Genomic DNA, 111,460 nt, shown 5'->3' on the forward strand with positions numbered 1-111,460 from the left:
ACCCCCCCAGCAAAAATGGAAATAAAGGGAAATCTGATTTGCTCTCAATTTTTTTTTAAATAAGAAATTTAATTAAAAAAGGATTTACTAAACCTGTACATAAATGTTTATAGCTTTTTATAATTGCCCAAAACTGGAAACAAGCCAAATGTTCAGCAACAAACCATGTTCCATTCATAGAATTCAGTATTAGCAACAAACCTGGATGATCTCAAAGGCATTACGCTGAGTAGAAGTGTCTCAAAACATTACACACTTTATGATTCCATTTATATGATGTTCTGGAAAAGACAAAACTAGAGAGATGAAGAGCAGATCAGTAATTGGCCAGGGGCATGATCATCAATGGAAAGTGGAAAGCACACAGTTATTTGGGATACCAGAACTGCTCTGTATCCCTGTATCCTGATTATGTTGGGGTTTATAAAACTCTGTATGTGTGTTAAAATTCATAGAACTTGGGCAGCCCGGGTGGCTCAGCGGTTTAGCATCGCCTTCGGCCCAGGGTATGATACTGGAGACCTGGGATCGAGTCCCATGTCAGGCTCCCTGCATGGAGCCTGCCTCTCCCTCTGCCTCTCTCTCTCTCTCTCCTCTCTGTGTATTCTCATGAATAAATAAATAAAATCTTTAAAAAAAATTCATAGAACTTTACATAGAAAAGGGAGGGATCCATCTTATGCACAGTTTTTTGTTTTTGTTTTTTTTTAACTTAAACAGTCTACACCAGGCATTTTGCTGCGGCAAAAGCAATGGTGGACTGTTATCATCAAAGAGCTCAATGTGGAGCAGCTCCAGTGGCCCAGCGGTTTAGCGCCACCTTCAGCCCGGGATGTGATCTTGGAGACCCGGGATCGAGTCCCACATTGAGCTCCCTGCATGAAGCCTGCTTCTCCCTCTGCCTGCCTCTCTCTCTCTCCCTCTTTCATGAATAAATAAAATCTTTTTTTAAAAAAAGAGCTCAATGTGGAAAGGCACGGATATAACCACAAAGTACAGCACAAAAATATTTGCTATATGGTAACTGAAAAATTAAAATAGCAAATGTTATAAGCAACGAAAGGAGAAAGAGATTTCCAGCTTAATTGAACTGAAAATGCTTCAGAGAGAGAGGCTGCAGGATGGGGCAACTGGGTGAGGGAAATTAAGGAGGGCACATGATACGTAAGTGTTCTATGCAACTGATCAATCACTGAAGTCTACCTCTGAAAATAATAATACACTATATGTTAATTGAATATAAATAAAGTTAAACTAAATTTTTAAAAAATGCTTCAGAGCAGAGATGGCACTGGGTCTATTTCAAGCGCAAGAGAAGGCAGCTGATTATTTAGATATGATCTCATGTCGATAGTGTGCAGGAAGGAATGGAACAGAAGTGTCTGAGGACAGAAAGTGTGCCTTCTTAGAAGATAAAGAATTTGGGGAAAGCCTTAGCTAGGGTGCTGGCCAACTAGCACAGTAAGCCTTTGCAGGCAATGGGACCCACCCCTGCAGGGTGCCCTGGAGACCATGTGGAAGATGAGCTTGGTCCACTTCTTCATTTTATTCCCACCAATTAAGTTTTTTGGCCTCATTTATAAATATGGAGCATACGTTCATCTTCCTTGTCACAACTGTGGCTCTTCTTCATACTTGTAATTATGCTACCTCTTATCTGTAGTTTATCCTGAAATATGTAAGAATGTCCCTGATCAGTAAGGAGTCTGTTTCTCCCTCTCTCTCTACCCTTCCCACTGCTTGTGCTCTCTCATTCTCTTACTTTCTGTCAAATAAATAAAATCTTTTTTAAAATCTTTTTTTTAAAAAAGAGTAAGACTGGGTTGTAAACTGGATGGAAGTGATGAAGAAGCTGGAAAGGAAAAACAAACAGATCTGGAGGCAAAGTTCTAAAGGAAATGTAAGTTTGTCAATTGTTTTATTCTTGTCCAACAGCATTTAAATATTAGTTTGTTTTAATCAATATTTATAAATGAAACCAATTTTTCTTTATTTAAGAAACACATGGGGATCCCTGGGTGGCGCAGCGGTTTGGCGCCTGCCCTTGGCCCAGGGCGCGATCCTGGAGACCCGGGATCGAGTCCCACGTCGGGCTCCCGCTGCATGGAGCCTGCTTCTGCCTCTGCCTGTGTCTCTGCCTCTCTCTCTCTCTCTCTCTCTCTCTGAGTGTGACTGTCGTAAATAAAAAAAAAAATAAAGAAAGAAAGAAACACATGCAGGGCAATTAAATAATACTTGAGAATAGGTAATTCTAACTTCAACTAAAAACTTAAAGCTATTTCAGGCAACAGCATGATGTAAATCAACGTTTGAGAGATCAAAAAATAGACAATCTCTCAAATCACAATGAAAAACTCCTTACTGGTATGGAGACAAGTAAGAATTATGGGTTTTACAATATAGAGAACAAGAAAATAATATATGACTGAAGAATTCTTTAAAAATGAGAATTGGTAGCTTTTCTCACAGTAAAGAAATTATGCTAAAAAAGAAAAATGACATACAGAGAATAAAGTTTGCTATATAGCTTGTAGTAAAAAGGAAAATGTGACAGTACTAAATGTATATTGTTATAGTTTTAGTATTAAACCACAACTGTAGGCAACAGGAGGAACCCCCCAACTAATCTGAACACAAAGAGATTTTTCCTGTTGGTATGAATATATGTGAAATCATTAACACTGCAATAAAAAAATATATGCAAACCATTAAAATAAGCAAGGCACATCAATGAAAACAGGAAATGAAACCAGCCTTGTATTCTTATTCATTTGAAGTCATTACCAACTTTACAGGGCTCTTGGTTCAAAGGAAAATATAGCAGCCACAAACGTGGACTGAAACATTGCCTATTTACCATGGTTTCATTTCTTAGGATTCATCCATTGGTCAAAATGATGAGGCTGCTGGACAAGTACTAAGTCAAACCGCTCAACATATTTAGTTATTATTCTTCAATTTAAAGAGCAGATACCTCCAACATAAAAATGTTAACAGGTATTTGTTAAACATCCAGCAATAGTCCTTGCTGATGGATGAGAAAGAGAGAAAGCACAGGGAACAGTGACAGCCTGTGATTGCATATATTCCACAGAATGAAGTCATATTATTGCAGTGACTCAGACACCATAAAAATTAGGACACAAGTATTTCAATTCCTTTTCATCTAGGATAGCCAAGAGAGGCCAGCCACAAAACAAGGATCATAAACTCACTTATTTCAAATTTTATTTTGGCTAGCATTTCAATTTTTCCCCATATTAACCTTTTAGCAGGAGATAAAAGTGGAAAAAAAATAGCTGATGCAATCAGCCCTTTCTGATTTCCCCTCTGTGTGGCTAAAATGCAATTGATTGAAGGAAAAAAAGGAAGGGTGAGGCACGAGAGAGAGAGAGAGAGAGAGAGAGAGAGAGAAATATACAGGACCTGGAAAACCAGTAAGTAGGGAGTTTGGTGGGTCAGTCAGTTAAGCATCTGCCTTTGGCTCAGATTATGATCCCGGGGTCCTGGGTTCAAGCCTTGCATCAGGTTCCCTTCTCAGCAGGGGGAGTCTGTTTCTCCCTCTCCCTCTCTTTCTCTGTGCTCTCCCTACACCCCTCTCTCTGTCAAATAAATAAAATCTTTAAAAATAAATAAAAATACTAATTAAAAAAAATTCACTGATGTAAAGAAGCATACCTATAGTGGGAAAACAATCTCTCACAAAACAACACAATCTGGAAAGAAAAGACCCACGGCAACGATCTCAAATCCCATGTATTCGATTCCTCATCAGTGATCAGTTCTGCAATGACCTTGCTGTGGTTTCTAATAGAAAGTCAATGGGAAAGGGGTATCTGGGTGGCTCAATCTGGTTAAGTGGCTGACTTTGGCTCAGGTTATGATCTCAGGGTCCTGGGATGGAGCCCCATACGGGCCCCCTGCTCAGTGGGAAGGCTGCTTCTCCCTCTGCCCCTCCCCCCACTCATTCCCATGTATGCACACTCTCTCAAATAAAATCTTATGAAAAAAGCCACTTCTGAACCTCAGGCTTTATCTATTTAAAAAGCAGAAGAGGAGCTCGACATTGTACTGAATAAGTCATATCTAAGGACAGCTCATGGACAAATTTTAAGAAAATTCTTATACTAGCAGTTATAGTGTTCTTGCTGAAATTTCCTAGTGGGGAATAAATGCTTAATAGTTTAGAGGTAGTAGCAGCAGGAGTAATTAATGAATTCTCCCAACAGTTCAGAAAAAAACACTGCCAACTAATAAGGAAAAATGGAGCAAGAGAGAGATAAGGCACAATTTCCAGTTTTGAGAGAGAGAAGAAAGACATTCACAAATTCCATAGTTATCTCTAAGCGATGACCCAAAGGTTAAAAACCAATGAAAAGCGTATGACTCATAGAACAATACCCATGGCTCTGCTAAATGTACCTAAAGATACAGTAAAAACCTCCCACATCAACTTGGCTGGGGCAAAGTAGAACTTCAAGTATTCTTACATACTGAGATCTGCTATCGAAACCCAGCTCTGAGATGAACCCAGTTCTTCACGCGTCCTACTGCAGACGAGGGGTATCACGTGCCTCAAAGTTCACATAGCAACCACCGTGGGTTATGCTGTAATCTAGGTTCTTAGGAAAGGTTCCTGATCAAGGTCCTCTTAAAAACTGATGCAGCAATGACACTTTGAATTCACATGAGCCAACATATCTGAGCCTCGTTACTGGGCTCAGAAATGCCAGGGTAAGGGCTGCAGGATGGGTTTTCCCTGAGCCACTGTCATGGTGGTGCAATCCCTCTTGCTAAGAGCTCTTCAGAGCTGTGGATTTCTCTGAAGCTCTTTCTAGTCATCAATGAGTGACCTCTGGCTAATTCTTCACACCAACCTGAGTCCAAAGAGGCCTCATTTCCACATCTGAGACTTAGTCTTCATTTAGAAGGCATCTTCTTAACTTCAGGCAATAGGTATGATTTACCCCTGAGTTACAGCTAATGAATCTGAATGTTTTAGGTAATGTGTCCAAGGTCACTCAGCAATAAACAGTAGAGCCAGACCTGAATCCAGAGTTCCACCCCAAAGCCCATACTCTTAGCCACTTCTTGAAGCATCATGATTTTGTATCAGAAGTCTGTTTAACTTAGAGAGGGTCACTATTTCTCCTTTGCTACTCACCCTCTTTCCTCCTAGTCTCTTCTTCCACTTTCCTTCCCGCTCCCTCTCAGGCTAACTCATACTTTTGTATTTCTTCAGTTTTCAGCCATAGCCAGGAACCTGACCTCACCCCAGCCCCCAGTTTGCAAGAATGAAGTATAGGTGGAAGGCTGAGCCTGCTAGGAGCCCCAGGCAGATGGCCACTGGCAGAAGACAACAGAACTGCTTGGGAAGTGGGAGGAGGTATCCTACATGTCCATGCAAACTCCCAGACTTGAGTAAGACAATATTCTCTAACCCTTCCCAGGCACACAGTTCGTTTTATGATCACACGGAAATGTGAGGAGCTCTCAGACCATCTGAGGAAAATGTTGAAGTTAGCAATACAAATTCAGAGCAAAGCGATTAGTTGCTAATCAAGGCTTTCCTTCTTTTGCACTCATTTATAGTTATTGCAAAGAGAGGAGAATTTGGAAACTCGTTCATCAAATCATATTTCTTCAGGGTTACTGGGAACCAAAAATGCAAAAAATTTTTCTGGGGAGAAATAGGGGAAAATCCTTTTTTTTTTTTTTTTTAAAGGCTCTTAGGATTGGTTTAAATAATACATTTAAGTAAATTAGTAGAAATACTGAATTTATTAGATGCCACATCCAGGGCTTGAGTTGGAAAAGGAGCTGGTTTGTTTCTGCATATTTTTCTGGCTGAATGTGAATGGCATCCTCTGCCAGATGCAGTAGGCTGCAGGTGCATTAGCTCAGGACTTGGCCAGACCTGCACTTCCATCTTCAAGCAGTGTGACCTTGAGCTCACTACTTAACTTCTTCAAACCTCAGCCTTTCTGTAAAAAGATAGAGGCATTAATGTTCACCGCCTGGTTTGCTGTAAAGATCAAATGACATCATGTCTGTGAAACTGCCTGGTATAGGAACTGGCAGGGTAGGCATTTAATAAATAGTAGTTTTACTTAATTTTATGTCATTTTAAGGGATGGGCCAATGTAAAGGCTTGTTATTAAGAAATAAGGGGAAAGCAACCAGAAATTTGTGGTCTACAATTTTTCCTTTACTTAAGAAAATCTCACCAAAGCTGTATTTTCAGTTAAAATAGGGAGAACAGAATCTTTTCCATTACTTCTCCCACCAAAACCTCAACTTTCAGTAGAGACTTCAAAGTTTGGCTGTACAATGTATAGCTGTCTATGTATTACTGCTACAAACATATTTACAACATAAAATTCGAGAGAACAAGCACAAAGTCAAAGCCAACAGGGTAAATGCTGATATAAGTTTTAGGCTCCATATAGCCTATCAGAAAATAAATCATCCCTCACAAAGATGAGAAGCACAGAGCTCACAATAAGAAATACTAGTAAATCAGAAATTCTACATAATAAAGAACCTTTATGAAGGTGGCTTATATGGAAAGATTTTATTTTCCTCTGCCTAAAATTATCTGAGATTTCATTTGCAGCACTATTTCCAATTTGTTTTTTAAGATTAAGGAAAAAAAAAGGTCACTACCACTTTGTTCAACATTTCCCTTTAGTGATCAACATGGCCACTCTATTGAAAAAAAAAAAAAACAATGGGGTGGGGAAAGCTCACCAGAGAAATACAGAAATCAACAAATTGACAATGCAAAGCATGGCAGCCCAACAACAAATAATTTGCCGCAGACCAGTCCCAGAAAGTAAACTAAAATGGGAAACTGATAAAAACCATTGTTTGCATGAGGCTACTGGGCTGAAAGCTGGTGTATCTCACTGCCCAACAGGCTGGAAGCCATTTTCTATCTAAAGCACACAATGGACTGGGAAGGAGTTCAGGCCACAGGGGCTGTCAGAAAGCTCAGGTTACAGCAAAACCTCCAGTCATTTCCAGAACATAATCAAAGCTCTCTTCTGCACAGAATCAGAGGGGTAACACGTTCTTAGAACTGTAGAACTGATTTTTGTTGCTGAGTTCAGCATTAAACATCCTTGAAAAAGCAGCCACCAGCTAGGCTGAATAAACGAAAAGAAAAAGCAGATTTTCCCATGAAGTTTCAACCACAGCAAAATGCTACCTCCTTTTTTGTTTCACCAAATTTTGTTTCACCAGCAACTCATGCATATACCTAAGTCAACTCTCCACCCCAAAAAAACTCTGGCTGGCCAACTTTCTAGAATCCTCCTAAGTTCCATAATGTTAAAAGCAATGACAGTGGAGCCACTTGCTACTCTTTTCCTCAAAGACATAAATAATATGCCCAGATCAAGCACAGGGCATTTTCATAAAAATTATCTATACTCATGCAAACTGAATCTCCGTCTATGTTTAAAAAATTAAGTGTTTAGTTGGCATCTATCCTAATCATCCAAGGCCCAAAGTACACAAGAACAAAAAAGTCAGAGATTTCCAAAAGCTTTTTGTTAAGGCACAACCCCCACATTTTATGTTATGTTATTTTATCATTTCATTTTAAAGATTTTATTTTTAAGCAGTCTCAACACTCAATGTGGGGCTCAAACTCACAACCCCGAGATTAATAAGAGTCACAGTCTTCCAACTAAGCCAGCCAGGAGCCCCACAAAAAACCCATTTTAAAGAATAAATCGTTAGGGGCACCTGTGTGGCTCAGTTAGCAGGGCATCTGACTCTTGATTTCGACTCAGGTCATGATCTCAGGATTGTAAGATCGAGACCCATGTCGGGCTCTGCACTGAGCATGGAGCCTGCTTAAGATTCTCTCTCTCCCTCTGCTCCTCCCTGCCCCCACTCATGCTCTCTCCCTCTTAAAAAAATTTTTTTAAATAAAGAAATAAAAAAAAATTTTTAATAAATAAAAATTTTTTTAAATAAAGAATGAATCCCTAAAAGTTCTTTGGGAACAGATGCAATTTCTACAAGGATTTCATATCAATGTACAATTTCTACAAGGATTTCATATCTTCAAATTTATGCTTATGAAGAAATATATATGCTTAACTCAAGTTTAGTAAACATAGTTATGTTGAGGATAAAATACCCTCTTGCATTAATTTCAAACTTTGTGCTCATCCTCTGCTGTCACTATTATACAGATTTCCTTTTCTTAAAATTTGGATGGGGTACTAGAAAGACCTCAAACATACTTCTCAGGATACCCTTCCTCAAGGCACCCACAGAGAAAAAACCCAAACAGTCACAGACAGAAAGCTCTCAGAGTGGCAGTTATTCATTTCCTGAGCTAACCCACTTCCTTCTTCAAACATTTCCTTCTCTGCACCAACGTGTTTTTTGAAATCTATCTGCATCGACGTCCTTGCAAAATATGGTTCTGGGCCGAGGGCCTGGAATCTAGGCAAATACCAACAGTGATGACAAAATTAGAATTGGAATCTCAAACCAAGTGTCACTTCAGGGGTACAGAAGGCTCCCTGCAATATTAATTGATGTTTTAGCCAAAGAATCTGAATTGTTATGAGCTAGAGCCACACTCTGGGAAAACAAATGCTATCAAAGTGAAAAGCCGAACACAAAAAATGTCATAGCTCTTGGCTACTCCATTATAGAAAATGTTGACATCTTCCATGATAAGAAAATCAATTTTTAAAAATTTTTCAGACCACAAGCAAACTGTAATGAGTTGCTGGATTTCTTCATACTAAGTATAACCTGAGAAATACCACTGAAAGTCTAATAATTACTAATGTTATACATATTATTATAAATATATCTTCTCAATGATTATCTTGAGTTTAATCAAAGCAAATATATACAGTGAGCAGAAATTTGGCTATTACGATTCCTTTGTGCTAACAAATGTGAAACATGACTTAAAAAATAAAATCAGCCTTTACCTAAATATAAATATAAAAAGCTTTATTTACTAGCAAATACTGATACCACAAAAACAGACAAAGGAAATACAGTCTCTTAAAATGTTTATTTTTGTCAGAACAGCTGACGATTTTCTGTTAAGTCTTTTGGTTCATTATTTTAACAAGCGTTTCCCCCTTGAAAAATCCATTCAAAATATTTCAATCCTTGAGGTAAAGATCTTTAAGAAAACAAAACAAAAAAATTCTGATTTTTTTAAAGAAAAAAATTCTTAAAATTCCTTTAACTTGATAAATAGAAATAATCTCTTCTTGTTCTACTCTGGTGAACAAAAACATACTTTATACAGCAAAGTATCCAGTCACTTATTGGCAAACTGAAGGTGAAAACCTACCCATTTACACGGTCTATTCAAACACAGTGCAATACTTCCATATTCATATAGACTTTAAAAACAAAACAAAACAAAACAGTTACCAACACTCTTCTGGCAAAGACAAAGGTTTTGGAATGCAAAAGCAACAGAAGTTTTAATCTCAAAGCTCCAGAAGGGAATTAATCTGAGTCTTCATCATCAAGATACTCCTCGGCATTGCTTAATGTTCGAACAGCATCTAAGTAGAATGGGGGAAAAACAAAACAGAGAAATTACAAATTGCTCAGATGTTTTTCACTTTCAAAGCTCCTGATAGCTCAACAAACTGTAATCTTTCCTCAGACCCAGAGACTGTACATCCCCCGCAGATCTTTTTCAACTTTTGCTTTCCTGCCTAACTGCTCAATTTTTGCTGCCAGAGAGGCTGACAAATACAGCTCCCTGCACTTTCTTTAGACATGCGAAAAAATAAAGCACATAGTGCTAAGGTACCATGAATCTATCTCGCCCAAAATGCAACCAGCAACATGCACCATGGTCAGCATGGAACACACAGGAAGCCCCTTCACTCTGACAACTGTACTTCCAACCTCCTCTCCCAATGACAAGTGCATACACATGGCTTTGGTCAGACAGACAACAGTCTGCGGCCTTACCTGAAGGCAATGTCACTGGGCAGAAAGATAACTAATGAAGGGAAAAAAGGAAAAGGAAGAGAATGAAAAAAGGAAAAGGAAAAAGCAGCTTCACTTTTATTTTTAAAAGCACAGATAAAGTAGGCTCAGGAGCAAAAGAATGAAATAAATAAATGTATGTATGTATGTATGTATGTATGTATGTTTGAAATAGAAAGAACCAAACCCCACCATATGTTAAATCAGGCTTGAACAGGGTTATCTGATCTTTAACTGCTCACCTCTTCAACTGTCTAGTTAAATGCTTATGAAGCAACAGGTTACAACGAGGTATAATTTTAGGTGGAAAATTGAAATGCAAGGAGAACCACTGCTAGAGCTCAAAAATGTATGTTATCATGGTCTCTAAATACTATCTCCCCACACTTATTGGAGACATGACTGATGCCAAGTCTGGGGCACAAAAATGTAAAAGATGCTAAGTGGAACCGTTCGTCATGCCATACAACAAGGGTGCTATCAAAGAGAACGTCGTATTAAAAAGATTCAAGATCCAACCTGAAGGGACCTCCTCCACTAGCCAAAGAGGAGCTATCAGTAAGGGTACTAAATACAGTGGATTGCAACACAGCAAATATTTCAACACACAGCAAAGAGAATTCACTAGTCCTCTTTGGAGAACAATAGGGAATCAGTACCTTATTTCAAAAACTCACTAACCAAGACAAAAATCAAGCCTCTATTTCTGCCCCTACTCCACAAACTATTAACTCTGAGTAATCAAACCATGGATGAAGAAAAAAAATTTTTTTTTATAGAATGTCCCATCTGATAACTGAGAAAGGAATGACAGAATTTGAGTATCACTTGTTTTACAACTGTTGGTGAAACAATGGATCTACACAATGATCATCAATGAATGCTAACGTCAGAGGACAATCAACAGGTATTATGTGCCTCTGATGAAACAACACAGCTTTCTTCATGACGTATTATTCCCTCTACCCCTTAGATAGATAAAATGTAAAATCTAATCGAGATTTAACACCAGTTGACAAAAATACAGAGGAGAGAGGAACATGACAAACAACACCAGAGGGTGCGTATATGCAATGTCTAGACTGGGAAAGTCAGGAAAACTGACCCAGCTTCCTTAATAAGTAATTTCCAGGCTAACAAAAGAGGGAGAAAAGATGATTTAAGAGACATATCTCCCATTTAGAGCCTGTTTTTCTTCAGACCCTGACTTCAACTATAAAAAAATTAAGCAAACAGATTAATAAGTAAACAAAGTATAAACAAATGTGTATGGCAAATGTTAGACAATGTCAAGGTTATACAATGATATGAAGGAATTATTAATTTTAGGTATGCTAATGATACTGTAGTTTTTTTTCACTCATTATCTTTACAAATTTAGGAAAATATTGAGAAAAAGGAAGGGACAGGAGAGAGCTGGTACAAAGGAGGTAGAGACAGATTTATTTTTTTATAAGAAGGAAAGATGAAAGAACAAGCAGATATAAGCAGGACAGAGGCAAAATTCAATGATTTCACACCAGCTTCCAAACTACTAGAATTCCACAGGTTGTCTGTATTCGTCTCCATCCTCCTTAATCAGAAGTTCTGGAGATCTGGGTGGAATATACTTTGTTGGATCCACATACACACCAACTTCGTGACTCACTGTAAACTTGGGAAAAGCAGTTTTTCAAGCTAAAGACAAAAAGATAATAACAAAGCTCTTTCCTACCCTACTCTGCTGCTACAATCCTATGTTTTGCCCATTTGAGATGTTTTTTTCCTTCAATGGTTACTTCTGCCCTTTATTTTAAGCTCGTTTATCCTGTTAGCAGAAGATGGCTCACCATGGTGCAAACTTTACTGATAAGAAGTCATGAGACAGGTGTGAACCAGGCAAATAAATTCTTTCACCTTCCTTCCTTTCATGGATTGCTTGCTCTCAAGTAGTTTCTCTGGAAACCTCTCATGTGGCCAAGATCTGAGGAGCTATCTCTCTTCACAACCCATCTTGGGTGGCGGCCATCATATGGTAATGTATCTCCTAGCAGTGCATCCCCTTCCCCCTACCTCACTTCCATTTCTTCTCAGTGTCACTGACCTCAATTGGCACATTCCAAATCAAGCACTAGCACTTAAACGAATGATAAATAGTGGAAAGGCAGACACAGTAACCTAGAAATATCTCATAGACATAGCATTCCATATTAAGTGAAAAGAAGTCAGACTCAAGAAAGTACATGCTGGCCCCATGTGGGGCTCCCTGCTCAGTGGGAGTCTGCTTCTCCCTCTCCCTCTGCCCCACCCCGCCCCCACGTGCTTGGTCTCTCACATGCTCTCTTGCTCTCTAAATAAATAAATAAAATCTTTTTAGAAAAAGTACATACTGTTTTATTCCATTAATATCAAGTTCAAGCATAGGCAAAACCGGTCTATGGTGAGAGAAGGGGAAGATATGGAGGGGGGCTTCTGGAGTATGGATCTACCTTGATCTGAGTTGTGGCAAACAGGTACAAGCACAGTTTATTAAAAAAAAAAAAAAAAAAGCAAGATGATAAACTTAGGATTTATATATTTACTTAATATAAAGTATACCCCAATTTGTAAAATCTGGAAAAAAGGATTTAAAGAGTTGAACCTTCAAGGTGGGGCTGAACCCTGGCCCCACACTTATATCCCCAAGTTACCCTTCAAGGTAACACAAAATAGGATTTATTTTTTCTCTATCAAAAATCCGAGGGATGCCTGGGTGGCTCAGTGGTTGAGTGTCTGCCTTTGGCTTAGGTCGAGATCCCGAGGTCCTAGGATGGAGTACCACATCAGGCTCCCCACAGGGAACCTGCTTCTCCCTCTGCCTATGTCTCTGCCTCTCTCTATGTGTCTCTCATGAATAAATAAATAAAATCTTAAAAAAAAAAAAAAGGTGTACTTTTAAAAGTGGGCAACAACATCAGAATATACTTTTTCCAGGGCAGAGTTTGTGCTGGCAATTAGCTATACATAGCCCGATACTCAACTCCCAATTCCAACTGGGATCACAATACAAATTGAAACTTTTTACTGGATGATTGCAGGCATGAAGCAAGAAAAAAGACAAGAAGAGGTAATGTGAAAACTGAATTATGAAAATTCATTTCTTGGCTCTGTGTGCCAGGCCCCCATATTACCTCGTTAATGAATGGGTCCATTATTAAATCAATACGAATTTAGGAAAGTAGACTAAAGACACTTGGCGTGAACAGAGAAAAAGAGAACTGCCTCCTAATCCTATTCTACAAAGACTGCAGAAAGGTCATGGGGGGAAGAGCAGTTTGCCACCTGCCTCCCCCAGCTCCTGCTGCTCACATGGAGGCTTCTGGGTCCAGCTCTCTGGGGTCCGAAGCAACTGTGGTATTTTCCTTGTCTATCACAATCAAGCTTATAGTACCCATGAGAGTCTGATAATCTGTAGCTCATAAGAAGTCTTACTCCACAGTTAGGGCATTCTGAAAGTACCCACATAGCACCAGGAAGTCAGTGGCAGAAAAAGGAAGTTAGGCCATAGTCCAACTTCCTGAACCAACCAAGGCAGCAAGCAGAAGGTACATGCCTAGTAGAGGTATCACTCCCTCAGATCTGCATATATGGCTTCTCAATCAAAATGTAGGGTTGATGGGGAGCACCACTCAGCTGATAAGTATTTTCTCACTCACTTAGCAGACCCTCAATCCATCTGTGCATGAGTAAATACTTTCAAGAAACACCAGCTCTGCCAAGAGCATTCACAGCTTAAATAATTAAGGAACCCAAGCGGCTTAATGGTTTAATGGTTTACACTCTATCTGAACTGAAGCTAAAAGAAATAAAAATCTAAATTAAAGACCTACCTTGGGTAAAGAATCAAAGGAAAAGCAGATTCGTGAGGAAGGCTAAGATGAGAATTTGGTGATGGACATGGAGGATAATTCTGGGAAGCTCCCTTGGTGAGTCATGAAGAGAGGGGGACTGTTTGCTATTTTTGATTGACTAAAGCAGGAAACAGAAGACTGACTTTATTTTGTTGCCTCTGCTGGAATTGGGCTATGGGACAAGATAACATTGCCTCTTTTCATAAAACAAAGGGTACTCAGTTAAGGAAGAGAAAAGCTTTCCAAGGGTTCAAAAATTAATGGGAGCATGATTCAAATGATGAAAACAAAAATCAGTATCTCATTACACAAGTTCAGAACTCTGAGAGTGATATTAATAAAGAAACAAATGCACTTAGCCTCTCTATACTGGAAATGTCTCAAAAGTTGTTTTGGTGATTCTCCACCAACACGGATTGGTCTAAACTTTAGATTCTAACGCAATACTAAAAAGGGTTGGAATGATGAGTAGCAATGCTAAATAAAGATTTGTGAAAATTGAGTTCTCCATTATAGTGGTTCCAGTCTAGAAAATGGTGGAAAAGATGTATCAATCATTGGCTTATTCTTCAAAGTGAGATTAGAGTGCCAAACATAAGATAAAAGTAGAATAAGGCTTGAGAAGTGAGGGGTGGGGTGGGGGGGGATTGAATGTGCCTTCCAACCAAATCATCTTTTACTTTTCTTTTTTCTACCTCTGGGTTCCTATGGGCCAGGAGGCTGATGGTGGAAGAAAGGGAGAGACCAGGGACACCTCGGTGGCTCAGCGGTTGAGCGTCTGCCTCCGGCTCAGGTCATGATCCCGGGGTCCTGGGATGAGTCACACATTGGGTTCCCTGGAGGGAGCCTGCTTCTCCCTCCGCCTGTGTCTCTGCCTCTCCTTGTGTGTCTCTCATGAATAAATAAAATCTTTTAAAAAAGAAAGAAATAGAAATAGAAATAGAAATAGAAAAAGAAAAGAAAAGAAAAGAAAAGAAAAGAAAAGAAAAGAAAAGAAAAGAAAAGAAAAGAAAAGAAACCAGAGAGAGGAATGAGAAGAAAGCTTAAAGGGGGTTAAGTACTGAGTTATGTACTGAGAGGTCCAATAAATGGCCAATCTCTGAATAGTAACCACAAAGGATGCAAATGCGTTTTACACCTTTTCTTTAACACCTTTTCAAAAACAACCACACAAACCTTTAATTTTTTTCTTTCAGACCTATTCTCCCACACCAACAGATATTTTTGTCTCTAAGAATGTAGACCTAAACTTTAACTTTAAAAACCACCCCAGCCTATAAATAATCATCAAACTGTTTACCAAGTCTAGAATAATTCTGATTACAGTTTACTGATATTCTCAATTAAAATAGAAACCAAATATAATCATGGAGCCCTTCAGTGCTTAATTGAAAAAATATTTAGAGGTAACCACTCATAAGAACCTAGGAAATGAGGATATGGAGACCATGGCTCTCTGATGAGAACTCTAATGGAAACCAAGGTGATTACAATTTGATTGTAAGGTACAAAGGAAACATACATAAAATACTAAAATGTTGATGTCTCTTCAACTTGTGTGCATGAAAGTTACTTCTATGGTGAACGTTCCAAATTAGACCAAGGAGATAAAACCTAACTTTAGAACCACACAAAGAGTTTACCAAGAAGCATCTGTGTCCAGTTCTAAGATGATAATCCTTGGTCATGATGGCACCCAGAGGAAAAAGGATTGAAACCAAATACCTGTCCCCTGTTTCTTTTTCAGGAGAGATGCACAGGCGGCATTCGTAGCCATGTCCAGGGCCAGCTTCTTCTCGTTGTTTCTTAAGTCTGTTCTTGCACCTTACCCCCAAAACAAGAAAACCACATCAGGTGTTTGTAAAGAACCTCTAGTAGCAATCTTCTTTCCACCAAAACTAATAACTTTTGGCCAAACTTACTAGAGAACCATTCTGGCCCCAAAGTAAGCTTTTTCAGAACAGTAAAAGCACATTTGGCATCTTGAATCAGGGAGTTGCAGCAGCACTCCTGATAATTAATTGGGCACAATTAAAATATAGCCTCTCCTTTCAAGTCCTCAGAATACTGCATGTGACTTTTCAGCAGGGAGCTTACTATCCCCAAGGTGAATCTTAAGTCAGTTAGACTCCAATGTGTCTTGGCACCAATTTTTGGAGATTAAATTTACTACAACCTTTGCTTCTTGAGAAAAGACCACGTGGGTTATGCCTGAGGGGATTAATATTTTATATCTGTAAGTATACTCCTGTACAAATTAGCAGAAGAGTAACACAATAAAACCTAGAGGCAATCCATGGTTCCTGCAGCCCCATCTTCTACTTGCTTTTTTTCCCCCTTGTCTTCACTGTGGTAAAAATTACATCAGAATTCATGAGTGCATTTTCACTGATAAAGATTCAAAAATATAGAAGTATGCTGAACAGAAGCATATGTCCCATTTCATCCCCTAACTCACCCTTCCTTCCCTTCTTCCCGCTTGTCCACAAGAAGCCATTCCCAGCAAATGGGCATCAATCCTATCTCCTTAGGTGCATGAATGCATTCACAGATGCATGTATGTATGCATATACATACATAGTCGTATCACATACATTGGTCTGTAAATTGATTTTTTTTAACCCAACAAATCCATACTGGTACTCATTCCCTCATGGTACATATCCTTATAATTCCATCTATTTAAATATCTGTAAGTATTCAACGTTGTGGACAATGCAAAATTTACTTAACCACCCCCCTACTGAGGGGCACTGAGGCTGTTCCTTTATCACAAACCATATTGTAAACCTCCTTGAACAGCATCTTTCTGAAGTTTTCTAGAAGTGATGCTGGAATGAAAGGATATGCACATTTTTAATTCTCCTAACTATTGTCAGATTGCTTTTCAAGAAGGCTTTACCAATTTACACCCCCTGCCACAATATATGAGAGTGCCATTTTCTTTGTAACCACATCCTCTTCCATAAACAAAAAATAAATGCAATGAAATTCACAGGCACAAAAATACTGAGTTAAGAAAGTATGGCATCTTTAATTAGGAATATGGCGATTGTGTATAAAAATCTCCCTCCTGAGCAGATTTAGATCTACTCGTAGCTAAGGGTCTATAGAAACTTCATTCTTCGGGCGCCAGAGTGGGTTAAAGTCTGCCTTCAGCTCAGGTCATGATCCCAAGGTCCTGGGATTGAGTCGTGTGTCGTGTTGGGTTCCCTGCTCAGTGGAGAGCCTGCTTCTCCCTCTCCTTCCCATTCATTCTCTCTGCTTTCTCTCTCTCTAATAAATAAATAAAATATTAAAAAAAAAAAAACAATCAAACCTCATTCTCTCACTGTGCTCCAGGTAAAAAAAGATCCCTGAGGGTTAAAAGTTTTGTGACTAATCATATCTTACATTAAATTACACTTTAGAACTCATATATGTGATTTCTGCCAGGACAGGAAATGTTCAGAGCCAGCAATGCAAGAGAAGAAACAATCATTTCCTGTGTCCCTCTCAACTCGTGCTACCCAAGAGAAATACAATGTGAGCTATATATGTCATTTTAAACTTTCTAGGGGCCACATTTTCAAAAACTGGAATTCATTTTAATAATATATTTTCTTTAATCCAGCGTATCCACAGTGGTACCGCTCTGTCATACAACCAACATAAACTGTGATGCTTTACATCTTTTTTTCACTAAGTCTTTTACATCTGATGTACATTTTACACTTATAGCACATCTCAGGTTAGACTAGGCTCATTTCAAGGTCTCAGCAGCAGGAGCGGTTTAGTGGCTGCCCGCACAGATGACGCAGTTCTCAGCATAACCTTGAGGGGGCACTAGAGTGGTCCCCATGCTGTGTCTTCTTTTATACTTGAGGTTTACATCATCCACATACTTTAAATCAATAACACTTCCTCTCATGTATCTCATAACACTGCTCAAAGATCCCTAATGACAGTGCACCCTTATGACACCTCAGGAATCAAGCAACTTATGTTATAGCCTTCTAGACCAGGGTACGGTATGGGGGATATGCCTGGCCCTCCATAAGTGTTCATTAATATTTGCAGGACAAATGGATGGATGGATGGATGGTCGGTCCATAATTTCAGTCCCCTCTGACTTGTATAAAAATAGAGAATCAAGGTATCTTCTCATTCTTCCTATATCTAGTACCTGCTCGGCTCAAAGGAGGACATTATAATCACAGCTTTCTTTCTTCTCTATTGAAACTTTTCTGTGTGAATAGCGACCTCAGCAACTTCTACCCATACAGCTTTCTGAGATAGGATCTTCTCTGCATGCATGCGCACACACTTGCACATATACACGCGTGCCTTTCTTCTAAGGCCCTTTAATCTTGCAGAAATATACAATAAACTCATACTGAAAGTAACATATGTAATCTTAAAGCTTACCAAACTTTTAATTTAAAACTAAGAACTTAAAAATAAATAAAAATTAAAAAATAAAACTAAAAACTTAACACAAATCACCTCAAATACCGTAATTTCCTCTTATTGTAACAACTCTATGATACAAACACAGTGGACATTAAAATCTCATTTTCAAAATACAAAGACTGCTATTCTTCCTACTATTTCAAATAATATAAATGAATGTAGCCTGTTTATCTAGGGTAAGTAAAGGCCAGATAAACTGGGCACATGCTTTACCTTTCTCTAGAAGCAACTGGACAATATCTGCATAACCCTTCCAGGCAGCAGCATGCAAAGCTGTGTCTCCCAACTTGTTCTATGGTGATTTAAAAAGAGAAAGAAGCATTTTTAAAAATAAGACTGGATTGATAATATGCATGAATTTAGGTTTACTCTAAGTAAACCTACAATGAGAACAACTTAAGAAATCATGTAAAATCCCAAAAAGCAAGAAAAGAGACGAAAGAAGAGTCATTTGGGGTGAGGGAATAGGAAAATCTCTGAGGATTAGAAACCAACTTGGCAGAGAACCAGTGGAAATGCAGATGCCTGCACAGGGAGACAACAGGAGGAAGCAAGCAGATCTATCCCTGCAGAAAGCTAGCATGAATTAGGAATTAGAGATGCCTGGAGACGCCGGAGCAGGCATGAGGTGTGGGAGTGAAAACAAGAGTACTAGGTGAAAGTGTTTATGGAAGTAATTAGATCACCTTCCTCTCTCCTTGCTGCCAGGTGACCCAGTGCAGATGGCAGCATTATCCTGAGAAAAATGAACTGGCTTGTCTTCAAGCTCATGAACTCAGAGGTATAAGGGAAGGTGGCAGCAAGGCCAGGAGCTAAAAGTAGTGGGTGAGCCTGGAAACTTACAAACTGAGCAGCAAGCAGCCTTTACCTGCCCCACTGCCCCAGTGTGTGCAGTCTAGCATCTATGCCCAGGCAGGAGGCTCAAAAACAGTTCTCTGGTGCTGCCAAATAGCTCCCCATGTGGAGGAGGGAGAGAGTATTCATACTCATCTGGGTATCACCCAAACAGCCAGGACCTTACTTCACCCTATAGAAACCGCAACAGTCGGTAAGCCCCATAAGCATGCACAATTTCCACCATACTTCCATTGTGAATGGACAAAGATACTAGGTATTTGAGGAAAGCCTCCATTATTTGAGAAAAGATCAAGACAAAGTTAATGGATCTCTAAGGGAAAAAACACAGTACAGTGAATGGCAGAAAACATTTTAAAAAGCTGTAATTAATATATCTGAGATGTAACATGAAAGAGCACAATGGAACAAGAAAAGCTGCTACCTAAAAGTAATAATCAGAGTAAAAGAAAGAGCTTATAGCAGACAGAACTCTAAGATGGTGCCCGAGATCCCTGCCCCCTGGGATCCACCCCGTTGAATTTCTCCACCTTGAGTATGGGTGAGACTAATTAATATAATAGGATATCACTGGGGATCCCGGGGTGCCTCAGTGGTTTAGCGCCTGCCTTTGACCCAGGACACGATCCTGGAGTTCCAGGATCGAGTCCCAGGTTGGGCTCCCGGCATGGAGCCTGCTTCTCCCTCTGCCTGTGTCTCTGCCTCTCTCTCTCTCTCTCTCTCTCTCTCATGAATAAATAAAATCTTTAAAAAAAAATAGGATATCACTCCCATAATTAGGTTTCTAATCAGATGATATTGAGTTCATCAAAAGAGAGCTTATACCAGGTGGGCCTGACCTAAGCAGGTGGACCCTTTCCCAAAGGTACAGTATCAGAGACACAATCTCCTATGGGCCTTAAAGAAGAAAGCAAACAACCATGTTGTGAAATGTCTATGGAGAGGGGTGATCTCGGAAAGCTGAGGTCCACAGCACTACAGGAGAAAGAAACTCAATCCTTCCAACAACCTGAGTGAGCCTGGAATAGGATCTGAGCTCCAGATGAGAACCCAATCCAGCTAATCCCTTTATTCCAGCCTGGGAGACCCTGAGCAGAGAGCCCACCTGCTCGGCACCCAGAATTCTGGTCTACAGAAAATAGACAAATGGGTGTTGTTTTAAGCTGCTAGTTTTGTGGTTCTTCATTACATAGCAACAGAAACCTTACATGACACTGAGGACACTGAGGAATTAAAAAAAGTAACCAAGATAAAACATAAAGGTAAAAAAAAATCTCTGAGGAAAACTAAAATAACTGGAGGCTCAATGTAAGAGGTCCAACCTAACTACTAATGGGCATTCCAGAACCAAAGAACAAAGACAATGGGTAGTAAAAATTAGAAAAGAAACAAGAAACAATATTTTTCCAGCTTGAAAGAGTCCACCATCATTACCGGGAAGAGACCAACTCTAATGCACATTGTTGTGAAACACTAGAACACCATGGACAGAGTGACAAATTCTGAGCAAGAGAAAAAGCAGACCATACACAAAATAATGGGAATCAAAATGGCATCAAATCTCTCAAAAGCAATTCTAAATACTGAACATCCTAGAGCCCTACCTGCAAAATTCTAAGGGAAATCATTTTCAACCTCGAATTCTGTCAGCCAAATAATCATCCCCTAGGTCCCCTTTCTTAGCAATCTACTTGGAGATGTTCTACAACAAAAGGAAGGCAATGTACAGGATCCAGAAAAGTGGAGACACACCACAGGAAGGAGATGAAAGTAAGGCTTCCCACAGGAAGGAAGCAAAGGCAGCAGAAACCAAGCCACTCAGATCAGAGAATGAGAATGAGGGCTTTGGAAGTACCAGTACCATTCGGGGGGGCTGGGGGGGGGGAGGAAGAAAGCAGTTATCTTATACATTTTGGAAAAAGTATGTCAAGAGAACGGCAAACAGTGTGGAAGTGTCTAGTGAGACACAAAACTCAAAACCAGCTAAATAAAAGCCACTAAGTACAGAAACAAAAGTGACACAAGCAGTGAGCAATATTTAAATAGCCCTAATATTTGTAAGCCATTGTAGAGTAAGATAACCAGCAACTATGATATGATACGTGGGGGACAATCAGAGGAACAAAGGCTTGGGTGCTGGGATATCACAGTAGGGGCAATCAATAAGCTTACGCCTTCAGACAGGACACTAAAACATTTATGAAGAAGATGACCTAGGGAAAAGCTCCATAAACATCTTCCTTAGTAACATGAAGGCAAGACGAGAGAGCCAATAACCCAAAGTGGTAAGTGAGAAAGAAGTATGGTAGGCATTTGGGGCTTTATACAATTTGGATTTTGGTACAACAGTAATTTTTTAACTGTGTGTTTGTAGTGTTTTGGTTAAAAATTGTATGAAAGATACTGAATGACACAGAGACAGGACTTTGCATGCCCATACGCTGCTCCCTGAGAATTAGGCAGGTATGTGATGTGACCACAGACTTCTGCCTAATTGATCTTACCTGTTGGTTCAGTTCAATGTTTGGTTGAGTAAACAGCATTTCCACTATGTCTGAAAATCAAACAGGAAAGATATTTTTTAAGAATGAAAAGGAAAAGGCTGACAAAATGAGGCACAACAGCTTCAAACAAGAGGATTCTTTAGAAGAATCAAGAAAATTCTAATAAAATTTTTTAAATATATGTAAATACAAGACTTAAGAATGTAAAAAGTAGAATTATGTAGGGAATAGTTGTTTTCAAATAATTTGGCTTTCACATTTTGACATGGCAACCATTGTAGAAATATTTCTATGTTCACTGTTCATGATGATACTGTATATTCATTTAACTAATGTGCGTTTATCAGCTAACATGAGATCGGCTTCTTTGGGAAACAGCCATCAACTTTCCGTTAGCTATGCTATTTAATCTGCTGGGTGCTCTGTTTCTGATCGTTTTGTTTATTTTGTGTATGTGTGTGTGTGTGTGTGTTGCTGTTGTTGTTGTTGTTGTTGTTGGGAGAGGGAGAAAGAGAGGTGTGGCAGATTTTTTTGGTCAGGCTGAAACAGACCCAGAAATTCCACTCTCATATTGATTATAACTGAGAAGGTCACCAACTCCATCACTAACTTAAGCAAATGCTGTCTTTCCCTGGAATCCACCAGCATGCATTCAACTTAGAATATAAATTGTGCAAGCGTATCTTGGGAAAAACTAAGTAGAAGGGTCACTTTTGCCCCTTTCTTTCTTTTTTGTAAGATTAGATTGTGGGATTTGTTTTTACATGACTATTGTTTTCCTCTAACCCTTCCAAGCCTGAGAGAGGAAGGGAAGTTTCCAGTCTTTCAAGTGAGAGAGGTCCAGGCAGTAAGCATTCTACCTACTGTTTTACAGACCTTCCAGGAACAAGGCTTTTGGCCAATGTTCTAAAGGATTTAAGCAGAATAATTTTTTTTTCATTTCCGTAACTCCAGCTCCTCTGCGTGAAGCACATTTTCAGTAGCGTGGACATTGATGAGATAGCAAACAGAAGGCAGTACCTTTATGCCCCCCATGGCAGGCCCAGTACAGGGCAGTACTTCCAGCTTTGTCTAAGCCATTAACGCCGACTCGGTTGTCCAGACATTCTCTCAACCAGCTCAGGTTGCCTGAAAACATCATGCATTTATAAGAACACAAGAAAAAGGGCTTGGGTTTTTTGTTTTTTGTTTTTTTTGGTTTTGCTTTTAAATCAATTTCACCCTCCATAAATTTCCATCTAGAATGGATTAGTCAGCAAGTCTGAAATTAAGACCTGCCCAGTAATGCATTCATTATGGTACATTTTCACTTTCAGTTTATTAATGAAAAGCATTAACAACAACTTGGAAGTGGGGATGGAGGGGGCCGGTGGAGGGGAAGAATTATTTGTCACAGTTCTGGCAAGTCCAGAATCAAGGCAACAGCAGATTCAATGCCTGGTAAGAGCCTGCTTCCCAGTTCATGGACACTGTTTCCACCCCCTGGACAGAAAGAGCAGGAGAGCCCTCCCGGGTCTCTACTGGTTCTATTCATGAGGGCAGAGCCCTCATAAGCTAATCACCTCCAAACACCATTGATCTGGGGTTAGCTTTCAACATCTGAACCTTGAGCAGACGGAAACATTCAGTCTATGGTATCCACGGCCTGGCCCACATACAGCTGATCACTGTGTATGTCACTGACGAGATACAAGTAAGCTCTGTGGCTTGTACAACATCAGTCTCTAACAGTCAGTTAAAGGGAAGAGTTGCCTAAATGAGCCTACTTATGGTTGTCTTACTCTGTAAAATGCATATACATGGAACTTTTTCCTTTGTGAAATCCTGGAAATTAGGGAAAAAAGAGTCAAACCTAAGAACAAGTAGATACTACTTATTTTCATATTAAAATGTATTTTCAGATCTTATAAGAAAATAAGGAAATAAACACTAAATAACCTCCTATGTTAAAATATAACTACCAATTTAAAACCCTCTGGCTAATGTCTAAATATCTAGTTCATAAATCACTTTGTTTTTTAGTTTCAAGTCTTTATTTAAATTCCAGTTATCTAACATACAGAAAAATATTAGTTTTTAAAATGTCAGCTTAGTAGTTCTACTTATACACAATTCTCAACCAGTAGTTTCCTTTTGCACATTCATGTTTCAAAAAGATCTGGAATAGAATGAAAGAAGCCTCCTTGAGGCCTTATAAAAACTCCCTGTGTCCATAGTAGGGTTTCTCAACAGCAGCCCTACTGGCAGCAGCAGGGTTGGAGAATTCTTTGTTGTGGGCAGACCTGGGTACCATTGTATGTCCCCAGCATTTACAACCCAAAAGGTGCCAGTAGCATCCCCAAGTCATGACAGTCAAAGTGTCTCCAGGCATTGCCAAATATCCCAGGGTTTGAAGGAGGAATTACCCCCAGTGGAAAACCACTAATGTACAGGATAAAGTCCCATGTACAAGGCCGGTCCCTGTTGCTCTCTCCCTCCGCAGTTTCACCCGCACCCCACTCACTTGCATTACTACAACACTCTCCTAAATGCTACACCCACAAGAAGCCTCCACCCTCCTGCCTTCCAGTTCCTCATTGCGGCCTCTACAGCCTGCTTAACTTAAACATACTTCAGTTGCTGTTCTTCTGACACCATCCTGTAATGATCTGTTACACACATCTCTCCCCCACCAGACTTGGAGCTCGGGGAGTCACAGACAACACATTTCCACCTGCCACTGAGCATGGGCTAAGTAAAGAACTCAAAAGTGTTGGTGGCTGACATTTCAAAAATGAAAATCAGGGCAGCCCGGGTGGCTCAGCAGTTTAGTGCCGCCTTCAATCCAGGGTGTGATCCTGGAGACCATGGGTGAGTCCCACGTCGGGCTCCCTGCATGAAGCCTGTTTCTCACTTTGCCTGTATCTCTGCCTCTTTCTCTCTCTCTCTCTCTCTCTCTATTTCTCATGAATAAATAAAATCTTTAGGGATCCCTGGGTGGCGCAGCAGTTTGGCGCCTGCCTTCGGCCCAGGGCGCGATCCTGGAGACCTGGGATCGAATCCCACGTTGGGCGCCCAGTGCATGGAGCCTGCTTCTCCCTCTTCCTATGTCTCTGCCTCTCTCTCTCTCTCTCTCTCTCTCTGTGTGTGTGTGTGTGTGTGACTATCATAAATTAAAATAAATAAATAAATAAATAAATAAATAAATAAATAAATAAATAAATAAATAAATAAAAATAAAATCTTTAAAAAAAAAATGAAAATCATGGGGGTACGGCCTGGCTGGCTCATTGGACTGACTCTTGATCTCAGGGTTATGGTTTCAAGACCCACACTGTGTTGAGATTACTGAAGGAAATTTTTTTAAATTTTATTTTTATTTTTTAAAAATATTTTATTTATTCATTCATGAGACACACACAGAGAGAGGCAGAGACACAGGCAGAGGGGGAGACAGGCTCCGTGCAGGGAGCTTGATGCAGGACTCAATCCCAGAACCCCGGATCACAACCCTGAGCCCAAGCAGATGCTCAACCACTGAGCCACCTGGGTGCTCCCCCCACCCCCAATTTTTTAAATAACATTTTATCTCTCTAGGGTGATAGAAGGCAGAACAGAGATTGCCTCTCAGACTCCTAACTCTGGGAAACGAACAAGGGGTGGTAGAAGGGGAGGTGGGTGGGGGTTTGGGGTGACTGGGTGACGGGCACTGAAGGGGGCACTTGACAGGATGAGCACTGGGTATTATGCTGTATGTTGGCAAATCAAACTCCAATAAAAAAAAAAAGAGAGAGAGAGAGAGAGACTGCCTCTCAGGCAGGGGTGTTTACCAGGAAATGGGAACTTCCTGGGACAACAGAAATGTGCTAGATCTTGATTTCAGTGTCCGTTACGTGGGTATATACATGGATCAAAAGTCATCAAACTGTGTAATCAGAATCTGTGTGCTCGACTCCACTGTGTCCCTCAATGAAACACAACCACACCCACCTCTTTTTGCAGCTTCATGCAATGGATTGTCGATGGATTCCGCCTGCTCGGCCACTAGATTGAAAACAAAAAGAGCGAACCCGATGTTGAGAAGGACCCGAAGGACCCGCTGCAGCCACTCCACGGTCCCCGGCTCCCAGGGTGCCAGGGCCTCCCGTCATAGAGCATCCCTCTTAAGTGGATCCGAGAAAATAGCAGAAAATCAAACTAATGTTTCCTGCTTTAAAAGGAGCTGAATTATTTGCAAAATAAAACCAAGCTAAGCAATAAGGCAACACCACAGCAATTAACTGGAAGTATAAACAAAACCCAAACGTGGTAATTAACTGGAAGTATAAGCAAAAACAAACATCCATGGCCTACATACCGGTACAGCCAAGTGTGTCATAAACTTAGTCACAAAAATGCAAAAGAAAACATTTGATGCTCATTTTTACATTCTGTAAAAACACCCTAGTTGGAAGATGGCTGAAAAGAATTCTGTTTCCCTCGTGTGTGTGCATGTGGGGGGCACGCAGGAGGGGGAGACAGTTTGCTTCCTGTGTTTACGAAGAGTAATCAGCAAACCTACCTGACCCTAAGGAAGGAGTGTTCTTTGCTGTCCCAGAATCGACAGGAATGATCACATGAAGACCGTGGTTCAAAACAGACTTCAGCCCTACCCCCTCCCACTTTCATAAAGAGCTGGAACTGGACACTCTCTTGGCTGCGGGAGACCCAAAGCAACAGAGGAATATTTTACATGGTCAGTGTCTATGACTGGCTGGAAAGGCACTGCATGGTAGAGGTATGCTGCGGATTTCAAAGGTTAGAGGAATGTAGAAATGTTTCAGGCCTTCTTTAACCCAGAATGGTATCACTTTTAGACCAGGGCAAGTGGGGCCCCTGTGTTGGGTCCCAGACCTCGGCTTTCACTTCTCTCCCTTCCCCTCCCCCTCACTGCTCCACTAGGAACTTTGCAGTACCTTCCTGGAAATGTTCTAAGTTCTGTGCCAGGGTGTGGAACTGGCAGCCCAATGCCAGCCCTCTTGGTCTAGGGATTCATCTAATGCTGAAGTCAAAACGGATCTTGGAAATGACTGAAAGCAAACCTCTCATTACACAGATGGGGAAACAGTCCCAGGGACAGTGGTTAAGTGCCTTCACTAAAGTCCCTTGTTATTAAGAAGTGGAAGAGAAAGGATTAAAACCCTGTTTACCAGTTCTGTGCTCTTTGGACTTTCCTATTTTTTTTCCTCTTTTCTACAGAAGTAATCAGTCTGTTTCTCCCTCTTGCAACTAGAAGTGGCTCATGTCAGGGGCTGTATCTCACTACTCACGCTCCTCAAACTGCCCTGATACTCATTTAATGAACATAACTGCTCCAGACATAAATTAACAAGGCAAGGTCACTTCATCACAAAAGAAAGAACTAGGCTAAGAAACAATCTGAGATTTGGTTTAACAGCAAAAGAAAAGGGAAAAAAAAAATTCTAAGAGTTGGATAGAGTAAAGCCATAAGCATTTCCCTGGAAACCTTGGGTTCTATCAAGAGTGCTACAATGCATTTTCTTAAGCCGAAGAATCAAGTTCAAGTGCCTCCAGTGTCCATTCCTGTTTTATTAACGAGAGATTCAGAGTACAAAATGTCCTACACTGGCAATGACTTCATTGATTTCTCAGCCACAGCAGCAAGCAGAAAGACTTCAGGAACCAGATAATTGAAAGTACACAGAGGAGAGGCGAAGTAAAAGCCACCACAGCCATGCTTACCATAGTTGCTTGGGATTAGTCCAGTCCTGCCTTTGGAGGTGCCTTTCCACCAATTGGTATCACTCTAGTGAAAAAAGAGTTAAATTAAGTGGCACCATATCCAGTTTACATTCAATCACTTTTAAAACCATCTGGCTCATAGAATACACCTGTTCTATGGAATGTCCATCGGCCCTAGTCACAACCATCAAGCCTCTTCACCCCCTAGTTACAAATGTCCATTCCCCTTATCATTAAAGTACAAATATACACATATCGGCCTGCAACAAATACAATATACTTCATCACACAAATCAGAGAGACATACAAAATGGAAAAAAAACAATGACATTTAAGCGGTCTGTAGAATTTTTTGTTCAGTCTAATTTCTCTTAACTTCAAGATTTTTTTTTCTACAGATCTCTTTATTTTAGCTTCATTTTGGGGGAAACATTATGTTAGAAAAATTCAAACCTATAAAAAGAACAACAGTGTAATGAACATACATAAACTCATCTCCCACCTGCATAAATACCCATGGCCAATTGCTTTCATACATCTAACCTATGACTTGCCTCCTCTTCAGAGTATTTTGAAATAAACTGTAGATATTATATTACTTCACCTGTACATATCTCAGTATGTATTTCTGAAAGATAAGGATTTTTCCCAAAGACATAAAACCATTATCAGAGCTTAAAATTCATTTCATTAATTTCTTAATATCATCAAATATGTACATTAATATTCAAGTTTTCTAGTTGTCCTACAATCAGATTCAGTTTTTTGGACAAGACTATCTTATAGGTAGTATTGCTTTCTTCCATCAGGGAGACACATTAAAGTCTCACGGTCTCTCTTTTTGTAATGACAGCCACTGATGAGCATAAACTGGATCCATTGTTTCCTGACGGTTGTAAAATAATGACATTCTACCATTCCTTTATCATTTAATCAACTGGAATATCTCTTTAAAGAAAAAGTTTCCTTCATCAACTCTCAGGTTATTCAGAGATGAAGTTCATAGAGAAATGGGAGAATCAACACTAATCATTTTCCTCAACTGAAGTTGTCAGAATAAAAAGTTGGTTCCGTAACATCCTCTCAGGGTGAAGAATGATGTTTGGGTTTTTGAAGTATCATTGGCAGCTCATGAATTTAAATATGGTAAATGTGTTTCAATCCTTGAGGACTGTTCTCCTACTTGTCTGCTCAAATTGTCCTATCTTTGACTAGTGGCAGCCTCATCAACTTCCTTCCGTCCTTCTACTGTGATCCTTGTCTTTGGAGGCTTCCTTGCTTCTAACAACAATAACACAGTGTTCTGGATTATCTTGCACCTCTGCTGCCCCCAAACTGGTAACAGGTATTTCTCAAAAGAGCCTTGTTCCTTTCAATGCAAAATAACATATTCTTACTGGGTTGGTCATTTTTTTCCTAGGCCCTTTCAAAGGACAGAGCAGGATGTGTTTTTATTTGATTTTAGATAAAATACAACACGCTAGCAATACAAATGCAGCGCTGCAGGGTTTTTACTTAACTGCACTGATCTTACATCTGTGTAAGATCTTATATTTTTTCTTGCAGGCTGAAAATCCCAATTTTCAGTATCACTGACCGAATGACTCATTTGCTCTAGACCACAATACACATGTAACAATCTCAGAACAGCAATGCCAATGCTTCTACTATAAGATCATGATTAAAAACAGTTATTTTGTTGCCAGTCCTTTTTATCCTTCCTGTATGTTCTACTGGAGATGTTCAGGCGAACTGCTGAGTTTTAAGGTCACTTGGAATGGTTCCTTTCTGTGCGGTTATGCCAATTACCTGAGGTATAATTAACTTCATTTGATTCATTCTGCTTTTAAATTTCAGGGATTGTTTTTTGCCATTTAATTTAATTTTAGAGCTATGCAAAAGTTTACATGACTCCAAAGTCAAGCTCCAAAGCAATGGGTAATTTTTAAAAACTCTATATTCCATGTTCCCTCTACCCTATGTCCCTTCCCTCATATACAAGAAACTATTTTTTAAGTGTGATTTTATGATTCCTCCTTTGACTTTTTTGTTTTAGACTAAAGAAAACAGTTATACATATCACCTCTCTTAAGTAAGGCATACTGTCCACATTTTTTTCACCTCACCTTTTTTCACTTAAATTACTTCATAATAGCCTTTAGAGATATTCCTCATTCCTTTTTAGATAGCTGTATCATACTCTACTTGTGAATATACTGAAGTTTATTCAACTATTTTCCTATAGGTAAACATAAGGGCTACGTCAAATTCTATTACAAATTGTGCTAAGATGAACAAACCTGGGCATATGTATTTCTATACAGATAAACATTTAAATAGTGTATAATATTGCAGCTACACCAGTCTTATGCACCATTAGGTCATATGTAGTATTTGCTGGGCTTACCATGTCAGTAATGTAGATGATATCACCTTCCTCAAAGTACAATTCATCTGGCTAAAAGAAAAAAATATATACAGTTTGACTTCATGTGATTTTTTCATGAATTAGAATATTAGGATTATGCTAATCATTATATGAGTTTCAAATCCTAAAGTATTTTATAGACAATGTGGTTTTTAGATACTTAAATCTATACACGGAGCCCATAATGAAACATTACTGACAAACTAATGTTTCAAAGCTGATCTTTATTATAACTATTTCCTCCTGAATATAAATGAAGAAATATATATACCATGCTTTAGGCAACCACATACATAAATACTTAGGTATATTATGCATTCAAACATAAAAATTACCAAATGATAGTTAATGACAGAAAAAAATGGCTGAGTTCTTTTAAAAGGTACTTTCTGAAGCATTTGTTGCATTTATGATTGATTGATTGAGTCTAGACTTAGTACACACAGCACAAGCTATGCAAAATTAGTTAAACCTATGTAGACTCAATGACATAGGTTTTAATATTATTTGAAATAGGCATTTAGGGCAAAAAAAGTCCTCTATGATCTTCTCTAATCTTTCTCTATCATATTTTTTTTTAAAGATTTTATTTATTGGAGAAAGAGATAGCATGAGTAGGGGAAAGGGGCAGAGGAAGAGGGAGAAGCAGACTCTTCATTGAGCAGGGAGCCCTGGGATCATGACCTGAGCCAAAGGCAACCACTTAACTGACTGAGCCACTCAGGAAGCCCTCTCTATCCCTATCATATTTTGCTGATCTGTGATCAATATGCTACCAAAATATGATGAGTACAGAAAGTGATTGTGGATACAAACTATTTCCGTTAGTGATCCTGTTGCAAACTGGATCTCTCCCAGAGAGGCCAGAAAGGAGACACAAGGTCCACCAAGCACCCCAGCTATCTTAAATACAGTGGTCATTACTGTAACAGGAAGGTTGGCCATTGCTGGCAATTTTAACACCATTTGAGATGGTAATAAGGGTTAGGAGGAGAGAATGAAGTAGAATGTAAGGAAGTAAGGAAAACAGAACATATGTGAAAGCTTGGCATTTTTCTGGAGGGACTCTGAGTTTCTTAGAGTTTGAAAGAGTACAATACCTTGATGAGATCTCTCTAGTCTCAGAGCCATCCAAAGCCCATTCTTACCTATACCTTCCCAAGAACTATCCTTGCCCACTAATGTCTAACAAGGGCACTTTCATGAAAGTTAAGGATCATCTCTACCTATGGTGTTGACCTCCTTCTAAAATCACAAGTCAAGTTTGCCTAAATTTCTACATGTATTAAGTTCATTCACCCTTGAACCAAAAAGGCATGTTTGGGGAAAAAAAACAAAAAAGTACTGAACAAACAGCTTCAAAAAAGCACAAACACAAAAATCCCTGTGATGAGACCTTCTCATTAGAAAAAAAAAAAAAAAAAAGGTATAAACCCCCAATAATGGAAAGTAAGTACCTAATGAGTATAGGATTTCTTTTTAGGAAGACGAAAACGTTTTGGAACCGGAAAGTGGGGGTTGTCACATTTCACAATTCACAACATTGTGAATATACTAAGTGTCACTGAACTGTTCCCTTTAAAATGGTTAATTTTATGTTATGTGACCTTTTACCTCAATTATTTAAAAGGCAACAAAAATTAAATAAAAATAAAATCAATTTAAAGGCAATAAAAAGCCAAGAACAGTTAAGACTCTTAATTTTCTTTTAAGTGATTCTCGTGCTTTGCGGTTTGGTAAAACGCATCATTTGGAACATGTTACTAAATACAGTCATTTCAACACTTCTCAGTGCTGTTTTGGTTTTTAAAATAATGGCTGCCGTTCAAACACTGGTGTCTGCCACAAGCCACCTATTAGGTGAGACTTGTTTTCAGCTGAGAGAAGAACTAGAGGCAGTCGATTTCAGTCAGGAAAAAGAAAGACCTCACTATTTTTTCCCCTGAGAAAGGAAAGTGGACAGTTTTTTCTCTTTTTAATCAATAACTCCCAGACAGACAAGGCAATTCCCCATAAAATATCTTCTTCCAAAGGAACTAGGGGCAGTTTTTCCTAACCTAGCCCAGGAGGTGGTCTACCAAATTCCTCACACTGTTGGTGGCAGTATAGACAAGGTCATTTTCATGATTTTAAAACTTAAATAGATTTTACCCACAATATTCACACTTTCCATTAAGAAACCATGTGCAGGGCACTTAATGTAAATGATTTGATGAGGGTCTACTTTTACATTCCTGGCATCGCATTCATGGAACAGAAGTGGGAAAACAGTGACACAATCAAGGAAGCACTCTATTTCTCATTTGTTCTTTGGTTTTCAACTGCATTCCTCTTTTCCTCTCTCCTTGAAGAACCACAAGGTATCAGCACAAGCAAATTGTTAGCCACTGGAATGCTGGAGTGATGAGTACAAACTTGGTAATATATATTCTCATTCCTGTTTCATATATTTTTGGTAACACAATTCCCAAGGCATTCTCGTTTTGTTGGTTTATGAAGATAAATATTTTACAAAAAAACTTCTGAGAAACTACAACATACTGGTGAAACTTTACAGATTTATCAACCTGGAAACCGAAGAATTAATAAAAAGATTTTTAAAAATCAAATTTTCCAGGGATGTTTTTATTTACCACTTTACAGTACTATTTAGTGCCAGGCACTAGGTTATGAACACTCACAAATATTAACAAATTTAATTCTCACCCGCAACACCATGAAGTGGGTGGTACTCTTTTCATCACATTGGAGGCAAGAAGCTTGTACAAGGCCACAGAACAGGTATGTGGTCGACACCGGACTTGAACCACGACAATTAAGACTCTGGAATCTTTCTTTTCTTTTCTTTCTTTCTTTTTTTTTTTTTTTTTTTTTTAAGACTCTGGAGTCTTTACCAGCACCTATACTTTCTCCCTTATAAAGGGTCATGCATAGCCAGTACTAGTCATCATGGTTAAAAGATGGTGGCTATGGAAAGTATCTGTGGTTCACCCTTACTCCCATTCCCACTTGACGCAATATGACAAAACCAAGAAGCACCTTATTCTTTCAAAGCATGCTTCACCTCATTCAATCCTTAAAACAACCCATTATGGCAGGGCTGAAACATGGGTTTCATCTCCATTTCATAACTAGCCTTAGAGTGATTTGAAGAACGTGCCACAAATCACAGTTAGTGAGTGGCAGAGTTGGGCTCTCACTTCAGCTTTTGGAATCTGATTCTAGGGTTCCTGCCTGTATACACAGAGTGCTACAAACCTAGTGAAGCATGGAAACATGACACAACAGAGCAGGGTCCTGCTGCTGTTCCAACAGAAACCAATACACCGCCAGCATACAGAAAATGCTGTTCCCTTTTTATCAGGGCATCTTGACACTGGTCTATCCAGTCCAGCCAGATCTCTGTGGGAGGCTTTATTAGACCAGGGGTTGGGCAAGAATTAAGAACCAAACAGGCACAGATGGTGCCAGGACTATCCTGTCTTCAAGCAAGACAGAAGAAAAATGGGATGGCAGGAAGAACCCGGAGTGAGAAACTGCTCATTCCGTGGATCACTGAGATTGATGTTGGGCATTGCTGTGCCTACTGCCGGAGGACAGAAGAGTAGAAGCTGGACCCAGCTCAGCCCTTCCATCTTGTCTGGCCCCAATCATCTTGAGGAGGCCAGGTCAGTTTAGGATGTACCAGGGTACATCCATCCCTCCAGGCATGGCTACTGGAAGAGATGGAGGAGAGAGACAAACTAAGCTTCCTGCATCCTCCAACAGAAATTCTTATTCAGAAAAAGAATGTAAAACTAAACTAGCTCTGGGATGAGATTCAAAATATTGAATAACTGGTCCAGCAGAGGCACTAAAGCAGTCAGAAAGGCCCATGGGAGCCAGAGGCTACTTGCCCAGCCAGCCACCTCTCCTTTAATATCTGGATTGAGGGGAGGTGGGCAGGTGCAGAGTGTGGGGGCAGTGGGTGTGGGGGTACTCATTACTAACCACCATACATCCTGGATGAATTAGCAGCATTGCTCCCACAGCCAAGGATCCTTGGGAGCAGGGATATTAAAACAGCATTTTAAATACAGACTCTTCAAAAAACCTAATGAACTAGATATCTGTTTTCTTCTGTGCATTCAATTACAATGAAGATTTTTAAAAAGTAGTAGAGAGAGTCCATCCTAGGGCAGAACTGAAGGTAAATTAAAATAATCAGTATGTCAACCCTTCAAAACTATTTGTTAAATGTCTCTGAATACAGCAACCAGTAGCCCTCCTAATAGTAACAGCAGCTTCACACAATCTCACCTAATTTGCACTAAAACCCTATGAGATTATTATTCTTACTTTTACAAAGGAACATGCTGAGGCAAAGAGGTTAGGGCATTCCCAAATTTCCCAAGTCACATAGATGCCATAGAGGCAGAGTGGGTCCTAAAACCATGGCCAGCTCCGAAGAGCCCTGTGTTTCTGCTGGCCTCCTAAGTATTGATACAGGGAGCAGGACTGAAATGCCAAATGTGGATGTTTAGAGGAGGAAACTTAGCTCTTTGCTGGGTTAATCAGAGAGTCTCTATGGAAAAGGAAGTATTTTTTTATTTTAAAGATTTTATTTGTTTTTTTTTTTTTTTTTTTTTTTAGAGAGAGAGAGAGAGCACGAGAAGGCACGAGCAGCCGGATGGGGAAAAGCAGACTCCTCACTGACCAAGGAGCCCAATGTGGGGCTCCATCCCAAGACCCAGGATCATGACGTGAGCCGAAGGCAGACGCTTAACCAACTGAGCCACCCAGGTGCCCCAGGAAAAGGAAGTATGTTATTAGAGCTCAGAGAGGATTTAGAGACAGGTCCTACTGTGTATCAGATCCAGGTTGGAATGGTTTTAAGAAGGGGAAGGAGCAGAGGACAGCGAGCTAGGAACGGGCTGCACCATAGGGGCCTCTATCTTAAGTCAAAGAATTGAAACAGATGATGGGATCAAAGCTACATCTCAGGAAAATTAATCAGACAGAGGAATGCAGGTGGAATGGGCAACCTGGAGTCCCTGTGCTAGAAGCAAGAAAACGCACAAGAGAACTAGAGGAGGAGGAGGTTAGTGAGAAAGGACAAAGGTGAAGATGACCAACAGGATACGGGGTGGGGGGGTGGGGGGGGGGAGTCAGGAGTCATGTCTGGTCTCAAACTGAGTACATGCAGGTCCCTTCCTAGAGTGCCGGAGGCCGCAGAGAATGGTCCATTACTCACTGAGCAGCCCAGGAGGGCAGCTGATGAGCAACCCCCAACCCTCACTTCTATCAACCTCAGGCATCTTGCAACCTAGGAAACCATTGATTAGGATAATCAGACACAGGAAATGACAGCCTTCCTGTGAGCAGAGGACGAACACAAAGACAGCAACACGTACTTTTTTGTGTGTCCCACCCCCCAATTCATATGCTGAAGTCCTAACCCTCAGGACTTCAGAATGTGAGTTTATTTGGAGACAGATTCTTTAAAGAAGTAATAAAATTAAAATCATTTGAGTGAGCCCTAATCCATAAATGACTGGTATCCGTTTAAGAAGAGCAGACTGGGAAACTGACAGGACAGGGCATTAAGTGTCTGCCTTCAGCTCAAGTCATGATCCCAGGGTCCTGGGATGGAATCCCACATTGGACTCCCCACTCAGTGGAAGTCTGCTGCTCCCTCTGTCCCTCCCCCATTTGTGATCTCTCTGTCTCTCATGCTCTCTCTCTCTCAAAAGAAAGAAAGAAAGAAAGAAAGAAAGAAAGAAAGAAAGAAAGAAAGAAAGAAAGAAAGAAAGAAAGAAAGAAAGAAAGAAAGAAAGACAAAAGAGAAAAGAAAAAAAGAAAAGAAAAGAAAGAAAAGAAAAGAAAAGAAAAAAGAAACGAAACCAAGCACAGAGGAGAGACTGTGGGGACACAAGGATACACAATCACGTACAAGTTGAGGAGAGGCTTCAGAAGAAACCAACCCTGTCTACACTTCACATGATGCCTTGCCTCCAAAATTCTAAGAAAAATTTTTGTCAGTTAAGCTACATAGTCTGCAGTACTTTGTTAGGCAGCCCTAGCAAGCTAACACGCTGCCCGTTCATTCCCTGCTCTACTAATACAGCAGAGATAGCATGGAATGTCCTAGTAAGAATAAAAACCTGGGGCACCTGGGTGGCTCAGCTGGTTAGGTGTCTGCCTTCAGCTCAGGTCATGATCCTGGAGTTCTGGGTTCGAGCCCCATTTCAGGCTCCCTGCTCTGTGGGGAGTCTGTTTCTCCGTCTCCTCCCTAGTTCGTGCTCTCCCTCTCAAATAAATGAAAGCTTTTAAAAAAAAGAAGAAAAAACTGAGATTTACATCTACCCACTCAACCCCTTTCTTATCCCAGGAACACTTTGTTGATAAAGTCCTGTCTACACTTCAGAACATGCGCACACCCCAAACCAGCTGTACTCCCTGCTGCGGTTTCCTGGCACTCACTGCATGCAAGGCTTAGATTATCAGTCTCATTCCCTGCTCAGAGCAAAATTCTGTAGGATGGCTAATGTCATTCCCATTTTCAAAATGAGGACACAGAGGGCCACAGGGGAAGTAAATTCACGGAGAGTGTATGACAGATTTGGAATCTGAGGGCCCACCTCAGCCTGATGGGAGTGAGTCAAAGCTCAGTGTCACTCGTTCTGTGCTACCACTCATTCTGTGCTACCTTCTGAGGTGCTCGGCTCTGGGGACAACAGGGTCCAGGGCAAACCTAGGCAAACCCAGCAGCAAGCTGGCTTCCCCCCAAGCACGAAGGCTCCCATCTCCAGGGAGGAAGACGGGAAAGTCAAGGGAGCCCGTTTCCTTGCTGGGTCTCTCTCCTCTGCCTCCTAACTGGATGGTCTGCTCCCACGCTCACTCTGCTGGATAGTTTCCCACACCTTCTAAAACTTGTCTGATCAACCCTAGACTCAAAACCTTCCATCTTACCCCAGGAGGCCCAACATGATCTGCTCTCTCTCTCTCTGCCCAGGCTCCCTGAACCCATCTCCTACCTCCCCATTTCCTTTGTTCTAGTTGCATCTCCCTGCTGTTTCTAGAACACACCAAAGACTCTCCTTGCTGTTCCCTTGTTCTCTTACTTCCCTCAGGTTTCTACTGGAACGTCACCTTTATAGAAAGGCCATCCTCAAACACTCTGCTGAAAATAACTCTTTTCTCCATTAACCTTTTAGCCCCATCCCCTCCTTATTTTTCTTCATAGCACTGATCAGGCCCTTATAGTCATGTTCATTTGTCTGCTTACTGTCTGTCTCCCTTCAGTGGGATGGGAGCTCCAGAGGGCCACCCTTTCTGTTGATGTAGCACGGTCCCTAAGGCCTGGGCCAGGGTCTGGCACATGGTAAGTGCTCACTAAACCAAGGATGGATGGACCCCAGAAACTATAATAATGGAAAGCATACACAGCAGACACATAAAAAATGGCTCTATATAGTTGGTAAAAGGTGCTGTTAAGAGGCAGCCTGAGGTAGAGGGTCAACAGGAAGAACCAGGAAGGTCAGCGTGAGATTTACAGGAAGTATGACTAAGATCAGGTCATGGGCTTTATATGGGGGTTACGTGGTAATTTTTAAAGTGGGGGGTGTGATGAAAGGTGGGGAAGCGGAACAGAGTGGATGACATGACCCCAAGGTGGAGACACATTCAGATCAATGAGGGACTAAGCTTTCATACCTCTGGACTGCACAGAAGTGACTGATCATCCATTCTCATGAATCATGTACAACTATCAAAGACAAGACAGGTCATTTAGGCCTGAGGAAGTATCTAAATGAAATCACCTTAGGTTTTTATGTCAATTTTAAAGTTAAAAAGGGAATACGGGGGCAGCCCGGGTGGCTCCGTGGTTTAGCGCCACCTTCAGCCCAGGGTATGGTCCTGGAGACCCAGGATCGAGTCCCATGTCAGGCTCCCTGCATGGAATGGAGCCTGCTTCTCCCTCTGCCTGTGTCTGTGCTTCTCTTTCTCTGTGTGTCTCTCATGAATAAATAAATAAATAAAATCTTAAAAACAAAACAAAACAAACAAAAAAACTGAATACTGAGACACCTGGGTGGCTCAGAGGTTGAGCACCTGCCTTCAGCCCAGGGCATGATCCTGGAGTCCTGGGATCAAGTCCCACGCAATGGGCTCCCTGCATGGAGCCTGCTACTCTCTCTGCCTATTTCTCTGTTTCTCTCTCTCTCTCTCTCTCTGTCTTCCATTAATAAATAAATAAATAATTTTAAAAATTAAAAAAAAGAAAACACTGAATACTTACAGTTCTGGGTTCAAACGTATAAAGAGCTCTGAATACTTTAACTTGCCCTAAAAGAGAGGGAATAAACAACATAGGATCAATTCTTTCATTTCAAGCTTACTCTGAATCATATTGTCCATTATATTCCTCAGAATTCCCTAAGTAAAAACCCATATAAGAAATATATTTTGGAATTAAGTGGAATTAACCTAAGGTGATTTCTTCCTGCAGAGAAAGTATTTTGTTAATATTTATTAAATTAAGGCATGAATCAACACATATCCCTGGGGATGATTTTTGCTTCCCCTTCTCAAACAAAAGGAGCTACATAATTATTTGGACTTCATTTCTATCCTATACAGAGCCCTTCCGACCCTAATATCTAAGTTTAAAAATTGAAAGATAAGCATTTTACATAAAGAGATATTTAATGTGACAATCACTGTGGTTTAATATCCTTAAGTTAATAATTTAGAGTTTTATATTTTTCAAAAGAAAATACCATGGGGAAAAAAAAAACAAGAAATATGTGATTCCATGAAGTCCCAAAACAGAGTGTAATAACTCAGCAAAGAGGAGATCATAAAAGCTGCCCTCAGTTTTCCCAAACAATCTTTTATTTGCCCCTTTCTTGCATTCCCATAACACCTTGTATCAGAATAAGTGATTTGCTGGCTTGTCTCATTTGATAGCAGGAATTCTGACATGTTTAATTTCCCAGCATCTACCAGGCATACAATAAGAACTTCATAAATGCTTACTAAATGAATATGTAAGTAAAAAACAAAATCAAACTGTAGGAAAAAGCCTACAGATAGAAAAGAGAGAGAGAGAGAGAGAGAGAGAGAGGAGGGAGAGAGAGAGAGAGAGAGAGAGAGGTCTTTTTAGGAAATAAATAGATTTAGCAGGAATATCAAAACAGAAGGACTACCTGTTTATTTTATTTTTAAGATTTTATTTATTTATTCTTGAGAGACAGAGAGAGAGAGAGACAGGCAGAGGGAGGAGCAGGCTCCACTCAGGGAGCCCAATGTGGGACTCGATCCTGGATCTCCAGGATCACACCCTGGGCTGAAGGCACGTGCTAAACCGCTGAGCCACGTGGGCTGCCCAGGACTACCTGTTTAAAATGAGGTAACAACTACAAGAATCTTTGAGATGGTGACCTAGTACAAGAGCATCATTCAGAACAGTGGTATCTGAGGTGCGACACAGCAAGACTATTCTGGAAATTATTTACATTTTTATTTTATTCTTTTTCTTTTCTATTTTAATTTGTTCCATATATTATGTTTTATAATATAACAACATAATAGGATACATATGCAACTCGTAGTACACATACATTTATTAGGAGTGAATATTCAAAACCTTTTGCAGGTAGAATGCTAAACATTATGAGGGCAGGTTCTGTGAGTGAGATACCCAAGTAGCTAGTACAATGCTTGGCACATAGGAGGCACTCAATAATTATTTGCTGAATGGATGAATAAAAGAATGGAAACATGTACTCAAAAAAAAAAAAAAAATCTGAGGGACGTCCTGGGTAGCTCAATGGTTAAGCATCTGCCTTTGGCTCAGGGCCTGATCCCAGTGTCCTGGGATCAAGTCCCACCATCAGGCTCCCCACAGAGTCTGCTTCTCCCTCTACCTGTGTCTCTGCCTTTGTCTGTGTGTCTCTCATGAATAAATAAATAAAATCTTTTAAAAAAAAATCTGAAAACCAGCAGTTTAGAACAGCACTCACTGTCCAACATAACTTCATGCAATGACAGTCAAGTTCTTCCTCTGGGCTAGTTACATATAGCTACTGAGCACTTGAAACATGGCAAGTGTGACTGTAAATTTTTAAACATTATTTGATTCTAATTTAGTTAAATTGCCAAACGTGGCTGGTGGCTAGCATACGGAACAAAATAATCTTACAAAGTCAGAAAACGGGAAATAACCAAAATGTCCATTGAGCGGGATTATGCAAATCAACTCTGATTCATCCCAAGAATGCAGCAGACAGATCTGCAGACAAGGACATATGTAGCAAAGACCCTGCAAAATACTCAGTGAGGAAAAAGCAGCTTATAGACTAGTATGCCAAGTATCATTCCGTTTACGTTGACAATACACACACACACACACACACACACACACACACACACACACATTCCTTGAAAAATAGCACCAACTATGGGGAATCTTCTTTATAATCTACTTTACAAATACTGTTTATATTCATTACATATAGCGTGCATTACTTTTATAATCGATAAAAACAGTGAAGATACTTTCATGGTAGGTGGGGGCTGGTTTGGGAAGGTGGGGTTGGCAATCATTCTTTCTCTTAAATGCCCTATACAGGCGATCCCCAGCTAAGATAGATCCCTTGTTACTTAGCATGCTTGCAAAAACAAAAACACACACACACATTATTTTTACAATACAAGTTCCAGTGTCACTCCTCCCCTGCTCTTCTTCTAGGGAAAGGTTAATAGAAGCAAATGTGAAATCTTTTTTCTTCTGGACTATGTTTTTTATGCATACCCGCAGCCCTGAGAAAGGAAACACCAAACGGAAGGAAGAGCTGCCAGGAGAAATATCTGCTGACCTGATTGTCTCTCTGCGAGGGGAGATTAGTTATTGCGACTACTTCAAACTTTCCAAAGAGAAGTTACACGAGGAAGCAGTCCACTGGTGACCAAAATCAATAATGACGTTACTCTCTTGTCCCTTTGAGGGAATGGCAGCAATAAGATAGGCTATGACTAACGGTGGAAACTAGATCCAACGTGAACTTAAATGAGCTGAGATAAAACTCACTACAAATTCAAGAACTTGAGAAAAATAAATACTTGGGGTGTGACTAAGCCACTGATCTCTATAACTGTTATCTTTTGTGACTGTCCAACTTAAAATGTTCTCAACTAAAAGGAAGTGGGACATTTATTTGCGTTTTGGCTTATGCTACACACTGAACATTAGGCCACTCTTTTAGGGTGTTATGCAAGGGAACATTCTCTCTCTCTGCGTGAAGCTGTAGAAAATACTTTCACCTCCATGATCCTATTTATCAATTCATGTTGGGACGTTAGCCTTGTGAGGCTCCTCTTTAATCCATGTATTAGAAAAGTTCTTGGCTTTAATCTATTCAATTCTCAAACCTGAGTCAAACAGAAATGAAAGAATGCCAAAGAAACAGCCAGAGGATAGGAAAGAACTGCATAAAGATGAAAAACAGATGACTTTCATGATTACAGTCTACCATCGCTTGGATAGAGTCTAAAGAGAACAATAATTAGTGATATGTAATTCATGAGCATTTTTACATCATATTTATTCAACTGTTCTATAGGTGTACAGGTTCACACAGGGCATTAAAGGGAAGGAATCAGGGTACTCTGTGTTTCAATAGTACTGTCCTGGCGGACATCTAAAAAAAAAATATTAGCAAACATCGTCATCAATCATCAAGAGCAGGCATTGACCAATTGCAAATATATTTAAAGACAATGGATTCACAAACGTAAAATCGTGGTGTTCTTGGGTAGGCAGGGAGGCTAAAGCAGATGCCTTCTTCCCTTCTCCCAGCACCTTCTGCCTTGACCATTTTCTCTTGGAAGTCTGGTGGCATGTAACAAAGAGAGAAAGTGGAGCTGAGAAGACTGTATGCATTACCTGAAATCACCCTGGAATTCATCCTGAATTAAGACTGGGAAGAGGCCCAATCTTTTGTCTGATGCTTTCAGTGGACTCGCATGTGAATGGTATTCTGGATTTCAGGAGGGCTGGCCTCCTGATGTAAGCAAGATAAGCAGATTCCCATTCCCCATTCCCCATCCCCCCACCCTCCATCCCCCCACCCTCCCCTGCCACAGCTGGGCCCTGCTGGCTTTTCACTTTGCTGGCTCCTCACCTTGCCAGGCACACCCTTCCCCTTTCTGTGCAACCCCACCCTGCCCCTATAGAGAAGGGCTGAGAGCACTAGTCATCAGCCAAACACAGTTTTCCTCTGGAGTGAAGGCTGACCCCAGACTACAGTAAATGAATCCTAGCCCACAGGGGTAGACACAGATAGAGGAAGGGGATCTGGGACAGGGTCCTGTGCAGGCAAAGGGTAAGAGATTTGCTATGTCTGAACTGCCCACAGAGTATATACAGAGGCAGCTCCACGGCCCTGAGATTGCAATTAGGACTTGGGGTGCCTATTCTAGTTTATTCTCTGTCGGTGAAGGAGTAGAGGAGAAGCTCATATGATGAACCCTTACGACACCATTAACAAAGGACCCACTGGCTATCGGGGTGGACATATCATAAACAGCAAAAGGAATAATTCAAAATATCTGAACTTAGTTATCTGCGACAGATCAACAATTTCATTCATATTCTGCTGAAAAACACTGGAAGGCGCAAGACATTTTAGATGGACTTCACTAAAAATGGCCATGACAACTACTACCTACCCACTATGGTAGTTAAAATGGAAAATACTGGCAATGCTAGGTGTTCAGAAGGATACAGAACAACTAGAATTCACAGTATCAGCGGGCATGTAAACAGGCACAACTGCTAGAGAAAATTCTTTGACAGTAGCATTCATTCATTTTTTTGTAAGTCTTAACATGCTTTTGACATGTTAAATTACATTTTTGGGAAGGGAACTTAATCATATCATCTTTTGTGGGAGTAAACATGCTGTGTACAAAAAGACCCCTCTCACATGGTGTCGCTAGCCCCAGAGGACAATGAGTTTCAACATTTTTTTTTTAGATTTTATTTATTTATTCATGACAGACACAGAAAGAGAGGCAGAGACACAGGCAGAGGGAGAAGCAAGCTCCCTGCAGGGAGCCCAATGTGGGACTCGATCCCAGGACCCCAGGATCATGACCTGAGCCCAAGGCAGATGCTCAACCACTGAGCCATCCAGGCATCCCAACCACTGAGCCACCCAGGTGTCCCAGAATCCCAACATTTTTTAACTGTACATCATGAAATGAATTTAGTGGTTTTCTAAAATATTAAATAGAACGGAAATGACCAGGATACAGTACAAAGGATAGAAAGAATTATGATTTTGTGAAATTTTTATTTCATGGTGACTGGGACAGATGGATAGAGAGATGGATGTTTATTCTAGCAATTTTACCAAATACACCTTTGGCATACTGTCAAACGGCCAAATAGTAAAATCGATATTTGTCAAAGCCAAATGAGGCTTTACAGAAGGGACTCTTTGGGAACAAGAATAAATCTGAAATTTTATTCAAAAAATTCATGACAATTACAATTCTGGCAGACCCATTTTAAACATCTGATACAAAAGGGCAGGAATCTTAATTCCTCACCACTACCAACTGCATCCTGATGAGACTTTTGCAAAACTAAATAAGTGCTCTCAAAATTAGGTCTGTGTAAAAAAGCAAGATATTTTGGTGTCAGCATAGCTGTTTGCCTGTGAGGATGCTGCCAGCAAGTTAACAAGCTTTCCTTCCTCCCTGAGAGAAACAGAGTGAGGTCAAGACTTGTCTCCTCTTCACCTCCTGGGTCTGAAGACTTGCTTAATGCTGATGGTGCAATTTCACCGAAGCCTATCCCAAAGAGGAGACAACGGTTTCCCCAAAATTATTAGCAAGCGTCCACTCTCAACATTAATTCTCAATCTACATCTATAATTGATAATATTTATTTCAGCATTTTTGGACACCTAAAATCCACTGCCTTACCATCATCAATGTTTGCAATACTTTATTCTCCAGTAAAAAAAAAAAAATATATATATATATATACACATATATATATATTTATACTCTCAATGGACTGAATTTTCATATACAAAGGATAAAAGGAGACACGGCAACAGTTACATTTACAGTAGTCACCTGTTTTTCAAAGTGAATAGTATGGTAACAAATCCAAATGGTACGCCCTGTTTGCATTACTGTTGCCACCGCCCTGGTTTAAACAGGAAGATTACCCGTGCGACCTATAATCCTCGTTCAAGTACAAGTCTAGGTGTGCCAGAAATGACACTGAAACAAGGCATTCCAGCATTTGGCCAATTAGCTGATGGTGACTGGCAGATTTAGAAAGAAATTTGAGGCTGAGGTGAACTTCCATGGATTCCTGTGGTCTAGTATGTGTTTATGTGTACTTTTGTATATATCAGATCAGTAAGTAAAATATGTATCTTCCTAAAGATCAAAATCAAAAAAAGTTTGAAAGTGACCCCTCTACACTATCTGATCAAATTGGGGATTTGTTCAGGACTCTCTAAAGAGTGAGTGATGTTCCCTCTACTTTGTGGGTTTCAAAATTCAGCTAGCATATAAAAACTAATATTCTCCCACCTGCCCTGGGGAGTTAGAACCAATAAGCTTTTGAAAAGCAAGAAGAGGAAGAAAATTATTTGAACAAGGGAGCATCATGGAAAAATAAGAATTTTACCATATACACAGAGTTCTCCTATCTGTCTAAGAGAATGCAGGGAATATCAAACACTTCTTAATTTATACCCTTGTGGGTATGAAAAACCTGTCACCACCTTCGAATATTCTCAGGGCAAATAAAAATATTAATGTTACTTCTATTAGACATATTTAAATTATTTTATTAAACATGCATGATGAAACAGGATGTTTTCTACTGAGAAACAAAACAGAGCAAGTCTATGTGATAGTATCCAAGAGTCAAGGCCATCATTTCGACTGAGCAGTAAGAGGAAACAGCTGTGCTCTGTTGGGCCAACACAAGCTCCCCTGGGCTTTGTGGATTCCAACGCCCATAAATGAGGGGGTTAGCTCAGAAGAGGCTTCTTGGTGAAGTTCTCTATTCATGTCATTCCACAAAAGCTCACTGCTCTTGAAGATAAAACACAGAGGCTGTAATCCTTGCAGAGAAAACCATCTTGTAAGCACAGCAATGTCTAAGAGTTTCCAATGCAAAGAATAAATCTCTTCCCTCAGACTTGTATTCTTGGATTAATTAAATCAAATCCAATGAATTCTATTTGCATATATGCCTTTAAAGGATATAACTAATAAAAACAAATATCAACATAATATTTCATAATACTTTCATCCCTCCTTACACCAACACCACCTCTTCCCCACTGCCTCCCCTCATTCCCTCACAGAGTCCAAAAAAAAAAGAAAAAAACTAAAGAATTTGAAACGTGTCTTGATTTCAGCTGCAGGAATGGCAGACTCGTTAAAAACAGTAGCCAGTGTGTTTTCTGACAAGAGGGTTCTGTTTATTAACACTGTGCCTTTCTTACCCATTTTTTCCTTTGCTTATACTTTTCAGTGCCTTTCAGCAAACTTGGTTACTTTTATGTCTTCAGGAGCCATGACTGCTGGTTATTTTTATTTCTTCTCGATGGATATAACATAGAAGTCCCAAAGAGGAGTACCTGGGTGGCTCAGTGGTTGAGCATCTGCCTTTGGCTCAGGTTGTGATCCCGGGGTCCTGGGATCAAGTCCCTCATCAGGCTCTCCACAGGGAGCCTTCTTCTCCCTCTGCCTATATTTCTACCTCTCTCTGTGTGTCTCTCGTGAATAAATAAATTAACTTTAAAAAAAAATAAAAAAAGAAAGAAAAGTCCCAAAGAACAGAGTTTAAAGTTTCAAATGACACTCTCACTGTCAACTATGTCTTAACTGGCTTAAAATTAGAGAGAAGCAACTGTTGCCCCCTAAAGACCCTGTACTCCCAGACAAACTGCTTCCAAAGTCACTTTGAAGAGATCACAGGAAAGAATGTTAGAAAAATCTTTATTTCAGTCCTTGGAATTTAAAAAAGGCAATACTGTTCATGCCAATTTCTGCAAAAGGCGAGATGAATCCAAGAGCCGACCCATGACAACTGTTACTCGATGACCCAGGAACTAAGAATGGTTTTTGCATTTTTAATGGTTGGAGGGAGAAGGGAAGATCAACAAATATTAACATTTCAAGACACATGAAAATTATCTGAAATTTAAATTGCAGTGTCCATAAATAAAGCTTCATTGGAACAGAGCTCATATTTGCACACAGTCTATGGCTGCTTTCGTTCTACGATGGCACTTGAGTAGTTGCAACAGAAACCATCTGTGACCCACAAAGCCTAAAATATGTACTGAATGGACCATTATAGAAGAAAGTCTGCCTATCCCTAGCCTCTGGTCCCTTTTCCTGTTAGTAACAAGTCATACCACAGGAGGATCATAACAGGAAAGTACAAATCTGCCTCTCACAGACTCCACAAGCAGTGTGGGTCTCAGCTTCATCTGATGTGAAATGATGAAATGATTGGTTATCTTTATAGATATAGACCCAAGGCAGAGAAAAAAGATCCCTTGTCTCTAGTACTTTTCTTCCAAAATGGTATTACCCATCTCAACTCATGTTTATGGGACACTTAACCACCTGACCCATACAAAGGGCTGATTTGCCGAAACTCATTTAATCCTCAAAATAATCCTAGGCCCTTAAATACTGTATGCATTTAGCCTATTTTACAGCTAAGAAAACTGAGGTTAGAGAAGGCAAGTAGCTACTCCAGGACTACGCAGCTAGAAAAGGACAGAGATGGGGTTTAACCGCAGGCCACTGGCTCCAGGGCTCATGTTCTAAAACTCTGGATGTGGCTCAGAGATCTGAGCTTTCAATGCCAGCACGCTGGGATGAAGTGAGACCAAACAAATCAATGTACATAAAACACTGAGTGCAGTTCCTGAGGCATTTTATGTGCCCACAAGGGTTAGCTAGTATTAATTACTATAAATTTTTGGCTAACTTGGGGGGTGATTCCTTGCATCTTTATCCTCACTAGCAAGGCAACCATTTACCCAAATCATTTTCCTATATATCAGAGAATTTAACATTTACAACACCCCAGCAGAGGAATTTCGATGCTTTTGTTAAGCAAACAAAGCGTAATATTTAATATTATACCTCTTAGGAGCTATTTGAGAATTCAATATGAGCTTTCAGTTGTCATTTTTCAAACCTAGAACTACATTATCTTTAATCTGCTCAAGCCACCACCACAAAATGCAACCGACCTGGTGCTTTAAATAATAAGACATTAATTTCTCACAGTTCTGGAGGCTGGGAAGTGCAACATCAAGATATTAGCCAATTTGGTTTCTGGTGAGAATCTTCTTCCTGGCATACAGATGGCTGCCTGCCCACTGTGTGCTCCCATGGTCTTTCCTACGTGTGCGTTCCTATGAGATTCCCTCTCATGAAACCACTAATCCCTTATCTTCATGATCTACTCAAACCCTAAATGCTTCCCCAAAGCCCATCTCCAAACACCATCACTTTGGGGGTTAGGGCTTCGACACATGAACTTTGGGGGCACAGAAACATTCTGCCCCCGACAGTTATGAATATAGAATTACAGAAAAAACAGAACATGTAATGTGTACACATTTTGATGTGTACAACATTATTGTTGAACAAAGAGATTTTAAGAAAAGGTTTATTGGGACCTTTAAAAATCAGCTTTTGGCTGGGGGGCAGGCGCCTGAGTGGCTCAGCTGGTTAAACTTTTGACTCTTGATTTCAGGTCAGGTCATGATCTCGGGGTCATGAAATGGAGCCCGGCATCAGGCTCTGTGCTAAGCAGGGAGTCTGCTTGAAAGTCTGTCTGTCTGTCTGTCTGTCTGTCTCTCTCTCCCTGCCCTTCCCCCACCCCTAGCACACACTCCCCTCTTCTCTCTGTTAAAAAAAAAAAAATCAGCTTTGGGAGATGCTTACATTTTAATGCCACATAAAAGAGTACTATTAACATTTACAGTCACCTGTGTAAAACAAAGATATACAGAAAAGAAACAGTAGAAGAAAATAATAGCAAAATGCTCACAGTGACTTTGAATAATACAAGCCATGCTTATTTTCTTCCTTTATTTTCTCAGTTGTCCACAAAGAATAAGAATTCCAGACATACTTAGGAAAACATGTTTTCTTTTAATGCCCTATTGAAGCACAACTTACATGCTATTTGTACACTATTCATTAGCAAGATATTTTTATTTTTTAAAGATTTTATTTATCTGAGAGAGAGAGAGAGAGAGAGCAGAGAGAGTGCATGCACACACAGGAGTAGTGGGAGGCCAGAGGGAGGAGAGAATCTCAAGCAGATCCCACACTGAGCACTAGAGGCCAACACAAGGCTTGATCTCACAACCTTGACATCATGACCAGAACTGAAATCAAGAATCAGACACAATGACTGAATCGCCTAGGCACCCCAGGAGGTATTTTTTTTATTATGAGTCCTCTTTGTCTTTTTTTTTTCTTCTTTGTCTCCTTGATCTCACCACACACACACACACACACACACACACACACACACACACAAATATCACTGGGGAGACAAGCAACCATAATGCCCACTGTGCTCAGAGGAGTGAGAATATGGGTGGCAGGAAACACAGATAGTGGGGAGATTTGTAGGCCATGCAAGCTGTACCAGAGGTGGCATCCACTTGCTTTTGGAAAGATGAGAGGCGTTGTCAATGAAAGAGGCACAGGGCAGACCCAGAATATGGAGCCCAGTATAGACAGAGGCCTGGAGGCCAGGAGGGTGGTGTTGGAAGTCAAGGAGATCTACCAGCCTAAGCCTGGTGGGAGAAACAATGACTGGAAGAAGAGACTATGGTAGACAAACCAGAGATTTCTCAAATGTTTCTGAGACCCACATTAAGAAACATATTGTACATCAGGGCTCAGGAAACACACACATGTATACACAACTAAAAAATGTTTCATAAAAAAACACTTCTTATTTTGAGTGATTCTCTCTGATATTTTCCATTCTTGCTCGGCTCTCTTTCCTTCTTCCTTATTAAGATTCTTTCCTTCTTTCTTATTAAGATTCTAGTCATGACAGGGGCACCTGCTAGTCGATTAAGCCTCCAATTCTTGGATTTGGCTCAGCTCATGATCTCAGAGTTGTAAGATCCTATCCCCACAAAGGGCTCTGCACTCAGCACAGAGTCTGCTTGAGATTCCCTCCCTCTCCCTCTGTCCCTCCTCCCTATGCTCACTCACACACTCTCTCTCTAAAATAAATAAATCTTTAAAAAAAAAAATGCTATTCATGACAAACTATACAGACTGCATGACCTACCACGAGGTCACCACTCAGTCTGAAAAAACACCAGGCCAGGGCATTTAATATAGGAATGTGTATAACCAGTGTCCAGAGACCAAATAGAAATTTATTCAGATTTAGATATCTGGTATTCCTGGCAGTAATGAAACACTCTCAGAATATAAAATATTAAAAATGGCCTTGGAATTATTTTTAATTCAAGAGAATTTTTTTGTATTTGAGCAAAATAAATGGACAGGCTTAAACTTCAGACTTTATGAACACCCAATTCACTGGAAAATTACAGTTGTATTTAAAGATAAAAAGTTGCACTCCCCCCCCCCCAAAAAATATGGCCTTGGTCTTAGCCCTCTAAGACAGACTCATACTAGCAAGACAACATGATGATAAAAATGTTCCCTTTATTTAAAACAGAATCCCGGGATCCCTGGGTGGCGCAGCGGTTTGGCGCCTGCCTTTGGCCCAGGGCGCGATCCTGGAGACCCGGGATCGAATCCCACATCGGGCTCTCGGTGCATGGAGCCTGCTTCTCCCTCCGCCTGTGTCTCTGCCTCTCTCTCTCTCTCTGTGACTATCATAAATAAATAAAATAAAAAATTAAAAAAAAAAAAAAACAGAATCCCTGGGATGCCTGGGTGGCTCAGTCAGTTAAGGGTCTGCCATCTGCTCAGGTCATAATCTCAGGGTCCTGGAATGGAGGCCCCACATCCAGCTCCCTGCTCAGCAAGGTGTCTGCTTCTCCCCCTCCCTCTGTCCCTCCCCCTGCTTGTGTATGCTCATGTGCTCTCTTTATCTCTCTCTCAAAAATAAGTAAAAATCTGAAAAATAAAATAAAAATAAATAAAACCGAACCCCTTTAAAACCTGATATAGGGGCATAGGTATACACTGTATCTAAGAACAAAACAAGAAACTCTCTAGAGACATAGACCCAAGCTTAGGCAAGGTGCTTACTGGAAGCTTACCTGATAGACACCTAGAGGCCAGAGCATTTTATTACTATGAGGGCATTTTACCATTTTTAGGCAACTTGAGAACTCTCATAGAACAATACAAACTCTGGATGAATGAGAAAATTACCAAACACAGGAGGAAAAACTAATTAGAGTGCAATGAATAAGCAATAACTTGAAACTGAGCTCTTCCCCGTTCAGAAAACAAAAGAATTCAAATTTTCTACTGCAGCACATACAAGAAACTGCCAAAACCCATACCCAAATTACAACAGAGCCAAAACCAGGGAGTGGGTTCAGAGGGGCCATCTATAGGAAACCAACAAGACATCTACCATAGTCTCTTCTTCCAAGATCATCTACTTACTAAGACAACAGACTTTAAACTGAAAATTATTTTCCTAATTTCATCCTCTCTCAAGATACACAACAGTGCTTCCTCACAAGGTTTACTAAGTGCTCCTGAGGGTGACATTCTGATCTTGTGAAAGTGGTGAGCATTGCCTGGTGGCCCTAGAAACAGTTAGGCAGGACACCTTGGGAGGATCTCCACAAATGGCTCCTTGTTGAAGGTTTGGACCAGGCAGGGGGATGCCCCAGATGATCAGTTCCTTCTTCCAACTTGCCTGGTCACCAAAGTCAAGACTGTTTATAAAAAGGAGGGGCTAGTAGAGGTCTGGACATCTGGGAAGACCCAAGGAGTCCAAGTGATTCCCAGGGAAGGCCAGGGGAGAACGTTAACCCAAAGAAATATTCAGGTATTTTCCAAACCAGATCAGATATTGGGAGGAGAAGGACATGAAAGAATGGAGTTAGATTTCCCCAAGAAAGTGGCAAGGCAGGACAAACGAAAAGCTGTGGTTTTCTGGAGTTGTAATTAAGAGTGAGTAATTACAGGACTGTTCTTATGAAAATCTCCCTTCTACTCAAGCCCTGGGCAGGAGCAGTGATATAGCACTGCTGGGGGTCATATACTTATATCTAGCGACTAACCTCAGCTACTCTAAGACACACAGCACCTTTCACACCCACTCCTGAGGTCACAAGGTACTCCTGGATTCTAGGTGTGTGTTGTTAACTCCTTTTCATTAATGGATGCCCAGAAGATCATTTATCCTTTTATGAACATGGGGTCATCAGTGGGGGACTGAGATACTGGAATTTGCCCTAAGATGTCTAGGAATACCCCCACACCCTCTCAAAACCTTGAGTCTTAAGAAACATTTGCAGTTTACACTGTGGACGGGTGATAGTGAAAATCACTTCTGTCCACAGGGACAGAAGAGGAAAACTCAGTGCTCTCTAGAACAGTGGCTTCCCACTAATCTGCAGTGGTTGTGTAAATTGCAGGCTTTCATAATAATTACTAGGAATTTGCTCTCCTTCAGTACCCACTGTCCAGCTGCAAAAGGAACCTGCCTTCTCTCATCATCTGCTCTAACACGTTGCAGTTCTTTACCTGTGGTCTTAAGACATTTGGTAGAACATTAATATTAGATTTGTAATTATGAACAGAATTTTTTTTTGAGTTCTAAAATTATAGCAACAGGGCCTGGGTGGCTCAGTTGGTTAAGCATCTGCCTTAGGCTCAGGTTATGACCTCAGGGTCCTGGGATCGAATACTGGGTGGGGCTCCCTGCTCAGCGGGGAGTCTGCTTCTCCCTCTCCCTCTCCCTTTCCCTCCTGCTTGTGTTCTCTTGCTCACTCTCTCAAATAAATAAATATAAAATCTCTGAAAATAAATAAACAAAATTATAGCAGTAACATTTCTTCTCATCAGTATAATGCTGCAGTCTTAAATTTGTCCTTATATCCCTATGAGTATATAAACGTTATTTTCTTTAAAAAAAAAAGAAAAAGAAGGCTTCTGGTTTCTGTGAGCACTATATAACTTACAAAGTAAAAAGTGGGCTAAGAATCACTCTCTTAGAGGAAGAATTTTCCATCTTTCAGAGAGAAGCTCTGAAACCCACCTTCCTGGAATGAAATATGAGAATTCCTACAAAGCAAGCTCCGACCTTAAACCTAAAACGGTCACCTCCAAAAGAGACAGGAAAAAATAAGATGGGAGAACAATATTTTCCACAAGACTTAATTTCAAAAAACTAGCAGAATATATACTCTCAAAGCTCAAATCTACCAACTTGCTGTTACTGATTTATAATTAACTTTATATATTTTCCAAACATTAAAAGTCCTCAATGTCACAAGAGCTCCTCATGAATGACTTTTTTTTTTTTTTCCCCCCAAGGATCCCATTGGAATCTCATGGGATGCATTTCTACAGGGCCACCCAGCAGCTGGTTGTCTTCCTCTAGGCAACAGTGAAAAAAAAAAAACCAAAAACAACACACAAACAAAAGCAAACTCTACTGTCCTGTGTAGCTAGAGTCTAAATGAAATCAGATTAGGTCTAATTAAGAATATATTATGTTGGGGCATCTTTTTGGCTCAATCTGTTAAGCATCTGACTTGATTTTGTCTCAGGCCATGATCTCGGGTGTCGAGATCGAGATCGAGCCCTGCAACAGGCTCTATGCTCAGCAGGGAATCTGCTTGAGATTCTCTTCCTTTCCCTCTGCGCCTCCCCCTCCCCTGCTGATGTTTGAGCTCTCTCTCAAATAAATAAATAAATAAATAAATCTTTTTAAAAATATATATGTTATGTCTCTACCCTAACCCTCTTCCTATCCTCTCCCCTCTGTCAGCCCTTAAAGCATTTAATCCTTCCATCTGTGGACATTTACATGGTCCTGAACATTGAGAGTAGCAAGACAATGGGTAGAGGGTCATGGGGCTGGCTCTAGAAGAAGCACAGGATGAAGTTATGTAGAAACTTGAGGAATTAGTTGAAAAGCCAGTCTAAGGCAATGAAGAACTGGAAGCCAATGAAGAAACTGAGGATCAGAGTGGTCTAAAGTCTTACTCATCAAGGTTACTTAGTAAGTTAATAAAAAAATTGGGGCCAGAACTTTATTCCAAAGCTAATGTCCGTTTTCCATTACTATCTATTCTCTGCCTCTTGCAAATCACAGCTTGGTCTTACAATATCCACCCCATAAGCCAATCTTTATGCCTAAAGTCCTACCATTAGAGCAGTTCATTTGAAAAGGGAATTCCTCTCAGGAATCTTGTATTTAGTTTATCTTATTTAAGCACCTTTGGGAAGAGGATTTTGAGAAATCAGTGACTAGTTTAACACTGCAGGTAAATGTGTACATCAGATGTGAAACTGAGTTTGTTCTCAGAGCCCTGTGGAATTAAAGAGTAGAAGAAACCAAGTTCTGAGCAATGTCAGAGGAAAACCAGGACAGTCTTAAGCCAGGTACTCTTACAAAGCTCTCTAGACAAGTGGCCCTGGTCCCCTGGAGGTGCCATAATCAGAGTTTAATCAACAACAGCTGGCTACAGTATTCAGGTCTGCCAAAGGTTAGTTCTGGAGAAGGAAGGGAGACAAGGGGAGTTCAAGGGTAGACACAGAGGGCGCCTGGGTGGCTCATCTGACTTCAGCTCAGGTCCTGATCCCAGGGTCCTAGGACCGAGCCCCATGGAGGGCTCCCTGTTCAGTGGGGAGCCTGCTTCTCCCTCTCTCTCTCTGCCCTCCTGCTCATGCTCTCTCTCTCCCTCTCTCAAATTAAAAAAAAAAAAAATAGAGTAGATACAGATTCACACTAATCTTCAGGTCATAGTACATCAGAAAGGCACAGGTATATTAGCCGAAGGTCCACATGATAGGGAGCATGTATCCAAGAATGGGAAAAGCAGGCCAAGGGCAAGGACCAACTAAGTAGCAGATTTCCCAATGCCAGTAAACAAGAGTGCTAGCCCAGATGTCACGACACAGGAGAGACCTAGTACCAAGCAAAAATCAGAAAATGGGCAGGAGCCCATTGTGGAGAATAGAACTCAACCCTTTAAAGCCCCAATACTTAGGGAGAGAACCAGTCCTCGAGAGTAGGAAGGCATCAGGCAAGGACCAGAGGCAGCCCTGTGGTGGGGACAGGCTCCCTAAAAGAGGCAGTGGGCAATCACCCTAAACAGTGAGGCCCACCTCACAGCTCAGCTTGATGTAGGCCCATGTTCCACTTGGCAGCTGCTTGGGTGACTCAGACTTAGAACCTAAGTGCAGAGGAATCAAAGAGAATTATTTCTTTCCTACCAGAAGAAAAGGTTGAGAACAACGTCAAGACTGACACACTATTCAGAAAATGAACTCTGGAGGGATAGGTTTCTGTTGCAATGTTCCATGGCTAGTTTCCTTCGAAAGAAGAGGAAAGAAAAGAAAAGAAAAAGAAAAGAAAGAAAGAAAAAGAGAAAGAAAGGAAGAAAGAAAGAAACCAGCTCCCAGTTTGTCCTACTGACAAACTTGTACTGACTCATCAGAAGAGCAGGCTCAAATGCAGCCACGGAATCCTGTAAACCTGGGTATGCCACATTTTAGAGAGTGTCATAAGATTGTGGTTTTCTCAAGCAAAGAAATCTAATAAGACTATGTGGAATCTTCCAAATCTGGAGTCTGAGATACCTGCCAACTGTGGCAAAATGCCAGAGGGGCTCTGCCCAGCCTGGCCGCCCCTACCCATGCTCGGAGAGCTAGGACTTGGAGGTGTGTCCCCTCAAAAACAGAGTGGGTCAGGAAGCTTCTTAGAAGACACAGCCACTCCAGAATACTCTCCAGGAAGAAGTCATTCCTTTGTTTCATGCAAGTGAGTTGATTTCAGTCTCTCTTCCCCAGTGAGAAAATCCCTTAATAGAATCCATGAGTTTCCCAGAACCAAGCAAAACTCCTGGAGTGGAAGGATGCCAGAAAGTCCTCAAGACTGCCTTCAGGTCCCCCAAAGAGGCCTGAGACAGACCTTCTAGGAGGAGAATAAACCAGCTGGTCTCTAAGGCCTTCCTTAATTTAAATTCAAATCACCTCAGGCTCCCTGGAAATCAGGACCCAGAGACTAGGAAAGGACCCCATTCAGTGCATTCTTCAGGCCCAAGAATATTAAATCAAAGTAGTTTATCAAATTCTAAGGGATGCTTATGAGTTTTAAAATCCCACGCAAATCAAAATGCACAAATACAAAACTCTCCCCCCAACACCTACCCCAAGAGTAAGTTGAGGCATTTGCCTTGTGACTTTCTAAAAATCCTACAGATGCCCCAACGGAAAATGGGAAATGACTAGCAAGAGTCCATTAAGAGGAAGTGGCCTCGGCGGTCCCACCAGTGACTGCAGTGACTTGAAGCTGTGACCCTCTTTGACACGGAGCTGCCCCTAACACACCACAGCTATTGTTAACATCCTGAAAACAGATTCGCAGAGACATGCACAGAGGACTGACATGAGGGCACTCCAAGTCTTACTTCTGTGTGGAAAGTGTCGTTTTCCACCAACTGGATGGAAATGGATTTCTCTTTAATTTGGAACAAATTTCTCCAGCTCACGGCTTCCATGTGCGCACAGCAAGCTGCTCTGGGAGAAGCTCAGCCCTATACAGTCAGGCAAGTGAAAATAAGAGGACATCATGTGATCTCATTTTGCCCGAGTTAAATGACATTCCCCGCTCTTTTGCCTACCAAACTCTGACACAGCATTCCAGGCTCTGCTTAAATTTCCCCTCGGTGACACCCTCCCAGCTTCCTCAAACTCCCTGCCTCGGACTACCCAGCCTTTGGAGCCCTCTCCCCATCACACACACCATAAAGTTTCCGTGTAAGGCATGCTCACACAAGGTAAACTGGTAAAACCTTTCTGGAGAGCATTTTGGAAACGTCTATGAAAGTGACAACACGCCTACCCTCTGATACGACACTCCCACGGCCTGGACTTTGTCCTGTGCATTTATTCACAAGTAAGCAATGCGGTAACTACCTAAACGTGGAAACTATCCAAATGTGCATTAATGTGGGTCTGATTAAATAGATTCGATGGAATATCATGCCTTGTTCAAAAGAACAGGAGGAGCTCTCTTTGTACTGTTTTCTCTAATTTTTCCCCAAACTCCTTTAATATTTTTGATCTTTCTTTCTTTTTTTTTTGGCAGTTTTTTTTAAGTATTGACAAACTTCTAGAAAATCTTGATGTCAGGACGCCTGGGTGGCTCAATGATTGAGTACCTGCCTTTGGCTCAGGTCGTGATCTAGGGTCCTGGGATCGAGTCCCACATCAGGTTCCCTGCACGGAGCCTGCTTCTCCCTCTGCCTGTATCTTTGCCTCTCTCTCTCTCTCTCTCTCTCTCTGTGTGTGTGTCTCTCATGAATAAATAAATAAGATCTTTTAAAAAAAAGAAAGAAAGAAAGGAAATCTTGATGTGACAGCTCACATCAGCCCACTGAAAGTTACTTCTCCATCCCTCTCCTTCCCTCCCTGTCTCTGTCTCTTGTATTTTGTCTTCCTCTGAGCATTAAGCAACTGAGTACAACTTTGGCCGTGGTTTTCTTTCTTTTTTTTTTTTTTAAGATTTATTTATTTATTTATCCATGAGAGACGGGGGGAGGGGGGGCAAAGGGAGAAGCAGGCTCCATGCTTGGAACCCAACCCGAGACTTGATCCTGGGTCTCCAGGATCACACCCTGGGCCGAAGGCAGCGCTAAAGTGCTGAGCCACCCGGGCTGCCCTTGGCCATGGTTTTCACTGGACAGGAGGTATGAGGTAAAGGGAATCAAAATATGCCACCTCACAGTACGCCACTTTGGTCTAAGAATTATTTTAAGGGGTGCCTAGGTGGCTCAGTTGGTTAAGCATCTGCCTTTGGCTCACGCCATGATCCTGGGGTCCTGAGATCAAGTCCCAAGTCGGGTTATGCACTCAACGAGGAGTCTGCTTCTCCCTCTCCCTCTGTTCCGCCTCACCCCCGCTCATGTTTGTTCTCTCGCTCTCTGAAATAAATGAAATCGTTAAAAAAAAAAAAAAAAAAAAGAATTATTTTGAGCTGAAGGAAATTGAGGAAAAAGCAGATACAAAAGAACTCTCTGCCTCCCTCTCATGTGCCTAAAAGCAGGGCATAAATTCCCCTTGTGAACTGAGTTCTGCCGTCATACGAGAAGGAGAACTCTTATTATCAGATGAAGATGGTACCTAAATGTGTCTGCATAAAGAAACCTTACTAAAATAACCCTTACCGTTGACTAGTTTCCCCATATATTTACTTTCCCACAATTTACTGCCCGCAGAAACCAAAACCTCTTTTTCCTTTGCTAGTCACTGCTCCACAATGTAACACCCTTTGTTAAAATGGCACATAAGCTTCCAAATCTAACCCTTCTTTGGACTCTCACCTCTTTTCTGCATGGCCCCTGTGCGGGTAAACCTGAAAACACCAAACTTGTATCCCTTTTCTTCTCGTTAATCTGGCTTTGCGTCAGTTTAATTTCCAGGACCCAGATACAGAACATAAGAGGGGAGAGGAAAGATTTTTTCCTCCCTTACACAGGTGTGTCAGAAAAGTTCACTGCACTAATCACACTGTAGTCTAGCTATGTGAATGCTGAAACACAAGAGGGAGGTGACTGCCTTATTTCTGGAACTAGTACTGATGGATACTGTCCCTAGCTTTTGCTGCCTTATAGTGAAGCTGTAAGATGTATCCAACCATGGCTTACCCCACCTTCCTCAAGACAAAGACTTTATGATGTTATCAAGACTATTGGGCAACCCAGGTGGCTCAGCGGTTTAGCGCCACCTTCGGCCCAGGGTGTGATCCTGGAGACCGGGATAGAGTCCCACATCGGGCTCCCTGCATGGAGTCTGCTTCTCCCTCTGTGTATGTCTCTGCCTCTCTCTCTCTCTCTCTCTCTCTCTCTCTCTCTCGTCTCTCATGAATAAATATTTTTTTAAAAAAAGACTATGTATTGGCCATGAATAATAACTTCAGTTATTATTATTCAGTTATATAATAACTTCAGTTGCTGTAAAGTTGCAAGAAAATAAGAGGCTATTCTACTCTCAAAAAGTGTCTAATGGTCTAATACAGATGCGTTGAAAGGGGGGAGTTCTACAACACAATTGCAAATAATAATACAACCACAAGTTAGTAAAGGCAGCTGCCCAACAAAAGCCAGTCCAAACTAATAGAATCCTCATAGATTTCTCTGCCCAAGAAAATCGCTTCCACTTAAAGCTTGTGTTTCATTCCCAGGTCAAATCAACCACTTCCTAGCTCTCAGACCTTAAGTGGTTTACTTAACCTCACTAAATACTACCTCACTCATAAAATGGGGATATTAGGACCCACCTCATCGGGAAATTATAATAATTAAATGAGATGGAGCAAAGTGCTTCGCACAGTACCTAACACTTAGGGCAAAATAGATGTTAACTATTACTATTAACAATCATCACCATTCTGGAATTTTCAAAATGTTTCCCAAACTTTATTCTGCCACCAGGCATAAATGGAGCACGATGTTTATGAAGGACACCACTATCCATGTGCATATTCCTAGCCAACTCCATAATTCATTTATTCGGGGGGGGGGGGAATACACAAAAGTTCAGATCATCTTAGATGAAGACTTTTTTTCCTCTCAATAATGTTATATAAGCAGCATATGGATGACATCTTTGAAGTTTATGATGTTTTTACTGTAAATACAAAAGAACCCCAAATACTGACAATTTGTCTCTTCAAAGTCCCATGAATTTATTTTCCTAAGACACATAAAATATTTATGCTGCTTTACTTCCACCACCCAAATCAATAGGCCATTTGACAGAATTGGTCAAGGTCACACATCAGGCTTCCGACTACAATGGAGGGATATCAAACCGGCTTAGAATGAGATGATTCTAGTCCAAATCTTACTCAATATCCTTTGGCTGGTCTTTACAGAATAAAGTCTCAGAATGAAGTCTCTTTTGAGAAAAGTCTTTGTGAGAACACAAGTTGTCGTCTACACTGTGTCAAGTCTGGCAGGTTCACCCTAATTGAACTGTGAAGGCTTGGGAGGGTGACTGACAAGAACCATAATGCTATATGGATAAACTGAGAGGCCACATTGGTCCCAAGGAGGTAGGAGGGTCCCATGAAGAATGAGATGAAGACCATGAAATCGTGACACTTTTTAGCAGACTGATCCCTATGGTGGCAGCTAACAATTAGAGGGGAGAGTTTCAGTGACAGACCTTGAGTGGCCAAAAATGACCCTATAAAAAGACATCAGTAAGCAAGGAAAGGTCAAAGTGTGACAACTGATTTGTCAGAGCATAGGCAATAGTACATCCACAGTAGGAAACAGGCCAATCAACAGTAAAACACTTAAAACTGAAACTGAGACACCATTCTGAGGATAATCATTTGTATTTTCTCTTTTTAATGAAACAGAATTGAAGAAGAAAAATAACACCTGAGAGAAAGGAGTGATTATCACTAGACAGGTAGGGATGATCTTTTTTTCTATATGTATTTTCTAAACTCTCTAAAACAAAAATATGTATTACAAGGTTTGAAGAAAAAAAGAAGAAAGAAGAAAAAATTTATCACTTTTACTTTTAATCATGAGATTTTTTCCAAACAAAATGAGTAAGATCAGTCATCCAATTACAGATATGGGTCAATTTAGATATTATCTATATTACACCTAAATCTCCCCCATCAGATTCCACACTTTCATGGATGAGACCTTATTTTATTGTTCCTGGGAACCCCAATGTCTAGCACAAGGCCTAAAATATTAGCTCCATATATATATATATATATATACACACACATATATATTTTTTAAGACTATTTATTTATTCATAAGGACACAGAGAGGAAGAGACACAGGCAGAGGGAGAAGCAGGCTCTCCTCCAGGAACGATTTGGGACTCGATCCCGAACCCCAGGATCACACCCTGAGCCAAAAGCAGATGCTCAATTACTGAGCCACCCAGGCACCCCTTAACTGCATATATTAAGAAACGTTTAGCAAATGGATTTTGGACATGGCCACAAACCCAAAGTCTGATATAACCTCAGGAAGGTGCAAAAGAAAATGGTACTTTTATGAGCTATATGCCGATCATCCCAAAAGATACTTTTATCCACATTATAGCTTAATGTCCCTTGCTATTAAAATCTTCCATTAAGTCCTTTGTCCTGCCTCCTAGCTCCCTCCCTTTAGCCCTGCCTACAGAACTGAACCATGCTGTTTTGCCTGGGTCTTGCTCTGCAGGAAGCTATAGGGACCACCACTATCCTGTCCCGCTTGTGTTTCTTGTAGAGATGTCTGGTCCACTCCAACACTTTGAGAGGGCCCAGGGGAAGTTTATTTCAGATCTCAGTGCCTTTAAAATAACTCCTCCTTGAGAAAGGAACACATTTTATTTTTACAAAGAGTAGGAATCCTATAATTGATCTTTTATCTTTATGCTGGAAGCCAAGAGCCAAATCTACAGCCACCCTTTAGAAACCCTGGCAGACCTTAGGACACACATGTCTGTAAGCTAACTTTTCCTCTGGTTTCCTCTTATTATTCTTCCCTCCCTCTACAAGGCTGGCTTGCTTGCTTTGGTCCTTCCTTCCTTCTCTCTCTCTTTCTCTCTCTCTCTTTCTAACTTTCATTTGGGAGGAGGCCAGGTATAAACAAACCAAGAAACCAAAAATTAAATACAACCCCCTATCCCCATTTCCAAGTTGTTTCAGACATTTTTCACGCTCGCATCCTGCCTGCAGGACAAGCTCACTCTCCTCACAGCTACCAACCAGTGAGTGACCTTTATGTGCATCTGTGACCAGAAGAAGATCTGAGGACCGGAGACACTTTCCTTTTCTCTTCCACCCACCAGCTCTAAAATACACAAGACCACGCATGTCAATGGTACACGGTGATGTAAGGCAGGAAAGCATTATGATTCTGAAGTCTGGCGACTTGGATGCTAATCCTGCTTGCTCCTTCCTACCAGGCTGCTAACCCTGGGCGAGTGACTTAACCTTTCTGTGCCTCGCCTTAATATCACAGCCTGTGCAATGGGAACAATAACGGGGCTGACCTCACAGGGTTGCTGTGAGGAGTCAATGAGTTAATACATGTACAGTGATTAGATCAGTGCCTGGCACACAGTAAATGTGGACCAGGACTATAATAGGGCAGTTTTGTTTTCCATTAAGCCAGGCCACCCAATGTTTCAAGTCCAACTGAAAGTAGTATTTCTCATTGTCAATTAGTAAACTAACACACCGATTTCTACAGTGACCCTGAGCTTGGATCTCATTCGTCAATCAGCGTGGAGTCAAAGCTCTCTCTAAAACGGCAGATATTTTCAACCCTTTGCTTTCTGACTTGCTGAAGAGAAGGAGAAAGGGGAAAGCAGCGGTGTCCAATCACCAAAAACTGGTTTCTGGGAGTGTATCCCCAACTGGTAACAGTATGATCCTCCACCCAAACTGGCCTCTGCACCAGTACTCACGGTCACACTCCCACGGCTTGGTCAACGCTCCTCCAGCTGCAGCACAGATACCACTTAAAAGTCTTGAGAGGGGGGAAAAAACCTCAAGAACAACTAAGTTCTCAGGACACCCTTTAAAATAAAGTACTTTGTTTAGCCATGAAAGAACAACTCAGCTTTGTTGGATACTAGTAGTCTGATTTACATCTGAATTTAGAAGGCTGCCACCTCCCACACGTGCACTTAAAATGCTAACTTCTCATCAGATTCCACCAAAAAAGAAGCCCAGAGCCCAATACTAGCCACACCCCATCTTTGCTCACCGCAAAGTCAAAGTCCCAGCAACTTCCTTCACACCCGGCCCACTTAAAAAAAAAAAAAAAAAAAAAGCAAGCCCTCAGTGAATGACTGTGCTATATATGAGTATGCACATAATTTTCACACCAAATGGCTTGAAAAGGCCACTGTATGTAGGATGGCGAAGAAAGAAAACTAGATAATCACGGGAGGTGTAGTGCCTGCAGCCAAGGTTACTTCGAAATTTGACGTTAAATGGGTATCTATCAGCTCGGGCTATACTGAAGTTACAGGAGGTTAGAAGAAAAGCCCCGGGAGTGTATCAAAGCTATTTATTTGCCACTTCCTACGTTTCCCGTGATTACTCGCCAAATGAATGCACGAGTCTGTTACAGCCTTGAACTGAGCTGCATCGGTCCTTCCACATTCTCCTCTCTCCCTAGCGCAGAAAACGAACAGACTAAGGGCCAAGAACACAGCTTTGACGGCAAATGCACGGGGGGGGCAAAGGACTCGTACTGCGTGGCTGTCCCTCCCGAAGAGCAACAGCCCAGAAGACCCTAAAGCAGCCCGGACTCCCCTCGCCGCGAGCTCGCGCACAGTTTTCTAAATGCTTTTCTCCAAGATCCCGAGGGCGACTTCAAAGGCGGCTGGTCTCCAAAGTCCCCAAGGAGACTCGCTCACCCACCCCACCCTGCAAGCGGCGCACTTCCCGTTCGCTCCGGCCGGTCAGGAACTCTAACCTGACAGTGACACACACGAGAAAGAAAAGAAAAAAAAAAAAAAAAAGAGGAAGTGACCAAAAGCCCATTTCAAGGCACACATAGACATTTTTTTTTTCTTTTTCCCCTAAAGGGATCAATATCCCTGCCTTCCAACCAAGCCTCCATGGGCCCGGGGCCATCACCCCTACTAGAAGGTTGCAGCAAATGACAATGTTGCGAAATCCAGGGAGGGGCTCCTCTGTAACATTTTTTTTTTAAACCCTCGAAATCGTTGTCCAAAACGACCCGTCCGTGCAGCGCACGCGACAAAGCGGGCCGTGCAGGCGGGAGGGCTCCCGAAAGCGAAGCTCCGGGCCGGGCGGGCGCGCGGTGTGCCCGGCCAAGCGGCGGAGGAAGCGCAGGGCGCCCGGCGGCGGGGACCCTTACCTGGTTTGACCGGTTTGGGCGGCGGCTTCGACATCGCGCTTCCCCGGGCGGCTGAGCGTCCTCGCCGCGCACGCAAAGCCAACCGAGCGCCCCGCCGCCGGCACTCCGGGGCCCCAAAGCTCCTTCGCGTCCCGCTCGCAGCCGCGCGCCTGCAGGGACCTGCGCCCACCGCCGGCCGTCGGACGAGCGCACGCAGGCACAGCCGCCCCGCCCGCCCCGCCCCAGCCGCCCGAGCCTCCCGAGCCTCCCGAGCGCGCGGCCCGCCGACGAGGAAGTGGCCGCCGACTCGCCGAGCGCTCATTGGCTCCCGGGCTGGCAGCTGCGGCGCGGCGGGAGCGCGGGCGGCGCGCACGGCGGCGGGAGCGCGCCGGGGCCGAGGGACGGCGCCGCGGGCTCGCGCAGGCGCAGGCCCGGCCGCGCGCGCGCTCCCGACCAGGCCCGGGGCGCGCGCGGGGGCGGAGAGCGCGGGGGAGCGAGGTGCGCCGCGGTCGCCGGAGTCCCGCCCCGCCCCGCCCCGCCCCGCCCCGCGGGCGCCGCAGCCCGTACCGCGTCCGGCCCGGGGTGCGACGGATCGCCTGGGTTGGCCGCCCGGGCCGCGGCAGGGGCGCGCAGGGAGGGGCGGTGGGCCTCGAGGCGAGCCGGCCTCGCGGGTCGCGGGGGGTCGCGGCGGGTCGGCCATCTTCAGCCGCTCGGCCTGGGAGGGCCCGGCCCCGCGCCCGGTGAGTACCTGCGCGACCCTGCCGCCGAGGCCCGCCGCCGCAGCCTGCTCGCGCCCTGCACGCCGCGCGGGGCCCTGCCGCCCGGACCGGCGGACAGAGGGCCTGCCGGGGACCGTGTGTGCGGCGGCCGCCTTCACGCCGTGTCCTGAGCCCTTCCGTGACAGACCGCCCCGGGACGTGACACAGGTTGTGGAGACGAGGCACCAGGCTCGGGGGGCCAAGTCTTGGTGCCTAAGGGAGGTCGCAAACTTCTATCCCCACCCCGCTTGCCACCTGCTAACTGGGGACGGTTTTTATACCAGTTTAAATGGCGGAAAAGAAATCAAAAGATTTGGGGGCGCTTGGAAACTATAAGAAATTTCGAATTTCGGCGTCCACGGAGTTTTGCTACAACGAAGCCACGCTCGTTTGCTTATGTAACTAACGCCTGTGGCCGCTTTCTCTGCAGCGACAGCAGAGCTGAGCGGCTGCCCTCAAAGCCTAATAAAATCATGGACTTACCGGGCATTTCACTGAGGTAGGCCGACCCCTGGCCTAGCCCATGGACTCTCCAAGGGGAGGCAAGGGCCGGAGCAAACGAGAAACGCGGCGTGCATTCAGTTTCAAGTAGCACGGTGTTAGAAACCAATTGTATGTTTGGGGGAAGAAAAAAAGTGACGAGAAAAAAAACTTTACCTGAGGGTCTATCTAAAATGAAGCTTGAAAGTTTTCGCCCCCGGGGGGGGGGGGGTTAGGGAAAGAGGAAAGTGATTCCACGGGAAGGGGAAGGGGGCATGGGTTGAGTATTCAGAAATTGTTACCGTGGGAGATTTCTGTTTACTAAAAGGGAGCAGAATTTAAACAATGGTAGGAAAAGACTTCCCTGTTGTGGGGAAAGGAGATAATCAAAATATCTGTGGAATAAAGCAAGTGAGTGAGAAGTCCTGAAACACTTCACTGGCTTGAAAATACCAGACTGCCCTTGAGATGCATGGAAAAGCACAATCCGCATGTTGTCGTCCCCTTTGTATTGGAGAGCTGGTGCCTTCCTAATAATTTGATTTCTGTACATGCCACCTCTTGACCATTTTGCAGTTTAGGATCCAAGATGCACATGTTTAGTAGTGGAATACACATAATAAGCACATACAAGTGATGAAAAAAGGACTCAACAACATAGGGTAAAAAAAATAAATTTAAATACTCATTTTGGGTTTGCTCTTGGCTATTTTAGCTTGTTCTCCACCTCGTTTGCAAATGACTCTACTGTTGAAGAAAGCTTTGCACTTGTTGGGAGAATAAAGTACATAAATATCCCATGAGATTGGAGGTAGTATATTTTCCTAGTAACCAGATGCCCCTGATTGAGGAGACTGAAATTTGCAAATGGTTGTCTCTCCAGAGACATCCAGTGATTTAGTTTGTAGTTGAAGCTTGTAACGCCCACGGAATCTGCTGCATGTATCTGGAGTCTGGCAACTCTTGACTGCAAGTTTTTAAGTGTGATTTTAAAATAGTTCTTAAGGAAGGCAACAGGCAGTGTAATAACACCAAGTGGTGTGGAGGTAGACAATCCCATTCCTGAATTTGCAGTTCACCTGGTGCTGCCCTGTGCATTCAATGAGGTTTTTGAAATTAATGGCATCTAGGATTCCTCCGCCCACCCTCACCCCAGCACCTGTCTTGATTCTGCTTCTCCCAGTTCCTCACCCCTCCCACCACATTGTCACATTGTTAAATGCTAATAGACTGTGCCCAACACTGACACAAACACTGTCTTGGGTCATAGCTGTATTAGCCAACTAATAGAGAATTAAGGGTTCCTGTTTTGGTAAAAACTTGCATTTGACTGTGGGAATCCCCTCCTGAATGCAAGCAATTTTGTAAGTAGGTTCTTGACTCTCCCTCACCCTTTGTTTCTGAATTGCTAGTTTCCACCCAAATAACCCCCCTCAAGCATCTTGCCAGTGCCACAATCACACTCGTTATTTGCCTGCTATGTAATTGATCCAGTATCCTCAGGTGTATGCACAGATGTGGCCTGAAGCAGGGGGACCAGTTGTCCTTTCCTTTCAGTGTGCTCAGTCATTAATAATACATCAATAAAAATGCCATCCATTATACATGAGAGCCTCACAATGAAGCTAGCACACGTGCAGCATCCTTTCTTTGCTCTTGGTAATAAAGTACTTTTTAACAGGTTGGAAAGAAAAAAGCAATGGACTTGCTAGGACATAGGTCAGGGCCAGATAGGAACTGGGAGGGCTGCTGGGGGTTCTCCAGCTCAGGGACCACTCACCCCAGTGGCCCAGTTTAGATCCCTGATCATCCAACCAGAGAAGTCCGGGGATAAAGAACAGCATTAGTCCAGGCAACCCTCAGGAACCACTATTCTGAGGTCCCCTCCAGCTGAGGCTCATCTTTCCCATAAAGAGGCAGAAATGGTTCATTAGACTATCCGCAGGACTGCTTTATGGAACCTTAGGGGGCCCTGTGTGAAACTGCCTTCTACTCCCCACCCCCCAGATATGAGGTCAACAGATAATGGCCTGGTGGCTAAAATATGGCTCTGGGCCTGAAAGTTTGCCAACAGTTTTCTGTTTGAGAACACGAACTTTGAAATCCAGTAAAAGAAATATTATCCCAATCAGAAAGGAATTCCATTCTTCTCATTGGTAGACATTTATTACAACAACAAAATTGTAATCAATTATTTTGTTTTGACTTTCGTTAAAAACGTTGTAGAAATCTGTTTTCTCTCTTGTAACATTACATAAGTACCTACGTAATAAGCTTGAGTTTGCCTCTGGGCTCACAAAACCTCAAATATTTACTACCTGGCCCTTTTCTGAAGAAATCTGTCTACCCTGGCCTTGGACTTAGGTTTTTGAGTAAGGAAATAACACCCTTAAAGGGAATTAACTTCCTTTTGCCTCTGACCAGCAGTGATGTTTTCCCCTCATTTCTGAAGAGGGGAGAGGCAAGCTCTGTGGGTTCCTGGTATTGGGGAAATAACATAGGTCATCTCCAGGGAACTGAATCTTGAAACTCTGAGTTTCAGAGTTATGAGACTCTGTAATGTGTGTTCTCTGAGACTTTGGCCTGTTGAGCACACACCAGCTGTTGCATTTAGCATAGAGTCACTCTAGCAGAGAGAAGCTGGTACCTTGTGAAGCTCTTCTACTGAGTGTGGCTAATCCAGGGGCACGGTCACTCAGAGATCATGGTCATCTTTCCCCCTCAGCTGGCTCTCTTAATTTCAGACTCTTTCTTTTACTTATTTAGACATCCCAGTGATAAGCATTTGATTTGTTGTTTGTTTGTTTAATTTTAGGAAATTTCAGGAAGACTTGATTTTCAAAGCTAATTATGAAAACATTTGTCATTGGAATCAGTGGGTAAGTAATTTTGCGACAAACAACTGGTGGAGGTACTCAGGATGTCCAAAGGGTGTTTTCATGTGGATGTGGTAGGGGATGGAGGAGTCAGGATTCCTGAGTCCCAAAGAAGAGAGCAGGTCCCTGGCAAATATAAAACAGTGGCATGCTGGCTACAGAAATGGCAACAGGAGATGGGAGAGTCTCCTAGACTCCTAGAGAAAGAGGACCATCAGGAAGCAAAATCTGCCTGCTTTCCCATTTCTTTGCTGGAGTTGACACTAGACACCTTCTATCCTTATCCGTTTAAAAAAAAAAAAAAAGATTTTATTTATTTATTCACGAGAGACACAGAGAGAGACAGAGACACAGGCAGAGGAAGAAGCAGGTTCCCTGCGGAGAGCTCAATGTGGGATTCAATCCCAGGACCCTGGGATCACGCCCTGAGCCGAAGACAGACAATCAACCACTGAGCCACCCAGGTGTCCCTATCCTTATTATCCTTATGAACCTGTTGCCCTGGCATGGTTATTAGTTGTGTTTGTCCCCCCTTCAAAAGCATCCTCAATTATATGGTCACCCTACCTGTGGTACCAGAGGTATACATGCAAATAAGACACCAACGCCCCTCCAAAAGACGCTGTCTACTTTGCTACTGTGTTATGTTCAGCTTTCTTCTGAGTAATGTGTGAATACACACATTATGTGCAGTCCAATTCATAAGATATTTGAGACTTAAAATTAAAAGTCTGGAATTTGGGGGGGATCATTGTATTATGTTACTATAGTAAGTAATCAGAGGTAAAGGGGATGAACCCGGTGTCAGAGCTCTGCCTCATCATGCTCCCATCGAACCAGAATCAAAGTTTTGTTTTTCTCCACATTGCTTCTCTTGGCTATGCCTCCCCTTCTGCACTCAGTGCCACCCTCCTAAATCAGGCCCTCGTTCCTTGATTGCCTCCCTCTCTTAACCTTTCCTACATATCTCTCCACCAGTTGAATCTTGCAGAAATTTTTAGTTATCCTCTTACCTGGTGAACGATATGCAGTGGTTACCAGTTACCTGGAACAGAATCTGAATATCCTGGTGTATGAAGACTATCCATAAATACTAAAAGAAATGTATCAGCTTCAGGGGCAGATAGGCTGCAGGAAAGGTTTGATATAGGAACTCACCGAAGACTCCATTTCTTTCTATCTCTTCTTTGTGTCTTCATCCATTGGGATTCATCCTAGAGTTGACTCCACTTTTTGGGCCTGAGGGGATACCACTGGGTGCTGGGAATTTGTATTTCTTAGCCTGCTACTAGGATAAAAAAAAAAAAAAAAAATGCCTCTCTTCCTCCAGATCATGAGTTTCTCTTTGACCAGACTAGCTGTACCACATACACACAGTCACTGTGGCAAAATGGGTGGTCCTGCCCCGATTAGCTTAGGCTAGCAGGGTCCTGCTCTATGGTTGACAGTCGGGTCAGTCCAAACCACACCCCAGAAACACACCCCAGCTGCTGGGGAGGCAGCTGCCAGTTCTACTCTGGCATCCAAAACAACTTTCATTCTGTGTATGTAGGAATAAAATCCCCTCTTCTCAATGTTCCAGATGTACAAACCTGCCTCATGCTTCCTTGCCACGTGTATTAGGTGCTAAGAAAGCCTCTTCTTCACTGTCTCTTCCTTGGAGAGTGCCAGGATTTCATTTTAATGCTGCTTCTGTGCATTTAAAGCACCTGCTGGACTCAGCTGCAGTGACCTCTGTTCCTGCCTTTCTTCCTTCTTCCAGACTCAGTGTTGTATCCTCCTTGTATACTTAACCACTTGTTCTGCTATGAAGTCATCATTTGGTTAAGACATCAAGGAATAGCAGGGGTTCCAAAGGAGTCAAGGGTCATTCAGGATCCTCCTGAAAATTTAGTGCCAGTGTGAAGATGTTCATTTTTCTGGGCGAGGGGCAGATAGTCTTCAACAGATTCTCACAGAATTCTGTGATGTTAAAAAATATTAAGGGTTTTGGGGGAAAAAAAGATCCATGGGCTTTAGAGTTAGACTTTGTATCCCTTCCTCATGACTTGCTAGTTGTACCTTGGGCAAGTTTTATGAGTATATAGTCTTTCAGTCCTTAGTTTCCTCAACTGTAAAATAGTAATATGAATATCTGCCTGCTGCAGAAAGGATTTTCCTCTTAAGTACCTATAGACAGCCTTTTTAACTTCTGCTTAGCCCACTGTCATATTCCAAATACACTCCCCTCCTGTCTCTTGGACAAAAAACAAATGGACCAGGACTTGTGCATTTATTTGGCTGTTGTGAACAAAGAAGGAAGTGTCCCCAAACAGTTATTCATTTTCCTTCCCCCTACCCTAAGATAAAGCATGTACCTGTCTGGGGACTCTTGCCCTGAGGTGGGAGGGCACGTGACGGTGGTCAGGAATTTGGTGGTGCGTGGTGGTTTTGAGCATGCTGAAAGAGAAGAGTTAGTCTTAAGGTTGTCACCTGACCAGGATTCCTAGTATGGATCGTAGGCATGAACTTGTGCAATTCCGACTTGCTAAATTCTTTTAAATTCTTGTTAAATCCCCCCTCCCATCTCTCTGACCTATACTGTCTGGTCTGTCTCCTCCAAGTCTTCAAAACTGGAGTGCTTGCTTCTCACTGTCTCCAGTTAAGTCAGTGTTGGTTTGACTGTGTATCATTTGAAAGAGATAAGTCTCGAAAATGACACATTTTCTGGCCAGGTTGCTTATACTATAATAAAGTTAGCCCTGTTTACTGTCTCTCTCTTTTTTTTTTTTTAGTTTATAAGATTTTTATTTCTTAAAAATGGACATTAACATTCAGTATATATTTATATCTTAAAATCCCCAATTTAGTGAAAACAAGACATTCAATGGCACACTAGCAGCAGAAGGTGCTTCTTAACTACTTATCATTTTTACAAAGTTAAATCTATATAAAAACGAACACTAAAGAGAATAAATAGGCTCAACTAAAGTTAGTAAGAAACAAGTATAAATATAAATACCAGATTTTAAACAGGAATCTGTGTTTTCACTCCAAGTAAAGAAAATACATGCTAATCTAAAACTTAGAGGGCAGCAAGCTAATAGATTTTCTCTTAGTTGAACCCTTTCCAATCTTAGTAACATTTCTGGATAAACCATAAAGTTACTATTGTACATTTTAAAAGGATTGGTCCAGTGGTGTGTGCTCTATTTTTGATTCCTCCTCTTCATTTACAGTATTAGCATCAGCAGCATTATGTGGATTGTCTAGAATGTCTTTGTGAAATCTGTCTGATGACTCTTCTTGATCCTCATCCTCTTCGATGGTTGGTGCCCTGGGTGTGTTTATTAATAAGTCATTTCCAAGGGACTGACTATTACTCAGTAGTTTTGCCTGCCTTCTTTCCAAGGCCAGTTGTTTATTTCTCTCTATTCTCTGTTGTTGTTCTTCTGTTAGGCTTCTACTTGGCTCAGAAACAAAGTTCTCACTTTCCACTGAGTTTGTCAAAAAGGGATCTAATTCAGTAGCAGTTATATCATAGCCATGATTTTCTCCTGCTTCACCATCATTGCTAATAAAATCTTCATGTATAATAGGTAGGTCAAGTCGAATTCGTTTTAAACAGGTCTGAACTTCCTTTTTACTTCCCAGGTATTCAACTCTGTCAATGAAATCCTCGAATTGCAGTTTAGGGAATAGCCTATGTGCCCAATGCTCCATGTGTCTGATTAGCGTTTTCAAGTCTTCAGCCTCATGACCTTTACCTTTGAATTTTGCATTATCAAACACATGCCTTAATGCTGGAAGCCCTCTCTCTGAAACTAATCTCTGAGCATCCAGCTTAGGTATGTTCCGTTTAACGGTTCTCTTTGGAGGTACAGGAACAGGTGCTCCTCTCCCTGACTCTTCATCAGGTTCAGCTCCTTCTCCATCTCCTCTCTGTGGAGAGGCTGGAGGTGGAAAAGGAGGAAAAGTTTCATCTTCTATATGCTCATAATCTGGTAAGTCAATCAAGCCATTCTCCTCTGGCTCTAGCATCTTCTCCTCCTCCCGGGTACCGCCGCGGCCACAGCGTGGGGCCAGGCGCGGTAGCTAAACCGCGTTGATCACGAGATTCTGGAGGTTCCCGCGCGAGAAGGGGCCTGTGCCTACTGTCTCTTTTAAGCCAAAATTCAGTATCTGAACTATGGAAACTCAGTGTGAATTATAGACATTTTTGTTAAAGGGGAGAAATTTTATACCAGTATTTCTCCAAGGCAAAGGGTAATACCCACCCACTTTCCTATTCTTTCCTTTTCTTTTCTTTTCCTTTTTTCTTTTCTTTTCTTTTCTTTTCTTTTCTTTTCTTTCTTTCTTTCTTTCTTTCTTTCTTTCTTTCTTTCTAAGATTTATTTATTTAGTTAGTTATTTGAGAGAGAGTACAAGCAGGGGGAGGGGTAAAGGAAAAGGAGGAGGAAGCAGACTCCCCACTGAGCCAACTTGGGGCTTGATCCCAGGACCCTGGGAACAGGACCTGAGCCAAAATCAGCATCAGATGCTGAAGAGAATGAGCCACCCAAGCACATCTCCTGTCTTTTCCAAGATAACTATGCCCATATCCTACCCAATTGTGTATTCTAAGGCAAAAAAAAAAACAAAAAAACTTTTGAATCAAGTTCCTTGTACTTTGTAGGTATAAGGTATTTAGGTAATAATTGAATTATAGTCAGTAAAGAATTTTGATGAATGAATATTAGTTTCTTGTCTAGATTGTAAATACATTGCAATGTATCTCACCTAGGATTAAGCACAGGTTCTTGCAAATAAATATGCAGTTAAGAGTTTTTTGTGCCATGAAAATTCGGTTTTAAATACACAAAATAGGGGACACCCAGGTGGTTCAGTGGTTGAGCGTCTGCCTTTGGCTCAGGTTGTAATCCCAGGGTCCTGGAATTGAGTCATGCATCAGGCTCTGCGTGGGGAGCCTGCTTCTCCCTCTGCCTACATCTCTGCCTCTCTCTGTTTGTCTCAAATAAATAAGTAACATCTTTTTTTTTTTTTTTAATGCACAAAACAATACAGGAGGGGCACCTGGGTGGCTCAGTGGTTGAGCATCTATCTGCCTTTGGCTCAGGTCGTGATCCTGGGGCCCTGGGATCGAGTCCCACATCGGGCTCCCTGCAAGGAGCCTGCTTCTCCCTCTGCCTGTGTCTCTGCCTCTCTCTCTGTATCTCATGAATAAATAAATAAAATCTTTAAAAAAATAAAAACAAAAATATAAAGGAAACCCATTATAATGAAATTTAGCTATAAAAATATTTTAAAAAACAAATCATCATTTTGTGATACACTTCTTTGTTAATTTATTAAATAACAGTGTCCAGTGGTGAGTCTAAATACTGCCATCAATTTGAAATAATAATGAGTATTGATCACGCTTCAAGATATCTGCCCCAACTGCACCATGATATGAAAATATCTCTGATTTCTATCGACAACAAATTTCACAGGTTCTGTTAATACTACTGATGTTTGTTATTTATATTTATAATTAAAGGAAAAGCTAAAATTCTGTTAGAATATAATAAAAGTATATAAAAATATATAAAAAATGCCATTTCTTTTCCCACTCAAGTTCACAAAGTCCACGAATCAGTTCACAAAACCCTTTGAGGCAGCAGCCCCAGGTTAATGAAAGCTCTGACTGAATGAGTGACTACAGAAGGCCCTCTCATGTGCTGTTATGTGGTGCTAGACTCTGGCAAACTAGGTACACAGAGGAGTTAGCCAAGGTCCGCATTCTCCTCCACGTCACACAGTCCATCCACGAGGGACATGTAACTGACTCTATGTGATAAGCTTCACTGGACTTCCCATCAAGCCCCAAAGTGGACAGAGATTTAATGATACAGGGGGCATCACAGCAGAGATGTGATTGAGTTATAAGTGGCTTGTCAGAAGCCAGTCCTCCACTTTTCTCCATGGTGCCCTGAAACAAAATCACAGTGGCCACATGCAATTTTATGTACTTGCACTAAAATGCGCTACTCAGGGCGCCTGGGTGGCTCAGGCAGTTAAGCATCTGCCTTTGGCTCAGGTCGTGGTCCTGGGTCCTGGGATCGAGTCCCCACATGGGGCAGGCTTCCTGTTCAGCAGGAGGGTGCTTCTCCCTCTCTCTCTCAAATAAATAAATAAAATCTTTTTTTTTAATGCATCTTTCTTCTTGGTATTTTCAATTTTTTTTTCTTTTTCTGTTCAGTGTGACAAATGGCGGGAAGACAACACTGGCTAAGAATTTGCAGAAACACCTCCCAAACTGCAGTGTCATATCTCAGGATGATTTCTTTAAGGTATTTATAAAGCTTCTTAGGTCATTCATTTAATACAAGAAAGTTCTAGTAGCAAAGTTAATTAAATTACATCCAAAAAGCCTTTGCTAGGGGACAGAGGTTTTGGGGTGAAGGGTTGCAGTAATGCCACTTATCCACTAGATGGCATTACTTATTGATGTGGCTCTGATTTTAATTATCCTCGTCTTCCAAAGGATTTAGTAAAAGTTTATCGCCTCTTCATTCTATAATTGTATTATTTCTGCCCTGCACAGTTTTGATGGGTTCTTGTTATTTTTTCCAGCCAGAGTCTGAGATAGCGAAAGATACAAATGGATTTCTGCAGTATGATGGTAAGTAGATGAGTGTGTGAAATATTCACTGCTGTCCATTTTTCTCTTTCAAACCCAAATACCTTCTCTGTGAAGACAGTTTCAAAATGTGCTTAAGTACGTGTTAAATATCTATGAAGACAGTATCAAAGTGTGTTGCCCTTTACACATACTTTTGTAAAGTTTTCTCGTTTATGTCCAACTATTTAAACAAATGAAACCTATTCCCCAGGCTTTTACTTAAAACTGAAAACATTGGAACAATAGATTTTTCTACTAAAACTAGAATAAGGTAGGTTTGTTGGTACTCTGCTCATCCCTGCCTGGGGTACACATAACTAAGGATACTTCCCCGATGCCTCCCTGCAGTCTCGCCTGGAGCAAACTCTAAGCTCATCCAATGGGCTCACCTTCCCAGTGACCGCGGTGGACTAGACAGCTGTTTTCTTCTTTCCACTGCTCATAAAGGTTAGCGAATATTTTTTAGATGGATTCACTTCGCTCTCTTGCCCAATCTAGCCCTGCTTTGAAGCCAAAGGATTATAAAGTCCATCAGAAGACATTTATTTTCCTATAGAGAATACCACACTAATAAACTATACTTAATGGTCTTGTCAGCTTTTATTATGAACAAGATGACCACTGAGTGTTTATGCAAACTGGCAACAGAAACAGCTATCTTAAAAAGCCATAAACTACATTCTTTATTTTTAACTTTGATGACATGAGAGGAAAAATGTTATGTAATCAGTTCTTACAGACACTTGATAGTTTTAAGAGAAGCAAAATCCTTGACTCACTGCCTGTTCTTGTGTCTTGAGCTGCAGCCAGGATATTTTTTACTTTTCTTCCCCTCTAATGATTAGCAAGGAAGGTAATTACAGAGTAAGAGTTAAACAAGGAAAGTCTGTTTTCAATGATTGACAAAAAATTATTCCTAATTCAAATAAGTTCTTATAAACTGATAAGAAAAACAGAAATATTCCAATTGAAAGATGTCCAAGGATATAAATAAGCTATTCATGGAAGCAAAAGGTTATTTGATTAATAAATGTACAATAAAAAGTCAACCTCAGAAATAGTCAAAGAGTTGTAAATTACTTTTTTTCCCCACTCACCTCATAAACAGATTTTTAAAGCAGTAATTATCTGATGGTTGCACAGTTATCTAATTACATAATGATGGCTCAATAAAACAAAAACTTTCATAGATGGGAATATTAATTGATGTAACCTTTCTGGAAGGTTGCTTGAGCATATGTCCCAAAGACCTTAAAGTATTCATGCCATGTGTCAAGTGCCCTACTTCCAGGAGCCTATCATAAAGAAAAATCTGAAATTTTTAAGTAAATGTACAAATTTAATGTAAATCAAGGTAATGTTAAAATCTTTATGATAATCACTAGAAGAATAGTTTAAAGATGTATAGCTATCAAGTTTATAAGTAAATGGAATCATTAAATTTTGTTGGTAAATACGAAATAAGTCAGAAGTAAAAAACAATTTAAAGAAATCAAAAGATGATTAAAATGTAGAAAATGAGAATAAGATGATAGATTTAAGCCAAATATAGCGGTAGCTACATTAAGTTAAATGAACTAAAATACTCCAAAGACAGTCAAACTAGATTTTTAAAAATGAAAGAAAGAAAAGCCCAACTATAAGCTCCTTATAAGAGACATATTTAGATACTAGGACAAAGAAAAGTAGACAAGGCTAGAAAAAGATATACCATGTGAACATATACTGAAAGAAATCTGGTATAACTACTAATATCAGACAAAGTAAACACAAAGAATATCACTAGAGACAGTATTACTAGAGATAAATAGAGATAAATGGGTCAATTCAACAAGAAGATAAGCAATCTAAAATTTGTATGTCCCCAATAACATAACCTCTAAATACAGTAAGCAAAAACTGACAAAACTACGTGAGTAAATATACAAATCTGTAATTATTATGGGAGATTTTTTAACACAACTTCCTCAGTAACTAATAGAAAAAAGCAGATAAAATTATAAGGGTATAACTGATTTGAACAGCGTAATCAACAAACAACCACTCTAACATATATGGAACATTTAGCCAGTCACAGCAGAATACACATTTTTGTTTTCTTTTTTTTTCTTTTTTTTTTTTTTTAGATTTTTTTTTTTTACATTTTTGTTTTCTTAAAATAAAATTAAAAAAAAAAGAATTGCCTTTGCTACATCCCCTCACCCCCAAAAAAGAAAAAGAATACAGGGAACATTAACTAAAATGGAAGGCATATGCAAGGGCATAGAACAACAGTACATTTCAGTAGAATGAAGTAATATAGAGATAAGCTCTAAGCACAGAGAATTGAATCAGAAATCAGTAACAAAAAAATAGAAAACTTTCAAGTGCTTGGAAATTAATCAATACCTTTTTTTTCTGGAAAAATTTAAGCTGCATACAAAAGTAGGCAGAAGACTGTAATGAACTCTCATAAATTCATCATCTAGCTTTTAAAAACAATGAACTTGTGACCAATTTATATTTCATCTATGCCCTCACCCACTTTCTCCTTCTGTATCTTCTTGAAGTAAATTCCAGATGTCATCACATTTCACCTGAAGTAAAGCACTTCTATATATCCCTTGGGTTAAGGGAAAAAATCACCGTGAAATCAGAAGATACTTTTAACTGAACAATAATGAAAATATATTAAAACTAATGGTATTTGTGGTTTCAGCAAAGACGGATTGGCTACATTCCTTGCTCTTTCCACCTCTTATAATTGGAAACCTTGGATGGAACACAGCAAACAGAGGAAGACTCAAAGAGAGAACAGACTGGCTGGGGCCTTTGGGACTTGCGGAATGATTGGTTGTGATTCCTTGGATTTTCTTCTAACCTGTCATATATTCAGGAAGGGGTACTTGAGAGGTGTGCCATGGAATCATCAATAGGTACAGACAAAAGAGCCCCAAGAAACCTGTTCCCTGTAGTCAAAGGACCAGGAAAAGCGTGCCCTATTGGAATAGAAAGTCATTTTGATAATATACCCTACTGTAGCCAAACACAAAAAGAAAAACCATCCTCCCTTCATGTTTCAGCAAGGCCAAGCAGTGAGCAAGACTTTTGGACCTGTCTGGCACCAGCAAGGCAGGGGACCCCACAGAAGTCCTATCAATTGAGCCAGACAGGGAACTGAATTTCTACACCCACGTAGCAGCAGCAGCAGCAGCAGGATGAGGCAATGTGAGGTAGTGCATCCCACTTTCCTCACCCAGAGAGCATCAGCTGCTGTCAGCAGGATGCATTTGATACCTGAACTTCTATCCTCACCAAGAGCAAGGAAGCCACACCAGCCCTCCATTTGCCTCCTTTTACCAAGACAACCTCCATTTCCATGTTGGTAAGATTCAGTAAGGAGATGACCATTTACCCCCACCTGGACCTGTATACTACACCTAACCAGGGTAACTGCCTATAAAAAAGGAGATTAAATGGGATCCAGAGCCTCACAACATGATACCCAAACTTTCTAGAATGAGACTGAAATTCACTTGGCATGTCAAGAACCAGGCAACTCTCAGCTTGAATGAGAAAAGACAATTAACAGACACCAATTCTGTGATAACACAGATATTGGAATTATCTGACAAGGATTTTAAAGCAGCATTCATAAAAAGGTTCACCGAGTGATTGTTAACATTGTTAAATCTAGTAAAAAGTTAGAAAGCCTCAGTAAAGAAATAGAAGATGTAAAAAAAAAAAAAGAAATTTCTTAACTGACAATATACAGTAACTAAAATTTTAAAACTCATAAGATGGGCTCAACTGCAGAATAAATATGACAGAGGAAAGAATCTTTGGATTGGAGGACAGAACAATAGAAATTACTCTATCTAAACAACAGACCAAAAAGAGACTGAAAAGAAACTAGCAGAAATATCATTGCAGTCTCAGAAGGAAAGGAAAAAAGGTGTGGTGCTAAAAAAGAAGTAAATGTGTAAAACATCACAAACTTGGCATAAGACATAAACCTATAAAATCAGTAATCTGACTGATCCTCCATCAGATTAAGATTAAACATAACCGACCAAGAAAAAAAGAGAAGACACAAATTACAAATATCAAAAACAAAAAAAGGAAATACCACTACAGATCCTACAGACATTAAAGAGATAAGAGGATATTATGAACAGTCTGTGCAACTAAATTAGAAAACTTAAATGAAATTGACAATTTCCTTGAAAAATGCAGCTTACTAAAACTAACACCAGAACAATGAGAAAATCCTAACAGTCCTCTGTCTAGCGAATAAGTTAATCCATAATTGTAAAACCTTCCACTAAAAAGCCTCTAAGTACAGATGGCTCAATTCAGTAGTTCTGGAGTATGGCTCAGAAACTGTTATTCTGGTAAATTCCCAGTGATACAAATGCTGCTGGTCTAGGTAGTACACTTTGAGAATCAGTGTTTTGGAATATTTTGCTGGAAATTGTAAACTCAAAAAGTATGCACATTTTAGAGTTTAAAAAGGACATATTTGGATCCTTTATAAAATTTCTTTTTTTTTAATTTTTATTTATTTATGATAGGCACACAGTGTGAGAGAGAGAGGCAGAGACACAGGCAGAGGGAGAAGCAGGCTCCATGCACCGGGAGCCTGATGTGGGATTCGATCCCGGGTCTCCAGGATCGCGCCCTGGGCCAAAGGCAGGCGCCAAACCACTGTGCCACCCAGGGATCCCCCCTTTATAAAATTTCTAATGGTTTTTCTCTTATTTACTTGTAAGAGCCCTTTATATATTAAAGATACTAGCTCTTGGGGAGCCTGACTGACTCAGTTGGTTAAGTGTCTGACTGTTTCATCTCAGGTCATGATCTCATGGTCTTGTGATCAAGCCCCATGCTGGGCTCCGTGCTCAGGGCTGAGTCTGCTTCAGATTCTTTCTCCCTCTTCTTCTGCACCTCCCACTCATGCTCTCTTGCTCTCTTGCTCTCAAATAAATAAAATCTTAAAAGAAAAGATATGTATTTTAGTTCTTTGCTACATATATTGCAGATATTTTCCCCAGTATATCATTTATCTTTCACTAATTTATAGATATTTTGTCATCCAAATATGTTAAACTTTGGTCTAGTTAGGAGGGAATAGACATTATAAGTAAAGCAATATTAGCTATGAATGTATGATTGCCAAAGCTGGACATGGGAGTTCATTGTACTCTACTCTCTACTTTTATATGTATTTGAAATTTTCCATATTAAAAATGTTTCAAACATACCAATTTGTCAGTAATAGAATTTAAATTTTTCTGAAATATTTATTAGGTATTTTGAAAGGTAAATTAAATAGTGCTATTCTATATATTTATAGAGCCTATATATTTATAGAGCCTTATCATAAAAAGCCACATCATAAATCTTTTGTTGTATTGATTTCATATTTTTGTATATTTGTTTGAAGTGCTTGAAGCGCTTAATATGGATGAAATGATGTCCACCATTTCCTGCTGGATGGAAAACCCATCAACAGACTCTGGAAGCACCGAAGAAATTCCCATATTAATCATCGAAGGCTTCCTTCTCTTTAATTATAAGTAAGCATCCTCAACCTAATATTGATTCTGAATGAATGGGGTGAAAACTTGGTAAACTAAACAGGCTGTTATTGTAGGCCTCTAGACACTCTATGGAACAGAAGCTATTTTCTGACGATTCCATATGAAGAATGTAAGAGGAGGAGGAGGTGAGTTTTGATATTGCCTTTGTGGATTATAATTAAAAAGACAAAATTTATGAGGATAGAAAGTACAGCATAGGGAATAGGATCAGTAGTATTTATAATAGCACTGTATGGTGACAGATGGTAGCTACACTCATGGTGAACATAGCATAACCTATAGAGAAGTCAAATCCCTACGTTATATAATTGAAACTAACATTGTATGCCAACCATACTTAATTAAAAATAAAATTTTTTAAGTAAATTTTTTTTTAATTTCTTTAAGAAAAAGTTCTTTTTTCCCATTTTTTAAAAGACAAAATTTAGGAACAATGAGGAAAGAACATGATTGAGCAATATGTATATGTCATTTTTCAAACAAGAGAAGCCTGGTCTCTTCTACACAAAGAGAAAAATCTTTTTCTAGAAATGGTCATCCACGTGGGGTAATACAAATTGCTTTTCTAAGAAAAGGCCCTTCTACAGACCATTTGACTCATCTCTCCTATATCTCCAAATGCAGCAATCCCATGTTGATTGATTTTAAATTTGAGAGCCATTATTCTGTGACAGCCACAAAGAACACCCAATTAACTGAAAGCCTAATCCAATCTATCAGGTTCTCTGTCATTATTCACATTGATATTTGTCTCTTCTGTTCTCTCAGAAAGCACTGTAGTAGGAGGAGATAATTATGAATGATAGTGAATTACAAAAGTAGTTTTTTTGGATCAGAAAACTAAATCAGTTCTGCTGTCTTCTAATTAGTATTGAATCTAAAACGTATACTCTTAATTCTGTTTAGATTAAGTCTCAGTGATTTTTCCCATCACCCTGATCATTATTATTTTACTTTATCAATTTTATGTCTCTGTGCACATTAAGTTTCCTGTGTGTTTTCATAGTAAAAGGGTCTACAAGCCTCCAGATGCCTCAGGGTACTTTGATGGCCACGTGTGGCCCATGTATCTAAAGCACAGACAAGAAATGGAGAACATCACCCGGGACATTGGTAAGTGCCTTCTCTCCCTCCACAGAAGGCCTTTACTTGTCATTGCTCGAAGTCCATGAGAGAAAGGATTTTTAGGAGGCATCTTCGTGAATTACATTATAAAGGAACTCTTTAAGCCAGAACACTCTGGGCTCTTCCATGATTGACTGTCCTGGTTTCTGTTTCTCTAAGGCTTTTGTCAAAGCCTGTCAACTTCTAGATGGTCATTCATGAAACAGATATTGAATTGAATGCCTTCTGTGTACAAGGTACTGCCCTATTGATATTAAGGAAAATAAGACAAACTCAGCCCCTACTCTTATGAGCCAACATTCTATCAGGGAAACAAATGTTAAAAATACTAGCTGCATGAGCATGTCCTTTCCAGCTATGCCAGATGCTGTGATACCACGTTCCGGGGGACTAGCTGAGTCCAGTTGGCAGGCACCTGGCTGGCTCAGTAGGTGGAACATGCAACTCTTGATCTTGTGAATTCAAGCCCTGTGTTGGGTAGAGAGATTGCTTAAAAATGAAACCTTAAAAAAAAAAAAAGGCCAATCTAACCATGACCCCACTTTGCTTAACCTGCAAAGAGAGTCCAGTGTTTTGGAATAAAGGCCAAACACGCCTTGAGTCCCCTGAAGACTAAGGCATAGACAGCCTTGCTGTCAAATCTCATCTCTCCAGGATACCTGCTCCCACATTCAAGTCCTCCCAAACTATGCATCCTTTTCTTAACATTCAAATTTCTCTCTCTCTCTCTTACCTCCAGTTTTCTGATTAAAGGTTTCATTTTTAAGCAGTCTTTTAAATCTTATAAGTGTTTAAGGTCTTGTGTTCTTGATTTAAACTTATTAGTATTCTTTTTTTTTTTTTTTTTTGAGGGGATAAAGGGTAGAGCAAGCTCCATGCCCAGCACAGAATATGGCATGGGGCTTGATCTCACCATCCTGAAATGATGACCTGAGCCAAAATCAAGAGTCAGACATGTAACTGACTAAGGCACCCAGGTGCCCCTAAACCTATTAGTATTCTTAGGAGATGTCAGGTGCCAGAGTTAGAATCCTCTACCAATAGGCCCATTGGCCTTTGAACTGCTCTCCTTTCTCCTTAGTTTACCTAGATGGAACAAAATCCGAAGAGGAACTCTTTACACAAGTGTATGAAGATCTAATACAAGAACTAGCAAAGCAAAAGTGTAAGTATTGTGGATGGTGAAGGAACAGCCAGGAAAAGAGTTCATTACATACCCACGAATGGTTTACCAGAATGCTCATATAGGAGTGATTGTATGCATTCATTCATTGCTTTAAAGAATGGGTTTGGGGACTTGATTATTTTTTATGAGGGTTTTTTTATTTAAGGGTAAAAATATCCACCCATTGTTACATCCCTTAATGATGTTTACATTACATAGTTTAAGTTTTTTAGTAGATGGCTATTATTTCAGTGGAACTGAAATTATCCTTTGGGCAGAGTGAAGTTAAAAGGCTGGTGATCTCTTTTTAATATGTCTAGAGCACCTCTTCTCCTTTATTACTCTTAAAGATTTCCCATGAATTTATTTTCCCAAATCCCTCAAAAATAAACACGCGACATTAAAAAAATATTGAATGTTTCTTTAAGGTTTTCATATTAGATGACACATTTTGCAAGTACCAGAAACCCTCCTTAATCTGACTTAAGCAGAAAGAAAGCACAGGGGGTAGCTATGGCTTCAGGCTCGCTCGGTTAAGGAGCTCAAATATAACCTTCAAGGCTCTGCCACAATTCCACGTTGTATTTGGGTTTCTTTGGAAGTCAGACTCTCTCCACTGACAGATATGTTGGGAGTTGGCAGCAGCATTCTCCTCCTTGCAAAATCCCCAGTAGAAAAAGACAGTTTATCCTTTCGCTAGATTTCCCATGAGTTGATAAATGTTGAAGCTCGGTATTGGGTTCCAAGGAGCTTTTATATGATTCTCACTAAAAGAATTTTAAACAGTTTTGTAAAAAGCAGTTTTGCATTTTAGCTCAGCTAGAAAGCCCCAGGGAAGATTTTGGTTGGTCCTGCTTGGATCTTCTGGCTTGTGCTAACCTCACCACTTTGGCCAGGGAGGTGGCACACTCTGATTGGCTAGGGCTGACCCGTGTACTCGTCTTCTCTCCTGTTTAGCAAGGAGAAATTCCACAAAGGAAAAGCAGAGCAGGAAGTAGAAACCATAAGGAGGATGAAAAAGCAGGCTGGGGTCCAGCTGCTATAATATTCGAACTATTTGTACTCAAAGGGTTTTCATGGTTAACACATGCAAAATACAACCATCTTGTTCAGGAGGCAGTGGGAGTCACTCCTGCAGTGCAGAATAGGACGTGCTTTTAAGAAGCAACTACCCTAGTCCAGATGTCATCATCTCTTAACAAGAATTAGGTTTCTTTTGTTCTCAGTAAATTCCTATCTTATGAGGGGATTAAGCCCAACCAGCCCATTGATCCCACACACTCCTCATTTTGGGATCAGCCCTTCCTGTGGGCATGAACGCATTTGAAGAAACTTCAGGACCATTTTAAAGTTTCTCCTAAGTGGAACTTACAGTCCTTGGCAGATATGCCTGCCCATCCCTGCTGTCTGTTACTTTGATGAAAGGCAGGGAAGCTCAGGGCACCGACATGAAGGGCTGTAAAGAGTGTGGGGTGAAGGGAGGAAGGAGTTCAGCCTTCATAAATGATAGCAGCTGAGCCAGAGCCACTCTTCTGAGAGTTATTGGCTCCCTTTCTGGCCCTAACGAGATACTTGAGGGTGTTTTAGAAGCTGGACACCCGTACCTTTCCATCCTCTTGATAATGGCCAGTGCTTACGTCCATTTTTGTAGTGACTAAGTCATACTTTGGAGTTTGGCCTTGTGATCCATCTCCTGATAAAGATGAAAGGAGCCTTAATCAGTAGCTCAGGCAAACTGCATTTCATTCCATGCCAAATGCCAGCCTCTGCCATCTGTTCTGAGGCCCAAGAACAACAGGTATGTTTTGATGGACACTGAAAGCCCACAAGAAGGGGTGCCTGTGTGGCTCAGTCAGTTAAGTGTCTGACTCTTGATCTCAGCTAATGAAAGCCCACAAGAAAGTACACGTCCATGTGTGTGGCAACCCTCCTCTTTCCTTGCTTATGTCCTAGAGGCTAGTAAGGACCTTTAAAAGGACCTGTACCTTTTAAGTCTATCTTGCCTGTGTTCTAGATATCAGATAAAGTTGAGTAGAAAAAACAAAACAACAACAACAACAAAAACAAATGTTAAGATGAGACAAAATCCAAAGCAGATCAGATTTTCTTACCTCTTAAGATCTATATTAGTTTTTTTTTCTAGTTGCATAAATAAGTGACGGTGTTATTTATAGTAACCTACCACCTTTCCCAGTTCTTGCAACCATGGTGCCCTGGCAAAGCTGCTTGGAGGGATCCTCGGCATGGCCTGGTTTAACCCATGGTTGGGGGCTGAGCTAGCAAAGGCCTTTCCGAGGTTCCAGCGGACTACAGTGCAGTCTCCTCATAACCTCTCATGAGCCTGCTGAACTAACCTTCCATTCTAAATACATAAAATCAGAATTGTGATAAAATAATAACAGTCAGATGGAGCAGAGTTTGAATTTAATTATTAATGAAACAAATGACCCAAGAGAGTAAGAACATAAAGTTATACATTTAATTTAATCCTTGTTTAAATTCAGTGTTTGAGGCAAAATTTAACCATAACCTATTCTCACAATGACAAGGCTGTCTAGGCACCAGAACATCCAAACTCCTTTTGAGAGAGTATATTTTCATAGTGGGGGTTTGCTCTCTGGCATACTTGTTAGGTTTTCAAGGGAGCCTGACTCTGCCACATATACTAGATAGAAGCTGGCAAGACTTGACGGGAGATTGGCTCCCACATGTAGAAAGAATAAGGGGGGAAAATGTGTATTTCCATCTCATTATAAAAGCATATTAACTATGCAAAAAGTTTTAATATGAAAAAGAGAGAAAATAACCACTTGAATTCCCACCAATCAGCAATATTAACATCTTAATGTGTACACATCCAATATTTTTGCTGTTCACATAAGTCTTATATGGTTACATGGTTCATCACCATGCTCATTTCTGCTTTTACATTAGTATTTAATATTTAAAGGAACTTTATAGAGTTTATTATATTATGAAACTGAGTCAAACTAAACAGCTCTTCCAGTTAAAGGAATCAGGGCTGAGTTCTGCTTTGCTTATTAAAAGTGAGTTTTAAGACTTGGCATTGACATCTCAGTGCAGAGGAAAGATGTCATATTTCTTGTTTCAAATCAAAGAAATAAGAAATTACAAAATAAAAGTTAATTTTTCTTTTGGTATTTTTCTATATCAAATTTAAAATATAATGTTCAATTAAAAGTAACAGTATAATGACCTAATATATAATATAGTAGCCCAAATTATCATAGGATTAATGATCCTTTTCACAATTGTTGAGTTTTTAGTACTGCTACAAGTTTTTCACATTGGCAAATAACATACTGTAAAAATATCTGCACATATGACTTGTTTCCTTCTTCTGGAATTAAAGTTTTTCAGAAGTAGCACTTGCTTAGTCATAGAATATAATCATATTTGTATGTATATACTTCAGAAATTAAATACTACACCAAAAAAATTTGTTTCTCTGACATGAACTCTATACTAATAATGCAGTAGGTTTATCATTGAGTTTCAAGCCAAAGTCACCAAGTTTTCAGCTAGGCTTCCTTGGTTTAAGAAAAAAGAGCAAAATTACTCATACTTTCTAAATCGAGCATAACACTCCTTGTAGTAGTAGTAATTCTACAACAACCAGCCAACCTCTGTGATATTCTTCTAATTTGCAAACTGTTTCATTCCTTGAAGCCAATAAGTATTATACCAATTGCAAATGAAATTAGATGTCTGATATCTTAAGATGGGCTTAAATTTAGTTGAAGGATTAAAAGAATGAGACATGGTCTCTATTTGGTTCTCTATGGAAAAGCAGCATTTCTGGCTCCAGATTCCCTGTAATCTTAATATTCTATTAAGATTTACTGTTGTTACGTGCGAAGATTTAACAAAATGAGAATTGGAATTCTCTATTAATTTCTTTCTACTTGTATTTGTTTTTAAGGTTTGCAAGTAACAACATAAAGATGGAGTGCACTGAGTCCTTCCTCAGATGAATTAGGAAACTCCAAGGAGTATGTTTGAGGATCTTAACCAAGATACAATATGTACTTTGGTATGATAACAGTTGTTGGTTCCTTTGTTTGTGTTATCACACATGGTTTCCCTGACATGTGGAACAGTAAACAGTTATCCACACCACTGGACAGGAATTTACCTTAATGACTTGTTTTCCCTTCACGGAGTAAGAAATAGCATAGCTCACAAATGACTCAATTTCTCTAGACCAATGATTGTCAAACTTTTCTGAATGGGACCCAGAGTACAAAATAATATTTACATCACAATCCAGTATATATGTAATCTATTGTGCTTGTCTATGTGTGTTTATGTAGGTATGTGTATGTATGTAATGTGTGTGTATATATACACACCCCTCATATATCACAAAGCATTTGCCTTAGATTCAATGCACACTGATATTTTTCTATTTTTAGATTTTCTATAATATTCATTACCATCCAATACCAATGCCTATTTCCTGCAAATAAAGCCTTTGGCAGGAGTAGCAGTCACTTACCAGAGTGTCTTTTTGTGTGTGTGTTTTGTTACTCTTTCTTACATATATGTAAAACCAGTGGATCATTGTGTTACTTGTGTTGATACTTTGTTATAACAGGGAATATTTTCTCTGTGTTTTATTTTTCTGTCAAACCAATGGTCTAAAGTCACAGAAATCAGTTACAGTTACTTACATGATGTTCCTTTCACTGAAAAGAACAGACAGGAGATCTGAATTATATAATATTTTGAAGCCTCTTTCAATGCTGGAATTTAGATTATCTGCTGTACTGATCAACCTCTTGTTTTTTAACAGGTGGATTACTCCCAATCCTTTAAATCTTTACAAATATAAACATATTGTTACAATAACTTTAACGGGTCTTTACAGATTCGTTTTTTCAGCTCTCATTTTTTCTGTATTTTTTTTAAGATTTTATTTATTGATTTACTAATGAGAGGTAGAGACACATGCGAAGGGAGAAGCAGGCTCCCCACAGGGAGCCTGATGGGGGACTCGATCCCAGGATCCCGGGATCATGCCCTGAGCCAAAGGCAGATGCTCAATCACTGAGCCACCCAGGCGTCCCTTTTCTGTATTTTTAATTAGTTTGTACTCAATGATAATTAGGAAGTTTTTGATCACACACACTACACAGAAAGCAAAAAACAACAAAGCCCAAATGGCGGTTCTTCCACCTGATAGCTATTATGACTTGATTGAATTATGGGAAGTCTTTATTTCAAACTATTGAAAGCCTTTATTTCCTCTTTGTAAGATGATATGCAGATATGTGATACCTGACCGTAGCATAGAATAAGGCTCAAGTTCATAATCTTTAGTATGGCCTCCAAGGCATTCCCTGAACCAGCTTCTCTGTGCCTGTCTGTTCTCATTGCCCATCACTCAGCTTTTTGCTGTTCAGTGCCGTGACCTCCTCTCCTCAGTTACCAGGACCCTTCCTGCCGCATTCCAGATGCTCAGAGTGAACTTCCACAACCCTTCCCTCCAACCAGCCTGCCCTTCCTGCCCCTCCTTCATAGTGCCTTGAGGTCCTACTCAAGGAAGACTTCTCTCATCCTTCCCTCTGAGATGCTCTCAAGGCTCCCCTACTTGTCCTTCAAAGCACTATTGTAATTATACTATCACATGCAGAATCGCTCATTTTGTGGCAGTCTCTCCAGCTACATAGAAGCTCCATGAAGACAGGCCTTGCCACTGTGACTTATTTACACACACACCCCTGAGAATCAGCACATGTCTAGTATGTGATGAACACACAAAAAATATTGGGTACAAAGGTAAATTCCTATTACATCAAGAATGAATTCACAGGCAACCAATATATCATTTGAGGAGTAGTAACTTAAACTCACTGGTTGTTTTGTTGTTGTTGTTGTTGTTGTTTTTTAAGTTCAAAGCAGGCAGTCCAGAGTTTGTACATAGAGTTGTCAGATTTAGGGAAAAAACAAAACAAAACACAATTAGAAGACACACAGTTAAATTTGAACTTCAGATACTCTGTAGTTACTTATAAATAACTTTAGCATAAATAAGTCTCAAATACTACATATGTAAGGCTGTTGTTTTTCTGAAATTCAGATTTGTCCTGTATTTTATCTGGCATCTCTGCTTTTGCAGCAATTCAAAAATCATAAAAAGGAGACGCCTGAGTGGCTCAGTCTAACCTTTGGTTCAGGTTGTGATCCCAGGATCCTGGGATGGAACTCTGTGAGTCTGGCTCCCTGCTCAGTGGGGAGTCTGCTTCTCCCTCCATCCCCCTCCCCATTCATTCTCTCTCTCTCCCCCTCCTTCCCCCCTCAAATAAATAAAATCTTTTAGAGATATCATTAAAAAGCCAGGATTTTCCATCCTTGACTTGTGGACTTATCACCAGGAGATCACAGGAAAACATTTGAGATTCCTGACATAGCATAATCTATCAGGGCATAGGGAGACACAGATAGCCATATGCCTCCCAAAGTCACCCAATGGTGTCCCCAGCAACCTTCTTCAGATGTCTCTGGAGCCAGAATTGGCTCACATGGCCACTTCCCACTGCAAGGGAGGTGACACAGAGGATGTCATGACAGATTTGAACCAATTATGATTCATTGTCTGGGCATGTTGCCATGGGAACAAAATCAAGCCTCTTTTAAGGAGGAGGGAACAAGTGAGCAACCCAAAGTGCCTACCTCAAACTCTCCTCTGCCTACCTTATCTGGCCATGATTTTATCAAGCTTGGATTGCTCCAATTCCAAATTACTATTCTCAAAACAGGAATTTTTTTTAGAAGAGAAGTCTAGATATTTTTTAAACATCATTTCCAAGAATTTCTGAAATACTCTCTTTTCTGCCCCCACTGCCCAGCAGAGAGAGATGTCCCTGCTGATTGAAGATCATTACACTTGACTTTTCTCCCCATTTCAGCATGTGAAAATAGGTCAGAGAAAGACTCTTTACCTTGAAAGGGAGACAAAAAAGCTTAACAGACATTAAAAATAGAAATAGTCAAAACATTTTGAGAGGAAAGAATTACCTTTTGCTTACTACTATCAGTGAGAAATAAATTGGAAATTTGAAATGAAGACTCCCAGTGCCTCATTTCTAGCTGTGCATTTTCACACTGCATCTCCTCTTACCCACACAGTTGATGGGACATTGTATCTATTTTAAAAGGCATATGCTCTTTATATATTGAAAGAAGCAAACCTGTTTTTGTTGTTGTTGTTTCATTTTGTGAGGCCCAGAAAGTTTATTACCACAAGAAGCAAGTGCACTCATCCTACCTCACCAACAGAGTCACAGAAATGCAACTTCACATAATAAAGTACAACACAGACTTGGGGAGAATGGTCCCTTGGGCTATATTGGCTGTAATACTGAGGTAACCAATTGACCTTGTTCAGCGAAAATACCTCTAACACAATGAAAAAAAATCAACTAGTTATAACATCCAATTCATATATACAATTCAAATAAAAATGTATATTATTTGCTTCGATGTATAGCAAATTTAATACATTAGTGTTTACAAAATAAAAACTATTCTACTGAAATTTTTCTTGTGCTTTCCCTTTATCATTAAGCTTGAAGGATCAGGAAAGTGCGATACTTTAAGGAAACTTATTTATGGATTTAAAGATGCAGTTTGTGGGGCCATGAAAGATAAATACTAACTGGAAGATTACCACATCTTTAAAAATCATTGCTTATTAGAGTAAACCTGTTGAAGTCTTCACTCTCTGTGCATAAGTAACCTCAATCCTTTTAGGTGAAATTGTTGTGGGAAGGTTTCATCGTACTTAATATCAAACAGGAGGGAATTAAAAAGGACCTATGCACAGACTGTCACAGTAGAGGGTGAGATTCAAACCCAGGTTAACCTTTTCAGGACATGCTTGTGGTGGTAATACAGAATCATAAAATGTTGGAGCAATATCCGCAGGTCCAACATTCTGTATTTCAGCACGGAAATTAAAACCAGAGCCGGTGACCTGCCTGACCCCATGCAGCTAGTTAGTGGCGGGATGAGGGCCAGGCCACAATACCCATACCTCAGATCCGCAAACTGTGTATGCACTCAAATATGCACACACACACATTTTTAATTTTGAAGCAAAGAAGGGCAGAAAAGTCTGCCAGACTGCATCATCTGGCCTCTCTCCTTTGAGGATTGCAAATTGAGGAGCCTGGGAAGACAAGAGCTGAGTCAGGGAAACCTGAAGCTTTCTGTTCTGGGCTATTAGAGCCTAGTCAAGGAGGCGGGCCTGCTCAGGAGCAGTGGGAAGCTAACGTGTGCTCCATGCTGCTCTTTTTGCTGACCTTAGGCTTGTGGTTCTTGCTGTTTCCAACACTCCAACCAGGGTGGAGAGTTAGGGAGAAATGCACCGATATGGAAAAAGTAAAGTGAGCATTACACTCCCTTTTTTGCATATACACAGAAATAGATGGAAATCTCAATAGTGGGCTTGGGACTCTAATCAAGTGTGAGTTGCATATAAGAGAGCATCAGCAAGAGACTTTATTACCAAATTGAGCATATCTGATATGTTCATGCCTACAAGTCCAGAAACGTCATCCGTGAGAAAGCGGAGATAGAATAAGATGCTCCCTGCCAATTTCCAGATCCCAAAGAAGTTAGGTATTCTTCAAGATTCTTATTCTTCAAGATTAAAACTTGAGACTAAAGTTTGGATAAAGAAATTTGTATTGACTTTTCCCTCCCAGCGTGCACACCAAGTTCCCAGAACTTACTGTTGTACCAGTGGTTTTCAAACCTTCGCAGGTACCAGAATCACTTGGACAGCTCGTTAAAACACAGACTGCTGGTCCCCAACCCCAGAGCTTCTGACTCAGTAAGCCTGCGATAAGGCCCTAGAATTTGTGTTGCTGACAAGTTCCCATTTGATGCTGACAACACTGACCCAGGGACTAGACTTTCAGAATGACTCCTCTGCAGAGGACAAACAGCAGTGTGCAGACACAAGATGGGCCACACTGGCTCTTATTTGGACACTATCAGCTTGAAATTATCAGTATTATCAGCCCCTAAAGATATTACAGAATCATGCTTGTGCTAGTTATTGGTTTTATCCCTCCAAATTCTTCCTTTTTGCCTCGTCTGTAAAAATTAATCTGGGCCCTTTACATATTTTTCCTTTGCCAAGTGGAACGATGTTAGGCTTTGTCAATAGAGGGTGCTAGAGAGACATTGCAGAAGAAAAGAAAAGGATTTTGCTTTTGATTCTTGTGGGTTGGCGACCACACCAGGGTACCTCCAGGGAGGCGCTTCCCCACTGAGCAGCTTTTCCACAGTACCCTAAAAGGGGGGGGGGTTTCCCAAAAGTTCTAGAGGATGAATTTCTAGCAAGTTTTGTAGCATGGCACCAGAGCTACTTTCCTGCCATTTGTGAGCCATGGCAGTGCTTTCTCCAACAAGGTTTCACCCTCATTAGTGGCCACATAATTATGAGATTTTGGGAGGTAAAATAACTCCCCAAAGTTACATGGCTAACACTTGTTAGAACCAGGTTTGGAACCCAACAGTAAGTTCTTAACAAGCATACTATGCTGTACTATAATGCTAGTCCCAGAATTAATTCTGTGCCGTGGCTTGCTGTTGCCACTGCAGTTAGCCTGCAATCATACCTCCACGGCTCTTGGCCTCCCACTTTATATACTATGAAAGGGCTTCATAGTTCAAAATCCAAGAACCAATCAGAGTAGCCTTCTAGCACTGAAACATTGTGTGCTCACTTTATTATATCACAGAAGTCAATGCAATAGTCACCTGGCTGAGAAGTGCCTGGGATCTTCAGCTACACAATTCAAAACACCATGTTCAACACACTCCTTGAACTTACCTCCATGAGCAAGTTGCTGCTATCGCTCTCTGGGCAGAAGACAGAAGGTACTCTGGTGGGACTTGCTCCTCCTAGTTTTCCATTTTTGTCCCTCTTCCTGCTTTACAAATGGGGGGTGTGGTAGAAGAAGGCACAGAGGCATCGGGGATTGATGACATCAGCACTGAAGCTATTTAATTTAGATCTATGCTGATCTTTAGATTTCTCTATCTGGTCCAATCATACTAATCACAAGAGGCAGTATATAGACACTTATTGGACTCTGATTTGCCTGACTCTTTGAAGTTCTTAGGAGGTAACCTAGCTTTAGGAAAAATTATCCAGTAATATAAATAGCTATCACCCAGGCGACCTTGCCTGGGTGGCTCAGTTGGTTGAGTGCCAACTCTTGGTTTCAGCTCAGGTCACAATCTCAGAGTTGTGAGATCAGCCCCTTCTTGGGCTCTGAGCTCAATGTGAAGTCTGCTGGTCCCTCTCCCTCTGCTCCTCCCCCTGCTCACATGCTGTATCTCCACAATGAATAAGTAAAATCTTTTATTTTTTAAAGATTTTATTTATTTACTCATGAGAGACACACACAGAAAGAGGCTCAGACATAGGCAGAGGGAGAAGCAGGCTCCTCACAGGGAGCCCAATGCAGGACTCGATCCCAGGACCCTGGGTCATGCCCTGAGCCAAGGGCAAACACTCAACCTCTGAGCCACCCAGACGTCCCAAATAAGTAAAATCTTAAAAAAAAAAAAAAAAAAAAAAAGCTATCACCTGTAGAGTGCTTACCTTATACCAGGTGCCATTTTAAACTCTCTACCCGTATTTTCTCATTTAAAGCACATCAGACCTCTATTAGAAGATAATATCTTTCATGTGAAAAAATTGAGGCACAGAGAGGTCAAGTAATTTGCCCACTGCTGCACAAGTAGAAGCAGAGCTCGTTTCAAAGCTGACTTCTGAGTTCATGCTTTCAACCACTACACTCTACCATAACAGGAAGGATTGACTCTCTGCTCAGCAGGCATGAAATGAAGGTATGAAGGGATAAGACTTCATGGAAGATATGACTGGCTGAGTGTTCCGGACGCCAGGATATGCGGGGCAGGTAAATGTGGGGCCCTTCAGACCTCTATTCTGATGTGGTCCTTACTGGAGCAGAGGTGGTACAGGGCTCAGAAACGGAGTTTCCTCCTGTAATCACTTTGACAGTGCTGCACTGAGGACCTATTGCCTAGCTAGTCTTTGGAAATAGAGGATATATTTGATGGGAGAGTCAACATGTATATTAGATAATCAAAGATATGATTATTCCTTTTGTTTATTTATAGAGAGGGGGGAGAAGGGGTAGAGGAAGAGAGAGCAAAGCTTAAGCAAGCTCCACCCCCAATGCAGAGCCCATTGAAGGGCTTAATCTCATAACCCCGAGATCATCACCTGAGCCAAAATCAAGAGTTGAATGTTAATGGACTCTGCCCCCTAGGGACCCCTACCACTGATTTTAGGAAACCACAAACATGGAGAAGCAATGTTTACTTGCAACTGGAAATCTTGACTCAAATCACATCTAGGCATATTTGTGAATTATAAGAGCATTTAGAAAGTTGAGAGGTCATTGCAGTAGAAGATGATGTTTACAGCCTGAAGATCATTTATGTCTCCCGGACACATACTGTAGGAATACAAAATGCTTCCTGTCTTCCATTGCCTCCTGTCCAACATCCATGAAATTTAGGCCACACTTAAGAAATATCACCCCACTTGACAACAAAGGTAAATGAGGTGCCAAGTTGTTACTTGAGGCCACTGAAGTAGTCTGCATCAGAGCCAGATTTTTAATAAAAATCAAACAAAGGGAGGCATTCCCAGAGTATTAGATTTATTTCAGTATAAATTGTGAACTCAATTTCTTTTCCAATCTAGTATACTTTCTTCTGTCTTCTTTTTTTCTTTCCAACAGACTTGCAATGAAGTGTTCACCAAAACAAAACAAAAAACAAGTCACGCCGAGGCTATGGTAAGTGTGGGCCTTCAGTGACAGGTCCCTCTGTCTTTCGGGGAGCTCCATGCTGCCTGAGAGGAAAAGTCAAGAATGTAGCACCTGGCGAAAGTGGCACCAATGATTGGTCAGGGTGAAAAGTGAAACAGCCCAATGGAAAGTACATGTGACAGTGAGTAGGAAAACCTAGGCTTTCATTCCAGCTCTGATGCTTGACCATGGACATTCCATGTAACTTCTTTGAGCCCAAGGAAGCTCAGCCTCCCTCAAAATTGAAATTTTGTATATCAACCTCATTGTATTGGGTTAAAAGTATGAATGAACATAAAGCATCCAGTCAAATGCCTGGTGGTTGGTGGGTGTTCACTCTTATTAGCTCCATCTTTCAATCCCAACCCTCTTGACTCCAACCTACAAACCCAAGATTGTTTTTAAGATCAAATAAGGTATCAGAAAATCATGTGATAGAATCTAAAGGGCCCTGCAAAAGTTAAAATGCTGAAAACCTTAGGTTTTCAGTTAGGATAGCTGAAAACCTAGGCTGGAGGCAAGTCACACATAACCCGTATGACCTCATTCAATACTCATTTTAATTATTTCACCCTATAGAAAATGAATAGTGCATATGGTATGTTTGCTCTAGGCCTAACACTCAATATAGGGGCCCTCAGCCTTTGTAATAACAGATGATCTGACCTATGAATACCATCCCTCTTTTGCTCCTCAAAGAAACCTTAATCCCAGCCATAAAATTGGATCAAGCTGTTTCTGCCTTGCTCTCTTGGATTACTTGATGTAGGCAAAACCAGCCAACATATGGTGAGAATATTCAAGCAGCCAGCCCTGTGCAAAAGCCCATGTGGCAAATAGTAGGATCACCTGTCAATGGCCAGCACCAGCTTGCCAACCATGTAACTGAACCACCTTGGAAATGGTTCTTACAAGACCAGTCAAGCCTTTAGGTGACTGAAGCCTTAATTTCAACTTGGTAAGAGACTCCAAGGCAGAACCACCAGCTGAGCCACTCCTAAAATCCCTATCCGCTGTAACTGTACAAGGTCACTGTGTTTTAAAGCTGCCATATTTTGGATAATTGGATGATTTCTTATGCAGCATTAGATCACAATGCACAACCTACTCCAAACTGTTGGCTGAGGCTGATTTGTGCTGCATTTCTGGCACTTCCAACTAAAGACATTTTGAATAATAGATTTGAATCACTTGGGATGGATCTTGGACATCTTATTTTCTTAAAGCTCTATAGATAAGTTTCATGTGGAGTTAAAAAAAAAAACCTGTCTTATTGAGAAGTGTAAATATTTAATGTACAATTATAATCCACTGGCTTTGAATCAGCTAAACTGTGTTCCTTCCTCTACAATGCACTGAAAAGTTAAGACTAGCGTTTAGGCGATTGGAAGCTCAGGTGGGCATTCCTCATCATTAAGAAAATCTAGTTTTCTTCTCCCCTCTATCTCTAACATAGAAGTGAGCCAGAAAGATTCATCTTCACTACTTTCCTCTTGAATTTCCCTCTTGCCTTGATTGTTTTGACTTAAGAACAAAGCCAGTTTATATGAAACAGTCCTTGGCCATGGGACAATTTGCAATGGCTCCCATCACATTCCTTTTGCCCCTGACTCAGATACATTGGCTCTTTCATGCAGTGTTCCACAAATATTTGTCAAATACGTATGAAAAATCTGTTTTACCCAGAGAAAATGAGAGTCATAATGAGATGCTGACACTTTGGTCTCACTCAGACATACACACCAAGGATGCTGAGTTTACAAACTTGAAACTTGAAAAGAAAAGAAAATCATAGCTGGGCATCTCCTTCTTTCTGTGTCTTTTTTTCACAAACACTCAAACAGCCTCCTCTAGAAGCCACATGCCAGCAAATTATTTCTTTTAAATCTTAAGAAATCTAAATCACAAAGATTTTGGTCACCAGTTGGTAGGGGCATCCACCATCTACCTGTTATTCTAATATCCTAGTAATTATCCTCAGTTCCTCTTCTCATTTCACTTATGGAAACAGCCCCCAAATCCTATTAGCTTTACTTCAGAAATCCCATATTCAGACTTTCATTCCCCCCTACAGCCACAGTCTTTGTTCAGACTACCTTCACTCCTAGTCTCTTAACTGGGGCCTTGACCACAAGCTTCCTCCACTCCAACTCATTCTGCACCCAGCTGCCAGTCATCTTTCCAAATTGTAATTGCATCATGCTATGCCCTTGATTAAAAATAATCCACAAGGGCAGCCCAGGTGGCTCAGGGGTTTAGCGCTGTCTTCAGTCCAGAGTGTGATCCTGGAGACCCGGGATCAAGTCCCACGTCAGGCTCCCTGCATGGAGCCTGCTTCTCCCTCTGCCTGTATCTCTGCCTCTCTCTCTCTCTCTCTCTCTCTCTCTCTCTCTCTCTCTCTGTGTATGTGTGTCTCTCATGAATAAATAAATAAAATCTTAAAAAAAAAACCCTCCACAAAGCACCTACCCCCTAATATGATACACTGGGAAGGGCACATCACTTCTGTGGTATTCTTGCCAGAGATTCAGAGCCCCAGTCAAATCATGAGAAAATACTAGGTACGCCCAGTTGAGGGACATTCTATGAAACAAATGATTAGTATTCTTCCACAGTGTAAAGATTATGACAGAAAAAGACCGAGGAACTGTCATGGACTGCTGAAGACAGAGGAGACCTGATGACTAAATGTAATGCCAGATCCCGGACTGCCTTCTGGAACATTAAATAGACATTAGTAGAAAAACTGATGTAGTGCATATAAATTCTACAGTTAATGCTGTTATACCAACTTCTTAGTTTTGACCATCATGCAAGATGTTGAAATTAGAGAAAGCTGAATGAAGACTATCTGAAATTGCTCTGCCCTACTCTTGCAACCTTTCTGAAGTCTAAAATTATTTCAAAAGGTGGGTGGAAAAGAGATGGGGTGGGGTGGGGGAGAGTGCCATTGCATCAAATTCCAATCAACTACATAGGCTTAGGGAAGACTGAAATGGAGTGAGGGTGGTATCAGGGCATCCCTGGAAGGTACCATGGGATGAGATGTGAATTTTTTTTAAAGATTTTATTTATTTGGGGTTGCCTGGGTGGCTCAGTGGTTGAGCATCTGCCTTTGGCTCAGGTCATGATCCCGGGGTCCTGGAATCAAGTCCTGGATCAGGCTCCCCATAGGGAGCCTGCCTCTCCCTCTGCTTATATATCTGTCTCTCTGTGTGTGTCTTTCATGAATAAATAAATAAAATCTTTATTTATCTATTCAAGAGAGAGAGCACAAGCAGGGAAAGCAGAAGGGACAGAGAGAGAGGGAGAAGCAGACTCCCTGCTGAGCAGGGAGCCTCATGTGGGGCTTGATCCCAGGACTCTGTGATCATGACCTGAGCCAAAGACAGACACTTAACTGACTGAGCCACCCAGGTGCCCTGAGATGTGAATTTATAAGGTCTATCACCAGCTCTCCAAATACTACATGTAGTCAGAGCATCCCACGGGGCTAAATATTGGTTCCTTTAGAAGACACAATCCCTGATGCAAGCCAGTTACTTCATCTGGTGCTCCACTGAAGAAACATGGAGAAAGGAATTGTGCTGCTTTATGGAATGTGGCAGAGAATGTCTCCCAGTTTCCATCTGACCCTTCTTCAGCAATACAGCTCCTGGTCTTCCAGTTAGAACATTGTTACCTGGCTAAAGGAAATTGAAGAGTTTCTCTATTTGTCTGGAAAAGAGTATAAAGTGGTAATGAAAACCAGAGCTTCGGGGTCCATCATGCAGAAAAGAATAAAATCTTTCTGTGTGACCTTAAGCAAATTATTGTCCCTCTTGGGACTTACTCACCTTGTCTGTGAAACAGAGAATTAATGATCAACTTACTTTATAAAATTGCTGTGAATATTAACATTTTTAACCCATGCAAAACACTTTACGTTGAGCACAGTAATCTGGCACAAGAGATGTGGTCTGTTAAATATTAGCTATTGTTTAAAGGAAAAAAAAATTGTAGCAGTGGAAGGTTTGTAATGAAACATTCAATATAACTCTGATGGCACACCCCATTAACTCAGTACTCAATAATTTTGAAATTGTGAACTTGTACTCAGTTTTCTTTTCCCATGCTTGGCTTTACTCCTTGGGGGAATCCTCACATTCTCTGTATTCTATCAATGAAATCATTGAATCTCTCCAGTTTCCCAAAATGAAGGAGAATCTATCCTCTGATGTGGTGAGCAGAGAAGGGAACTTGGAAAGGAAGTTGAATCTCATTGCCAGCGTGCTACTAACAGTCCTCTCCCCAGTCACGAGATAGCTTTTACCTGATGCATTTTTCATTTTTCCTTCCTTATTCTTTTCCTCATGTCTACATATAATTGGTGACCCTATCAAATAGCCCTAATTACTAAGATTAGATAGATATGCTTTTACTTTTAAACAGCTGGAAATCATAAATAAGAATTTCAGAATTCATATATATTCATATGTATTTATAGGAATTCACAAATATATACATAGACCTACATATATACATGTGTATATGTGTATATATATGTTTTTCTTGTCTTAGCAATTACGAATAACACTGCAATGAACATGGGAATGTAGATATCTCTTCAATACCCTGTTTTCATTTCCTATGGGGAAAAAAAAGAATTTCAGTTCCATTAGAGCACCACTGTAAAAGTTGCATTTAAAGAAAATCCAAAGTACATGTATAGTCCAAGAATGTTTCCAACCCGAGGGTGAGAAATAAGGACATTATTACTAATAAGTGGTGCGGGCTTACATAAACTAAGCGTGAGTTAGGGTATCAGCAGGTAAATTTCTAATGAGAGAAAACTGTAAAATGATATTTGTGATTATAAACAAACATCACAGCAGCATCACATGACACATCATGACTGTCAGACTTCTTGTGCTTATTCTATCATCTTCTATTTTTATGTGTAATTGCACATGATGGTGAAGGTAGGCTACCATGATCTCCCAGTACTTAGAATCTCCAGTTTTTATCCAGCCTGCTGATGGCCATCACAGGCTGAGGGAGCAGGCTTGTGAGGCAGGGGCACTGGAAGGAGGAGAAATCCACTCTCCTTATAATTTCTCTCAGTGATATCTTTGTAACTCTAGCTACAATCATTGTCATCCTTTTTGATTCTTTTCTTTATTAATCCCCTATATTCAATTCTGACCTTTTTTCCTTTGAAATTATGATCTAGATTTACCTTCCTCTCTTTCCTTTACTATTACTGTCTAGCATAAATCTTTATCACATCATTTCAGGATTATTCGAACAATCTCCTCATCTGATCTTCCTGACAGCAGCTTATCCCCTTGCTCTTGCCCTATTAATCCTTCCATAATACCACTTTCATTGTATCATTCTACTGCTTCAGAATCTAAAATAAATCTCTGTTGCTTAGTGACTCATCCAAACTCTTTTATCTGACTTTGAAAGTTTCTAATAATTTTATACTACCTGAATTATTGCAATTTATTTCCCTCTATTTCTTTTTATGAATTATAATCAGACTGGTCTTTGCCTGCCCTTCCACCTTGCTCACATTGTTATTCCCCCACAACATCAAAGATTTGTATACATTCTCATCCAGAATTGATTTTACCCTTTGGTGGCATCGCCCAGAATTTCCTTTGGGAAACATCAAACCCATCAAGTCCATAGTTTTGGATGTGGCTGACTCCACAGCCAGCTCTGAGGTGGACATGTTTCTAATCAGAAAACCACAATCCTTGGTCATAACAATTGATTCAATGCAGAACACATGACTCAGGCTGTCCAGTAAGACCCAACCCAGATCTTTTGTTGCAACCTTTAAAAAGGAGTAGTACTTGGCAAAGCCAGCAAATAGCAAGGGATTCCTGAGGATATAGTTTGAGCTTCTAGATCTACCTGTGCCTGATCTCTTCGGTAATAACAATCAATCTTTTTTCCCTTCTGCTTAAACCAATTTGAATTGGTCTACAAAGAGTATCCCCATCTCTTTACCCCTTCAAGTTAAATTCATCCTTTGAGATCTAGCCCTCATGCCAGTTTTGAATTATTCTTCCCTTTCCTTAATTCCCATTATACCTTACTTCATCTATATTGCATTAATACTAGATCATCTCAATTGTTCAGCATTTTCTAGTTTTACTTCCCTACTGTACCAAAAGCCTCTTAAAACCTTGGACCATGAACTCCATTTCTCTTGTGTCCACAACACTTAAGAATCTTTCACACACACACACACACACACACACACACACACACACACAAGGAATCTTTCACACGTAAGAGACAGATGGACTGCTAAATTCTTGGTTGAGTTACCTTTCTTTGGGAAGTCAACTGTCAGGAGCTCAAGAGTAAGTGAAAAATGAGGAAACTGTTGCTAATCACACACCTACTCTGTGGATAATTCTGTTCCCATTTTCCTGGTTAAAAACAAATATAGGAAGAGAGAAGGGGAACCAATATCAGTGACCAGGGCATAAAGTCACATTTTGCATCAACTTCTGAAACTATCTGTTCAGGCCTCCAAAGGGGCCCAATAACAACTACCTGTTCTAGAATGTGGGATTTATTTTTATCCAGAGATAATGAAACCAATAAATCAGGAGATGACTGCCACTGAAAAGATAGTTTATTATAGTCCCCAAGAAGAGGGTGCACACCACACCATGCAGGACCACGTGGGGAAGCACAGGGTGGTTCTACAGATAGAAGAGGCACGGGGAAAATATGTATCATGGTATCCCCAGGAAAGGCAAGGCAAGCAAAGCAAGGCAGAGTGAGCAGGTTCAGGACTGGGCTCAGTTTGAATGATTTCAGTGGTCTCTGGGGTGCAGGGGCTGTCCCACAGTCTCTGGTTCCTGGCCCTGGATTGGTTAGGGCAAGGGAATATTGGCTTAGTACATAAGAGTTTGAAATAAAGGAGATGGTGGAGAGATGTGGGTTCTGGATTTGTCAGTTTGCATATGATGGTTCTAGGGAGTTATTTGCTATCTCTGGGAATTAGCCCTGGAGAGGCAGTTTAGCCCCAGTCAGTGAGATCCTGGATGGCAGAGTATCACAAATTTGGAAAATAAGAACATTTGGTTAATATACTCCTTTCTTTCCCACCTGGATTCAAAATGAACAATAAGACAAAGGAGAGGCAGATGATGGACAAAGTATCCCCTCTATTACTGAGAAAGCCTTCATTTGAGAACGTGTCTTAACATGAGAGTTAAACAGGCCTTTCAACTCCATCCAGAATTAGTCAGACTTACTCATGCGGTCATAGGTAGCATTGGATCAGGATAAACTTTCCCAAGTGGGAAGGATTTCACAGCATGAGCAACAGACAATAAATTGTGCTTACTGCAAGCACATTTACCTCCAGGAGGGGGAAAAGAAAAGGTCAGGAGATGAGTCAAACACTCCCAGTTGATTCTTCCCAAATGTATCAATCAGGTAGGACAAACTGCCTTCCTCAGGTAGGGTGAGTGAAGCAGGGAATGTCAAGGGGGTATCGCTTGACTAAACTCCCTTTTCATGGAGGGAAACACCAAAACAGGGAAAGAAACATTACCTCCCACCAAAAAAAACCCCAGATTTTTCTTGAGAGTTTAGGAAGACAGTTTAATTCTGGCATTTCCATAGCCATGATTCCAGCTTCATGTCTTACATTTTAAATCCAGAGTTTCAGCTAGTTGATACAAGTTGATTCAATTCCCCCACCTCACACCTCAAGGTTTCCTGGATGGCTGCTAAGTCTGTAAAAGTTAGAGTCAACTTTCAGACTCTTGATGTATTAGAAGTATCTTGCTCTGGTTCTTGGTTTATTGTCTCACCTGCTTCCACTCTTTATGATAGGAACAGGAAAAGGGTCCTATCAACAGGTCCAGACACTGGGAAACTGTCATCTGGTAGACAGATCAATAAAGAATGACCTAAAGATAATGTTTGAGGCTCCCAAGTGTCTTAAGATGGTGTGGGATAAAGGGGGAAAGACTCATTATGGCAACATAAATGCTTATTCTTAACATAATGTTATTCTTCTAATTATGTTTCATTGGCTAAATCCAGCTAGTCACCGGTGGTTTTTTTTTTTAATAAAGATTTTTAATAAAAAAAAAAGATTTTTAAAATAAAGATTTATTGGAATACAGCAACACCGATCCTTGCTACAACAGCAGTTGAATAGTTGTGACAAACCTTATGCCCTGTAAAGCCAAAAATATTAACCATCTTGTTGTCTATAGAAGTTTGCCAACCTTTGCTCTATATATACTCATTGAATGCTGATAGATTACCTACACTGTACTGGGAGCAGGGACAGTCTGTGCCTTAAATGAGCTCACAAACTCTGTGGAACCAGATATTTTCACAACTACTCGCAAAGCAGTGTGAGAAACACAGGAACAGAGGAAGGAAAAAAATCTGAAGTTGTAAAGGAAGAAGCGACTTTTGGGGGCAATAAGGTAAGGGATGGGAGGTGACTCCTGGGACCTGACAGGAAAGACTACTTGCTGTCCACTCGAAAGGATGTTATGTTATGCTAAATAACTTAGAATTTATCTGAAGGGCAGTGGAACACACTAAAGGATTTGAATCAGAAAAGCAATATTATCAATTTACTTTTGAACATTTGTTTTTAGGTAGATTTATTTATTTATTTATTTATTTATTTATTTATTTATTTATGAGAGACACACAGAGGGAGGCAGAGACATAGGCAGAGGGAGAACCAGGCTCCCTGAGGGAAGCCTGATGCTGGGACTCAATCCCAAGACCATGGGATCACGACCTGAGCCAAAGGCAGATGCTCAACCACTGAGCCACTCAGGCACCCTATCAATTTACTTTTGAAAAAAAAAAATTATTGAAAAAAGAATCATATGAAATCTCTTCTATATCTGATACACAGGAAGGAAGTCTAAAGGCTGGCAGGTTAAGTTAGAAGTATTGCAATAGACCATATTTTTTAACCTGGGCCAAGCCCTGTCCCAAATAATTTTTATGTAAGCCTATTTATTAGCAAGTAAAGTACATATCAGGATTTCATTTGGCATAGAGTGCAATAAAGTAAACTGAAGCCAAACATTAATTATATACACATGTTTAGTTAGTTATGCTTCTAGCGTGGGTATATAGTAAATCAGAGAGAATTCATTCCTTAAAGAGGATTTCTATCATCTCTACTTTATTCTTTTTTTTTTCTGTTTACACATGAAGGTAAAGTTATTACCAGTTGCTGACTCTGCAAATTCCCCCTCCCCATCTCCACCTCACCTCTCTTCTCTCTTCTTCATAAGAGATAAGAGGCCTGAGTGGTTTAAGGATCAGGTGCGTGTTTAAGGACCAGGTTCGTGTTTCAGGATTACGAAGAGGATATTAATTAGTCTAAGCCTGCCAAGGTAATTCTGTATTCTTTGCCTATGATTATTTTAGAAATGGGAATGTGATGCACAAATGGGACATTGCTAGGAGGCTTCCGGAAACGTGTACCCACTGAGGGAAAGGTACATACATAGAAGGAAACAGACTATCTTCTTCACTAGATTTGTTGTACATGGGTGTGATGCCTGGAACTGAGGCCACCATGCTGATTGTGAGAGACTCTACTAACATACTGAAAATAGCAGAGCGAAGGGTGGGAGGGATGGGCTGATGGCACGGAGGACTCAGCCTGGAGTTGTCTGACCTTGGAACTTCATGTAATTTAAGAGAGTAAATGTTCTTTTTACTGTAGCTTGTTTAGGTTGGGTGTTCTTATTCTGACATAGGCTCTCAGAGGGAAAGATACATATGCACTCTTAATCTATCAGGAAAGGGATTCATAGATATATATGTTCTGTGTTGTTTCTAAAGCAGTACTTATCAAATTTTAATGTGCCTATGAATCACCGGGGGACCTTGTGTTTTGTTTTTTAAGATTTTATTTATTTATTCATGAGACACTGAGAAAGAGGCAGAGACATAGGCAGAAGGAGAAGCAGGCTCCCCGCAGGGACCCGAATGCGGGTCTGGATCCTAGGACCCCGGGACCAGGAACTGAGCCAAAGGCAGAAGCTCAACCACCAAGCCACCCAGGCACCCCCTGGGAACCTTGTTTTAATGCAGATTCAGATTCATCAGGTGAGTCTGAGATGCTGCATTTCTCTTAGAAATTCCCAGATGTCGATGATGCTAGTGTCAGGACCATGCTTTTGAGTTACAGATGTAGGCAAAAAGTATAGCCTCTTGAAAGTTTGACAATGGGAAAACCTCCCAGAAATGTATAGGACTTTTTAAGGGAGAGCCAGGAGTTGTGGTGTAATTGTGATTCTGATCATTCAAAAGAATCGTCCAGGGACGCCTGGGGGGGTGGTTCAGTGGTTAAGCACCTGACTTCGGGGTGTGATCCTGGAGTCCCAGGATCGAGTCCCACATCAGGCTCCCTGCCTCTCTCTCAGCCTATGTCTGCCCTCTCTCTCTCTCTCTGTCATGAATAAATAAATAAAAATTATAAAAAAAAAACCCCAGAATCACCCAATATTAAATCTTCTTAATAATTTCAGAAAGTTAAGAGACAAATGGTGGAACAAGGACAAGTGCTTAGAGACTAGCCCTGCAGAGAAGAGAGAAGTGGAAAGTGTCTTTCTTACTTGTGTGAGGTCCCCAGACAAAGCACATATCCATAATTCCAGCAGAGCTTTCAGATGACCATATAGGCCTTTTGCACTAAAAATTCAGTGGTATTCCCATCTTCACCACTGTGGGTAAATTAAACCAACAACAACAAAAATCTGTAAAGTAAGTATAAGGAAGCCCAAACAAATTCTGATTTTCCCCCTGTGATTACTACTTTGATGTTTTCTTTGGAAGTAATAGTTATATAATTCTTCCCAAATGTTTTTTAGGAGTATATTTGCTTGGCTGGTACCTTAATCATACAGGAGTATGTTTATAGGGTAACTGGACCCTAGATTTTAGGATGGGAAAGCTTGGAATAATGTCTGTTCAAAGTATCTCTTTAATTTGAAATGTTCCCCAATGGCAACAACAAAAGAGGTTTAGAGCTTATGGGATGGGAAGATAACTTTGTAAGAACTGTTTTAGTGTTCCGGGGAAAAAAACAGTAACTCCTAGCAGTAGATAATCTATGATATATTTTGTAAACCAACTTCCACTTATAATTTACATGAAAATCCATTTTACTTCACTTTTTATTTCAAAAAAATTAACAATAGTAATACAATTTTCATCTCAAATTTGAGAGTAACTATTGGAAACATTAAACACAATGTGCATACAAATATTACAACTGGCTCATGGCTCCTGTGATTAATAATATAAAGGATCACAACAAGTACAGGACCCATTTATAGGAGTCCTATCTCTAGTTTTATAGGAGAAAGCATGCTTGTTTTGTTTTTTTTTTTTAAGATTTATTTATTTATTTATTTATTTATTTATTTATTTATTTATTTATTTATGATAGACAGCGAGAGAGAGTCAGGGAGAGAAACAGGCAGAGGGAGAAGCAGGCTCCATGCTGGGCGCCCGACGTGGAACTCGATCCCGGTACTCGGGGATCGCGCCCTGGGCCAAAGGCAGGCGCCAAACCTCTGAGCCACCCAGGGATCCCTGCATGCTTGTTATTTTAAGACCAAATGATGGTATTCTTCGTCTGGATCTAGCTATGAGAACAAAGAATATAAAGACAAAACAAGCTAGTTCTAAGACAAAGCTGGACTCATAAAGATCAGAATTAATAGAGGAATTCCAAGAATAAAAAAATCATAAATCCTAAATGAGGATCATGGTTATAGGGGAACTCTGTTAGTGAGCCAGGAAAGTCCCAAGTGGCCTTTTCCTTTTTCCATGAGATCCTTAGGTCAATAGCAATTTGAGTCAGTGTTGATATGAAATCAAGATATTTCACATAAAGAGTAAGTAAGTAAGAAATGATTTGTCTCCACAAACATATTCCTGGGGCAATCTAGTCTCTCAGTTTTGGTTAGCATAATCTGTCTTCTCGCCCACCTAGCATGTTAAATCTCTGTAAATAGTTACTTGCAAGTTAATAAGGTTTTCTAAAGTAAAAGGACTTCATGAAACTTGTCTAAGGATAAACAAGACCAACTTCAGTACAGGCAGTAGATTCAGTGGTTAATAATTTTTTGGGCTTTGTAGACTTGCTTCCAAATCACGGCATTCCCATCTAATAACTGTATGACTTTATACAGTCACTTATAGTTTTATAGTGTTCTCATCTGTTTTTTTAAAAAAAGGATGACAACACTATTATATTAAGAAATATGCAACTATACACATACAGTGTTTAGCATGGTGCCTGGCACTTATAAATTCATTTATTTCACAAAATGGTTATAGAAAATATTTATATGCCAGACACTGTGCTGGATGTTAGGGATATGAACATGAACAAAACAAATATGCCTCCCACCCTCAAAGAAAAAAAAAATTTTTTTCTCAAAGTTAGTAAAGCAGCTGATTAAAAGGCAAACCAACATAATATGTAAACTTCCAATGAAATATCTTCTTATTGTATAAGCATAATCCTCTATACTCAGGACTAGTAGATAAATAGGTCTGCAGATTTCTGAGCCTGTGCTTTCAAATATTTAATCGTTATGAAAATACTTTGAGAATAATGAAGGAGTAATTTCGTTGGCACAGCAGGAAAATGAAGGGATGATTGCGCTAACCATTTTATCTAAAGCAGGAAAGCAACTTTGAACTTCTTGTTCATACAATGGACTATGAAGTTTCCTTCTTTCAATTCATCATGTTTATCTACTCTATACCTCAGTGGAGCATATGCTTTGGAAATGGTATGCAGGAGTCCCATGCTGGATACCAAGGCATTTTTAAAAAATAGTTTAATAGGCAAATTGAGAGCAGAAGAAAGCAACTAGAGAAAACTCTTGCAGATAGAAAAATTGCTGACTGATGGCATTTTTTTTGAAGAAGACTGCTTGAAATCAAAGGATATTGCCTGTTATTTTATTTTTGAAGAATGTTAGAGCTAGAACATCTTTTAAGAACAATTGTCTAATTGTTTCACTTTATAGATCAGAACATAGTCCCAGTGAGGTTAGTTGACATCCCTAAGGTCATATAACTACTGGCATCAGTGTCAACATCACAGCCTAGACCTCCTAAGCCAGATCCCGTCTTTTTGCTCTGCACTGCACTGCTTCTTGTCCTTGGACCCAGCCAACCAGTGTTGACTATGGTGTTGATTAGTGACATACAAATAGTCATTCTGACAGTTACCTAGATTAGCATGATGAGGTGATGACCACATGTGGGGAAACTTGATCTTATGGCAGAAGCATTTTTTTTTTCAGGATAGTATAGCCTGTGAATTATTGTGAATATAGCACAGGCTTTATTATCTGTATCTGGTCCTTAACATTATAAGTGATGAATGGTATGTAGTAGTGGAATTAGTGTCCATTAAAACACTTTCCCTTGGAACAACAGGTATTGTGCTGTATTATTTCTGTATGGCATTCAAGCTTGGTTGCCAGTTCTTCCTAAAAATCATTTTCTGCTTCAAGTAACTAGAATGGATTCTGTCATCTGCAACTAAGAAATCTGACTCGGCTTGAGTAGTCTCCAACAGAATCTTAGTGATAAAAGATAGTCTTTTAGCCGATTCACAATTGAGAAGATCATTGAAGTTAAGCAAATTAAGTCTGAAGGCCTAATAATAGGGGACTGATGGTTTGAGTCCAGGTCTGAGTCTGAAAGCCTGAGAACCAAGAGCTATGATGTCCAAGGGTAGAAGAAGCTGATTGTTTCAGCTCAAGAAAATTCACCCTTCCTCTGCTTTATTTGTTCTATTGAGGCCCCCAAAGGATTGGATGATGCCCACCTGCATGGGTGAGAATGATCTTCTTTACTGGATCTATTGATACATATGCTACTGTCTTTTGGAGACACCCTCATAGACATACCAGGAAATAATGTTTTACCAGCTATCTGGGTACTCTTAACCCAGTCAAGTTGATATATAAAATTCACCATTACAGGAGTGCAGTGTCAGGTAGTGCTAAGTGCTTTGAAGAAAAATAAAAATAGATAAGGAAGCTGGGATGTACATGAAAAAAAAAAGATGTCTTCTGATAAAAAATAAATTGTGATATGTTCACCCAAGGAATACCTCATGGGACAAACTATAGCTCTATACAACATGGATAAAACTTTGAAACATAGTATTGAATAAAAGAAGCAAGAAATCATGCCGGGAGAAAACAATCAGCCAAATCTAAAATATGCAATATTTTTCAGCCCAAATGATCTAGCTTTTTCGAGGAAAAAAAGAAAAAAAAGGCATGGTAACAAGAAGAGAAGGGAAGAAGCGGGGTCTTGAGGAATAGAAAGAGATACAATAGGCATGATGTTCTAAGTTTTAACAACTAACTATAAGAAGACATTTTTGAGGCAAGTAGGGAAATTTGAATAAAAACTGGGTATTAGGTGATAATTAAATTCATTATTAATTTTGTCGACAGATTGAATAATGACATAATGGTTATCTTTTCAAAGTTCCTCTTAGATATACACACTGAAGTTTGTATGGGAAAAACAATACAATGTCTGGGAACTGCTGTAAAATACCCTTGCAAAATAATCAACAAGGTGAGGTTAGATAAAACAAGATTACTAAACTGTTGAGAATTGGTGAAATTGGATGAAGGATTATAATAATGTAACAGATTGCATGTGTTATTGTTTCTACTTTTATTTCAGTTTGAAAAATTTCCATAATTCATATTTTTAAAATAAGAAAAGTAATTTACTTAGAAACCTCTTCTGGATTTAAATGTAAAAATGTATCTATGAGAATAAAGTAGAAATTACAGGTTTATGTGTTATTATAAAGACCTTTTGTTTTGAGATTATGTAGATTTATTTATATGCAGTACGAAATAATTCACAGATTCCCTATACTCTTCACCACAATGGAAAAATCTTGCATAACTATAGCACTATTTGTGCTCAGTTGACATTGATGAACCATATTCAATTTTACCGGTTTGGTATGTATTCATCTATGTACATATGGCATGAATATTAATTTATATGCAATTTTGTCAAAGTGTAGATTTGTGTGACCTCCGCCATAGTCAAGATACAGAACAGTTCTGTATTACAAGATACAGAACAGTTCATATCTTGTACTATCGTTTCATAGCCACAGATACCACCCTTACTCCCTATCACCTCCAACCTCTGGCAGCCATTGATCTGATTTCCATCACTATAATTTTGTCATTTCAAGACAAAATATATAAATAGAATCATACAGTATCTGTAACCTCCTTTGAGAATTTTTTACCACTGACCCTAAGTCTTTTGAGATTCACTTAAGTTATTAAGTGTGTAAATAAATCATTCCTCTTCTTATTGCCAAGTAAGTTTCCCATGGATGGATGTGACCCAGTTTGTTTAACCATTCATTTGCTAAAGGACATTTGGATTGTTACTAGTTTTTGGCTTTTACAGATAACCATGAACTTTCATGTAGATTAGGTTTTTGTGTGAGCACACTTTTTCATTTCTCTAGGATAAATGTCCATATATGCAATTACTGGATGTAAGAAACAGCTATAGTTTTTTCCACAGTGGCTGTTCCATTTTATATTCCCAATCAACAATGTATGAATATATATGAGTGTGTGAGCTATAACTGCTTAACTAGTAGTTTTGCAGAATAACTAAAGAAAGAGTGATGGCTTTTTGGGTTATTAATTCCTAGAGATTAAAAGAGACCTCTTGACCTCTTTCTGGGCAGCCCGGGTGGCTCAGTGGTTTAGTGCTGCCTTCAGCCCAGGGCATGATCCTGGAGACCCTGGATGGAGTCCCATGTCAGGCTCCCTAAATGGAGCCTGCTTCTCCCTCTGTGTGTGTCTCTGCCTCTCTCTATCTCTCTCTCTCTCTGTCTCTCATGAATAAATAAATACATTTTTTTTTAAAGAGACCTCTTCCTGATGAAAATATGCCAGTCCAAATGGTCCCATGGTTTGGGAAGATTTTTATAGAAGAAACTCATTGCAAAGAAGTCAGGTCAAGGAAATCCTAAAAGCATTTTAAAACAAGGCCAAAAATTTTTCCTCACTGACATCTGAAAGGAGGACAGAAAATTAACATTTATTGAGCAGACATACCAGGCATTTCTCATTCTTTATCTTATTTATTCTTCCTAATGACCCTGTAAAAAGGGTAATATGTCCATTTAAAGAAATAATGTAATCGAGATCTCAAAATACTTTTTAGTCCGTCAGTTACCAACTGGCAAAGCAAGAATAAAAAGCCCAGCTTCTAGCTGCCTTTAGCTCGGTGCAAGAAACATAGGAGGAAATCAGCACATTTGTTGAAAGGAATGAATGAATAGATGAATGTCAGCTCTGCTATTTATGTACCCTTTGGCAAGACTATTAATTTCTCTGAGTCTGTGTCTTCAGTTGTTAAATGAAGACAATAATAACACCTCCTTCACAGAGTTGTGAACAAAGGAAAAAATGACAGGAAAAAAACAATTTAGAAAATGTAAAATGTTAAATGCGAGATAGTATAATATTCTAAAAGTACAGTTGGTGTCATAACCAAATACTGATCAAATACAGGCACGAGACTTGAGGAGGTGGGTGTAGTGCCAGTAACGTACTGTGTCTAATGGATCACTTAATAGCTGTTCCCCTAGTTTCCTCATCTGTGAAATCATAATTGAGATTAAGTTTGAGCACCTTAATGACACAGACCCTAAGATTCTCACCGAGTAATGAGACAGGGCCAAGGTAGCCTCTATACAGGGAATTAATTTGAAAATGTTGAGGCACCTGTGTGCCTCCGTTGGTTATGCATCTGACTCAAGATTTCTGCTCCAGTCGTGATCTCAGGGTCAAGAGATTGAGCCCCAAAGTGGGCTGGGCCTGAAGCCTGCTTGGTGTTCTCTCTTCCCCCTACCATGCCCCCCACCCTCACATTCTCTGTTTCTCCCCCCCCCTCAAAAAAAAAAAAGAAGAAAAAGAAAAAAGAAAATGTTTGTTATACTTCCTAGGATAATGAAAAGTACGTTGCTGACTATAACTATCCATGGCATTCTGGTCTATATCAATTAGGTCATTCAGACCTAGATCAGTGCATCAAAATTATTACATATATAATTTGTGTATTAATAGATAAAATACGTAAAATATACATGTAAAACAGTATTGGTGACAGCTAATAACATGAGAATATATATATAACTTCCAAACACCTGTCTCTAAGAAAAATCCACACTGGATAGAAAATGTGGAACAATAGGTAAGGAATTGACATATTGTGTCTGTGTAGGGGATAAGGCTGGCTAGGAAGAAGGTAAAGAAACCACATTTGTAACCCTTTGCCCTTTCCTTTTGATTTTTGGACCATGTATTACTGCATTACTATTAAAGAAATAGACTTTAAAATTTTATAAAAAATCTTGTATAACAAATGGAACATTGACATGGAATAACCACAAGACTTTTTAAAGCATTACTAGTTGATGAAAATATAACGCCATTTCCTTTTCAATATGATGATATGTTTTTACGGAATTTGTGGTACCTGGGCATGTTTAACTCTTCTGAATAGAGCAATCTTTTTTCTTTTAGCACTTTTTTTTTTTGTAAGAAAGATATGCCGAGGGGTAGATAAAATCGAAAAAAAAAAAAAGAGTTATTTCCTAAGAATAATATTGAATGTTGGGCGAGGCACCTGTTTTACCTACGAGCTCAGAGACAAAAGAGGTGGAAAGTGTCTGTAGATGAAGAGGAAGAAGCGAAGCCTGGCATTGCTAAGGGCAACCCTAAGATGCTGAGGCATCTCGGCTCCTGTGCCTTTGGGTGGTCTTCCAGCGAGCCCATCCAGTTGGGTCTTCACATCTTCCTCATCCGTCTGCCATCACCGGCCAGGGCGGGATGAGGATTTTCGCAAGACCCTAAGCCCTGAATAGATGACGGTGTCTCTCTTCCCCTATGTAATTAAACACGGAAATACACTTA

At 40.5% G+C, this 111,460-nt stretch overlaps 3 protein-coding genes and 1 non-coding gene across 7 annotated transcripts; 2 read left to right on the forward strand and 2 right to left on the reverse strand.

Moving 5' to 3' along the window:
* Positions 1-9,033: 9,033 nt before the first annotated feature.
* Positions 9,034-63,276, reverse strand: OSTF1 (osteoclast stimulating factor 1). Its single transcript, XM_041745385.1, has 10 exons — positions 62,942-63,276; positions 38,107-38,153; positions 29,805-29,855; positions 27,398-27,461; positions 25,646-25,699; positions 22,697-22,804; positions 21,677-21,726; positions 18,531-18,609; positions 15,591-15,689; positions 9,034-9,560 (listed from the first exon to the last, which is right to left on the reverse strand). Exons 1-10 carry the CDS (start codon positions 63,240-63,242, stop codon positions 9,502-9,504), a joined length of 912 nt encoding a protein of 303 aa, XP_041601319.1. The 5' UTR covers positions 63,243-63,276; the 3' UTR covers positions 9,034-9,501.
* A 246-nt stretch (positions 63,277-63,522) lies between these two features.
* NMRK1 (nicotinamide riboside kinase 1) lies at positions 63,523-89,110 on the forward strand. Of its 4 annotated transcripts, none has more exons than XM_041745400.1 (10): positions 63,523-63,660; positions 66,974-67,037; positions 73,255-73,345; positions 73,629-73,677; positions 74,026-74,124; positions 79,103-79,235; positions 79,313-79,384; positions 80,266-80,372; positions 81,466-81,549; positions 85,493-89,110. In XM_041745400.1, exons 2-10 carry the CDS (start codon positions 67,009-67,011, stop codon positions 85,510-85,512), a joined length of 684 nt encoding a protein of 227 aa, XP_041601334.1. In that variant the 5' UTR covers positions 63,523-63,660; positions 66,974-67,008; the 3' UTR covers positions 85,513-89,110. The 4 variants fall into 4 exon arrangements, with proteins under 4 accessions (XP_041601334.1, XP_041601337.1, XP_041601335.1 ...); XM_041745401.1 differs by lacking the exon at positions 63,523-63,660 and adding an exon at positions 63,722-63,846; XM_041745402.1 differs by lacking the exon at positions 63,523-63,660 and adding an exon at positions 63,856-64,177.
* Positions 70,179-71,075, reverse strand: LOC121485261 (TIMELESS-interacting protein-like). Its single transcript, XM_041745399.1, has one exon. The coding sequence runs from the start codon at positions 71,052-71,054 to the stop codon at positions 70,194-70,196; it is 861 nt and encodes a 286-aa protein (XP_041601333.1). The 5' UTR covers positions 71,055-71,075; the 3' UTR covers positions 70,179-70,193.
* Positions 84,148-84,261, forward strand: LOC121486018. Its single transcript, XR_005986501.1, has one exon. It is a non-coding gene; the product is annotated as a small nucleolar RNA SNORA12 (small nucleolar RNA).
* Positions 89,111-111,460: the final 22,350 nt, after the last annotated feature.

The sequence above is a fragment of the Vulpes lagopus genome, chromosome 2 (assembly GCF_018345385.1).
Source record: "Vulpes lagopus strain Blue_001 chromosome 2, ASM1834538v1, whole genome shotgun sequence".
NCBI classification, from domain to species: Eukaryota; Metazoa; Chordata; class Mammalia; order Carnivora; family Canidae; genus Vulpes; species Vulpes lagopus.

What these genes read in the sequence shown, in the direction of transcription:
- LOC121485261 (XM_041745399.1), bottom strand. Translation starts at nt 71,054, where the DNA reads ATGCTAGAGCCAGAGGAGAATGGCTTGATTGACTTACCAGATTATGAG.
- OSTF1 (XM_041745385.1), bottom strand. Translation starts at nt 63,242, where the DNA reads ATGAGCGCTCGGCGAGTCGGCGGCCACTTCCTCGTCGGCGGGCCGCGC. An exon ending in GCCCAAACCGGTCAAACCAG is followed by an intron (nt 38,154 to 62,941) that starts GTAAGGGTCCCC and finishes CCTCTCTTTTAG; the next exon opens with GGCAAGTTAAAGTATTCAGA. An exon ending in ACATTGAACTGAACCAACAG is followed by an intron (nt 18,610 to 21,676) that starts GTAAGATCAATT and finishes AAATCACCATAG; the next exon opens with AACAAGTTGGGAGACACAGC.
- NMRK1 (XM_041745400.1), top strand. Translation starts at nt 67,009, where the DNA reads ATGAAAACATTTGTCATTGGAATCAGTGG. An exon ending in TCTTTCCACTGCTCATAAAG is followed by an intron (nt 74,125 to 79,102) that starts GTTAGCGAATAT and finishes ATTTGTTTGAAG; the next exon opens with TGCTTGAAGCGCTTAATATG. An exon ending in AGAACTAGCAAAGCAAAAGT is followed by an intron (nt 81,550 to 85,492) that starts GTAAGTATTGTG and finishes TTTGTTTTTAAG; the next exon opens with GTTTGCAAGTAACAACATAA.